At 31.0% G+C, this 117,315-nt stretch overlaps 4 protein-coding genes and 1 long non-coding RNA gene across 6 annotated transcripts; 2 read left to right on the top strand and 3 right to left on the bottom strand.

Annotated features, from left to right (window-relative positions):
* The first annotated feature begins 1,943 nt into the window (after positions 1-1,943).
* On the top strand, positions 1,944-73,781 carry dsb (scavenger receptor class B member debris buster). The gene is made up of 10 exons (XM_031981966.2): positions 1,944-2,933; positions 33,759-34,538; positions 63,985-64,076; positions 66,001-66,161; positions 66,784-66,922; positions 67,266-67,469; positions 67,934-68,078; positions 68,624-68,878; positions 70,842-70,960; positions 71,703-73,781. Exons 2-10 carry the CDS (start codon positions 34,358-34,360, stop codon positions 72,132-72,134), a joined length of 1,728 nt encoding a protein of 575 aa, XP_031837826.1. The 5' UTR covers positions 1,944-2,933; positions 33,759-34,357; the 3' UTR covers positions 72,135-73,781.
* Positions 24,627-60,043, bottom strand: LOC116429240 (uncharacterized). Its single transcript, XR_004235451.2, has 3 exons — positions 59,793-60,043; positions 27,034-27,146; positions 24,627-24,724 (listed from the first exon to the last, which is right to left on the bottom strand). It is a non-coding gene; the product is annotated as an uncharacterized LOC116429240 (long non-coding RNA).
* Positions 73,782-75,945: 2,164 nt separating the features above from the next.
* Positions 75,946-83,357, top strand: EloA (transcription elongation factor elongin A). Its single transcript, XM_031981964.2, has 9 exons — positions 75,946-76,459; positions 76,935-77,203; positions 77,449-78,422; positions 78,709-78,881; positions 78,980-79,149; positions 79,214-79,305; positions 79,714-79,913; positions 80,063-80,342; positions 80,534-83,357. Exons 1-9 carry the CDS (start codon positions 76,391-76,393, stop codon positions 80,611-80,613), a joined length of 2,307 nt encoding a protein of 768 aa, XP_031837824.1. The 5' UTR covers positions 75,946-76,390; the 3' UTR covers positions 80,614-83,357.
* A 260-nt stretch (positions 83,358-83,617) lies between these two features.
* On the bottom strand, positions 83,618-95,532 carry LOC116429159 (P protein). 2 transcript variants are annotated; one of them, XM_031981761.2, is made up of 18 exons: positions 95,330-95,532; positions 94,621-94,728; positions 93,666-93,822; positions 92,593-92,667; positions 92,207-92,324; positions 91,900-91,972; positions 91,157-91,347; positions 90,492-90,598; positions 90,033-90,192; positions 89,175-89,246; positions 88,885-89,016; positions 88,494-88,748; positions 88,154-88,288; positions 87,350-87,544; positions 86,050-86,283; positions 85,122-85,380; positions 84,346-84,439; positions 83,625-84,216 (listed from the first exon to the last, which is right to left on the bottom strand). In XM_031981761.2, exons 2-18 carry the CDS (start codon positions 94,709-94,711, stop codon positions 84,129-84,131), a joined length of 2,436 nt encoding a protein of 811 aa, XP_031837621.1. In that variant the 5' UTR covers positions 94,712-94,728; positions 95,330-95,532; the 3' UTR covers positions 83,625-84,128. The 2 variants fall into 2 exon arrangements, with proteins under 2 accessions (XP_031837622.1, XP_031837621.1); XM_031981762.2 differs by lacking the exons at positions 92,593-92,667; positions 93,666-93,822; positions 94,621-94,728; positions 95,330-95,532 and having other exon boundaries at positions 83,618-84,216; positions 91,900-92,006; positions 92,207-92,320.
* Positions 95,533-96,235: 703 nt separating this feature from the next.
* Positions 96,236-100,765, bottom strand: LOC143174345 (amine oxidase [flavin-containing] A-like). The gene is made up of 8 exons (XM_076365741.1): positions 100,603-100,765; positions 100,088-100,302; positions 99,236-99,392; positions 98,870-98,988; positions 98,491-98,630; positions 97,499-97,969; positions 96,988-97,132; positions 96,236-96,310 (listed from the first exon to the last, which is right to left on the bottom strand). Exons 1-8 carry the CDS (start codon positions 100,763-100,765, stop codon positions 96,236-96,238), a joined length of 1,485 nt encoding a protein of 494 aa, XP_076221856.1.
* Between the last annotated feature and the right edge of the window lie 16,550 nt (positions 100,766-117,315).

Here is a 117,315-nt window from a genome sequence, read left to right on the forward strand (position 1 = left end):
GCCGACAACGAACAGTCTCGTTCGACAGTGTTTAACGCTGAAACTACGTGGGTCAATATAACCCATTCTTGATGTCTTCCTTTTGCAATTATTAAACAGATTACAGATGTTTCTCGGAGAAATTGTTAAAGAAATTGATTTAGGAAAATGAAAACCGAATTGTAAATCAATTAAAGTCTCAGTAGATGCAATCTTGGAGTTTATACAGAGGAATTTCAAAAAGTTAATTCAACTGCTCTCTAATTTTAGTGTTAACGTTAGGTGTACCTAGCATGTCATACGATTAATACTTAATTCGTTTAAGTATTAATCGTATGAAATACTAGGTACAGTATAATACAGTATAATACAACAAATACTAGGTATTACATATTTCATTCCTTAGAATATGTAGCATCATATTATAAGCAAATGTTTCGTTAACGATCTGCGTGAAAATTTGATTATTTTAATCTGCATTTGACAAGTTTCACGCAACAAATTCGAAGCGAATATTCACAGAAAATCTAACAAACACGGAGACAAGTAATTAACTTCTTCAAAATCTTACTTTCCTTTGTTTCATTTCTAATTTTAATTACACTATCTGTAACAAGATGACATGTATTTTGATTTATACATTATGTGCGTATTTTCAAGTGAAGTTAACGTGGAAGAAGTTAACTTGACGTTTGCTTCAAGAATTTCACGATATACGATATATTAATAATAATATTAACTATATGTATATTATTATATATATAAATCTAGTTGGTATAAATTATAAGAGTAATTTAATAAATTATCATAAATGTTCATTTGTGCAGCTTAATCTTCTAATAAGAAATTAAAGAGGAGAATCTCGGTTTTCTAATCTGGTGTAAACATTTGCGTGGAATCGGGTTAAAACATTCGCGACCTATAATCGTATAAGACAAAATAATCGAATACCATATATTTACTTTCTAATTTGAAACGGTCTTTGTTAAATGAATTCTATTAAAAATTCGCATATATGAAACACAAGTTCGATATCTTTTTTCACTAATTATATTATTGCCTTTTAACAGAAGAGTAATTTCGCCTACTTAATTAAACGATGAGAAACATTCGTGTATTTTTTTATGAAACCAGATTTATAAAAATTGTTTGAAATTTATTCTTTTTATGATAGCTCTGAATTTTAATCTATTAAATTTACAGAATATCTGAAATAGATTCAAAAAACGATAATATAATAGAAATATATTTTGACACATTGTCATAGCTCGATAGCGATATTTAGCCCTCTATATTTGTGGAACATGATACAGAATACTGATATCAATTAACGTCCTTGAACGATTTAATCAAATATCCGAATTAACCGAAATGAAACCAAAAGAATCATGGAAAGTAAAAATTAATGGAAATTTATTCAGGTCGTTCAGATTTATTCATAAAAGTGGAAATTAATGTATCTATGAATACCAGTTGATTTACTTATCTTACACTGTCTGTAACTTTTCAGTTAAATTTTCAAGGTATCTGGAACTACTAGCACCAGTTTGAAAGTGCAACAAGAACTAGTATTCCAAGTGGTCAGAACCAGTGAAATAGTTTATTTTACCGCTATATTCCTATTCCTCTAATATTTCACTATATATTCACATTATTTCTCACAACAACTACAACTCCGAACGTCTCCATTTTCCAACAATCCTCTTACCCAACGGCGAGTCGTATTTGAAAAATACACAATATAATCTACCTTTTTCCATAGCGCAATCTTAAAAATAGCGAATCAAAACTATGAAAAAAGACGTTCGAAGCAGCTGCAAATGGCGCGTCTGTCCGCCAAAGGCAAGAAGCAATTGGAACACAATGGAAACCAGGTTTTGTCCGAGCCGGTGGAATTTCCACCCGATATCGGTGTACCTTGATAGTACACTTAGTCAGCAGAGTTGAACGACAGAAGTCATTCATTTTTTTGAAGGAGAGGCCGGCGTGAGACGAGGAGGTTCGACGGCGAGACGTTCCTGAGGACGTACGTTTACCCGTGTCCCTACCACTTTCTTCAGCCGGCTGGTGGGCACTGCGTTCTCGTTACCGTGGTCCACGCTGCACTACCGTTCTACTATCTCCTCATTCACTTGCTGATTCGACAAGACCGAAGAACACGCGCGGGATCTGGAGACTCACCTTCGAGCCCGGTCAGTTGAGCTTTCGGGAACGAGCGGACATCCGTTCGGTCGTCACCCGTTGCCTATGGTGCGCGAATTTCGATACTAGACAGGCTAAGTTTTCACTGACTCCGACTGTTTATTCGTATCGAATTCAGTCGGTCGCCCGATAAATCGTACTCCACGAACGATTCCTTCGAATTCTCTTCGGGAAGAATAACAACGACGAACAACAGCCGAGAGAATTGTCGAGTTACGAGGAAATTCGAGAGGGAATCGAGGGATTCGTCGGTCTTATCGAAACGTCGTTAGGATCTGTCGATTGAGTGACATTTTATCATTGACCGTAATTCACCGAGTTGATCGACGATTTGAAAAACCGTGAAAATTGTTTGCTTTGGTGTTGACTGCTGGAAGGAAAGCACGCAAGGATCGATAGTTGGTGCGATCTCTTATCAGCATGGACAGTGATTAACCGTCTGCCGGAAAGGAACAGATTAATCGCGGTCAGCGCGCTTTCTTTCAACCTGGAAAGAAGTTGTCGAAGAAGAGATACGTATGTCAGAAGAATACTGCTGGACAAGGGAAATAACAATCGTATTCTAATTGCGAACGACCGATGAAACGTGCGTGTAGCACCTTGCTGATATAGAAACTTGTCCCGCGTGCTTTTCTTTCTTCCATTCGCTGGACACCACGAAACTGTTGTGCGTTATATAAAGACGGATTTTACTGGTCAGTTAATGAACCCGGCTGTGCGAGCATATCGGCTGCGTCTGTCAGCGACCTTATGTAAGTAAATTTGAATAATTTCTTATTTGAAAACGCTCAGGAATGTGGACGTTGTGTCAGCTAGGTCGAGGAACACGATCACGCGGGAAAAACTGTTCTGGACGACAATTTGACAGATATTAATCTTTCAACCTATGATTTCTGGATTCTCGGATTTTTTTATGGTTATTCTGTGTTTACGTTTACTATAAAAGTTACGGATTAATTGGACAAGCAATATTTCATTTATATTCAGAATAAACGAGTGACAGTTAGACTTGTCAAATTCGATTATAAATTTTCGTGACCAGTCGGACACGGTATTATAGAAGCAGGGGTTAAATTTCATGAAGATTGTTTAGTAAAAGATTAAGTTGATTCTGATCTATCTCAATTCTCTGGTTTTGAGGGTGTATTTTCCAAAATCAATGTGGATATACTCATATTTTTCTGGAAACACCATAATGAAGTGTTCGCTAGACGTCCGTAAATCTAGTGTCAAGCGAGGCATGTATATGTCGAAAGAATTCCCTCTGGAAAATGAACAATAGAAAAATTTGTTGATACTGCTATCGTAAATAAGTAATTAAGTGCTTTAGCTCTAGAGTTTGGGAACATTCGAAAAAGTGGAGCTAATCACTTTAACCTGTGAACGACTCAAATAACAATTGTGTCACGTTTCTTATCGTTGTGACGTATTGGCAACGGTGTCATTAATGCAGTGGCATCATTACTGTTGTAATAATGTCGAATAAGTGATTAAGCTCGTACGAAATCTTATTTCTATTTTTGGTACGTATCAATTAATCACAGATAATCAGATAAGACAATGATTCGTAATAAACTATGTTTAAATTTGTTTATAAACGTTAACGAATTAATGTGTGAACATCTAGATTTATAACTTAAAAATCAATTATTTCATTTATTTATAATCGTTATATATTTTTATTCTTACGCTGCATATGTTCTAACACTTTACAGAAAATATAGAAAACAATTTGATGCTATCGCATTTAATCAACTAAAAATCTTTTTTAAGTTCATAACTTATTTCGCCATTCTGAAATTTTCTACTTTCTCCTAAATGATGGAATAGAGTTATCATACAAAAAATAAGAGATAAAGGATAACGACAACAAAATATTGAATTGAAAAAATTAATTTTTGCGTTTAATATTTCTCTTCGCGACACTTCTCCTTTCTCATAGGCTAATCAGATGGAACTAATATTCAGGTATCCTCTAATACGTTAAAACACATGCATAATACATTAAAATATCCTTATTAAAAGTTGACACAGCAATAACTATTTTGAAGAATACACACATTAACAATGATTTGCATATTCTTTTGTTAAATGTCTTTTTCACTGTATTCACTTCTTACAGAGGTTATTAAAGAGATCAAATTTCTGCTACCATGGTGCTTCAGTGGTGGTTGTCTTTAATTGCTGACAAATGTGTACTTTGCCAGAGCATCTGACCTTACAGTTTTGTCAACAACGAGAACGTTTTGGTACGTTTCAACGAATCGAATCATTTCCTTGTGCCATTGTGTTGTTAAATATTCTGATATCAGCTTTAGGATCATTTCTTAAACGCTTATGATGGAATACAACGGAAAGCAGTAATCTCATCATATTCGAATATATCGTACAACAGTTTTAATTACAACATTAGTTTTCTATATCATTTTAGACGTTCGAATGCATTCGAATCTCAATGGGTAAATAATTTGGAAAATATTTTTCTTACAATTTCATTTTGTTTGTATTTATGGATAATTGTGCAATAACATAATAAACTGTAAAAAGGGGTATTTTTATCGAAGTTCCAATGCCAATGTCAAATATTTAAAACTTCACTTATAAGACTTCTACCATTTGACTTGTTCACACGTCGAATGCCATGGAGGTTACCGGTGACCTCCAGCCGAATCCAATTACTATAGTTCACACAATTAAACGAAAAAATTTCTATATTATAAATAATTCTACCTAACGCGGTGACATTCAGCTCGACGAACCTGCAATAATCGTAATGTAATTCAATCGAATGATTCGATATTATATTTTCTCCATTTCGTGTATTTTTCTCGATGACATTGTGCGACATTCAACGTGTTCGTTATATTTTTACAATGTTCCCAAATGTTAGTGTTATCATGCTTAATTAGTTCTTTAATCAAGTAATTTCGTTACATCGATCTACCTGTGCGTTTTAAGGAGTTAGTCGGTTGAACGAATGAATGATTCGTTTATCAGTAAAGTGCACTTCTCGAGCAACAGGTTCATAATAAAAGCAAACACGTCGAAAAAATTTGAAGGATGAGGTAACGGCACGACTTAACGGGTTTCGCGGTTAGCGAAGGAAATTCATCTTCAGTGTCAAAGTTTCGGCGACCCTAGTGAAGTAGCTGGTCATCGCGTATAATGTATGTCAAGTTATACTGGAACTGACGGATTCTGATAAGACTAATAGGTACAGGAATGGGCACAGGAATTTAAATAGGAAATGAAAGAAAGTGGTCTACGAGACTTTTGGTGATTTGAAAATCTTAAATAGAATCTAAATAAAGTTCTAGTAGAAATAAGTATGGAATAAGGTTTCTCGATAGAAACGTGATCGAACCTTTCTAAAATCTGAAACCGTGTATGAATTCTTAAGTCAAAGATCTCAATGAATTTGTCTTACGTCGATATAAATTATGATCTTTCAAGACTTTAATGTTGCAAATTAGAGGCAGATCGGATACAGGGCCATAGAATATTTTTTTTCTGTATCAGTTTGAAACTTATATTAGTGGCAGAATTATAATCGAAGAAGTTATATGTACTTATAATATTATTAATAGTTACAATAAATACGTATAATCCATGTAATATTAAATAATATTATATCTATTTTAATAAATATTTAATTATAATAAATATAATAAATATAATTCGCACAATTTTATAACATTCCTTTTGAAATATATTTAAACAACTATTTACACATTACTATGCGTAACATTTATATTATAATAAATAATTTATTATTTTTAAAAGTAAGCCGTTAGATATTCAATACATATATGTATATAACTACTATACCATACGAGAATATATGTATATGTAGATCAAAGTACTTACTCTATGGGATGACCATAGATAGACGGAAATGGAATAAAAAAAATATATTTATAGCATTCTGTTTGAAATACATTCAAGAAGATGTATATTTTACATATTGAACTCTTCGAGATGATGCTACGCGGCTTAGAGTCGGCTCAAGATTCTCGCAACGGTGCATCTGCATCTGTACTGAACTGGTTTCTTCTGCAGTGCAGCCTTGCAATACTTCCGCAAAGGTGGATCGGTTGACGATATTTCTTTTCCTAGGCGTCTTATGACTCGATCGTATCCGATAACATGCATTTTCGTGAACCGTGTGCAGAGTACTTTCAAGTAAGAATCGGTTACTAGGTCATTTGGGACAGGTGACTGTAATACAGCCCATAAGTTCACGTTCTATCGGTATGCCCGAGATCGTCATATTTCCTACGGTCATCTCGAAGTTATTAACTCGTCGATTGCCGAATGGGAACTAATAAAAGTCTCGTAAAACCGGAATAATTTATTCGATGAAATCGAAAATAAATCGTTGCGATCTATCACAGCTGTTACTTTCTTAATATTGTAAAATCTTACAGATTTTAATCCTTATCCCCATATAAGCGACATGCCACTTTTACTTGCTGAGTCCAATGCCAGGCAAAAATTATTTTATTACTTTTATCATTGTTATTGTTGTAATATTTACGATTAACACGTTAAGTACTTGAAATACTTCCGCGAAAGGTTGATTGATTTTGGTTCATTCAATGAATCTTAGTGAAAATCAATTACTGATTTTATATGCCTGTTTCGCCGTCAAAGGATGCAACAAACTGCATGAAATATTTCCTTCCATTTCTTTTTAGCAATGAACTGTTAAATTATCAAGTCTAATTGAAACGTAAACTGGTAAAGCTGTTATTAAGAAGTTATTAAATTTAATTGAGAAATGTTATTGATGGGTAACAATCCCGTTTGACTTACCTTTGCATCGTTTGACTTATTTCTTATCGTTATCCATACTCGTGGATTAAGTACCACAGGGTAAAAACACGACATCGATGCCGCTCGCCTACTAATAATCGGTAATAAAGTATTTCAAACAAGCAAAATATTTCTGTCTTATTCCATAATGGAGTCGAACGAAAAATTGATTCTCTTACTGCGAAGTAATGAGTTTAAATGTTGAAACGCATATTCAAGACATCACCGTGCACTGACAATCGTTTGACCGTTGCACTCTTAATTTCCAATTTTATAATTAAAGGTAATCATATTAATGCGACTCGTATTTTATACCATGTATTGTATAAACTTGTTGACAAAGCAACGGGGATAATCTATTTCCGATAATACAGTGAGATAAAAAGGACAGGGAAGAATCGATAAATAGAAAAGAGCGATTTAATTTTAAAGAATTATACCTAAAACGAGTTAAAAGATTGATTGCCATCGCTTTTAGAGGAATCGATATTTGTTCGTTTGGATTTTAGAAACTGGAGGTTTAAAGATAGAATTCGAACATTTACCAAATAATGTTTATAAAAGTCAATATCAGCCAAGTTGGCTCGTTCCGTGAATCTAGTGTTAAGAAGGTAGGTTTTCTGGGAAATTTCTAAAATAAACGTGTTTTCATGAGATTCATGTCATTCGTTCAGGAACTGAATTTCGTATAGCGAGATTTTCACACCACGCTACTATTACGTGTCACACACAAGAGGTCACAAGATACAACCTTTCACCTTACCGAATACCATAAAGTTCAAGTAAAATTTCCTCGCGATTAAACGCTGCGCGCATACTTTTCCAGTATGATGCGAAACTTTTGCAGTATTGTCTTTCTACGAATATAAAGAGAACAGTTTTATACGTTAATAATAGAACTCGAAATCATGGGTCTTAGTTCTCGTACTTCGATTATTGATATTTAACACTTGGGCAACCACTTAAAAAGAACTATAACTATAACCTGTCTATTTAACTGTAATTGAACTCATTCATCTGATTTAGCTAAAAACCTTATTTTATGAAAGCAGAAAAGGTACTTGATGAATCGCAAGCAACACCAGTTCAAGACTTGCTAAATATTAAAAGGTGGCATAAAGAAAATAAAAGGCAATGCGTTGCTAAGTAAAAATTGGGAGATCTTATTCGGTTCGCTAAGGCTGTTGATGGAAATTTTACAATGAATTCGACAAATCTAAATATTATTTCTTTATATTTAATATATCATTTAAATATTACTTGTCTATTGACAATCTTTAGCCTTTGGATTAAACGTAGACACAAAATAAGTATCAAATTCTTTTCCTTTTTTACTAAGTTATAATTTAATTATAACTTAACAATTATTAACGATAAAGAAGTTTTGTCAAGAATTTTTTATTTTAGAAATGAACAGTTTTACTTGAATACTATAATAAATATATTAGGAAACTGAGAAGAAATCTATTGTTATAATTTTTATAAAGATTACATATTGATCGTATCAAATGCAAGGTAGTTTTAATGTTAATTACTAAATTAGCAGTTATCAGAATCCCATAAAGTAGAAATAATTTTTTTAATGAATATAAACTACAAAATCATGATTTTTCATTATAATTGCTCTTTTAACCTTCTCGCATTTCATAAATCCAACAAAATCCCGTTTGTTCGATACGCTGTCGAGAAAATTGGTTTCTGAATTTATACAAAAATCTGTGTCACTAGAACTCGAATAACATGACAGTCAAAGTGTTAACACAAATAGAAACGCTTTCGAAATTATCGAATCCTATTTGACGAGTTTTAAAACTGTTGAGTGCTGTAGATAGTAATCTGAAGTACAGTAATATTCTTTTGGCACTAAAACTACCGACAGCTCAAATTGACCCATCTCAGAATGTTTACTTTGCAAATATTTAAATGATCAAGGTATTTTTGCGAAAGATTTCCATTTGAATCCGTGTATTTGCACAGATACAAACTAGGAGAACCGTTCGAATTTGAAGAAACGTATTGCTCTAATTTTTACAAAAAAGTTGGAAATAAGTCACTCTGATTGCTCGGTAATTTTAACGTTAATAATCTTGCGCAGTCACTTAATTCACAACTAATTACACTTGTAAGTGTTCAATTTAATTGAAATAACGTTATTTGTAGAATACTTCTTGCTCTTGCACGTGTAACAGTATCTGACGACAGTAGCGAATCATTATACTGTTTTGCGGTGATTTTATAAGAAACTATCGAAGCACACTTTCCTGCTTATTGTTCCAGTCGAGCATGTTTTGCGCCACTATTATTACACGGTACGTTGAGTCGAACTACTAGAACTGTTCTCTGATATTTAGGGCAAGTTCAATCTCAGTGTAGTCCAGTCACTGTCAATCACTTTAACGTTACGGTAAACGGCCGATGTTAATCAGAAAAGGATGATAATGTTCTGCATTTTCAAGAGCTTCCTCTCCGTTGAAGTTTCCGTTGTGCTTTGAATTACGCATTATTGAGATTTACGTCACAAGTCATTCGTAAAGTAACTTTGTTATTAAAAAGAAAAATACTTAATTGCTTGTAATAATAAAATAAGTACGCCTTAATTTCTGTGTTTGACAAATTGTTAAATACACATTTCTATTGACTTATCGTCTAGAGACATTTTTTTAAACATACTATTTATCTGTATGTTATAAAAATGATTATATTCTGGTCTTGCTTATTTTTCTATATGAAAGTCATTGACATAAATTATAAAATAACGAAGATAGTGTTATATGAACCGTCTTAATGTACATTTCATCTAGGTTACACTTTCTCCTTTTCACTTCACTCTTTTAAGTATCAGGGGACAATAAAAATTTTTCGAATTGAAAGAGACTGTGTCTTTTCTCGTTATATAAACCTAGAATGTTTTCTATATGTTCTTTTTACGCAAAAAACATAATAAAATACAGTACAAATTAACATCATTCTGCGCAACCGGATTTTAACGCTAGATTTACGGTACGCGTCGCTTTGAGTGATTTATTAGTAATTATTAAATATTATTTGGTAAATGTGGTTGTTTTTGATTGATGCAGTTACATGAATATGTACTCTAAGTATCTACTTTTAAGTCTGTAATTTCCAAGATCTAAGTGAACGAATATGAATTGTTCTAAGAATGGTAGAACAAACTGCACAGTAAATGATCTTAAATCTAGTGTCAATAAAACCTAAACTGCCAACAAAATTTACATAGAAGAATAATAACTCAAGGAATCTGTCACTTCAGGAATCTACTTAAACTGAAAAAATCCGTATGTTTTTGCTGTATACATTTTGTATGCTCTTATCACGCAATTAAAAATGTTAAAACACAGTGCAGATTCACATACGGAACGGCATTTTAATTAAATTGAAAATGTCAATTCATTTTCGCGACAGACTGCTAAATGACACTGATGTATCTGACGTAGTTAATGATTTAAGTAATGGATACCATTTCGTAACTGTTCGCGAGAATGTCACTAAAATAACATTACATAAATAAAGATGAAAGATGTTAAAGGTAGAGTAACATACCCAGCATTAAAAAAAAAGAAACTAAACTTTCTCTTTTTTTTTGAAGTATTTTGGCAACGCGAGACGTTTTTGGACCATTCATATTTTTAGACAAAGTGGTTCCTGACATTGTGAAGTACCCTTCTTATGTAATCTGAAACGCAGAGATGAATAAGCAAAAATTTGAATAATTAGTAAGTAATAATTGGCCAACGTTTATATAATGTTAACCCCTTTTATTTCATAGAATTTTTAATAGTTGTTCTGAATAATGTAACGCTAGCATTGATGCAATACTTCAAAAAAATTAAATTAACTAAATTATTAGGTATCACATATCTTTATGCTAGTATTTTATGCTACTTATTTTAATATCACATACAATTATGCTAGTATTCGTGAAATAGTGCAACAAATTAAATGAACTAAGTCGATAACTTAGTTATTTAATGACATTTAAATAACTATTTAAATATTTAATAAATATCAAATATTTATATATCTAGTTTATTGTGTTAGTAAAGTAAAATATCAAATATTAACACTACGAATAACGTATACTTTGAATGATACCTTCCAAATAGTTCTATAAGAAAATATACAGCTTGGTCAGCATAGCTACGCAAATAAAAAGCGAGCTGAAGTATTGAGAGTTCTTACTAAACACCTTTGCTTTCTAGAAAAAGACTATTTTATTCGGTATTACAAAGTCACGCGAATGCAGGATCAAACAAACGAATTGCTCACTGATGAAAGAGATCATCGAGTATCTGGGAATTTCGCAAACACGAAGCATGAGAATCAAATTAAATAACGGCAATTATGTCCCCTTCCACTGGTATGACGAAAGTCTTCACTGAAATGAATTCTTTAAACCATTTTTGTTTATTGTTGTTAATGAAATGAAATTTTTATGAATATATTGTATGATATAGAACGTATATTCTTTAAGAAGACACACGTATAAAAGTTTATAGCGTAATAGAAACAATATAGTTAAATAAAAACGTATGTATTCAATAGCTCGAATAAAGTTTTCTTATATCGAGATTTGTTAATTAAAGTTACCTAAAGACAAACAATTCCACACTTTAATTATTACGTATTATATGTAAATTTTATGGAATTTCTTATAAATACTTTGATTTATTTTGAAAGTAATAAATTACAATTTCCTCGTGTCATTAATAATGCAAATAAAAATATGTAATTAAAATGGTATTGCGTATGCAAATACACAACATGAAATTGAAATGAATTCTTCTTTCTGTAAGACTGTAGTGTTATTTATTAATACATACATATTATTGATGATAAATAATATATAAATAAAATATGATATAACGATATGTACTTTCCACAAATTTTAATTAAAGCCATAATTTAAAAACGCATGTATATGTATGTGCGTTGCAATGAGTGCACAAGTTTCAACGATTCCTAATGAATTTTCCTTTTGCTCGTATAACAGTTTGTGAAAGTTCATTAAATGAAACTGATTAATAATTAGTAACTTGTTGTACTTATTATGCATTATGCATTTTTTCAATCATTCTGTTATATGAGTTTTATGTAAAATGACGTTAATATAATGTGTTAAGTATTATATTAATTTGTTGATATATTTCACACATTACATTAACGTCGTTTTACATAAAATTTATATAACGGAATGATTAAAAAAAAAACAAAATATATATATTTGAAAATTGCTTGCAAAAAATTCAGTTCCACGGAGCTCGGGAAGTTCGAGGTTCTTCGAAGTCGAGAATTATAGCAAAAATTTGAATATTTTCGCTTACTAATGCTATATCGACTTCCTCGTGCAGCAGCTTCGCGGAACTGAAGTTTTTGCAAGCGTGCGACAATTTTCCACGCCAAAAAACGACAATCTTCATCTATGAATAGTGATAAATCATTCTCGGTAGCTGGCGCAGATCTTTTTTATAAGTGCAGTGAACTGATTTGAAATGATGCTAATTGTGTTATGTCTCTGAACTGAATTTCAAAGGAAATGTCAATCTCATTAGTAATTACCAGACTGTGGATTCTTATGCACTTATAGGAAATTCCCCGGAGTAAAGTACAAAATTCACCAGACTGCATTGGAGGAGGAGAAGTTTGTAAAATGTCCAAAGTGTAGTGTTTCTATAACATTTATTAATAAAGTATATTTGTTATTTTAATCCAAGGATTCTGTTCATATTTTCAAAATTTTAATTGATAGAAAGATTTGGATGCTACTAATTACTAAAATTCATAATGATCATATTGAAATATGATATGTCAATGAAAATGATTTAATTTCATTGTAATTTAAGAAAGTACATTTAACTTTTATACATTATGTTCTTATTTTACATAATTTAGATTCCATGCATTTTTTTCTTTAACTCATTTTATATCATTAACATATACGTATAGAGTTAATATTGACATTTTAGAGTATTATCTGTACGAAACTGACATTCGTAAGATTTATAGGGGCTGCGGTTTCGCATTAAAACCGCAGGTACTTCCGTATTACTCTTGCCTACAATGCAAGGAATTTCTGTCTTCTCGTTCTGTGTAACTTCTGTGCATCAGTATGTACACTTTATAATATGACGCTTTTTACAACATGAAAGTATTTAGTGAAAAAGTTTCAATACAAATTTGAAGTTTATCAATGCTATAGATACTAAAACTTATAACATTAGGTAAACAAGTTTCTTGTCAACAATACAAAAATATAATTTGTAGATATTTTGTGTCGAATAATAATTATTACTATAAAATATGTATTTAAGTGTCCAATAAATGTTAAGCTTTTATTCATTCAAAAGGATAAATCTAAAGAATATTATTCTCCATTAATCAGAATTTTAGAGACATGTAATATTGAGGAGAAATTAAATATTTAAATTTCAAAATAATTAATACATTTCGAAGAACTATATAATGTGAATTTATTTATTTTTTGCAGATTTTATAGACCGTCCTAAACAGAATGATACATGATTTTATAATACTGTGAATATTCAGATTAGTTTAAACAATTTTCGAAATGAATATCCTTCGCGTACTAACGTCTTCAGATATTTCTGTTTGTTCTGAAACACAAAAAACCGGAGCAACATCCAATTACACCATGAAATAAGACGGACCTTTTTACACGGAAACCGTCAAAGGAAACTACAACGGAGAATTTATTCAGTATCGAGAAAATAAAACAGTTCCGCGCGACGTGACGTCGGTAGATGAACCTCAACGTCAATGATCGCTGGACGTTCCGGTCTGCGTAACGCAGGCGTTGCGTGCGTGCAATTGTATAGGGTTGACAGCCACATTATGATTATCAGAGTACAAACAACTTAATTGTTAAATGGATCCGATTTAATCTGAATTAAACAAATTACATTAGAGTCCATTTTCTTTCATTTAAATCTTGACTTATTTACTAAAGCAAGGTATTTGAGACCCTTTTCCAATCGCTGAATACATGGACATATCTTTTCATCTTTTCTTACAAAATATACTTGTATAGTGCTAATATAGTATAAATAATGAAAGAGTAGATCTTGAGGAATCGACAGGTAGGAATAAATATATGTATTTAATAAAATAAAGCTAAAACTGTGGTCAAAATATGAAATATGGAAACAACACGGACAACACGTGTCTATTATAATTCTATACTAATACTATAGTGTTACTATAGTATAAATAATGAAAGGGTGGGTCTTGAGTAATTAAGAGCTAGGAATAAATATATGTATTTAATAAAATAAAGCTAAAACTATGGTCAAAATATAAAATATGGAGACAACACGGACAACACGTAAAAAGTGCAACTCAATGCCACGGAGGCCAACACACGACTCTCTTCCCGTAACTTTCTTACAGGAATTCTCTCCCAAAAATCATTGTCTCCCCCATAAGCATTCTTCTCACTCGCACTCATCACAAAGACTCGGATGCACCCCTGGAAAGCTGGCCCTGCAATCTTGGGTCCGCGACGTTGTGCAGGCCGCTTTCCCTCGACCGTTCTACGACCTATCCTTCACTCACACTCATTCTTACATACACTCTTCTTAAAAATACCTTAACCTACACTAAGAATTCTAGATACTACGCTTGTATCTTTAAATTAACCCTTTGCGACCGGTGCCGCCGCAGTGGCTACGTTTAACGTCTGTTTTCAAAATCGGCGTCGCTAATATGGCGGCGTAGTCTCTTTTCATGAGCAGAGTGTTATTTTATGATCGAGAGGTTTTGTAAATATTTATTCTTTTCTACAATATTCGTATTCAACAAAATACATTAACTTTAAGAAATAATCTGTGTATTTTAATATCCATATATTTATGAGAAACCACCTATAGAAAAATAACTTTAAGAATATATATTTGACTAGTTGATACCGCCACCAGAAAAATCTGCCGATCGCAAAGGGTTAAAGGTTTATTTTATTTTAACAGCTGTTTAATTTTGAAGGTTGAATCAATCTGTTATTAATTATACTTTCCAAAATAAATTAAATGTACCATTTATTTATGATACACTCGTAAGATTGATGTTTGATCATTCAGTTTACTTGGCGCATATCGGAGAAACATTTAAAGTTAATTTCAAAATACATAAATATTCGTTTCGGTACTAGTCATCTGAAAAACAACGGAATGAACACACCGAGTGTATGTTCTCCTTTTGCGATGTGTGTTAATCGACGTGAGCAGTGATGGTCTTTATTTGTATCGTTTGTTATCAGATACTTTGTATTGTAATATCTGCTAACACACGATCAGTCGGGAGTTTAGGATATGCTGAGTATCGGTATACCCGTAATTTTGTGCGAAATGGTCCGTAACGTTACTGCGAGACGTTTTATTTCCATCGCTGCACACAGGGACACAAGTTCCATGGAAGGCTGTAATGCTGTGTGCACATCAGCTCAGATAGTTACTGCAACTCAGCGTATAATTTACCGTGAGACGGTAGCATGGACGGATGCTAATGCGCGATGCAAATTAGACGTTCGATTGGGCCAACAGTTAAGTTAAGTATGCGTGATGATACACCAGCTAAATACGAAATTTAAGATATTAGATGTTTCTTAATTATTACGAACTGTGAAGTAGTTAACCGACCTTTACGTTTATGATTGCTACACACTTATTAAAAGAAACTGCACTGTTTTTCGATTGAAGCTAAAAATTGTATCAACACCTATATTAGTGACGACAATTTATGATAATTCATTCAGTTTAGCTTGGCAATTTAAAATTCTCAACGAACTCAGTCGGACTACGGATAGGTCTTCCTTTATTGTTAAATCTTTACACACAAAGCTTGTTCTCACTGATGTTACCATCAACTCGAAGCAGTTTTAATAGATATGGCATATTAACATATAAATAAATAATACGCGCATGAAAACAGAGGACATAGATATATTTTACTATTTTTTATCGATTATAGATATAAATGTTATAATATATTTAATGAGAAAATTTGACGGTTTGTAATGATAAATTTTAAATTGCTCTGCTCTGGAGCCCTCGAGTGTAAAGCGTTAATATATTGTTTGATTAATATCTCACCCACAGATTCCAGAGATGATATTTAATTCTGCTTTTATTTAGATTTTCGAGAAGCTTTCGTTTATATGCGAATTCAACACATGCAAGAATGTACACATAATTCGTAAAAGAATTTCCTGTAAAAAACAGTAATATATAGCTGAATTATTATTAAAGAATAAAACATCTTTGCAGATGAAAATTTGTAGATGTTTCCTTTTAAATTCTCTGGAACTGTATATAAAGAGAGTCATAATGAATGTTTACGCTTGAATGTCTATAAAAAGAGAATTTCACTGCAAACAGAACAATTAAATGATTTTAATGGAAGAAAACCAAGTTATTCAGAACAATTATTATGAAATCATATACTTCAAGTATGCGGAATAAAAAATAAGCATAATGTTAAGCGACTTTATAAAACAATGTTTTTGTTTATCTTCATCTTCATAACACAAATTACGTATTACATATGACATAACTATATGTGAACGACGTATAACACAAAAGAAATTGCATTTCCATAAATGGCGGAAAAGTACACACACAATATGCGTAAACATCTGCTTCTAAATACACTTTTTTTATTATCGACAGTGATGATATTAATTATATTCTCGTAAATGTCATGAGAAAACATATTTATTATTATTCTGTGGCAAATATGAATAATAAATAAAGGTTGTTTGCCTATTCACAAAACTACATTTGTTTCCTCTTTAGTTACTATTTTTAAAAGATAATCACTAAATTAACTAATTTCATCACTAAATATTAAAATAAAACGAGTGTTAGAGTATTTAATATAAAAGTTGATTAATAGTTCTGATTGTAATTAAGGTTTTTCTTTACTTGTTTGTTCATGAAGAGCATATCATTGTTACCAGTAATCGCATTTCAAGACATTAATACACGAATCTTGTAAATGAACTACAATTAAATTAAAGGTACAAATTAATAGTGACAATCTATATCGCATTTGACATATAACCTATCTATTTAGGAGGTAAATACTTGCAATTAGCAAATATAATGGCAGTTAATTACCGTTGCGTCACTGCTTCATTGCATCATTTGTCATAACATAGAATTAATTTAGTAAGATAATTGCTTACATAGTCTTTATGGTTATTTAAAATCTTTTGGAGTTCGTGTTATCGCAAAGTATAATCTTATCTTATCAGATCTTATCTCAAGACACATTAATTTTCAAATAAAGAGGAAAATATAGAAAAAGTTTTTTCAACGACTTTTTACAAATTAATTAAACATTGATCAAATTTTTATAAAACTTTTAAAAATATTTATCATTCCAGTTAAGAGGGTTCAACAATTTTTCAACTATTATTTTATGAAATTCTATAGAATGGTTATTATAACCTATTAGAATCTATAGGATTACATTTTTCGAAAAATTCGCAGGAAAATCTTTGTAGTTATTGAACAACTAATTCTTAGTATTAGCAACTTGAACTGGTTTCAGAATTAGATAATTAAAAAATTGAGGGCGACAGAAAAAAGCAATAAAAAATTACATTTTCAATATAATTTAAATTGAAGTTTTTATATTTTAATTACTATTTTAACCCTCTGTACTCTGTAGGAGCCAATATTGTACCAATTATAACATTAAATATTTTAATGAATCATAAAGAAACTACCCTAAAATTATTCGACTTCCGCACATCCAAATTTTGTGCTGAGAAGGGAAATAAAAGATCGAAGAAATGTTACAGCATTTCTAATTTTCGCTAGGAATACTATAAAAATTAGTTGAAGTTGCTGATAGATTACAAAACAACCCGGAGTGCTAATGGTTAATTTAATAACAAATTAAAATGTTTGCAAAATTAGATTACTGTAAATACTTGACTGCATTAATTGAAATAAAATTAAAGGTAAAACCATTCTCTTCTGCCTCTACTCGCGTACGTTGAGCGACGACGCATCTTTCGAAAGTTCGTCTTGCATGATGCTGAAGGTATCTTTAAATCTGAACTTTGTATTCAAAAGTTTCAGCGGTTCAGCGATGTTGTTACTTACAGCACGAGGCGTAGTATTCATCTGTTTCTGTATATCGTCCCCCGTGATTTCACTTCTTTTGGAAACATCGAAAGGTTGTGAAAGCACAATCTGGTTTAAGTTCTCGCTGCAATCACAGTAAGAAATGTGCGTCGTACTTGTTTCTATCCCTTCCTACCGGCTCTCAAATGGAAAGTCTGGAATCACAGTTCCTCCTTCGTAAATAGGCAGCCTGTGAACTCTGTCGGGCAAGTCCATTCGTCCTTGCGGTTATAATACGTATTTCCGTGGAGTTGTATGTACAATATACGAGGGGCGAGACAATGTGACTCCGGTAACGGTGGCATCGGAACGAATGTTTGCATTTTTTCTTTTATCGAATTTCGTTTCCTGCCTCGGCGAATTAAATGATCCGTGAACAGCGATTTATTAAGCCACTGAACAGCATAATTTTTTCAATCCGCCGGACGCCTTCCGCGTTTTGAAATCTGAGGAGCGATAACCGCAAATGGGTTTAGGAGTTTTCTCTTATTTTGCTATTTTAGGAAACTGTCACCGAGTAAATTGAGGTGTGAGGTAACGAATATCGATGGGAACCAGATCATGTTAAAGAAATGATGTTCGTAGCATGTGGAAGACAAGCTTTATTGGTTAGATTTATAGATGCTGAATAAATAACTGGATAATGAAACCAGTCTGTTTTTATGGGAGCAAAAAGATCTACGGAAAATACGATCGCAATCTTTATGCAGAACTAGGTAATTTTCATTATAAAATACTGGTGATGCGCTGAGCATTTATGTTATTATTCGTAGTGTTTACGAACGGAGGCGTTAATCGTTTATTTGAGAGAGTTTAATGTAAACGATGTAATTATGATCGTGTCATATGTATAAGGTAGAGATCTATGTCTTGAAGATAATATTTAAGAATTTGATTTGATTCAAAGAAAATAACTCTTTATTTGCTCTACTTAGTTTTGCTTAGGATATTCAAGAAAATATAACTTTTGAATTTAATTTCCATTTTTACTATCTATAATTGAAATTACATTCACGATTCTGTACAATAGAATATTATTATTGTAGTAATGATATTATATGTAATAAAAAAATGTTGCAAATAATAAATAATTATAGTTTAATAGTTTCTATTATAATATTCGTTCCTAAGTTCAATTGTATTCAGACATAGCTATATATTACTATGTATTTGACATTGAATTTGAGTTTAAATCTTTTTGTTTCATTTTCTTTATACTTTTATATGTTAACGTGTTGTTAGTGTTTTCCGCAAATATGACGTCGTATATCGAAAGTAACATGAAGTACGTCTGCACCAGCAAATGTAGATCAAAATGATTGCATCAAATAATCGTTATTGCCAAATTTCAGAAATCGTTTACGCTCTAAATACAGAAAAAATGACAGAAAGCAAACGCATCCGTGCGTTACCACTTTCTCTAAAACCTTCAATACAATCGAACTATAATATTATCGATTGCACTTCATGTTCACGTCATTCATTGACGGCACTTATATAGTAATTCATTGAAGAGATCGTAAATTACAGTCCAATTGTAAAAATCGTAAAATTCCACCTAAGAGATGTTTAAACTTTAAACATTTCTATCGATGAACGGTTTCACTAGTTCAGGGAATTGTTCTTACACAACAATATAGAAACGATTACAAGAACATTACGTGAACACGTTTTCAAAGAACTATTGTTACTCTATCAGTGAAAATCTATTAATCCTTACAATATTTTTATTCGTATAATTATATTGGTAATATAGTCAACGTTATCTAAGATTCATTCACCAACTCTATTTCCGTACACTAATTTCTAATTAATGGAATACCGAGCAAATAAAATTAGTTTTGGTTTTCTATAGGAGAAATTGTAAGTTAATGATGGAATCTTTGTAAAGTAGTAAACATTTGCTACCCCTCAGAAGTTTCAAATATCTTTTGTTAATTGAATATTTATTATTCCCTAAGAATAAATTATATTAATATTACTCTTTTTTCTTTTGTTCAAGTTAAGTATTACTCTACTGCCATTTAGAACATACAAAAGTGTCACATCAACGCATTGTTGACTGGTCACGAGTTAACTCATGGTTCTACTTGCATCAACCATTTCATTTTTTGAAACATAGGACAATATAGAACATTGCAAAAGCAAAGTATTCAGTTATAGGAAATATAAGTACAAAGTTTCATTTCAATAGCGAGACCTATCTTACCCCTGAGCAGTCTCAGAATTTTTATCGAGAATAACTCATAATATCATTTCTAATTTTTTGTGGAAGAAATATGAAAATATTTGCCAACTTTCTGCATCTCTCATGTGCAATTCACATAACAATCTATTTCGAAAAAACATAAACTTTCAATTTTAAGATTGTCTTATGGTTAGCAGTATCTGTTTATTATTCAGGTGCTTAATAGATTGGTTATCGCATAGTAGTACACCCGAATGAAGCCCAGCCTTTCAGTCAGATAATAAATAATGAATTTGGTTCAGGGAAAACTCGATTGTTTTCATGCTTGGTGCTCTATGTGAAAGGGATATAGATCCTTTTATTGCTGCAGAATAATGGGTGCACTGCTTTCATTGCATTATACAGGTACCAGAGAATGTGGACAACACTGTTGCAATAATCGATTGGTAATTGAAATCAGGAAGCACAATTGTCTCTTTATACTTCGTCTTTAGTTGGAACAGTATTGTTAATATTTATGGACCTAGCTTCCTTCTTTATTCAAATAAATAGAGATATTTATTTAATTTAAACTACACTTAGCTCTCGATTTACAGGGCATTCGAATTGCACCTGCATTTTACTTTAACACAGTCAAATTAGACAAATGAAAACATTACATTAACTTTGTTTTGTTTTGTGAATTACACATGCAATCTTGTTGGATTATTGAATATTTATTTAGAAATATGTACATCATTTTTTATTTTACAAAAATATAAGTAATACTCTTGCATATGGATTTGTTACATTTATTACATGTGTATTTCTTTTCAATGTGAATTCTGGACTCGAATTGCACGATTTCAATTTACACAACACTTTCGTGGAACCAATCTACCGTGTAAATCTACCGAGGGTTAGGTGTATACTTATTACTTAATTGTTGAAGAATTAAGCATACAAATTTAAGCATGTTGTTACTGTACATTAAATTTATAATAATTCTCAGGAGAAGGAACCAGTTTCTACTTGAACCTTGTTTAGTCTATTAATCTTTTAAACAAAATATTTAACTATATTCTACAAGTTTCTAATAATTTTTATACATTTTAACATATTTTACATTTTTTTTGACCTGCAAGTCCCATTGGCGATACGCACGGCGCTGAGCGCGTTAGATTACTTCGGAAAGTTACAATTTCACATAAAGATCTATTTATTAGCCTACTTACTAGCACTTGATATCATGCATTTCTTAGCAACACTTTGAAGATGAATGGAAGCAAAATGGTGTTATCGTGAAATGTATACAAAATGTATCGAAGCAATAACACGATACAAGATTTTAGGGGATGGTACGGAGCACGCGGGGCGCAGGACGGTTCTGAGTTCGGCAACATCAATTGGCACGCGATAATTTATCAGCACACTGTTTCCGGCATAAAGGAATTAAAAGTGTTAGTTCATGGATCAGAAGTCAAGCCTATTACTACTTATTATCAACAAAGATTACCTCATAGTTGCAAACGTAGTACAAATCTTCAGTATTCATTCAGTAGAGAAAGCTCGTGTTGCTAACGTTTGTTATGCTACCGCGGAAATCGCAACTGATTTGTACTACTCGCTTATGATATCGAACGTTAATAAGTAGCAAAAGCTGATGTTACATTGAAAGGATTGCTTTTAGGATTTATATTGTTTACGTATTTTTTACTTCTCTCCCTCTTTTGGTGAGTACTATGGGTTCAAGTGTGAAGCCATTGTTTTTTTAACGTAAGTAACAAAAACCGCCACTTACGAAATAAATTGCGTAGAAATAAATGGTGAATACTAATTTGTTGTACTCTATATTTTTATTGTGGGAACAGACACTGCGCGTCATTGAATACGTCATTGTAACTGAATATACGTACATCATCTTGGAACATCTTATTGACATTATCGTTCAAACACTGGTAAATAACGTTACAATATAAGAACTACATTACGTAAAAATGACACTATGGATAATGAAACAATGTGAAATCTAAGAATTATCAAATCTACTGGGAAGATGTTCAATTATGGAATGTCGTGTGGGGGAAATTGGAATAATGAACTTTTTGTTCATAAGAAGAACTTAAAAGTCACTGAATCTAATATAAGAGGAAAATGTCAGAATTCACAAAAAACATTATTTCCAAGTAATACACGTTCCTGTTTTTGTAGAGGAAATGTTTGATGTTTTCAATGTTGGTGGGGCAGCATTTGACAGTAACGTTACACGTGAGCCACAGGATTGTACGGAGACTTGTATTAGTGACAAATTTTTTTAAATTTATATATGCGGTTCCATTTTGCTTTCACAATTAATAAAATTAATCTCATATTCAATAATAAATTGAAATTTGATAGAAATAACTGAATCATAAGATATGAGAAGGAATTAATTTTTGATTTTTAAGCTGTATTTTGCAGATTCTAATGTTACACTTTGAAACGATTCTTTACAACATTATCTGTGTTTAAACTACGATCTGAATCATTGTTTGAAGATTATCTTATATGTGATTACAGGTAATATCAATGTTTTAACAAGGAGACAAATTTCCCTTGTGTATAATAAGGTGCAATCTTCAATTTTTCATAATTTTTACCATAAAATATGATTGAATATATGAACATATGGGAACAGTCATCATGTAAGTGAAAAAAACATATGAAAGGCATTGAAAAAAATTATTAATTGCGTGTTAAAAGTTTCAGCACTGACTTTAATAAACTTTTATGATGTATCGTAGGAGATAATTTACTACTTAATTCTTAGATTTACAAACTATTACTTAAGTTTACACACGCATATAATGATAGAATAACAATAATATAAAACAATTCATATGCAACTTGTTTTGACTAACATGGTGACGCACTATTTACAATAAGTATTTGATTTGATTAATTTTGGACCATTAATAAGACAATATTCGTAACAATTGTTTTTAATATTTCATAGATCCAACTGATTGCAAATGAAAATCGTAATGAATTATTGCATGATACGCACGGATCACACTTTTTTTACTATTTTAAGATTATTACAATGACACGTTGATATTCAACGCTTCTTTTTTAAATGTATTATATGAATACTGGTTCTATATTTCTGGATTATTTACATAGTATTAATTATACATTTTCTTGTGTCTAAAACTAACCGCTGTTTTGCACATTATTTGCATCTATGCAGATTCTAAGAATAACATCTATACGATGTGATCGACATTTGAACGTGTTGTTTATCCGCACGTGTGTTCTGGATGCGTTTTTTTCTAGCTATGTCATTTGCTGCACTATTATAATGTCACAGGCTATTAGCTAATGATGTTAAAAATCAGAGATTCTCGGCTTATGCGACATTTCCTATCTGAGTGCTCGATAAAAAAGAGCATTTGTGAAATCTTCTTGGATTAATTAAACATTGGTATTACAGTTACTTATATTAATAATTAATATTATTGATAACATTGTAATATTAATACTTAATTAATTCAAAAACATTTTACAAAAGATATTTTTCTCGAGGAGTCACTTAATGTAATGTGAACAGTGAAATGTTTCTTAATATTTTTGTTGTAATTTACATTCTGGCATTTACGTATTGACGATTCATATAAGAACAGTGCTTACAAACATAGTATCAATGAATCGTCAGAGTTGCTGTAACTGAAATAAGTCCAAACACGATGTAAACAGGTCTAGTTTTACCGACCTAATGTAATTAACAAAACTAAACGTTCATTTCCTTAAAATCGATAAAATTAGTCCAATTTACATCGTGTTTGAACTTCTTTTAATCGCAACAATCTCAACAATCCACTGACACTACGTTTCAGAAAGTAAGATTGAGATTAATAAAATTGATATTTCCCTTATTGCATGTTTACATATGACTCGTGCATCGCTTTGAAGTCCCGCGTCTCGACCCTCGATGTCACTGTCCTAATTAGTATCTCTGTCGTATTCTGTTTCACTTGCGATCTTCGGTTTACAGTGCGTTACTCGCGTGAACCAAACCAGCCTTTGGCTCAAAAGTGAAGAGGGGCAAGGAGACTCGGCCAGTAAAAAACTAATTCCACCATTACTGTCGGACCGAGCACCGCCAATGGACGTCTCCCCTTGCCCCTCTTCAATTTTGAACCACTGATCGGCTTGACTCGCGTCAATAACGCACTGGACACGAATCAGCCAATAACAAAAGCGGTCGAAGCCGAGGCGTCAACGTTCATCGCGAGTGGACGTCTTCCCCTCGCCGCACTGCTGTTTAAGTTTGTCGGACGTCGGAATGAACGTCGTCTGAGGATAGTACACAGCATTCAGTGTAGTGGTGGAGAAAGTTCCTCGATTATTTCGAAACCTGAACAGGTGCAATATTTTTGTTACAGAAGAAATTTATTGAAAATATCGATTTCTATACCATTTGTCAATTTTAGGAAAATTGATGTTGTAGGGGTTCTGTAGTATCTGTTATCTGTAAGGACTTAAAAGTAATAGATGAAGGAGTCTCTGTATCTTATAATAATTTCAACGAAATGTTTAATTTAATATACAATGAACAAATATAATGTAATATGTAAATTGAGCTACCTTATTCGCATTTTATAAAAATTTTTCCAGATAGAGAGACGATAAAAGTAATATTCTTAGTTTTTTAAAAACTTTTCTAAGAAACTTTTTAAATGATGCGAGACGTGCAAGATTTCGGTGAAAATTACAACAGTTTGAATAAGAAGTACATAATGATGTTCCCATGTTAGTAATGGCATTCATGTGTCCTGAAAAAGATTTTACTACGGTGGTCGAGATTTGAGTCACCACTCTTCTTCTTGAATGACTGACATAAATCACTGCGAGACCTAGAGATAACCCCGTAGGCGACCCGCATGAATTTCACTGTTGCATCACAATAAAATAGGAAAGCTACGGTAAAATTTGTTATATACAGGGTATTTTAGTTTCATTCTATTAAACTCTGTCAATATACTCTATGTTTAAAGATTATTTAAATTAGAGAAAAACGTTACATAAATAGGATCGTAATGTTTCTCTGGTGGAACTAATGGTTCCTGTTCAAAGTTTTGTGCATTTTTTAGGAACAAGATCAGCATTTTCTATAAATTGAGTCTACTTTCTTCTGTATAAATATACAATAACTTAATAATAAATACAATTTTATTAACACAGTTAAATTTATATCACAGTTAAATAAATATCAAGCTTTCATTTATAATTTTAGCACTTTCGTTTTCATTTTTTAACATTTTCTCCTTATTTTTAACTGCAGCACATAGTACCACTGTCTGGTGAACTAATAAAAACAAAACACCCTGTATACCGTGCTGTGTCGTCAAGAAAATTGGTTAGAGAAATTTATTAACACGTATACTACCAATACTGTGTTTTTTATAAAATGCTATAGGATCTTGTGTTTCTTATTACTACAATCATTATTTTTTGATGTACTGAAAATAAACATAAACTAGAAACCAGAAATAACTTCTTTCGAAATATGTATACATTAATCCATTTTAAAGTACTAAGAAAAGTTTCAATTTATTCACTTTTTGAAAAATTACTTTTTTCCTCTTGTTTTGCATGGTTATATTTTCTATACATTACAATTATGTTTTTTTCATTTTCTTTTTGTCTTTCATTACTTTGATGGATAATTATATCCAAATATTATAATGGCATAATATTTCCGAAGTAGAAAGAAAGAAGAGCTGAAGAAGATATTAAAATTCAAACAATCTAAGTATCATAGCAATATGAATACAATTTATATAATATTTCGACATTTCAATCGATAAGATTTGATAGTCAGTGAATTTAAATGTAACAATGACTTGTTAGTGTCAATATGCGATTAACAGAGCCACTAATATAACAATAATTGTATTTGAATTGTAGATACTGTTACGTGTCCGCTCTACTAAAGAAATTTAAAATTGAAATAAACTAAATATAGCGATGTAAATATTCTTCTACTTTGAATAACTTAATGAACGTTATTTGAATTTTACGGAAGTATATAACAGTAATCTGAACTTGATTCACGGCACTAAAAGGTCGTATGCTAAAGAGGTAGCAGTAGTAGTAGCACGCGATGAATTATAAAGTGGAATTTTTCTTTACACTTACGTCTGTTCATTCCTTTAAAATGTTAATCAATTCATGTAGACTAGCGTTTTGTTTTGAAGCACGCGACATTCAAATTAGTTTAGAACTAATGCGTTTTCATCAATTTGTCTCATATCATACAGTTTAACATTGTTATTCAAACGAAGCTTTGTGTCCGATTAGTTAAATGAAAATAGCAAAAGTATAATTAATAATAACTGAAAAATATTAACTGCAAAGTTTTTTAACTCTAATAGTACCTTAGGATTGACAATTATAATATATTTAATTATTCTATATTGAACAATACTAATAAATTTAATAATGTACGTGGAAATAATAGATAGTTAATTACCAAATTGCTTCGGTAATCGGAAAACTAGATACTCAAGAAATTGAACGTAACATCATTTCATTCTTAATGAATGATTTATATTACCTACACGTTTGTGGTACGAAAGAATATGTAGAATATTAATTTTGCGAAATTTTCTTCGCTTTATAAATATTTTCGTTCATACTGCATTATATCGTTATTTTACCTACCACGTTAATTATGAAGTCTTCCTATTGTGCATCCTACATACTTTCCAATAAATTGTATTTGGTATTAAATAAATGCATATTTAACTGCTTTACAATTTATTTTCACTCTGCAACTGAAAGCAAAAATGAAAGTTCAAACGGAAGTAATGAATGTATTCATTATCCGGTTAATTGAATTTTCATCAGAATGTGCTACATTATCTGAGAAATAAAACATACTTCCTCGAAAATCGGGTATAGAATCATTACATAAATTGTATTGAATATATTAATAATGTTCCTCCAAATCATCACTTTCTATTTTGTAGAAATGTGTAATTTCATTTTAGCTTGAAATAATCATCATATTCTGGACATATTATTATTATACACATCTTCATTTATTTATTAGTAATTAATTTTCACCTTCGCGAGTAAAATTTTCTTAATGGTTTCTTAAAACTAGTTTAAAACTAGTTTTACCCGTACATACGGCAAGACATTTATTACTATTTTCAAAATTATGCTTTTGCACTTTAACTATTAAATTTTATAAATATAGTTTATATTTTAATAAACAAATATTAACGCTTTACGTAGTATTTTTTGTAGACGCGGAAATAGTGAACATAAAATTACAGAGCAATGATTTTATATCATAATAATATCGTAATAATATAATAATATTATAATAAACGTCACAAATATATAATGTTTCTCAAAGCTGAATGAAAATTAATAAAGAAAAATTAGTCAGGATAATGAGATAGACATTTTGAAAATAAATGTCAGTTTTAATCAATTTTGAATTGGAATAAAAGAAAACACTTTGCTTAAAACATTTATCTATCATAAATGCAACAAAATTTGTTTATATGGAATGTAATATAATCATTTATAAATAATAGCCTTTGTGAATGATGTTGAGATATAAGAAAATTGAAGTCACATGAACTTCACGTTTAATATTTTTAACCAGGATTGTAATTTGTATTGACATCATATAATAAAATATTATAAAGTATGATATCACAGTGTATCGAAGAAATGCGTCTTGTGACTTTCTCGGACGCGGAACTACGTGAGACGTCAGTAAACACTAAGTACTTGTGCTAATAAGTAGTGAAAGTGTGAGTGCTACCAGTTTTCGTAATTCGTCCTTTTTTTGCCTCAAATTCATCGGGTTAAATCGTTTCACTTGACCTTTATTCCTGTTATGTCGAATGCCATAGAGTAATATACGTATGCCCGGACATTCTAGGAAGATTTTCACTTTTTGTGACTTCATGACGTACAATGGAATTGATTTTTCAAACTCAGATGCAGTCATTTTTTTCCTGCTAAATATTTTCCTTTCACAAATCAGTGTACTACTCACGGAAGAAAGTTTTTCATCGGAAAATCCGACCAGAGCTAAATTTAAATACTTATATGCACGCTTGTAGTATGTGTGGAATGTAAACAATGCTTTCACCGATAGTGAAAGGAATGTAAAGAAAGGATAATTCTAATTTATTACTTATTATGCACTATTTATTGTTCATTATTTATCGTTTATTGGTTACTATTCAGTATTTACTATTTGACATTTATTGTTTAAATCAAGATACCTCCTTACATTTTTGTATTTTTACTATTCGAAAAAATATTCATCACTACTGAAGTGTTTTTTCTCAATATAAGACTTACTTACGAGCACAATAGAAACTCTTTAAATCATAAAAATGTGTTTTATTGTGGCCTTCTGCTTGAATCGGTTTTCTGTCAGTTCAAAAACTGATAAAGTAATTAAATATTGATAATATGTAGAAATTACATAAATAACACATAAAAATCACTTCATCAGTGGAAATATTATTACGAAGTTAGTGAATTATTGGCTGTCTACGTTATCAGAAAGGGGAAGGCAGAAAGTAATTAATGTAAATAAAATCAAATGAAAAATAACTTCATCTGAAATAGAAGTACTAGCAGGAAGTAATTACGCACGGAGAATTAGTGTTAAATTAGTAAGCCCCGTTGTTCGTATCGTTTAAATTTTATTTTCAATTTAGCATATGCCAATTAGACGGACAATTTTTAATACTAAAAAAATATGCAATACGGAAACGGATTTAAAAAGTAGCTAAATTACAGGAAACAGTTTCTACGAGGTAATCATGCAATTAAGACGTGTGTTTATGATCAAGTAAATGTTTATATCAGTATATTAGTAGAGCACCGTATCGAATGTAATGACTTCGGTAATAACCTATCAAAGCGTGTATTTCGATAAGAGGCACGAAATACTGCTCAAAATATAAATTTACAACTATAAATTGGAAAATAAGGAAACGTGTCTTAAGATACGAATTGTATTTTATTGTGGAAATACGTGGGTTGAAGTAGAATGAAAAAAGAAACATATGTCGATGCACTATGTATCAAGCATTTGACCATACTTGTCGCTCTAGCATAAAGTACCAAACAAATACAAGAAAATAATAATTTTAATAATATGGCTAGAACTGTCCAGTATGAGAAAAGAAATATTTTCACGAATGTCCAAATATTATAATTTTCACCATCCTTATCTGTAAGTTTCCCTCAGCCAAGGTACTGCGAGACATCGCAATACAACGTTTATTAAATAATTCTAGTGACATGAATGATGTAATCCGTGGAGGATCGATAGACCCCAAAGACAATTATGTAATGTAAACGACAAACAACTTTCTTTTTCATAACGAAAACAGTATGCATATAAACGTTGCTATCAGCCGTACGACTGTTGCGTGGTTATACAGAATTAAGTCAATCTGATTATCGTGTCAATTAAGTTTATTAAACTGTCACAATAATTGAACCTACAGAAATTATTGCTTCCATATACTATAATCGATATTTTCACTTTTCCAATTATCCATAAGTCTTCCAATTATTCCTTTCTAACAGAAACCGAAAATTTTCTATACATTTTCCAACCCATATTTCATGAAAATAAGGGCTTAAATGAAAAATGTTGTTTCTCTTTTTCGATGTATTTTTTCATGTGGAATTAACCAATTGTACCAGAATTACATGGGTACTCTGTATATTAATTCTTACTAATTTTTTCAACTTACTTTAAGTACATTACATTATACATTAATTATTGTACATATTATATATTACATAAAGATATATAATAATAATTTACATTAATAATAAAATAAGACATTAGCATTCTGTTAGTAACATCGAATTATATATAGAACAAGCATTGTCATACAGTAGCCAGTATAAAAAACCAATTTCAATCTAGATACTCATAAAATTATTAACTTTGTGAATAATTCATATACGTATGCTTTCGTTTAGTTATATAATTTAGATTCATTGCATTATTCATATTTGGAGATATTGTACGCATATTAAAGTTCTATAATCTATTTCTATATAATCTGCTAGCCTAAAATTTCGATAAAGTAACGGTTTCAATTTCTCTACAGACTTTCTCTGATTTCTCAGCTTCAAAGTATGCAGTTCGAATGGTAGCAAGTTCTATTCGTGAAAAAACCTGTTGCTGGAAAGTTTGGATCGATTGCTCATTGTACAATATATTATTAATATGTATTAGTGCATTCAACACTTCCTCCGAGTGCAATAATGTTCATAGAAAATGGAAAATATTGAAAAATAGGACAGAAACATAGAACCTGCTTGTTTTAGTTATTTAATGTTCTTTCATTTTTTAATTATACCTTCCCTGTTTTGTTATGATACTCATATTTGGAGATAATGTTGAAATTTCCAAACCATGTAGATTGTATCACATGTAGACACGCGAATTTTCAATTAAATCCCTTTCCTTTTCAAATGTTTACTTGAATTTGCATAAATCAAGGACGCGCTCGGGTGTACACTGTTATTAGCCTCTCCTTAAAAAACTTAAGAACATTATGATGTTTCAATTCCATTGCATAACACAAACTAGATATTATGTTCATAAAATAAATATTAGATGTTTGATTTTGCCGCCCTGGTGCTGTGCAACCCTTGCATCTTCGAGTTGACGCGACCCTGGCTTGAACAATCGCTTCAAATTTCACAATATTGCTGCAGCGTTGTCCTAAAGTCGACTATCATTAAAAAATTATATACGACGACAGACCTATAATTCATTGAAGATGAAAATTTAACCAGTTAATTGTGTTTGACGAGTATACACGTCATCTTAAAACTCTTAATGGTGCTAACTTTTTCAACGATGGATTATTTATTTTTTGAGGCAAACATGTAATTCTTCTTCGTTTCGCTTTAGTTTTTCGTTAGGATATATTTTAAGTCCACTTGGCCTGCATTTAACGAGTATACACTTCATTATTTGATTTTATTGCGCGCACAAGGAGAGATTTTCCAAACTAAATTCCACACTTAAACCTTTGCACTCGGAAGTTTCTTACTAGAAATATTTAACATATTTTGACGAGGCGAAGACGATATTCTTTGAAACTAACTTGAACAGAAATCACAAGTGCATTGAGGAACAAAGCTATTTTATTCCAATATTTCACGTATCGAGGCATTATACAAAGTTTAACGTTAAATATCAGATTATATGATTTCACTGTGTCAAATCACATGAAATCCCTTCATTATTTTATTGCTGGAGACTTCAGGTCAGCTGGTTGCCAAATATTTGCCACACTTAACTGGTTAAGTAAATAGAATTTTATAGAATATTATGGATTCAGAAAAATATAATTCAGTTACGCACAGGAAGAATCGTTTGCGGAGTTATTCCAGCTTTCTTGTAATTAAAGGACTGATTCCGGGAACCGGTCGCATCGAGCTTCAAGTGTGTTTCGCTAGAAACGCGTTTTATGGAGGCATTGTTCTGTAGCTCGTAAGATACTTAACGAACCAATGTAGGTACTTATACGTTAATTAAACCTGACCCGAGATTTTCGTTTTCGAAACGACAAGTCGATTTTTCTAGAACATGACTAACAACTGTTCGAACAATTGCCTTTGTTCTTCAAAATGGAACATAGAGGCTTATACATGAAATCCTCATTTCGGATATTTGCGATAAGTCAAAAACATGTCTGCGGAACAAACAAATATAAATGCAACGAGAAAGTAAATAAAATTAGATAAACGTGTGTAAGATTTTTCTACAAACGTTAATAATCATTGGAAATATTTGGAAAATAGTGTCCAGTTTTTAGATCTACAAAGTGGAATATCTCTTTAAAAAGTGTTGAGTCAACTTATGTCGGTTTATCTAACCCCTTCCTGTACAATAACGCATCAGACTTGTCGTGAAGATTTTAAACAGAATTTAACCGGTCAAGTGTGGAATTTAGTTTGAAAAATCTCTCGTTGTGCGCGCAATAAAATCAAATAATGAAGTGTATACTCGTTAAATGCAGGCCAAGTGGACTTAAAATATATCCTAACGAAAAACTAAAGCGAAACGAAGAAGAGTTACATGTTTACCTCAAAAAATAAATAATCCATCTTTGAAAAAGTTAGCACCATTAAGAATTTTAAGATGACGTCTATACTCGTCAAACACAGTTAACTGGCTAACAAGCATGAATATCACTCGATTCTTTTGAATTCAAATGATATATTATTCTGCTCTCAATTATTATACTCTGGAGTAAAGATTGGTATAGAATATGTTTATCATTCGATACTTTTTCTTGATAAATTATTAATGACCGAGTAGTTGTAGCGATCATAGTTGAGAAATAAACAGTAGGACAAGGGGTTAACGAATGGGAGATACTTAAAAGAATATGGTGATAACTTTGATTGTAAATACCAGGTATATAAAAGTTGGCAGTTCTTTCGGATGAAATAGATACGTATATTGCTATGAAATAATGTACACATTAACCGAGTTTAGTGAGTAAATGTATGGTAGACAAGAACCTGTAATTATAATTCCATTTCGTTGCTGCCAGAAACATCAAACGTTTGTGTTATTTCTTTAGAACATTGGTACATCATACAAGCGTATCATAAAATTCTGGAAATTGCCTGTATTCCTCTTTTCTTTGCATTCGCTGAATTTATGATGCGACTAATTCAGATTCTCGTTTAGCATAATACAAGTTCTTGATGTTTACTGTTTCTTTGATGTGATGTAAATATAAAATGTTTATTTCAACTTCCACGAGTTCGTCGATCATTATTCTTTCTGCGCGTCGAAAGAAACAAATGTAAATGTCATAAAATCTACAGTAACTCTGCGATGCACAATCAGGATTAGAGAATGTATTCCATTCACCATAAAAACAAGAAACATAATTCATTGAATGTATTCTTTTTGAATTATAAAAAGATACACGTGTCCAAAGTGAACACTGATCGAACTACTTTAACCCATTTGCTGAGATACCTCGTAGTTTGGATTAACTGCTATCTTCCACGAAGTGATAATAAATAATAATTAAATATTTACAATAACTAAAGAACTAATTTTGTTTTCCTTGAAATCAATTTTTGCCAGACAAGGCAAGACGTTTTTAAATTCTCCAGTAACGAAGGGGTTATTATTTAAAACAGAACAATTAAATTTTTTTGCTACGTACTTCGTACAATATTTATCCTACTTCAGATGATATTTAAAATTGGTTTGAACTATACTCAAAAAATAATATTATTTATAAAAATGTTCAGAACACTTAAAACTGTCGGAGTATTTCTAATTATACTACGCATGGAAATTTATTTTTCATCTCGTGTAACGATAATCTATTTTTGTGTTTCAGGAAAGTGCACAGCGATTTTTAAAAACTAGCGCGCCGGGGTTAAACGTTAAGATACAACTTTATGAGCAGCAACATTGAGCAGGTGGTTTCACGATTAAACGATAAGAACGTGAAAAACTCATTCCAGAATATCAATTAAAAAGAGAAGAACATCAAAGAAGAAAGAGCCGATATTAATTTTGCTTGTTACGAAGAACAACCTATATCCGCTGTCTACGTTTCAGTGCCGAGTCGATTGCATCCCCAAAAACGATGTTCGGAGAAGTCACGTGAAGTCTACTTTCGAAACGTAACACATCGTAGATTATCTGTAAGAAGACTTCTATGGTGCGGTGACGACAAACAGAGCACAAAACGTTCATTTACTTTGAGCACCTAATTTTACAAGGAGCACGTGAAAAAAATAACCGCTCGTATTATCATCCTCGTGATCTTGAATATTACACGACGAATTACCTTGAGTCATCACACTGTAACTGGTATCCTAGAACTTTCACGAGGAATACGCTTATGAGCCAATTAGACGGCGTACTAGTTTGAAGTTGATTTGGAAGCTCGTTATTTTCGACCGTCTGGGATTTCTAGAAGCAAAGTTCAAGATGAAGTTCATCGGGTCACTGTTCGGGATCAGATCCCCCAAAACGATGGGCAAACAATACATGAAAGTGGGGAGGAACGCTCTTTTCGGTGTAAGGACAGATCAACACGATAGCTTGTGCACGGACACGGTTCCTAAGCCTTTATCATTCCTCCTGACCAAGAACGGGAAACTCAAACATGGTAAGATATATTTTCTTCATGGATACTGATCACAGAACCGCTAGTGTTCTACGCGCAGTGATAAATATTTATAATCATTAGAACTGTTTGCTTGGGGCTTTCACGGTCAGGAATACTATGGGAAATGGTCAAAGTTTCTAAGTCCTGTTCATCAGGAATTGTTTCCCGATGTTTCGCTAACATTGTTGCTGGCGTCATCAGGGCGTTTTGAGGATTCATTGGTACTCATTGATACTTAACCAGAATCAGTGATTATTTAAGTATACCTTGCTCGGAGTTACTGATGATCAATAAAGTGTTTTTAATTGGTCCGCTGATCAATAGTTACACACTATCTTTAACAGGCTGAAGTACCTAAGAAAATCTTATAACTAATCCATGTTTAAATCTTCTCCTTTAGTAACAAAATTTTATTTTACAACGTTTCATATAAAATACGTGTAAAAAAATAAGTAGAGAATATTTTTATAAGATACACCTGTTTAATTTGGTCTAGTAAAATATTATAAACTAAATCATGAACATATTAGAGTACCAAAGAGTTTAACTTTGCAAAGTTACATTGTAAACGTGTCGATATTATTATAATTATGCCTAAGGGGTGCGGCGAGTTCTGCAACCAAGTGGTTTCGAAATTTCAAATTTCAAGTTTCAAAATTTCAGAATGGTATTCATCCTTTGTTATTGTCGTGTTTTAATTAGTAATTCTTCAGGTTCACAATATCGCTGAAATCGCGCAAATTTATTTCTGATATTAACAACTACTTTATTTATCGTTTTTATGAGTTTCCTTTAAGTTAAACCTTAATACCAACAAATATGAATGTTCTAAGAAACAAGCGAATATTTTCATCTGAATATATAATAATACCTGTACTAAAATCGATTGAATTAATGCAAGAAAGAGATTTATTATGCAAGAAGAAAATTTTACTTTCATTAGAATTCCACGTAAGAAATTGGTGTTTCTGCTGCCGGATATCCTGCGTATCTATAAGTTTTCATCTACAAACCTGATATTTAGTGGAGTATGTTGAATTGGAAAGCCTGCTGTTAGGGGATTAAAATAAATGGAGGGGACAGCGGAATGTGCAAGTGAAACTTTGCCAAGTGAAGGCGTCGAGGCATTTTCAAGATCAGTTGAAGTTTTCAAACAGCACGTGGTACAGTTTTTTTTTTATTACGGGCAGGTAGGCTGTAACGATACGAGTTCAACGTCCCCATTGATCGTATAATTTTATTTACGAAAAAGGAAATATATCGATGCCTGGTACAGCGATGTAAAGAGTATTCGTTCAGTGCGCAGTTTCACATAGAGAGATCCTTGTATATATTATAATAACCATTATAATCATTGTTTTCTTTTTATTTTCATTGATAATACCTTACTTTTCTACGTATGAAATCATAATTACACAAATAAAATAGAGGACTCATAAGTAATAAACGTAACTAGTAAAATAAATATTTCCGAAAACGTGCAGAAAAATTGAATTTATAAAAAGATTTTATATAAAAATGATATGAGCAATTGTTTCGATGTTTATAAGTGTTTGCATACAGAATAAACTAAAATATATTTGTTCATTCGTTTGATGGATACAAACTCTTTCTTACAATTAGCTAAGAAAGTTCGAATGTATAAAATTTGTATATAGATGCGGAATCTTTTATTTTCTTTTCGTTTCTAGATAACCATCTGTATTATTTATCATACATTTTCTAGAAGCCATGTAGCTGCATTAGAGATAGAAATATGTTACTTAACATTCAACAATCGTTACGTTTTGTTTCAATATTAATATTTCCGAAATTTTAATGGAAGATTTTCAAATGTTACTCTTTAGTAAAAAATGTTCCATGTTTAGTGGAAAGGATATGTATACATGAAAGTTACTTAAAATGCTTAGCAAAAGTTAGTATCATCACTCGAATCAGTAATTGTTTATTCCTTGGCGATCTGATCAGTTCTTCTGTTATTTTTTAATGTGAAATGCTTACGTGCGATTTTTAGGAAATGGTTTCGTAACCACGCGGGTACTTCCTTTCTAATAAGAGTAGATAGTCATACTGTTTTCCTTGTTCCTACCTTGAAGTCAGGAAGAAATTCTTAACTCCTGTAGAGAAACTTGAATTATCATAAGAACTTCTCGTTTTCTCCATCGCGAGGAATGCACCTGTTACCCGGTTTCAGCTCAAGTACCTCTCCAACAAGCTTGATTGCCGATATAGATCGTTCTTTCAATGAACTTGAAATAAATGTTTTATTTTTCTTAACGGTCTACTATTTTTTCTACACTTTCTGTAGCAGTTCATGCTTTAACGCGTATCAAACTAACAAAAACGATTAACTTAAGTATTTACAATCGTTTAAAGTTACTAACAAAATTTAGGAAACACACTTCTTTCCTTTAATACGATTTATTTCCTTTTATTTAATATATGAAGTAATGCAGTTTCTAATTTCTCTGAAAATAACAATGTATGTGTATAATGATTGTTTTATGCATTTTTGTTATAAACAAATATTTTATATAACACTACTTTCTAACATACGTATCCATCACAATTCTCCGAAGTGCACACTCCAATGCACACTTCCGCACACGAATTTACAATAAAAATATCGTTTTTTTATATCCGAAAACTATATTTTATACAGAACGACAATGCACAATTAATGTATTACAATTTCAAGGGAGTCAAAAAGAAATTATACACTCCAACTACATCAATCTCAATATAAATTCGCCAATAGTAACGTACCAATACGACGCACCATTGAACAAAATTTCTTAGACATAAATAACCTTATTTTCACCATTGCCAATTAAGAAATTCAGAAAAATCAATTCTCAAACATTTTTCTATATATATATTCTACATTTATTAATACCTTTACTATAACCAGGGTCATTAAAAACAATAGTTTACACCCGTTTCACATAGAAAATGAAGTTCCTACCACAAAAATCAAACACCTTAAATGCTTCAGCCTATCAGTGCGATTCTGCATTGTTCGCTGGCATTCGTGTTCTATGAATGAAAATCAGCAAAGGCTTACTATCTAGTAATATTATACATTACCTTGTACGGTCATTCAGCTTTGCGGATAGACGCCGATTGAAACGGTTCTCCGCATATCGCTCGTACCTTTCTACTTCCTCAAGTTTACCATACCTGATTGATTAGTAACTATCGCTAAGAGTTTCTCTCGGCTCGATCGAAAAGTTCCGAGAGAACGGATCCGATCTCCTCTGCCAGTAGCAACATCGTACCCTAAGGCTGGTGGGGCTAGACGGCTAGACGGTCGTAACAGTAAAGCGTGTTCGCGATAGTAAGGGACAGTCGCGTCGCGTCCGGAATGATGCGCAACGTGCAATAGTGGGGCAACCTGTCTTCTATCACCTATTCTACTAACCCACTGCACTCCGACCTCTGTTATCGTATATTATCCCCCAATAGAGCATTATTCGATTGACACGCATCCCGCATTTCCATCCGTACACGAATGCAGGAAGAAATCGCGCGACCGTTTTCTACAAATCACGTCGGACAGCTGTTGTAATTCTCTCTTTTACGTCGACGGACGAGCGTTCGCAATCTGCGACAGTGTCCTCCCATTAGAACTTATTCGCGACGCATATTCTATGAATGAATTTTAACTAGTTTCTGGTGACACTAAAACTATCGGACGGGTCAAGATGACCCGTTCCTGATTTCTCCTCCTGGAATTATTAAAATGGCAACACGCGTGCCTTTGGGAAATTATTAAGGAAACTAGTTTAGCAATATGTAAATTGAATTGTAAATCAATTAAAGGATAGGTGCATCTGTGGAGTTTCTGTAGAGGAATCTCAAAAAGTCGGTTTAACTGCTCGGTAGTTTTAGTGTCAAGCATTATCGGAAGTTTTACAGTTTTACAAACTTGTACGATTACTGACTAAGAGTTGCAATGGCTGTCACTGTATATTTGTTACGCCTCGAATAAAAGTATTCTAATATATGCGTTTATAATGCAAATGTGTACAAACAACTTTATAATCGACATTTTACATTGAACTTATGTAAACCAGTATAATCAATAACGTCGCTCGTGAGGCAGGTCAGTTCAAGTGCGGAAATAATTTCACGGGAAAGTTTGAGACACACAAACAAGTTTCCATTGGCTCACTGAAAATAAATGAAAAACCTAGATAGAACAACATTTTTGTCATTCTTGGTTTTCCTCTTATTTCAATTTCAAGAAATACCTGTTAAAACACGTATCCTCGATAAGAAAAAAACACTTCGAGTAGGTGTATAATTGCATACATAAAGCTAAATGTGTTTCATTTACGAACATCGAAATTAATGCTCGTGCGAGCACCGACTGAAGCAATCAGAGTAACAACCATTTTTTGTTAACGATTCCCAGACAATATATCCGTACGCGACAATCGTGATCCCTTTCATTCTGCGAATGATTTCTCCGTTCTGATTACATACATACGTACTCGTGTGCACTTTGCAAATGGTTCTCACGCATTACGACGCCAGTGTCGTTGAACGAATTCCGCAATTCGTCTCGGTAAACAAGGTGTCCAATTTTAAAGTTAATCGAACGAACCGATTAACAGGCCGCAGTATAATTTATCCGGTTCGTCATGCTCCCGGGCATGGCATTAGCATTCATCGTCCGCTGGCGAGAAGCAAGAAATCTCGTTATCTGAAATAATGGGCGAGTACAAACGTTTGAATCGAGGAACTAGCGCATGATAAACTAAAACGAAATGAAACTAAAGTGGGAAAAATTCAGAATAAGAAACAGAATGAGGAGTCTAAGAATGAAATTCAAATAAAATTGCACCTTATTGATGTTTATCCGAGAAACACGTGAACCAATGGCAGGAATATTGATTCAGATTTTAATGCTCGAAGAGTTTGTAAATTGACAATAAAAAATTGATTGAAATAATAAATGAACAACATATAAGTTTAAGTACTTTGATTTTATTTATTCATGTGGGAAACATCGTGTAAAATCTGATCTAGAAATAAATAATGTTCGTAAAAATCAGTATATTATGTTATTCATTTAAATAAGTATATTATATTTTTAATGCGTCGTTTCTGAATTGAAAATATTAATGCTGAAACCATTAGGATTATATCAAGACGTTGTGAAGAAGCTTTGTCGTTGAACATTAAACGGCACAGCTGAAAATAACTTATCAACAGTTAGAAGTTCACTTACCAAATCTCTTGCTCTCGTTCTTGTTCGACAGATATTTGTTAAATATTTTGGAATATTAGAGATAAATAAATATACATATTATTTTATGGAGACGTGCAGATGAATATATACTTTTGATATTGTTAATTTTATACAATATTTAATTGATAATTAATAATTGATGAGTGATCTGACGTTTTTAAGCGATAGAATTGTTATTTCCAAGTACCTAAATACTTAAAACACGAGAGTACCTCGAAAATAAGAGAAATTCCTTTGAAAAAGAGGAAACATTATGAAAAGTCGATCTTTTTATTGCAATAAGTAATCCTTACTTAAGGAAACCTGCTATTTTCTTCGATTCTTAAGAGTAAGTGTTTAATAAATTCTAGGAATGTGATCTATCGTGCACTTGTTAGGATGCCTAGTTGTTTTTATAAGGTAGCCTTAATCCATGAACTAACGATCACGGTTTGAGCACAACAGTTACAAATTCTAATTAGTTGCAATTAGATTTACCGTTCGTTCCTTAGTTTTCAACGCAGAAGTGCTTTACAAATTTCGTCCGTTTTCATTAGTGGGTCAGTCTAAAAAATAAATTACAATTGTATATATTCACGTATATATAAATAATAAATAAATTAATAAAGATAGTATTATTAATTATATACAAAATAAATCATTTGATTATATCAGTACATATATTAATTATGTTGGCAGATCCTCAGTTACAATTCTAAATTAACTTTTCTGTCAAGTTAAAATATTTCAAGGTGAAGTAAGAACTCCAACTTTTTAAAAAGTTACAAAGCAAATTATCCAATTCACATATTTGCAAAGGGAAAAACATTCCACTTTGACTTAGAAATCACTTTTTCTATTACGTTCTTGAGTAATATAGGTTAGCCGTTTTGCCATATTCTGTCTGCATTTACTTAAAAGATGAAGGAAATGTGAAAGCGGGTATAAAGGTAACATCTGCGTTGTTATTGTAAAAACATAATTACACTTACAAAGAAAATATTACATAGTTTCCACAGTGACCGAATGTTAAAAAAGAGTTCGAAGAAAGAAATATTAAAAGAAATAAATGAGAATATTAAACTGTGTACTTGACGTAAGGCTCGTTTTTGTTAATAATGATAATCTCAACGTAAACATGATTTCATTAGAAACCCGATCTTCATCTCAAACCCTGAAAACAATTAAGTATCTACTTTGGCACAGTAACATTGACCTTTTAATAAAAAATAATTTTCGCTTTTCACGTTTTTCATAACTTTGAAATTATGTAAGACACTCGGTATGTAATATTACTTTGAAGCATTCTGCATATACAAGATGTAACGCGAGAAGTAATACATACATACAGCAGTCGTAATAAGACAGTAACGCGACCACCGTCACGCAGAAATTATGTAAATATAAGTACTTTACTTAAAATTGCATAGAAACAGAAAGTAAACGACTGTAATTCCTGTTACATGAACAAATTTCATCATTCAGGGATGTTGATAGTAACAGTCCTAGTGTAATTAACATGCGCCTATACAAGGTTTTATTCATCAGTACTTTAAATAATCACTTTAGCACTCAGCAACGGAAAAAGATTATTTCCTTTATTAAGAGAGTATTAATTAGATATTTATTGATAATTATATATTCTATAAAAGTGATTAATTTTCGAAATGATTATATGCATTAGAGATCAACAGATTTTACTGTTTATTACTGCTTTCATACATTCTATTTCGGGTTATAATTGAAACTAATACGAGCAAATATTGCTGAAGTTTAGTGATTGTAAATATTTGAACGCTACCATTCAAATTATAGTACTTTCACTCCGTTTATCATTACCGCGTATAGATTATGTTCTCGTTCATTGTTTCTTTTTTCCCCGTCACCTGCAACCAATTCGTTTAAGAGGGCGTAACCTCGTAGAATACTATATTTAATAAATAACTATGATAAAGTGCCAGAGATCAAATAAATATAATATGAAATGCAGTAAGTTGAATCAAAATTCTTCAAATAACATTATTCGATCTTCCAGTTTTTATTTATACTGTTACTTCACAGAGATTCGTTCTGTTAAAAACATTCACAAAACGAGTATTTCGTTGAATAACATCATTTATAAAGTTTCTGATTTCTCAAGGTTAAAATACATGCAGGTAAATATTTAATTCTTATTCTAACTATGACTGTTCATGTTGTTTCGGTAAAATAGGAAACAGAAATATGAAAAAATTAAAATAAAATGAATTTCAAGTGATCAGAATGCAGACGAAACGATAAGTTTTATATGCGTGTAACGAGAACTAGAATTCAAATGACATCAGAGATGTAACTATGGAATGATTTAGAAAGAGTCTTACTTCAGGAAATATAAATACAATTAAATATTCAGCAAATGAACTGGGAAGTGTAATTAATTTTATTGACAACATTGGTGTTAGAGTTTTCAAATTACGTATTGTCTTTCTATCGCATAATAGTCTTTATTTCGTAATTTATTTGTATTAGTATTTATTCACATTAGAGTTTTATTTTCATTTCAGAATATTTACCATTTATAAACGTTATAAATAAAATAATATGAATTGTAATTGCATATCAATGAATTCCAGAAATTAAGATATTGAGCCCGTAATTTTGAGAACATTAAAATACTGACAAATGATTGATTGCCACATTGATTTATGTAATCATACACGGAAAATTAAAATATTCAATTTCACGGAATAAATTATACCTATATTAAAGCGGTATCTATAGCTGTTTACAGGACACTAGGTTTACAGGACACGTCAACTTGACGCGTATTAAATTCTATAAACATTATTCGGTAGATGTTTACACAAATATATATTTTAATTGTTTATTTGTTAAGCTCTAATATCCAAGATCTAAATGAACGAATATCAATTTTTCTAGAAATAATGGAATCAAATATACAATAAATATCCATGAACCTATGATAACACATAACCAGAATGCAGAGTTCCGATTTTTTAAATTTTCTTATCTTAATTTGGAATAACATATTTCTTAATAGAATATTACAAATAACTAAAACAAATACTATATTATAGAAACACCGCAAGTTCAAGAAGAACACTGTTGCAGTAAATTGCTGTATTTACAACAAAATGTTATGACAGTTTCTTTGTATAATTTTCTACTCTTACACGTGTTCACAAAGTTACCGGAAATATAACTGGAAGCCATTTTTTGACACCGTTCTCGACTCTATCATTGTGTTTTAATATACGGCCGATAGTTGTGGCAGACTTAATTGCTATGATTATTTAAGAGTATAATTTCTGAAAATTATTGGTCTCGTAGTGAAATAACCTACAATAACTTATTTATCATGTTTACGAATGTAAAAAAGATATGCTGGCTGAGTTATATAAATTAATTTCCATAAATCTAAATTGTTTACACTATTACGACGTTTTAAAAAAAAATTAAATGGTATTATATATTATTTGACATTCAGTTTTACATGTCATATATGTAGGGATATTATTTTATTGCAAATAAAAATTAAATGCTAAACTCTACTGTAACTTTTCTAAAATTTCCTTTAACAACATTCATATTGCTTCTATCTTGATTATTTCACTCTACACTATGTTTTACTTCAAATTACTTTCTCAGTTTAATCATTTTTCCTCAATTGAATTTTAGACATTTCCTATAGTAAATTTTATAATAGTTATTGGAGAAGTCAAAGAGTTAATTCAAAGTATACAACTAAACTTGGAAAATAATTTTAAGTTTAAATTTCGAAAGGTGTCTTTTAACACCTTCTATGAAAATAATGTTAAAATCCAACTGAGAATTTGATTCCAAAATACAGCAATTTCATTGAAAAACATGATCGTCCTTATATTTTTATTAGCTTCGTCACTCTACCATTTCTTATATTTCTAGCTCTCAGTATCTCCGGTCACCAGCATTCGTCGAGTAGAAAGTAACGGAAGTAAAGTAGAAGTAGGATAACAGAAATATATAAAATGAAAATAAGAGGAAAAAGTAAAACTTTTACGAAGTAATGTTCAAAAATTTAAAGAGCCCATATAGCGTCTCCCGTTACTGTGTCAACGCTAAAACTACCAGACGGGTCAAAGTGACCGATTCCTAATTATCAAAAAGGCAATACATGTTTCTCTGAGGAATTATTAAAGAAATTAACTCAGCAACGCGCAAACTGAATTTTAAATTAATTAAAGTCCCAACGGATGCTCTGTTGCAGTTATTACCGAGGAATTTTACACATCCAATTTAACTGCTCGGCAGTTTTAGCGTTAATAAGACATTGATATATGCACGGCACGTAATTCAGATCCGTATCTAGAAATGATTTTAATATTAAAGGTTGATTTCTGCAAGCCAAAGGTTTCGCCCCATTAATCACGACACTCTCGCGAATCTTTTGTACCTGATCGTCGGCGAACCCTTCTGACGGAATGCAGTCAGGGTTACAAAACCGCACCTGTCCAAACATTTTTACCGGTGGTGGGTTGCAAAACGTGGCGACCGTTATTTATGATGTATAAACTGGCGCGTACACCGAAACCCAAGGTGGCGCACACGTACACGCACCCAGACAATTTTGAGTTCACTTTCACTCGCAGCTGCCCAGAAAAACGCTGGAAGACGCACGGTCCAGCGTGGAGCAGAGAATTTTTGGTCCAATTGACCGGTTCCGTCACGTTTTCGATATTACGTGTTTCAATGGCTATTAGGTAATCGCGCGGATGAGATAACGGCCCGAGCATGTAACATCGACCGTTGACGTTCCCTCGGTATTACGCTACCCCAGCCGACTCCTTCGTTTCAGTAACCCGGAGCATGGCCGAGAGAAATATGTTGCGTGACTCAGAAAGTTCGCTGCGGTTTTTCCCAGTTAGCCGCTTCGACCTTTGGTGTCCAAAATATTTTATTACTTTTCGTTGCTTACAAGCTCCGAACAACTGGACGAATACGCGGTGCATGAGTTAACATGGGAACATCGTCCTTGACAGATCATTCTAGTTGCAAAATATCACTGGAAATGATTATTATTAATGTTCTCGACCATTTATGCCTGCCTCTGAAGAAATTTGTAAGGAGCTCTAAAGAGTTGGAGAGAATTCGAAGCATTTTCAACAGATATTTGTGTGAATAGTTATTTAATTTTCTGGATAAATTGTTGATTAATAGAAAGCTTAATTAGGGAAATAATTTTTAGTTCTTTATTCTACTACACGTAATGAGTTTATAATTAGTGTTAATTGACCAGTGTTTCTTTGATACAATATATTAATTATAGATGAGCAAGGTAATTCATATAATTTCTTATTTAATTGATTTATTTATTAATATTAAATGCAATTTCATTTGTAATTTTTATCTTTTACTCGTTATCTATATAGAATGTTTCTTTCATTTAATACCGTTTTAATCAAATGCGGTTTAACCCATTTATTTCTATTAAACTTATTTTTCATTGTGTTAAGATTTATTGTATAATCAATTACTGTTTAATATAATTGACTGCATTACGAATGTATGAATGCAGATTTTCACCGTTTAATTTGTAGTAATTGGAGCACGACAAAAATTTCTTTAATCTATTATATAACAAGTTTCGCGACGAGTGGGTCATCGGTGATCCACCCTGAACGTTGCCTTCAGATTGTTTCGTACTTTGGCGAATAAAAAGGTATGTGTTCATGGGCCACCTGTGGTCAACGCAGCGTGAATGACGAGTTACATAACAGCTGATGCCGTAACGAGCGCGTTAAGGGTTCCATTAATTCCGAAAGACAAAGATACTTGAATTCGTGAATTCAAATTATGAAAAAGGTAAAAGGAAGGAAGAATATCTATATTTTCTTCATTACTAAATTGATTTTCCCGAGAACTGTATTATAAATCTTTGAAAATAAATTAAATTATGTTTTCTTAAATTTATCCCAACCCAAGCTTCTGTCCTAGAAAGAACTCATTTCTTAAACCTAAAAAATATTTTCATATTTCAATTACTGTGTATAAATAAAATATTAATGAATATGTCTGTTTTTGTGTAAAGTACAAAAAAATGTTAATTTCCCTATTCAAATTCATTAACATTTCTTTATACTAAGCATAAGGTTCCTGTATTTACATACAAATTAACAATACGTTATTGTGTATTCGATGAGAAGCTAAGAAGAAAGTGGATAGCAATTTTCTTATCAATAATGATTCCTGATATTGATGTTATATTGATTAATTCATAATAGAATAATAGAATTTCTATCGCATATAAAGAGAAATCGTAGGTTAAATTTCGTGCATGCTTTTAAAATAAATAATAGAACACATAAATACGTAACATCGACGATCGCTATTAGGTCAAAATAACCCGGTACGGATTAAGCAAGCATTAAACGATTTGAATAGAATACCGTTTATCTACTAGGAATTTCACGAAGTGGAAAAATGGAAATGATTTTATTCTTCGGTGAAACATTCGTTTTCTTATATTTTTCTTACACGCGATTGCTATAAATGCATAAAATCCGCGGTCTACTATTGCAGTTCTTGAAACGGTCCCATTTAATAACTCATCATCGATATCTGATTATACCTATTTTAACAGTATTCGTATTTAATTATCTTATTAGTTTTCCTTCGAACGGAAACTAATTATTGCAAAGGTTAAGAAACTTCCAACTGTAGAAAGTTTCGCGAAAAAAAGGGGCAAAGCATTTAAGGAATCCTTGTAAAAGTAAATTGCGCGTATTTTATTTGTTACGCGCACCGTCTAGGTTTAATCGTTTCACTACTTCGGTATCATACATTTAAATAATGTATCTTTGCAACGTATTTCATCAATGGTGAGTAATGATTTTTTTTTTAGTGAGGTCACTTTTCAACGCTAATGTCTGCAATCGTTTTATCTATGTCTGTTGAGCAATTTTGTCTGCTTTACCAATTTGGAAACAATTATAGAAAATGTCAATAAATCTTATTATATTAAACATTAAATTGATTGAAATCTGAGAATGACAGAATAATTTTGGTTTTGAATATGTGTTCTTGGATCATGCGAGTTGTCAAATTGTAAGGAAACTGTAACGAAAATCATAGAAAGTTTCACGATTATCGTTGCCAAAGTAGTGGTTTTCAGACCGTGAAGAAAAACTAACGCAACGCGATACGCAGGAACCATCCATCTAGTGTCGTTATTCGTTCACCCAATTTCTCTTTCCGTTTCATCCTTGTCTTTTATTTGCTTCGATAAAAATGTTCTGGGAAAGAAAGCTTCATAGAATAAATATACCTGTAATACTTTGCATCCTGTTAACACAGCTATTGCATAGGACTTTTGCATAACGATTGTAACAATGAGTGTTGTAAACACATTATGCGTATACGTATAAATATAAATATAATGTGTACAAAGAATATATAACGGAATGTATGAAAAATTATCAAATTTTTTTACTGCATTATAATATGAAACAGTTTATTAACCTATGATTATGTAGCATGAACATTTTCACGACAGTGATGACTAATAATTTAAGTAAATGTTAACCGGTTTTTGTTTAGTTACTTTAATATTAACAGTATTATTCATAGGAAATATCAGCGTTAACTTGTAAATTTTACAAGTCTGTTATTAAAGAATTATTATTATGTAACGATGCGTTGTTGGAACTATTTCATTTGTATCTTATAGCATTTTGTCAATTTCATGAGAATCGAGTTAAGTAGGCCACCTCAAACTATTGAGTATAGTCAGTAAAAAAACCTACTTCGAAGTAACAGGACCATTTCCGGTCACAAAATTTAACTATTAGGTACGCTTTTACAAATATGCCAACCTATAATTTTAAATGAAAGTCATAACAGGACTTTGGATTTTGTACAGTTAAGATTTTCGTGATTCCCTGAAAAGTAGTACAGATAATATATTTAAGATTTGTTGATTGACCTTTTTTAATTTCTTTAATTTCAATTATGAAGAAATTTTATTTCTATAAATATTAGTGGAAACATGTTTTTCATCTATGTATTCTGAGAAATATCTTCGTTGGAGAGAGTGAAAGAGACTAGCCATAAATTTGGAGATATCATTAATGCAATGAATGATGTACACAATACATTAATATCTCATAAGATTCGCGAGTACCAGAAATAAATTCCAATATATTCTAAAATAATTTACTATCATATCTATGATTTGTTATGTATTTATCTCGTTAACTGTGGAATTCTGAAAAATCAAGGCAAAACAAAGAATGACATGTTTATCTGAAAAAATGAAGAATTCGTCGTTGAAAGAATTAGTATCATTTCAAAGTTTAAAATGCTGTTGTATACTCGTCAAACGCAATTAACTGGTTAAGATAATCTTTCATTAGTTAGAGAATAGATGTATATGGGTAGTTAGTAAGATAATTATCATCTTTTGTATATTACTTACATTTAAAAGCGAAATACTCGGTACTATGAGCATATTGTATATACATTTCTATCTTCCACTGACAATTGAATGATAACTGTACTTCTACCTAGACGAACAGGAAGTGATACACGACTACTTTCAGGATATTTCTCATTATAGCTGTTTCGTAGGGGACTCGTAGTAGTAATAGTAGTAGTAGGGGTCGACAGAGAATTATCGAAGTTTGTATTCACATACATAGACAACTACTATTCCGTTCATGCATTTTTATCAAATTTCTCCTAGATCGAAAAATTTTATATACAAATATATTTTGCAAAAATCTTATAACAAACTACTGATATATATTTTTACCTCAAAATGATATGTAGTAAACGTGTGTACCACATGGTTAAATGACGCAATGATGAGGTCATCTCTACTTCGAACGATAGAAATTATATATTTGAATATATCTATAAGTCGAAAGATAGGAGAACTATTTAAAAAACAATTAAGGGAGCATTTAGATCAAACGAATGAATGCTCATTTATTCCCTATGTGAACGAATTCGTGTTCATTTAATAAAAGCAATAATAGACATTAAGAATAAATGGAATAAATAGTAGAACTATAACGGCGAACACGAGGAAACATTGATGTAGTTTAACACTGCTGAACAAATATCTGTTAAAATCCTACAAAATTAAAGACATTTTATGAAACAGTCTAAAGAATTAAGATTTCCCAGGGTAACTACTAATTACTTTTTAAATTTCTCTCACCTCACAAATCTTAATGGAAGGTTCTCTTAACACACTACAACAATTAACCAGTTTACTGCGTTTGGCGGGTATACACGTCATCTTAAAGCTTGAAATGATAATAATTCTTTCAACGACCAATTATTTATTTTTTCAGATAAACATGTAATTCTTTTTAATGCTTGGGTTTTTCATTAAAATATACTCCAGGTGCATTTGTCCTGCATTTAAAGAGTACACACTTTATTTTTTGATTTGATTGCGCGCGAAACGAGAGACTGTTTCAACTAAATTCCACAATTAACAGGTTAATCTTCAAGTTTGAACGTGTCAACTATATAAACGTTTTTCATACGTCTAACGTTCGCTCATAAAATCGAGCAAACATTCTTCGGCCATTCCAACACGTTCAGCAAACAGTTTGCTAAGTATGGACGAGTTTCCGTTGTGACCGAAATTTTATCAAATTTTTGCAAATAAACGAACATTCGTTAATTTACTCTAAAGACACCGCGACGAGAATGATAATGAGAATTTGCTTGAAGTTATTATTGCAAACGAGTATTCGTTTATGATTGTTGAACGAGAACTGAACACCCTCGAAAGAGAATGAATGATTTTGAAAGGAAATTTATGCGATCGCAGTACTTCATTGCGAGCTGTTTTAAATTCTAGTAAGTAGTTTAAACCTGAACGAGAGTTGAAAGTGATTTCCTTCCATTCACGGTAATGCGGAAAACTTTTCCTTCGAGCCGAAGAGCATGTGAAAACATAATATAAATGGATAATTGAGATTCGATTTCATGGTATCGTGATTATATTTCCCCACTATATATGAGCGTTTTTGTTGAATTGCTCCGCGAGTCAGCGATAGGCATCATATAATGGTATGGAAAACTATATTCGTGACCAGAACCTTTTTACTTTCCCATCTGTTCAATTTCTTTACCTCAATGTCTGAAAAGAAATTTTTTATAGAATTAAATGACGACTCTGTTACAGTAGAGAGAAAAATTATTTTTCACAAATGCAGTTTTTTCTTGAGTTTAAGTATGATTTGAATATAATTTTAGAAAAAATATTGGAAAATTATCAAAATTGTAACAGATAGGGAAAGGATATTGTGATTTTAATATTTTTGTTAATCGTGTAACGAAATCCATGTTTATAAGTAACGATTCAGTTTCAAAGGAAAGTATTTATGTAGATGTATGCGCGATTTTCATGTGCAGAAATCATTAAATTATGCGAAAAAGGGATAGTATCCTGAAGAAAAAGCTATGAAGTTGAAAATGAAGTTAGATCTAAATGCTTATTAAGGTAATTAAGATGCAAATTAGTATCGGTCTTGCACGTAAGCACTGCAATTATTCATTTGCGTTGATAGTAGTTCTTGGTTCCTTTGTTAATAATTTACCATTATATAAATTCTGAATAGATTCGAACAGAACTTTGAGAAGTGTAGGAAAACAATTTTTATGGGAAGAACATGCAAATTCTTGTGAACTTAACAAATCCATTAAGTAAGTTTGTGTGGATTTTAATAAATAGACGTACGAGGCGTTCTAACATTTAAAACACGTAGTAGCACAGAACCATTTAAATATTTTAAATTTCGAGATACATCAAGTTAGGAGATTAGTTGATGGTTAATCTGAGAAACACATGTTTGATTAGTCAGTGTTTGTCCGATCGTACCTTATTGTCCATACTAATTTATTATTCATCAATACAAATACACATGCCCGACCAAACCTGTAAGTAGAATATTCAACGAAATACTTCTCCTGCTCTTGTGTTATGCATCCATGTGTTAGTTTCAATTTCTATATACACTAAACCTTGCTTGTTTCAAAGCATACTTCTACTTTATCCTTCTAGTATTATTAACACTAAAATTATCGAGCAGTTAGAATGACTTATTTTCTATTTATAAAAAGTAGAACAATACGGTTCTTGAGATTCGATGAGTTTCTTAGTCTTGTATCTGTACAGATACACAAATTTAATTGAAAATCTTCCGAAAGAATTCTTTCATAATTTAAATACTTGCAAAGTACACTGAGATGGCTCAATTTGACCTGTCCGGTAGTTTTAGTGTTAGATATCTGAAATTTAATATCTTTTTTCAATTGAAAGTTTTCATTTTTTAAAACTCTATGTAATAAAATTTAATTATACAATAGTGGACAGAATCATTCGTACAGTAAGATAAATTTGACAAAAATGTAGATTATAATTTGTTTTTAATGAATATATTGATTTCAAAAAGAGAATATCATTTCTTTGGTCCATCAGATGGCCTACTTGTGAAAGGTCAAAAATGATTATTCCTGTAAACAAGGTTAAAAATTGTTATTTTGATCAACACGTGCTTTCAAGAATTGGGCTATTAAGTTATTTCTGTTTCATAAAATATCGAATACCGTTCCTTCCTTGCGTTATATAAAATATTTGTGTTTTAGTAAGTATATCATTAAAGACATAAAAATTTTATTTTAGAAAATAAATCCTAATTTTAATCTATATGACATCAGATATCACTTAATTTAAAAAGAAAGAATATATTCCACGAGATATAGTATTTAAAATTTTATATGTTAACAAAGAGAGAGTAACTGTTTTTTTATGACGATCACATTTCGTTAATGTCTGTAGGAAAAGAACGTATAAGTAACGTATTAGAGTAACGTAATAGCATCGGTGAAAGTTCACGTTAATGACTACATCCCAGCTTCTTTCTACCAAAAGTTATTTCGAATGTGTACGTGATAATACATAAATACCTCGAACAAATAAATCTATGCAATGTGTGTTATTTTAATAAATTTACAAAAATACTATGAAAATTACTATAAAAATATCACGAATTATCAGGAATAATTTAACTTTCTTTTGAGATAGCAAATACATGAAATTAAATAGTCATATCTAGACCACATACGTTAACTTTAAATTCAGTTACAGTACATACGATTGTTAAAAACCAAGTACAGTAAGTTTATTAAAATTTAGTATAATAATTATTCCATTTAAAACGTGAAATTTGTGGATGCATCAAATTTTGTTAAATTCCAATGACTATAATTGTTCATAAGATTCCATATTGGCATACGTTTTCACATTCTATACAAAACTCTTATTTGTAACGTTTCCGTTAATTCAAAAGGTACAAAGACAACGACTCGAATTCATCAAGATTATCGGAAATATTTTTATCCTTGACAGCACAGGCAATGCAATTTCAGGAATTAGTTGCATAGAAATATTGCAATGACTTTGCATATCTGGTGAAAATTCACTGGATACGTTTGTAGCGTGAGATTACCTTGTTCGATAACTGTTAGCTCACACAGAATGTAGTATAAAGTTAATTTTCAATAGTGCGTTGGATAGCAACGAAACCGTTAAGAATGCTCGATTGTGCCTCTCATGAAATTGAAACATGAAATGGTACAATCTCCAATGGCAAGCCTAAGTGAAGCCATAAATATCGCTGTGTCCAGTTTTTACTACTATTGCACTTACGTATTTTTACTAAGGTCTTTACTTTTAGTGCATTCGACTGAAAGTTAACTGAAGAATTCAAACACATTCCTCGTTTAATAAGTTATTAAAGGATTAAAATATCGTAGTATTTCGAGTATCAACAGCAGTACGATTTAATCGGTACATAACGTTTAAATGAACAAAGACGTTCAAACTGACATGCAATTTTTGTTTTAAATAATTTCTATGCTGTTCGTTTATACTTCTCGTGGTTTTCAGACATTGTCAAATGGAAATATACTTTACTGCTATTAAGACTTGTTATGGACGTAAACTGCCTTTTTCAACTATTCTAGCATTTTGATAAAATTGAAGATAGTTTTGGTATAGATCAAAATACTGAATAATGTTACTGACAGTACAGCTCAGTCTCCGTGTATTCGTGTTACATTCAAAACATAGTATAAACAATTCAAATTATACGCAAGTTTTATATGCATTATATAATATTTAATACATATGATCCTCAGTGATGAAAAAATGTAACAGCTAACGATAAATAACATTTTTTAGACCCATAAATCTCGCTGTTCAAGTTTCAATGTTATATAATTTAATGAAATTTCAATGAAACCTTAGTAAAACTTTAATATGCTTACATCTGTTGGTAACTTTAGAGTCTAAAGAGAACCAAACGATAAAATGGATAAGAAGTGTTCAAAGTTTCCGGACTCAAGCCATATCCATTAAATTACTTCCCAACGTTTTGCTAGCATTGCAGTGAGTCCTCAAACCCTCTGATGATGCCAGCTGCAATGCCAGCAAAACGTCGGGAAATAATTTCTAATGGGCACGGCTTAAACTAGGAAACTTTGAGCACATCTCATAGTATTCCTGGCCGTGAAAGCCTAAAAAAATCGATAAAGTGGATAACATTAAAAAATATTACGGAGAGAATTACAAGTATTTCTGGTATCCACTTCGGTTTATGTCAGAAATCAGGTTGATGCCAGAAACATTGGCATACTCGTCACATATCAGTGCAATCGGACATACATAGAATACATTGAAAAAGAAATATTAGGCAAGCAAATGAAAAATTACGAAGATAAGAATTACAGTGAAAATTTAGTGAAATCGAACCCAAACTGCTTAACAACCCATTACCAGTAACAGCGGTAATAATCCCTTTCTGCTATCAGTAATTACCTACAATTACTGTGTAATTTCCTGTAATAATGAATTTTTTCATAAAACAAAGCTTCTATTCTGCAAGGTCGCATACTAAATAAAAATACATTAGTGCATTTATGTGTAAATTATTTAAACCTTATCTGTATAATACTAGTAATTTATAAATAAGAGTCTTATGAGCAGTGAAGCGTAAGATTCAAAGCGACAGTCATTATAAATAATTTATATAAGTCAAAATAGCTTCACTGCCCGTTAGGCGAGAGGGATAATACATTACGCGTTACTTTCGCATATTTTTCTAATAGCAGCTTGTGAAATAATTGTAGCCACTTTCATGGCAAGCTCACGACATTCGTACGCATGACTTATATTTTTCTTTCGTTTCTTTCGAAACTTAGTGAAACCAAAAAAGAGTAACTCCGGCTCCACCGGATGAAAATAAATGGGATCGAGTATTGGGAAACACTAAAATGTTAGTCAACTGTTAAGTGATCTTCTAATTGATTATCTACCAAAAGAGTATTTTCGTCTAGGGTTATTTATTGAAAATTTTAACATATAGTACACAAAATTTCAAAAATAAATAATTTTTTAAAATAATACAACTTTTTTTTATAAATATATATAAAATGATAATTTTAAATGCTTCAATGGTAATAGAAAATGAAATAGTTATTATCCCATTAATTGGAACAATAATTTGAAGCTAATAAATTTTATATTACATATTTACAACCTTTTTTAATTGATAAGAAACATATTCATAAGAAGAATCGTTTCGTCTTGAATTCTTGAAACAACTAAAGTAAAGAATGTAACATTTTTTAATGTACACATTAATGTGAACGCATCTGACAAGAGTCTCGCGTTTCCTACGATTTTCAGAAACTCATTTTCGAATTATAATTGTTTATCCGGATATAATGATCCAAACATAAATATGTATTCTAAATCTTGAATAATTTCATCATATTTCATTCAGTTTATTTCATACATCACACTTCGTAAGTGTTCGAAGAAATTATGAACTCGGTACACTTATCACATGAACATGTATGTTCATACATTATGTATTTGAAAAGACTATTATTACTGATTAATGAGAGTCCATGAATGTAATTTATATTGTAACTAAATAAAACATGAAACACATTGTTTATCGAAGTGCAATTTCTCTAAAAAATGTCTAATGCTACTAAACCATTTAACACTCTCAAATTATGAAGAAATTATTAAATTTTTTAAATCTGCATAAGAACTTGCATTAAGAAATTGGAGTTAATTTACAACATGCCCTAGAAAACTATTTCTTCTTAGTTAAAAATACAAAAATGATTAATTAAGGCTCAACTATGGAAAACCATAGAATATTGTTTCATTTTGAAAGATAATTAAAGAATAATGACTGAACATAGGTGTTATACTCATGCATATTCCATTACTGAGAAAGAACATGAAATTATACAGGATTAATTAATTGTAGGCGTGTATTAGTTACTGAACATGCTGAAATATAAATTATCATGCGTATAGGTTGTGCTCGATGTTAGTATAAATTCTTTTCCCTACATATATAGTAAATTTTCGTGTATATAGTAAATTTTCAAATTCGATTTTCCCGAAGATTAAAAATCGAACACAAAAGTTTATTTTATTAACACGTTGAATGCTGCACGATTTCATAGAGCAAAATGCACAAAATGGAAAAAATATTTTTCAATAATTTCAGATATATCTATGGTCGACAAGCATTATACACAATTTTCCATTTTTTATTGTATTTTCGTTATATTTCATTTTTTAATTATATTTCAATTTTGAAAATAATTTAAGTTCGTTAATAATAAATATGTTTCATTTGAATTATAACATTTAAACTAATGAATTTCTGTCATATCTTTTGGATAGTACATAATAAATTGAAGGACACGATTAGTTCAGATACTGAACATTTATAAACATCGTTGGTATATTAATTTATGCAAGATTTTCTTTAAAAATCACCCGTTGAAGCGATTACGTTAAGATGAACAAAACAAAACATAACGAAGTGTGAGTGAACTATACTTTTCATTCCGTGGAGATCGTTCCCCTTGCATCAGAGAAAACATGATTGCAAACGTAGCTTCCGCTCAACGAACCTTGACGGGTGAGCAGTTTTTATAAAGCATCGTGATTACCCTCAACTTGAACGATATGTTGAAATTCCTTTCTATATGGTTTTCGTGGAAAAGTATTTACAGTATGTTCGTGTTATTTACGAAATGAGTACAGTGTAGGCCTAAATATGTACACATATCGGAAATAATAAAAAATTCATTGTTATGTTGCAAAATCGTAAATAAATTGAAAATAGACAACGAAATAAGAATTAAATATATAGTAATGTATAGTACTACACCTATAGATAAATTTCTATAAATATATGATGCGGATAAATAATTTTATATTAATTTTCTCTAATTTGTAAACAATTTTCTTTAAATACTTTGATTTTATTTGTATTACCCAAAACTGATGAAACATATAAAAATGAGAGTGAAGAAATATAACATTGGAACGGGAGAAATTATTATCAGTGAAACATTTTTGTTTTCAGATACCATTCAAAGTTAATAAACTGAATGAAAATGTTTATTTACATTTTCGAGTCCTGAACGTCTAAATTGTATTTACTGCTATTCAAAATAAAAGAAAATGACTATGGAGAGTCTACATAGTTGTAAAATATGCGCCTGACGGTGGTAAAAAGTTGTCTCGAGGTCGCCATAATTTTTTTCATGTATTTCTTTTTTAATGTAACTTTATAGTTATCCAACTAAAGTTCGACGTCCTGTGATATATTCCGTGAATGAACTTGAATTGAGGTGAAATGGTCTTGAATGAGTTCAGGTTCACTTAAAACTAATTCTTTCTTCGAATATCACGAAGAATATAAATCGATTCATCAATATCACCTGAACTGGATATTTATTCTTCTAAAAAAAACGTTCCCCTATTTTATATAATTTTCTGAACCATTTGTCATTTGTAGGGAATTACTGAATATAATAATTTTTTCAATTTTATTTAGGTATTATGTATACCAATTGTCGCAAAGCATGATATATGCTTGTATATCTATAAAGTAGATATAATATTATAGACTTTCATAGTATGTAATTTATAATGGATTCAGAATATTGTAGTCCTTTTCTTGTTTATAGTAATATATTGTTCTCATATTTTCATGATTTATGATATAAGTCAAAGGTAAGAAATATTATATTGTCGTTCTTTACTTTTCTACACTTTTGTGTGTATATAATTGTTTGATTTTGTTTTATATTGCTCAATTTGAAAGTTCCAAATTGCAAACTCTGACATTTATCGTCATTAATAAAGGTTTACGATATTACAACGTTAATAATCAGTTCAACAAATTTAACGTCATTTGAGGAATATTTAACAGATATACAATAATTAAGTGTTACGTAAGTGTAACAGAACCTGTGTGTCAAACATCGAATTTTCCAGATGCTTACGTATTTGAAAAAAAAAATAACATTTCAGTGCAATCATTTAAACATGTGATTATTAACTGTTTTGTCAGGAAGAATTACAGTTCATTAATTATAATTAATAAATGACTAATAATTAACAGAATTAATTTCCATTGTACATAAGTACCTATTGTTTACTCAGTTCCTGGAATACAAATACCTTACACTCAGAAATGAAATCAAATATAATGAAATGCGCTAAATAAAAGACACTTGACGATCCGAGACAAGAATAAATTATATAAGATTTTATATATTTTCCATAAGAGGGAAACGGCAAACAAAACATTAAAAACATCTGACGTATGATATGAATGTATAAAATTTGCTATCTAGGCATAGTAAATATGTTTTATTTGTAATATTGACAAAAAAAGGCAGATTCCAGGATGCTTTTTATATGCACGTACGTATCTCTTGCTCACGTGGAATTATTCATCCGCGTAACATCATTGTGACATGATATCGAATTGATAATGAAATTGCCAGTACGAGGGAAAGCGTGGTAATGAAATATATGTATAAGTATTTGAATCAGCATCTCCAACGCTTTGCATACCATCTCTCTGCCATTCCGACCCTCATAATAACGGTGCATCGACCTACATAAAACCTCAATTTCTCTGAGGCTAAGTTTCTTAATAAAGTTTCGTGCAATTAGCAGAGAACTATATATGCAGTCGGTACACCTAATTAAAAAATTACCTTTCCAAAAATTAAACATTCGTATAGTACTAGTATGCTACAAGAATGTACATTGTAAAAAGGGTCATTTATGTTTAAAACGTTCGAACGGAAATATTTAAGATTAAATAATAATAGACTTGTTGTAGTGTAATGGAAAAATATTTTCATGGCGTTTATGTATTTTGTTTATCTTAATAATATTTATACTGTTCCACTAAACATGACAAATAACCGCTAGAGACAACAATCAATTTAAATCGATTTAATTCTTATTCATTCCTCAATCAAAGTAAGTAAGTCTTTATTATTGTTAAAATTCTATGAAGTGTAGAAATTAATTTAAGGGAAAATGCTGAACTTCCTCAGAATGTAGTTACAGCTTCTACGTACAAATGATTCTATAATAGTGCTAACAGCTGAGCAGTTTTAAGCTTTATGTACACAAATGTTGCTAAAAGCTAATTTGCACTGTAACGTAAGTATGTACGTAGGATCAAAGTAACAGCTACAAGTTCACAGGAAGCGACAGAGAATATGATTCTAGGAATTGAAGATTTTATTAATAATGATTTAATTAAAATTACATATTAATGTACACGATTGTTATGTATCATTTGCAATTAACTTGTTAACATTTGTATTATATCTTCAAATTAATATATATTTATAATATATAATACAGTATTTAGTATAACATAACAAACAAATTGCATATACATAAAATTATATTCATACATTAATAGTTTTGACTTTGTGCAAACCTCGTTGCGAATTAGGGCTTGTAAAAAAGAATACAACAAATTCCTTTGTAAGGATTCTTTGTTTAGTAGCTTGATTAAATTGATTTAAGCAAATATAAACGAATTTTAGGAGAAAAATTCTATGATATTTTTATAAACGTTTATATACGCAAACTTTCATTAATTTCTAAAAATCGTATCATAAATTAGACGCTTTTAAATCGAATTGCTTTTTGTCTAACTTCTTTTATTAATTTACATTCAGTTAAATCGATTACTTTATTAGTAAAGCGATGATACGTTAATTAATTGAATAGAGATTATTCTGAATTTATACGGTAATCGAATGTTGAAAGTGATGAAACGGAACGGAGGTCGACCGATGAAAGGATGTTCACGATCAGAGAAATTAATAACTTTCGAATAAGATGACTTGCCACCTTGTCTCAAGAATATTCGTAAGTTTTTGCATTGCTCAGCATGTGTTGGTAAGTCATTGAAGACATTCTATTAGTTTTTGCTGCAGAAATGAGGACATTCGAAATAACTCTATCTGTACAAGGATATTCTTAAACAATGTATTGTAAAAACGTGTAACTATGGTTCATTTAAACGAACCACATATTCTTATAGTATTTTATGTATAATTATACACCATGAATACGACAATCGTCTTTCGTTTATAAAATAGTGTTTGAATTTTTACATTTCATGCATTCATTTCGACATTACAATCATTTGAAGTCAGGAAGATTCATTTCACCATCGGAATATCGTCAATTTCACGAACATTCTGTATAATTTTGCCACCAAGGTTATTATAAATAATCGTGCAGTTATTCTCTGGTAAAAATTTCGGAAAAGTTTGGTACTTTTTCAACATCCTACTCTTCATTTCGATGTTCTCATCTACCCGAGGTCACGCGAAGAAAGCGAATTTTAACGGAGGTGGTCAACACCGGTGTCCGAGAAAGGAGAGATCGTAAAATTATGTAATAGACGTCGGCAGTGTATGCTGCCGATAGTTAACAAACACAATTGAACCGCTTCTTATCCAGCAGCCAGTGATTTAACAGTCTCTCATCGAGTCGGCGGCAATTGTTTCCACTTTACGTGCGCCATAAACTCGAGTAGTTTCGCATCTAAAGATCATTTCTCAGACAACAGTAAACTTATTGCTTTACTTACCTTATAGTTCCATTGAACGAACTTACCGGTACACAGAAATCAGTTAGACTTAAACCAACACACATAACAATCTCACAACTCTAATTCGGAGGTCAGAATGTTGGGAGTTTCCGTCCCGTGATAAATAATATTGACGTTTCTGCTTGGCATTGAAGTCACCGACAGGAATGTTATTTCGTAACACCGTCCATCCCTGTTTATTGTAACTCTAACGAAACATTTCTCCTTATTTTCTTGGCCCAATATTTGTAGAACAGAATAGGCTAAAAAGTAAGGTTCCATTAGCAATCACTTATTTGATTAAATATAAAATTTATACATGATACTGAATTTCAAGGGTTGTCGAGTAAGAAAGTAAATATTATTCTTCTATAATAAATTAATATACTTAAAAGCAAACAATTTTTCCCTTTTCCAATAAATTATTAATGACAAAATAGGCGTAACGATCACAGTTGAAAGAGAAATCATAAGGCAAGGAGTTAAAGTAATTTTTTGGAAAATTCTAATTATACGAAGTTCGTGTATTTGAAATAACGAAATGAAACTGTTCGGATGAAAGAGTTCCTGAAGACATAGAATAACATATAATTTTCATTATTAATATTTCATATTAATGAAATACCAAAAGTTAGATAATCTAAACAAATTTCTTTCTTATATTGTCTAATTCTTGATATCTCCCAAAAACATATTTTCAATCCTCATTTTTTAAATTCTTTTGGTTCTAACAATATACATGAAAATCAAACAGAATGCACGTTATGTATTTTTCTGTCAACAAATTTTAATCTAAATTTCACCTTCAAATCAGAGTTTAAGTGATCGACATAATAACCTTTCGGTGAGAACATACGTGTACGATAAATATCAAATTACCTTTTTTCGTAAAAATTGTTAATGATAAAATACCTTTTACGAACGCAATGAGCAATACTATGTGCAACGTTCTGCTCGACACTACATACATTTTTCAAACTGGATAGCGTAATTCCCCATACGCTAATGACACAATTAAATTCACATTATACAGGGCGAATCAAATAAAGTGTTACAAGACATTTTCTATGAAACAGCAGTATATATTGTCTTCATTTTTTTTAACACTAAAACTACCGAGCACTTAAACGGTCTTTTTAAAATGTTTGTATAAAAGCTATAAGTATGAATTTATTAAGATTTCAATTGGTTTATATTTCAGTTTAGGTATTACTAAATCATCTTTAACCATTTCTTAAAGAAGTATCTGTACCTTTACATTAATTCTGAAGGAAAAAATTAGGAATCGGTAATTTCGACCCACCTGGTAGTTCTAGTGTTAATTAAAGGACTAAACCAATATTCCTCATTATTTTGATTTTTCGAGTGAATAGCACCTCAAAGTACGATAGTTGTAATGATGACGTGTAGCATAACTACTAAAATACACGTTTAATTTGTAATTAAAACTAAGTTGAGAATATAATGATTAGAATTGAAAATTTCTTTAGAAATATATGTTATAACATCTTTCATTTTACAATCGGATTTACAATCGGATTTTCAATTTACACTACAATTTACACTGCAATTTACATTTCTAGCGGATTCAGTTAGACATTACAAATGTGTACTCAGTTTCAAATAATACGACCTTTGGGAACTGTTAACAGCCTCGTGAATCATCATTCTGTTAAATCTGAATATTTAAACAGCTTGAGATTTTAATAATCTGAGCTGTATGTATCTTCTAGTGGAATATCCTTCTAGCGAGATATCCTTGACACAGTCTATCAACCTGTATCCTAAACTGTCCCGATCAATCCATTTAACGAAATATTACAACATCGAAGGTTACTAGAAACTGTCGTGTTCAAAAGAAAGACAGCTTAGTCAGACAGAAACGCCCGAAAAGTGTATCGAATGACTCTTTATATCTCTCTTCGTAGAATTCTGTTGGTCAACCTTGAAGTGAGAGTGAAACTCTTCGCAGGTATTTTAAAAAGGGAAACGTTCATAACCGGATCTCACGACGTGGGGCAAGGAGCTCGTGAAAAAGTACACCTTACGTGTATGTGAAAAATACATCTACGTATTGTATAATATCGCAAATTGTTGCGTGAAGAAATGGTACCAAGAATACAGCCCTTTTTCATTGAAGTGTCAGTGAGCGTTCGATTTAAATCACTATTGAGTTCCGATTTTCTTACAATAATTAGTCTTCAGACTATAACTGATTTAACTATCATTTTTCTTATTTTCAAGCACTATTATATTTTCAAATTTAAATATTAAAATAATGAGGAATTATTAATTACTTTCTTTCTTAAATGATGTATAGACTTTCATACCGTTTGATACGATTCGTATTATATCAAGTCTCCAGTAGAAGATTACGTTTTTTAATGAACTATAATATCTAGGCAAAAGAATGGTAACGGATGTTTAGTCTCCAACTGTACACGACGTACATTATCGTCCAGTAATTATTAGATAAGTACTTTCTTAATCTAATGAAAACATAAATTGAAGTGTAATCTTTATACAATGTAGTTACTCTAGATATACGCGAAACATTTGTCATTTATTTGAGTAAATTTGAAAATTATTGTACTATGAGTGCAAAATCAATGTAATTTTTTCCATATTATAAATCCATTTAAGTATAAAGAAGATAATTATATAAATTAGTAAATAAATGAAAAACCCATTTTACAAATCGTGATAAAATTTATAGAAATGAATACAACAAAATTGTAGTGGAATTAGTAGAAACATTCAAATAATTCACAAGCAAACTGTTAAAATCCACTTTGAATAGGAAAAGATAATATTTCAGATGTTTTACAAAGCATAATAAGATTTGCATTATTTTTGAAACGTCAAAAACTGATGCTCATTTATAACTATTTAATAGGTTACTTAATAGGTTATTTAACTGTGAATGGTTGTATCTACAATCGACAGCTGCGAATGAATAATTTAATCATTCAAATAATGAGAGATTGATATGTAGTTTCCTTTTTTTCTGATATTTAAGATTTCGACACATAATTCAACTTTTATGAAAAGAGTTTTTGACGGTTTGAAAAATTCTCGTTCGCGAATAAATAATTATTGTAAATCAATTTATGAATTTTGTTACTTGTAGAAATTTTCTAAGAGCTATTCGTTCTTATTGTAGACTCGTTAACGTGAATATTCAACGATCTATGATTAGGTGTGTATGAATATAATGAAACGTACATCGTTTTTATTAATGTATGAAATATAACCTTATGCTTGTATTACTTTCTGTATTCACATTCTTTGTAACTATTCTGTGTCCTATTTACTACTTTAAATTTGAAATGGGCACACAAGGTCAACGTAATTGCATCGATGAAATCTCATTGCATACTTTCCTCGTATCATCCTACTTTCTTTGCATGGAACATCAATTTTAAATTAACTCCTTCAGGAGCACTCTATCATTCTCAATGCATACTAGTGTCAGGCAACTAATACATGCTTTAATTTGATTTTAATTGTGCTTTGTCTTCCCTGATACTAATGATTACAATATCCAACACATATTTTTCTGATGTTCATATAATTATAGTATTAGATATTACAACTAGTATTTGTTATAGATTCTTATGCACTGAGTAGAAATTTTTAATTTGCTCCTAGTAACTTCAGTTTTTAAGATATTTAATTTTAAATTTTAATAAAGTACAAACAAAGCAAACGAAACTAAACAATTTTTAAATTATATGTATCCTCGTTATAAACTTTTCTTGCAGAAATAATCTTTAAAGCAAGTGAGACGTTCTAATTTTTTCGGATTCTCAATTTATGTTAAAAACTGGTATCAAATTTTATCAGTATTATTCAAAATGATTATTCGAAAATTGAACTTAATATTTATAAATTAAATAATAATATTTCTAATGATGATGCCATTTTAAATAATTAACTAATGAAAATGTATATACAGTGGTTTTAAACATTCTACACACAAATTATCAATAAACAGATATCACTGTTATTATACAGTTGAAGGTAGACCTAAATATGTTATTTTCAATTTCAGTAGACATGCTTTAAAAGATTTTTATCTTATAATGTGCACGTGAATAAAATGTTAATTTTTGTCATAAGAATATTTTTATATTGATTTCACTGTTCAGTAAAATATTTACACTACATTTAAACTTTTTCTCTTTTGCAGGTAGACTTTCGGCTATACTTATAGGTATTCTCACTCTTGTGATCGGCATTATCTTAAGTAGTATACCTTGGGTGGATTATATTATTTTGAAGGTAAGTAAAATACTGTTTCCAATTGCGTTACTTAATAGGTTACAGTAGTTATCATCATTAAAGATTGTATTTATAAGTGAAAATATGTAGACTATTGACGAGGGTTTCAGAAGAACACTTTACAGTTTATATAAATGTTTTAAATCTTTTTAGTATTATTTTTGTTATTATATATATAATTATATGTATATAATATATTGTGTAAACACTTATACTAAACTTTTTACCATTTATCTGTCCTAAAATATTCGTGATTTACAAAGATGAACACTTAATAGCCACTTTCAAGCATCTCACTTGCGCTGCAGTGAAAATGGATACAGTATTGAGAATTACTAGTATCAACAAAAAGCGGAACTTATTTCCGCTGTCGGCCTTGCACTTTCTCAGAGAACAAGTTACATACGTAACTCACACGTTTCACTCACAGTATAAACTAGTGGTTATAGTTATTAAAGTAGTCATCTATTTTTGAAAATCAGGTTTCATATTTGTTGTTTCAAGGAACATCGAATCTAAACGCTAATTGATATTTTAAGTAACATCGGCTAATATAACGTTCTTTGAAACACTTTATTTATTTATTACTAGTACTATAGCTGTAATTGTTAGGATCCAAAAAGGCTGAACACGAAATATATTTGTTGGTTTGTTGGTGTAAATTATTTCTGTGTCTAATCTACTTTAACTAAAGTAGGTTTTTAATCGATTGCATAGAACGATGCATATATCGGATTTACCATCGCGAGCAAGCGTGACAGGGTTAACGACACCATAATATTTAAATTATGATAGATTACTATCTATTTGATTACTTACGGTTATGAATTCTATCTTACATAAAATAGCAGGGAAGTTCAAGTATAAGAAACAAACTAAACATACATTTTTTTTATATAAAAATAAACATTTTGGTGTGTCCGGATTTTGTAATTAGGCGTACACTTTTTACACTAAAATCTACGTGAAAGTGGATCAGAATGTTATTGCATAAATATTCAAAACTTTATTGCTTTTTACTTATCACTTAAACAAATGAATTTTTCTAAAATCTAATTAGAAAAGTAAACTTTTATTAAAAAATATATAATTTTGCTAAATTAAAGTAGTTTTAACAGTTTTCGAGATATTCGATTAAATATATTTCTTACTTCCAATTTTGAGAGCTCTCTCTCTACATATTCGATTTGAATAATTAAAATGATGACAATACTGCATGTAAAGGATTTTTGACAAATCTACTTTGTACCAAAGATTCATAAAAGTTGGTGGATGTTACTTCGGTATATTTAATTTCCTAAAAGGAAAACGTTCAGATTACTGTGTAGTACCCTTTAAATTTTCCTTCAAATATGAAGTAATTTATTGAAATACATTTTTAACTAAATATGGAGCCATAATATTGAATTATGAACGATCATTTTCTGTCCTGAATATTCAAATATACAGAAAATAACTGCATATACCATTAATATTAGAGGACATAATAAATTATACAGCCAAACATGAATAGATTTATTGATTTCGAATATCTTATTTAACGTTATAACTATTAAGTGTTTAATATAATTAATACCTAATCCTTATAAAAATTGTAACAATAATCTTCTTACAGTTACTTCATATATTTATTATAGTATATAGCATATAATGGAACTATTTATTTTATAAATTATCTTGGATATCATTACTTTTGAAGTATCAATAATTGCGAAATAAAAAAATTGAAACCTGTCATTGTAACGGGTGCGATAGTTCTAGTGTTAAGGTATAATAATAAGCTCAAACGTCATTAACAAAAGTTACAGAACTGAAAGCTATTTAGATTGTAACATGCATAAATATATTCTACAATTATTTACATATTTATTAATCTATTTAGCTATGACAAGTAGTCATGATTGAATTTTTCTTCTTTTTTCAGCAACTACGGCTATGGAATGGTTCCATTTCGTTTCAGTACTGGCAAAAACCCGGTGTAGTTCGATTAACGAAAGTGTATATATTCAATGTAACAAATGCGGAGAATTTCTTGCAATTCAACGAGAAGCCGAAGCTGCAGGAAGTTGGGCCGTTTGTTTATAAGTATGTCTTGTATAAAATAATAAAATGCGTTTTAAGTATACTGAAATATTCAGTGCAAAATTTGAAAACAGAGAGGTAGTACCTATTAACTAATCTTGATAATGTGAACTGTGAATTAAATGTTTCTATATTCTTGTATATTGGTTTTATTCGTAAAGTATCTGCTGGTTATTTATTATTTCACCAGTAACAAACGCGTGGTATTGAATCTCCAATGTAAGATGTTATTATTTCCTGTTTGTGACACAGCTTGCCTTTGTGACATTTTCATTTCGAAATCGTTTGAGAACTTAAAATACACAGTATCGACTGCGTCGCATATCGATATTTTCATACAGAATCGCATTTCCGGCAATTTTATGGTTCCAGAATTTATAGTCGTAATACATGTTGTAAATACGTAATTCAAGCACATCTTTGTAATAATTCTTATAAACGTAGATGAAAATACATTTACATAACTAATTCAAACTAACTAAATGACACAATTACGTTATGTTACAATATTATACAGATAATATTAATGTAACAGCAAAAAGAAATTATGGAACACTTTGTAACATTTCAATAGATCTTTTGTATATTAAAAATATTCATAATAATTATTTTACTTATTTTACAGGGAAGACATGGAAAAAGTGAATATTGTCTTTCACAACAATGGTACTGTGAGTTATCAACACAAGAAGATATTAAACTTCGTACCAGAATTGTCGCAGGACAAAAACATGAGATTAATGGTACCAAACATTCCATTATTGGTGAGTAAACATTTATTAACCTGTTTAACCCTTTGCACTCGGTTTATTTTCAATATTGTTGGATGTAAACTTGTATTTATTTTTAGGGGAATGAATTAAAGTAATTCATATTTATATTTATTTTATTTATTAATATTATAATAACGTTTAATTTTGATGTTCTTTTAAAGTGTGATACTTTGTAAAACAATTTCCAACGTTCTATAACAAATTTGTATAGTCATCTTCATACACGACATACGAGTGCAAAGGGTAAAATTACTATTCTCTTTATTGTGACTGTATATGCTTGAAGAAAGAATTTAATTGGAATATATTCATTATTTTATATTTCATATTTCAGACTGTATCAACGCAGAGTAAGAGTCTGCCTCGATTCATTACTTTAGGATTATCCATGTTTCTAAGCGGAATGCACATGAGTCCGTTTGTTCCTGTAACTGCTCAACAGCTTGTTTTTGGATACGATGATCCATTAGTTAGCATTGCGCATCAGTTTTTCCCAAAAACAAGACGCCCGATGAGTCAAATGGGACTTCTACTTGGAGTAAGTTATAAATTGTATATTCTATTTGTTAATATTACATTCACGTGTAAACACAATTAAAAGAAGGAGCATTGCTTAAGAAGATAGGGAACTCTATAACAAGAATTTAAATATTTCATTAATCGACTGTGGAACTTTATGCATTTGTAGTACCTATACCAAAGTTTAAACAAATTAACAGAACAAACAGTCATATAACTTAATATCGCTTCAGTGTGATTTTAATTTATCTAAACTATCCATGAAAACAATGAAATTTTACTTAATAGAATTTTTTTAAATATCTCTATAAATTTTTACACACACTTCCGCAATCTGTTGATTAAATTAATGTTAAAAGGTTTTAAAACTTCACTGCATGAAATAAAACATGTTTGTATTATTCAAATTTAATAATTATTGTTAAATTAATAAAAATGATTGAAATTTATAATATTATTAAAACTAACACTTTTAAATTATAGAGGAATGGTACTATAAACGAGGTATCTACCATTTTCACGGGCCATACCGATATGAAGGAATTTGGATTAATAAACCGACTAAACGGATTAGATCGTTTACCGTATTGGCCAAATGCTCCTTGTAACTCTATTCGAGCTTCAGAAGGTAAGTACCATCAGCTTTTGTAAGATTACATAACAATATATTATATTGTACGTATTCACGTACATAGAAATCTGTGAATAAGTCGACACATCATGTATGTAACGCTCGAACAAATTGATTTCAAAAAAGGAACGCACACAAATAAATTTCAGAGTTAAATTTTTGAAAATAAATTACTTCCGAATGATCTATTTGCCAAATACTCGATCGTTTCGAATTAATATAATATTGAATAACATATAGCAATTTGTTCTGTGTAAAATACAAAACGAATAAATGAATAAGAATGAGTAAATATAATTTATTCAAACGTAAGAAGTATGTGATTACAGAATTGAAGTTTCATACGTTGTACATAAAAGAAAAACATCGTTTTTCCCTGGTGAAATCAAATAATAAATCGCTGCTAATCGACACACGTATGAATTATGTATGCTCCTTAATCCTGCCTGCACTTCATTCATTTTTATAGACGTAATTAAAAACCAGTAACAAGAATTAAGATGCCGTTAACGTATCACTAACAATAAAATATTTTATTGTAGGATCCTTCTTTCCTCCTCGTGAACTAACCGGCGACGATATCGTCCATCTCTGGGATAAAGATATTTGCCGGACTTTGCCTTTGCAATATCGCGGCCCTACAGAGAAGTCAGGAATTAAAGGAGATTACTACACTCCTTCTGACGTTGTTTTCGGACGACCAAACGATAAAGCTCCGGAAAACGAGTGTTTTTGTTCCAGTGACATGTCGACTTGTCCTATGGATGGTCTGCAAAATATTAGTCCTTGCCAGTATAGTAAGTATAACATCCATCAACTCCACGTAGGACATATAATCGCATAGTTTTAATTATCGAAATTAATTTTTTAAATAGAAATGAAAGTGAACTTATGCCTTTACTTGCGAGAGTAATTGCCCTCTTTTACTTGCCAACAATAATAATGTATATTTTATGTTAAACAATGTGCACTGAATTGATTATGATGATTATCAGTTTTTAAATGAATTAGAAGAACCATGGGTTCGTCCTACTTTCGACTGAATTGATTTCATTAAATTTTTTCTTTAGAAGAAAATGTCCAACAGGTAATGTACAAATGGTAGTAAGCAACCGGAAAATTATGTGCCATGATGGTGTGCTGATTAATGATACACTATTAATTTTCAGTTCTTAATAGTCTCGTTTTTTGCTTTACAGTGATTTAAAATAGAAACTGAATTATTTTCTTCTGACAAGTCACACTGCGCGCAGTATTTTCGCACACCTGGATTTTTTGAGCTGACAGAAGGGAAAAGAGAGATTGATAATTGAGACCTTTTAACTTTCTAATATTCTACCACATACAAAGAAATAATCATAGATAGTCAAATCAGGTGAATGTCTCGAGTAATTAAGTGGCACAACAAGTTTTGAGATTAAAAAGTGTCTGTGGACGGATAACTTGCCGAGCAAAAAACATCGCGTGTTTCATGTTTCGTTATTTAAAAGTAGTAAAGAAGTAGCCATTTTTAGATTTTTTGTAATCGTTGTTAAGACATACATATCCTGCAGGAAGCAAACTGGAAAAAATTACTGACTTCATTTCCATTTAACGATTTTTTTCTAATAAATCACGTATCAGGATTAACATGTTAATATTTTAAAGACTTTCACTATATTGACTTCAAACGTTCGCATTTAGAATTGAAAGTTGCGAACAAATGCTTTAAAAAAGAACCAAATTTTCGACGTTTAAAATTATTTCTGTTCTTACTATAAACACTTTATAATTGTCTTTTGTAGAAAACATATTAAAATAATTTTAAGCTTTAAGTTAAATGTGAACTTTGAAACAGTGAGCCACTCATGCACCGATCTTTCTTATGTTTCTGAATTTACATTGAAAACTAAGAATCTAAGATTCTTAAAAACAATACCTTTTCATACGAAAACCATCGGAGGAAGTTGCAACATTTCGTTTTTTATTGAAAATAAAATATTTCTGTCAAACAAAACATATCTTCAATAACTCTCAATGCTAACTGTGGTTTAACTTCCTTCATTGTTGTTGAATATTGAAACATATGAAAAAAGTATAAAAGTATGTGAAACAATATTGTATGGAGAACCTTTGTTCTATATTATTGACTTATCTGAATATGCAAAATAGTATAGTGCCCGTACTGGAACGCCCAGTATATTCATACCGTAATTCTCTCTTTTCGAACCACATACCGTGTAGTTTTCACTATTGAGGCTTTCGAATGCAAGTCACTTTCTTGTGATTCGTTAGAATTTCATCCCATATTTCTAATAAAGGCATAAATTATATTCTAGATTTACTACATTTCTTATTAAACGTTTACTTTTATTTAGAAGATGTCAATCAGTTCTGACATTCAATATTGTAAGCATTTATTTGCTCTGCAATCATCTATGGATTGGATACTGTTCTTAATCTAATATACTTGTGTAGTATACATGGTTAAATATGTCGATGATCGATTTACACGTACAGAACCTTTTCCTTTCCATAGTTGACTAAATTTTTATAAACTTGCTCATTCTTTAATTTCAATATCGTATAGCCTGAATAAAATTAAAAAATAATAATTAATTATTAGGTATGATGTCAACAATTTTAAAATAAAGACATTAATTCTAATAGAAAACCTCAAGTTTTATATAATTCTATATTCATGTGCTTTATTAAAATACAAATCGAAATATAAAATAGACATAAATACAATTGTTAATAATATTCTCTTTTACTCCTCAGCTGCGCCAGTTTATCTCTCCTTTCCACATTTTTATAAGGCGGATCCTAAACTGTTGGATGCGGTCGAAGGTTTGGAGCCAAATCAAGACCGGCATGAAACCTACTTTAAGATTCAACCGGTAAGCATTATTAAACATAGCTCTCACTGCAAAAATTTTTGTAAAGGAAAGATCTTGATGAATCCGTTAATGTTAATGAAAAAAAGTCTTATCCAGAGCAATCACTTTCTCTTAAATATGAAATATAGATGTATAATGTAAACTGAGTTTCATTTCAATTTGACTGTCCATGAATTTACTATTCCCATAAAGTTTATTCTATTACTACGCAAATATTCTTTTCGTAAGCTTTTTGTAAGCTTCTCAAATAAAACGGGAAAATTACTTTTTATATTTTAGTCAGATTTGTTTTCATATACGTGTGTATAGATTACAAAATATACAGGGTGACAAGGTATAATGTAATGTTCTACTTCAATATTTTTCAATTCTATGAAATCCGTCTGATTAAATAAATAATTAGTATGCTATTCCATTTAAAAATAACGGAAACAGCACTCTTTTGTTTTCTTGGTAACTGCTCCAGAAAAATTGATTACACACCAAATGATCAGATGATCGCTGTTCTTCTTAATTAATACTAGGTTTACGAATTCCATTAATTTGATACATACTGGATTTTATAAACATTATTTGTTATTCTAGCAATTCGATTTGGTCGGGGGTCACCGGTGACCCCCATGCCATTCAACGTGCTAAAAGTCTGATAATTCTAAATTGCATATATTTCAATAGAATATTATTATATTGATTGTATTCAACGATTAATTACATCTATCATTTGTTCTCCTTTATTCTTCAGAAACTTGGTGTGCCGCTAGAAGGAAAAGTTCGTTTGCAGTTGAACTTAAAAGTTGAACACCAGCCGAACATCGCTGTCGTGTCGGATTTTCCCGATATCGTATTTCCAATCATGTGGGTGGAAGAGGGTGTCGAGGAACTGACGCCCTCTATCCGCAGGTGGATCTACTTAGCAACGACGTTCTGCGACATCGCTGTGCCCTGTACCTCGTACGGATTAATTCTAGTCGGTTTAATAATCATAATCACTGTTTCCGCGAAAGTTTACAACAACGTTGTATTTACACACGAAGCGATAGAATTAGGGAAACGAACGATCAGAAGAGGTTCGATGTTACTGGTGAACGGACAACACAGACTGCTAGTGACGCGAGATTCGTACGTTCTGCTTAACGACAGTAGAAACGAGAAGGCGGAAAGGATAAGTGTCTAGCCTTCATAGTAATAATTTTGTATCTACGATTAATAAAATAAGATACATTTAAGTATATATCCCGCGTTGCTGGGGAGTTGGTACTTGGGCGGAATGCGGGTCTAATTGGTTGCACTGGAAAGAGGCACGCTTTTCTTCGTACCCAATTTAGACAGTAATGTGTGATACCATTCATTGATACAATCGCACGGTATTTGATTAACCCTCTTGCTACAATGGACAAGATATCTCGATTCCACGGTGTCGAATAAACGATGCTATGAACGAGATATCTCATCACTATGATGTCGTCGTTCAGTCCTATGGAAGATATACCTTGTGTACCTTTATTATTGATATGAAGTGTTTTATTTGAAAATTTGACAGAGGTAATCGATTTTTACGATATGCCATCATTGGTAGAGGATGCTTAAAAATGATAAATATAAAGTACTTCATATTTTACAAGATGAGAGTCTGGTGGATGACAAGAACTGTAAACACTATAGGAGAATCGCAGAATATTTCCACTGCTGCAAATAGCACGGCTATCGACATTACTTCTATATTAGAGCACCAATATCATTCGGGTATTACAAGAGATAACACTGTACGGGGACATCGTGGTGACAAGATATCTCGTGCACAGCATCGTTTCTTCAACATCCTGAAACCGAGATATCTCGTTCATTGTAGCGAAAGGGTTAATGCTAAAAACAAAACACACAGCGAAAGACCCCCTTGCCCTTTTGCTGCCCCTAGTAAGTACCAACTGTCCAGCAACAGAAAGTACTTATATACACTGCGTTACGCGACGTTGAATCGTCTCGCGATAGTTTTTACTCGTTTTTAATACTGTACACCAAAGTTTTCCTTCCAATTACCTGAAGAGGGACGATGATGCGTAACAGTTATAATAATCATGTGTCTGACGAAATTCCGATTATCTCTGCACGAACCATGTTCGATTTTGCTGAATTTCTTTTCCTATCTGTGATTTCATTTCTTTACTTATGTCGTCAATGTGCCGTAGCGCGAAACCTAGATCGTGCTTCGACGAACAGAAACGGGTACTGACTGATTAAAGAAAAAACGAAACGCAATTTCAGCAAAATTCATTATCTCGAATGATATGATATGAACCGTACAAGAACATTGCTACTCAACGTGGGCACTTCATGCATGATCGAGATCTAGTGCAATATTAGTACTATGTAATAGGTATTAATACGAATAATTTCCAGGCAAAACGATAGCTTGATGATGGTTACAGTTTACGTCTAAACATCACATTTGGAATTTAAAAAATAATCGAACTAAACGAAAGCGATCGAAAATGCATGTTCAAACATGTTTTATATCATACGTAATATTTCGAGGTTGCTAACCAGTAAACCTTACTCAGGACACTTAATATTAAATAGAAAAAGAGTCAATTGATTTATTTTCCTATGAAGTTTATACTCATCTAAACGATAATATTCATAAAATATCTTATTAATTGGGAATTTTTAGAATAATAATACGAATATACCATGTAATGTTACTATGTATGAAGTTTGTAATAAAAACGATTTGTTTAAAAATATTTTTGAAAGGATTTTTATATATTAATGAGAACAATGAATTGAGTGGAGTGTGAGTTTTAGTAGGTCATATGTGCTCAGTTTGTGCTTCTATAGATTTTAATGTTCATTGTAATATAAAGAAATAATTATGAACGATAATGAAATTTTGTAATAAAACTATAAATATTTTATAGGAACAAGTATGTAGTTTAATTTAGGTCGGCTCCCAGTTGATCTTAAATCACAATTAATTGATGCTAACGAACCACAATTTTTTATCCAAAAATACACGATAATGTAGTCTAGGAGAGATTTTAATTTCAGTAACATTCCTCAATATTGTAGTTTATTGGTTGTTGTATACACACAATGCTCAATAGTTAGGTTTTGTGTTAAAATATCTTCTAAGTTATACATTTAATATACAAAATAAAAAAAAATCAGAAATAAATAAGAACTGGAGGAAACACCATAAAATGAAGTTGGGAAAAATATGATGGTGAACTACTATCTGATACTGCTTACATTAGAATGGTAGGTGATTTTACCATTTTTAGTTACAATGGAAAGGGGAAAGTTTGGAGAAAACCAAATGCAGAGATAGATCCTAAACATCTGTACCCGACGTTTAAAATTTATTGGCGATATAATAGATCAAGCGATATAATGGATAAAATTAAACTTAGGGAGATCGTTCATTTTTCAACAAGATAATGACCTTAAGCATACAGCGAGAAAAGTAAAGGAATGGCTGTTATGTAATCTGCTGAAACAGTTTCTACACCACCTCAATCGCCTGACGTCAATCCTATTGACCATTTATGGAATGTAATAAAAAGAATATTGAAAGGACACGATATTAGAAACAACGAAAATTTAAAATCTCAAATTATACTCGAGTGGAAGAATATTCAGCCTAAATTTACTAAAAAACATTAGTATGTTCCATGTAAAGAAAGGGTGCGAGAAATTGTTAGAAATTACAGTTAGTAAATTTCTGAATACGGAAACTTTTTTGATCACGTTTTTGTTATGTTTGTCTTTTTGGTTTATTTTATTTATTGATGAATGTGTATGTTTCTTTTTATCGCCAATAATAAATGTTATGCTTTTCTGTATGAATGTGTAAAAATGACTTATTTCTTCTTTAAAGTATATGTAACATTTAATACATTTTTATGGGGTGTTTGGAGACTTTTTTGACTGAGTATAGTTCAGCAGTTAACCGTTCGATTTAAGTAGAGGCAGTTAATGCATATTTTTGAGGATGTCGGTATTTCAGACTATTGACAGAAAAATACAGTATATGCACAGTTTGTACGTATTTTAAATGTGTTCAATATTTTTAATTTTAATTCCCATCACTTATAGCGCTGCCATGCAAAACCAACCTTAGTCGATATGACAGGGCGTGACATGAAAATGGTAAGGGGTACTAGTACCCCTGAGACCGTGTGTCTAAATTTTACATTGCATGTATGTCTATTCCATACCTTGTCTGTGGTCTCGGACAGCTCCTTGAGTAAAGATGGTGGGGAGAACGTTAATCGAAAGTCACTAGCTGTTGGTGTAAATACTTCAAGACATCTAGGGACGCTAGTTTTTATAATGTTATTCGCTGTAAAAATATAGTGTAATAGGTAAAATATTCAAATAATTTTGAATCTAAATATTCTTAATGTTTAAATGACGAATGGTAATTTTATCCTACAATAAAATGTTCATTTGACGCTTGTTTCAAAAAGAAATTCTATATTAAATTATATGTATATTGTAAACTTCATAAACTACAATTATCTATACATACAACATTTGTATTTACATATTTTAAAACTATTGCAATCATGATTTAATCTTATCTTATCTGTAATCTTATCAGTTTCTGTTTGAAAATCCAAAAATGAAAATAACAATTGATATAGTAACAAAGTAAAATCACCGACAAATATTTCATCTGTACTTAACCATTATTTAATAAATATGGCTGTATTAAAACTGTACAACCTTTAAATAACTATACGAATATTATTTATTAAATACTAATAGATTATTCCATTCTTGTTAATTAATTATTATTAAGTTTATACTCTATAGAAACTACTTCATTAATAAATATGTGGACTTAAACTTAATCAATTATAAAACCACATATATACAAAAAATAAGCATTATAAATACCATTTTTTATCTCCTTAAATATCTAAAGGCCTATGTACATATGTACATTAGATCACCAATAATGCGTTAGAATGAATGCATAGTACTGTAACTAGTATATTTAACTAGTTAAAAGTGAACTTCCTGAGAATTTCCAGGTGGTTTCCTTGTAACAGTGCTTCTATGATATTTTAATTTTGGTTGATGATAGTACTTATTGTTGAGGAGTCAAATTTATTGTTTTCTCAATAGGATTTTAGTACTTTTATATTAATATCTTTATATCTTTATAAGATATATAATTCGAAGATGGTGTATATATATAATATTAAACTGTTAAAAAGAATCATAGGTCTTTTTTAGTTTATATCATATAAAATAATATTTTATACATCTTTATCTGATTATGGGTGTAAATCAATTAATAATATTTACTGTGTGGCAAATAAAAGTAAATATCTACCGCAATTAAAAGTACTTTTTTCATTCGTTGTCGTATCCATCTGTCCATAAATACAAGACAACAGCAGTTAGCAGCTGGCAACCGCAATAATGTCTGTTGTGGACAAAATTAAGCATTATCAGCGAAGTATTGAAAAATGCGATGATAATGGAGATAGAGTATGTATTATGGCATTAGTTTTCATGAATTGTAAATTTCGAGCAATGTATATAATAATGTAGTTGTTTTTGTTGTTTGAAGATAACCTCACAATGCTTAAATGCAATCCCAATGGTATCTAAACCAGATACAGTATTGTCAAATATGTAATGCGCACATTCCAAAATATTAAAATATATGTCTTTTTACGAACATAAATAAATGTTTTGAAATTAATATTAATTCATTTTTATTTTATTTTATTATATATATGTTAAAGTAAGTTCGAGAAAAATACTCGTTACTTCTTTGTTTAACTTAAAGTTTGTAAGCCTTATTGTTTATGTATTTGTATTGAAATACTTTTTTCATAAAAATACAGTGATTAGCATTTCTTATTTTTTATGTTACATTTTTATTTTAATGTTTGATGTTTATGTGTACTGTATATATATGTATGTGTTGAACAAACATATTGATGTGAATATGTTGCAGATGTTACATTGTATTTCAAAATTATCCAATTTGCCTGTGACGGTACAACATCTTCAGGAAACTGGCGTTGGACGAACAGTAAATGCTTTGAGAAAATATGAAAATGGTGTAGGAGATGCTGCTAAAGCATTAGTTGCAAAATGGAAAGCAATGGTTGCTAGTGAAGAAACTAGCGAAGGTGAAGATGAGGATGAAGCATGTGTCCCTGATGCACCTGAAAGTTACAGTGACGGTCATGAATCTCCTCAGTCTGAAGAAAATTTTGAAAGGTATGAAAGAATTATTTTTTTATTATATTTATTACTTTTAAGATATTTAGAGAAGCAAAACATATATTTATAATATTATTTATTTTTGTTCACATTATAAGTAACTTCTTTTTCAAAATACTTATTAAATATGTCTATACTAAACAAAAAATATAAAAATCATAATTAAATATAATTATTTTCTTCAAAAATTATAACTGTGCTTCTGGAATAAAAAAAATTCCATACATTTAATTATTTTTCAGACATAAAACCAAGGAAAGTGAAAAACATTTACACAGGCATAAAGTGGAAAAAGTTGAAGCTTTAAATACATCACATAATAAACATGCTTCTAAACAAGAATCTAAACAAAGATCTGACAAAACTCAAGTAAAACGTAACAGTGATGCAGTTAAAAGTTCTAGCAGTGAATCAGAAAAGCAAAAGAAGTATGATAAAGATAAACATAGTCATAAACATCAGTCACGAAATGAAAAAGATTCTTTAAAAGATAATAAAAGTGCCTCCAAGAAAGATGAAATCCATGGGTCTAAACATCACAGTCAAGCTAAGCCTGAAAACTCAGAAAAATGCTCTAACAAATCTACTGATAACAACAGTTTACATAAAAGTAATGAAGAAAATTATAAGAAACGGAAAAGTGAAAATTCCAGTAGTATAAGAAAGGAAAATAAACGAAGAAAAAATTCAGAGAGTGAAAATGATGAAGTTAAAATTCAAACACCTACTACTTCTGAGAAGCATAACAGTCATAGTGCATCTAGTACAATTAAAATAAAAGAAGAGCCCAAAAATAAAGAAGGTACAAATAAGAATGAGACTAAGCACGAGAAAAAAGATTCCCAAGAAAAATTAAAAGCAAGCTCTAGTAAACAGAAAAGTGAATCAACAAGTAGCAAGTTGAAAGATAATGGAGAGAAAAATAAATATAAAAATGATAATCAAACAAGTCATAATAAAGATGAGTCCAAAAAAATTGATAGTCATCATTCCAATAAAGATTCTTCAGAGTCAAAGCATCGTAATAGTTCCTCTAGTGATAAGCATTGTGATAAAAGTAAAGATAAAAGTAAAAAGAAAGATCATAAAGAAGAAAAAAGTAACAGCAAAAGTAGTAAAGATTTAAAGCATGTCAAGGTTGGGTCAAAGGAATCAAAAGAATTAGTTAAAATTAAGCAAGAAATTAATGGAGGCGAAGGAATAGATTGCAATTCTGGTTAGTTTATGAATATGTGTTATTTTAATGATGCGAAAAAAATATGTAATTGTATATTTTTTCTGTTTAAAAAGTGTTAAATAAATTCGACTCATTGTATTATTATGTGCTGACAATAACTTTTTCAAATAAAATGATAGTTTACTTTCGTACAAAGATTGTGCATTGAAAAAGTAATCCCTTGTTTGAAACTATTTTGACAAAGATAGGAAATTCATTTATTGCAGTTACATATTTTTATATCACAAATTTTGACATAATCAATACATTTTATTTCTATATATAGGTGCTAGTTTTGCTGAGGCACTTGGTATGTGTACAATAGCTCAGCCATCTAGGAAGCGTATTAACAATTCTGCAAGCACAAGTTCCACAAAAACGGTTAAAGTAGATCCACCAACTACACCTACTAAAAAGCCAGTAGTGAAAACTGAACCAATAAATACTGACCCTTTACAAGTAATTTATATAACATAATTTATATCAATTTAAGACAACTCAGGACTATTTAATCATGTCATGGAAAAATTGTGAACAATTAATGTTCTCTATTACAGCCACCTCCTCTTTTATCATCAAATGTGAAACTGGAACCATTAAGTGTAGATTTGGCATCTACACTACCCGAAATTAGTCCAAATTATAAACCACTGCCGTATGTTAATCCTGTTCTTCGTAAAGAGGAAGATAAATTACTTACAGACGTAATATGTGTTAAAAATCAAAGGTAATGTTTTAATAATGAAAATTGTAATGGATATAAAACATAATATATTGATTTCTAATTGTAGGACGAAAGTATATTCAGGAAATAAATCCGGCTATTTAACTGTACCATCTCTATTTGAAATGTGTATACAAGTACTAATAGAAAATATTGATGGTAAGTGACACATGAATGTAAAGATAGGAAAATAATTCTAAAGTTTATCCTTAATAAGATATTTTCATTTGGAACAGCAGTTTTTAGGCTTACTTTAGAAATTTTTTTTAAAATCTGGACACTATTTTTTTTTTGGTTTAGTACATATGTATTTACTAATATTTGAACTATGTTATGCATTTTTTTGAAGTCAAAATATGTAAAAGTCTAGTAATTATACGTTGTTAAAGTCATTTTTAAAGACCATGTCTTCATTGTTGACAAAACTAAAGTCTAAAACACAATTGCAAGTTTAATATAGTGTATAGTATATCAAGTAGTGTATAATATATCATATATTAAGTATATTTAATTTTTGTTGTATTATAATATAATTTATAATTATAAATTTTGTTGTATTATATATAGCACTTGAATTTACTGGTGGAGTGCCTTTTGATATCATAAAACCTGTGTTAGAGCGTGCAACACCAGATCAACTGTTCATGTTAGAACATTATAATCCTTATTTAATCGAAGATACTGATCGTTTGTGGGAGTTCCACTGTAATCGTCAGTTTAGAAACAAAGAAAGAGAAGAGATGGAAACATGGCGTGAGATGTACATGGTATATATTTTTTAATGCAGTTTTGAAACATAATTATATTTAAAATAATATAAATTTGTATGTTATATCTATAGTACATATATACATATAGTTTTTTAACACAATATTTTACCTTAATTACATAAGTTTTAATTTTTCTGACATATTAGCGCTGTTTGGATGAGAGAGAAGCAAAGCTAAAAACGCTCACGGCTAATATAAAACAATCAATTGATAAATCTCTCCCTGTAAGATCTACAAAACTTGCATATGTAGATAACGTTGTCAAACCTCCGAGGAATGTATTGAAAAAACAAGCTAAATATGGAACTGCAAATTCTGTACCCAGCACTACATCTAGTTTAAAGAACAAATTAATTAGTGGCGGAGGCCCTACATCTGCAACAAATATATCTGTCCCACCACCACCTATATCTCGTGCAAAAACATGTAAGTATCTACTTCTTTATGTGACAAATTTTTGGAATATAAATATTATTTTAATATTTTATACATCTTATACATAGTTATTGTATAGATATTTTACACTACTTTTCATTAAATATATACTGAATATCTTTAAAAACGTCAATATTACAAAATTATATATTTGTATTAAATATTTTTATTTGTTTTATTAGCTTCTGGTAGTATGAAGAAAACAAAAGCACCTCTAATGGCAAAAGCTCTACAATTAATAAAAGGACGTTATAAGCGGTAGTTTCTACAATTTTTATTAACAATTGATTATTTAAGTAAATTATGTATCAATTTATAATGCATTTTGCGTTTATGCACATGTATCATAATGATATCAGTCATATCAGTTTGTACGTTTGGTTACTTCGTTAACTGACAAAAGTGTGTACTTTGAACAAAATGTATTAAAAAGTATACCTACTGCATAGGTACTCCAAGAGTTTAACCATTTGATCATATATATAACGACAGTATGTGAAAATAATTGTGCAGTGCTTTTAAATCTATTATAAATGTAATCGGATTCATAAATTGTACAGGTAAGGAAATCAGAATTTTTTGATAATTAAGGGGTTCAGGGAATGATGGTGTCATTTTACAAATGTGAGATTTGATTTAATTAAATCAAGTTTAAAGTATTTCTGTAACAAATATAACTTATGTAACATACATTTCGCATCCTCTTTGTATTTTTTTATTCTATGATATAATATAAAACAATAAAATAAGGAGTATATGAATGAACATCATGTATCACTTTCAGTTATAATAATAATTGAATTCTAAAAATGTTATACAATGCTTTCATTCTCTGAACTCTTCAAGTTATACATGAGTTTGAAGAATTAAAAAGAAATATGTGATGAATTGTGACATTCTGTATTCAAAAAAGTGATAACAGGCTTAATAATTTAAATTCCCCAGAAATAAAACTTAAATCAAATTCAACTGACAACTATAAAATACACGTGATCACTGTGCTACATTATATTTTGTTTGGTAATGTTTGTTAATGTAAAAAAGTACCTATTTATACACAATTTCTAGTTGTGTATATGTTAAATATAACCCATTTGTTGCTGTGTCTCATAAGATTACTGTTGTAAATATTTATTTATGAAGAAGTATAAAACAGAAGAATAACAGAATAAATACCTTATAACCAGAAGAGAATAAATGTGAACCATTGATGATATTGAGCATTATAAATCTACATAAAGATGGAACATGTTAATAAAACATATAATTATACATTGAAGAATACTTTCTTAATTGTAATGAAAATCAATTAGGATTGATAATGTTTAGAAAATTATAATGTTAAATTATTTTAGTATCTAGAAATAAGCTGCATTCAAAAAGTTTTCAGAGGGTTCCTTAGCGGATCACACATCTGAGAATTTGTGGTCATAATTTAAAGATATTAAAAATGATTTAAAGATGTAGGTGGACAAATATACAAGTAATAAAAAGTAAAAATATTAATATTTTTGTAAGATTTTCTTTGAGTAACAGATCATAATTAAGTGATTGTGTAAAATTAATGTTATTTTTATCCGTAATATGCATAATTTATTCGGAATTTATAATGGAATATATAAGTTTAATGTAGACTTTGATTTTTTAAAACATATTTCGTGTTGAAAATAAGTAACCTGTCAGCTTCAATCATAAATATATGATTTAACATGTTGACTGCTAAACCAAACATTTTATATAAGATGTTACTTGTATGATTACCGGCATATATAAAAAGGAATTTAATCATATTTATGATATTAATCAATATTATTTTGCAAAATGGAAGTATTTTAAACGGGTAATATTTCTATTCAATTATCATTTTCCAAACGTAAAACAAATAATAGATGATATTTGGAGCATTATTACTTCATGCAATAGGGTAATTTAATTACTTACCAGTGAATATGAATATGTACTTGAATAATTAAAGCATCATTTCAAATTATATAAGTTCGGTCGGTTTTTATACATTTCCTTATACATTTCTGTATAGCTGACATTATAGCATGTGTAGTGCCGGCTTTGAACAGGGTTTTATTATTAGGGTTTTGTTGAAATCTGCGAGATATGGTAAAGAATATATTTCTTTATGCATAGCACGTTTAAAGTAATTGTACGTATATATTTTAATATAAAACTTGATTTTTTATATAAGTTTAAGTATAATTATATATATCTTTTCCATATAAAAACTCAAGTTTGCAGCTTAGCTATATTGAAATGACCGTTAGAGGTATATATTACAATCAACATGTTAAATAATCATTTGGAATGTGTTTTAGTAGAGATAGTATATTTGGAGAAATTTAATATGATTTTTTTTATTGAAAGAATGAATATAGTTGAATATATTCTACGCCGTTTTATTTACGAAAATTCTAACTATTGAATTGCAGTATACCTATAATAATGTACATATATACGCAGTATATTACAGTGATAACAATTTTATCGCATACAGTACTGTTTTATTTATTGTGTAATCCATAATTGTGTATCAAATAAGTATCAAATTCCATTTTATAAATGAAACAAAAATAGTTTTTTGATTTCATCTATTTAATACCGAATAAATTTGGATACATTCCCGGAATGTAAAACAATTAAAGAAGATAAAAAAGTATGTCACAAATAATTTTATATTTGTTGTATGTAATAAACTGTGGATGTTTATGCAAATGTCCAATTTTAGATATTAATTTATAAAAAGGATAATTAGTCAGAACTTTATTTGCTATATGACGGGTTTTATTGTATTTATAATATACATATATACAATGCTAAACTCCATTACAATTTTTACTTTATTACGTTTTACCGTCTAAGGAACATTGTAAATGCATAAACATCCGCAGTATAGAAATAAGCTAATATTGCAAAAAAAGACATATGTATATTGTAATTAAAAAAAATTAAAAAAGCAGCTGAAAACTAAACAACTGAATATCATTATTATTGTACACTTCTACAACAAACCTGTTTATTTTTTTATTAATTTACTTTGTAAAAAGAAAAGTAAATTCAACAACATATTCTAGTTATAGTTAAGTAAATATAAAATATTATATTTAATATTTTTATTTATTGTTAATAAAACTATAAGTTACGTGCTTATTATTCAGTACATTAATTCATTAAAATCACAACTAATTGTTTTATATTTTCCAAGTATTAATTATTGTTATTATATTGTAAGAATAATTATTAATGGTACATACATTAATAGAGTCGGTGGTTTTACAATACATAAATAATAGGACAAGAAAAATTTCCACATGGAATACTAATTATACTTTATGAAGAAAATGACATCGATTTATTAGATCCAAGAAAATTTATTGTTTTCTCTCAAAGATGTTTTAGAAATATGCATATATTTATGGACAAATTGAATATTCTATCCATACATACTTAATTTAAAATTATAAAAATAAGATTGCAATCCGATTTATACAATAAAATTTGCTTCATTATCTTAGTGTCTTCTTGAAATCAAATGGATTGCAGTACACACGATAGTACGGATTATAATAAAATTATTATAAAATAGCTTTTGATGTAAGTACGTGTAACTGTACTTATGTACTACAGGGCTGTATTGTTATACTTTTAACATTAAGTAATTATAAATAGATTACTATTATAATAAATATTATTATAAATATAAATATAAAATTGCCGTAGAAAGTGTAAATGACCTTTTATGTTAGCATGAGCTTGCAATGGAGTATATTAACCGTTCCAATTGAAGATAACGTGAGCGATCATTAGGTACATAGTTACTGTCGTGGTACTTGTCAACATAACTGGAAATCCAACCCTAAAAAGTATATACTGGTAATTGAAAATATTTGTTAAATTAAAAAATCATTACATTGGAATATTTTAAATCATAGTAGCCTAAAAATACCTCGTAAAAGCGCAAGATAATTAAAATCAGAGAACTTACTTGAAGAATTGCATAAATGAAAATCTGTATCCATGTTGCTCTGCAATTCCTACACAAACTACGTTAGAGCTTGCTCCAATCAGAGTTCCATTCCCTACAAATATTAATCCGTTCAACCACATAAATAACATCAATATCGATGTTCGTTGAACTTTCACCAGTTAATGAGTTGTTGTGTAGTAAATGAGAATAGTATAATATTACGAATTAGATCGCAGTTTAGTAAGAGAATGTATTTCTTTAAACATGGAAGAGACAGAACTTTTTTCCTACGATGCAACATTCGCTCCAGTTTTTGTTGAATTACGAGTAAATATGTAAATCATTTAAATAATTAATTCAAAATTTGGTAATCTGTTGGTTTCCATATTTATCCGCTCAATTAACACATTGCGTACCGGCTAATTTTCAGAAGACTGAATTGTGCGGATGGCAATTTTCACTGAGGTCAACTTATATCACTATACATAGAAAAACTCAGATATCATATTGTTATGTAATATATTTTAAATAGATAATCAATTCGAATTACATTTTATATTTTTTTCAATGCTGTGGTAATTAGCGAAGTTGCATAGCTAAATGTCTTTATATAAAAACGAGATTTCTCGTTACCGGTACGCAATGTGTTAATTGCAAGATGGAGCAGTTGGATATACTATCGTCGGTTTACTTTGATTTTGAGATACTTATTAATCGAAATATTTAAAATCGTCATTTTGTGTTGAATGCTTGTAAATATGAACGTAGTTAAAAAATTCTTTGAATTTCCTTACCTCCCATACAAGCGCCAAAGGCTAAAGCCCATATTAAGGGTTGTAGCGGTAGTCCAAGTGCACTGTTTTGTGATAGATTGGTTACGATCCTTATCATCATAGTTGACAGAGGTACGTTATCAACGAAAGCACTCGCAAATGCTGATACCCAAAGTAATAATAGTATAGCGACTGCTAACCGTGATTCTTCGTTTACTGATAAAATGATATTTTCTGTTTGCTTTCCTATCCAATCCATAAGACCCAAACGAGAAAGTGCCTGCAATATATTAAATACATTCCCGACGTTTCATTTTACAATTAATAAAATGCATAGAACATATGTAATTTAATTACCGAAGTCAGGTATAATATAAAAAGATGGGAATAATAATAAAAGTTAAACAAATTTGTACGAATAAAGAGACCATGTTTGAAATTTGAAAACAAGATGTAAAAGAAAATTGAATGATGTTTACTTTACATATAACAATTAAGAAAGCTACAATATTTATCAATTTACTTATTATATGAAGAATATAGAGTTCTAACTTAATATTCCTATAACTATAAAAATATTAATAAGTATAAATATATAGGGTGTCCAAAAGAAAAACGTTGCAATATTTATGTGGCACAGAGAAAATATGTTGTTGATAATCACGTTTAGTAACTATCTCTTTCTTTATTAAATATTTTCAAGTTGTTTATGAAACAACTATCAAATAAAAATTATTTAAACATTACCTATTAAAATTATTTAAGTATTACCTATTAAAATTATACACGAATCTTGAGATATTTCGTCATTCATCTGCCATGACATTAACATATGGAAACATATTCATTAAGGTTTTTCTTTGCTATGTATAGTGTGTTCTATCTACCCATATAAATACCACAACCTTTTCTTTGAGCACCCTGTATATTTTCAGTAAGTGCACTATACCTCCATTAAAATGAATAATGACGCGAAAAATAACAAAGTAGACCATTCTACTCGCGCCATAATTCCATCCAAGTCTTCGGTGTCCGCTATAATTAATAACAGAAGAACACCGACCAATGTGATCCAACCTAAAGAAAGATGCAGTTCCGGGATACTGTGCAGAAAGAATAGAACGATGACGAAAATCAACGTGAATCCAGATTTCACTAGTAACCACTTATCTCGAATAGGATACTGCGAACAAAAATGCACGTAACATTAAAAACAAATTTCGATTATTTAAGTCTAGATTTATTGGTATAAATTAAAAATAGATTATCTATGAATTCTATTGGAAGTCACCGAATAATCACGGTGATGGCAAGAATGAATTGCAAGTATTAAAACAACTTTAATCGTTTACAACGTACATATTAATTTACAGGAAATAGTTAATCTAGTTCGTAATTTGAAATTCCTAATGTAAATAACCACCTATAAATTTCATCAATTTTTTCTCTCGTCAGTATTTCAGAGCTTCAATTTTCAAAATGGTAAATAAACTATAAATACTTTCGGATCACTTTGCAATAATTTTCTTTATTATTTTCGGTTATCTGATTTGTGCTTGCGTCCGTATATTATAAAACACTCCGTGTTCCACCGGTCAGAACTTTCCAATTGCACTGCGAATGAGGGGAAGTAATAACTTTCTTGTTAACTAAGTCAACTTAAGTAACTGTAAGTACTTTAACTGTATCTACCAGAGGGACCTAAGAGTTCAGTGCTTCATGAGACCACTGTTGAAATTATAATACTATCTTTGTAATAAAAAAAGCTTGAGAAATAATTTCATCTAAAATCGGTAAGTAATACTGACTATGAGCCGCTTACGAGTAAAAAATAAAACAGTTTATTGAATAAAATATGTAGCATAATTTTTAATTTCTGAGAGAAAAACCTAGAACTAATTAGTATGCAACAAAAACATTTTTAGGAAGAAATTTTGCAATTATACGCATGTATTTAGGTTTCTATAGATTAAGTCAGCGTTTACTTTATGTCCAAATTAGATCTTACGTATTTTTAAATAAAATCTTCTATTTATTTCTTTTCAAAAGATTAAAAAAAAATCACGCTTCACAAAAAATTAATTCAACCTCAACGTTTTATAAAAATGAACAATGTTATTTTAATAGTAACATCGTTCTAAACAATCGATCATTAATAATTATTAGTTAAGATATTTATTCACTGGAATTAGTTAATTTACGTTTCGCAGGCGTTTATAGAAAAGTATACGAATAGAATTATTACTCACTTTTTCTTGAAGTTCCTCCAACGTAGTTTCGTATCTTTCAAGCGCAACACTGCCAGTGAGTACCTTTTTCTTTAATTGGGAGAGCAACCGTTGAACTTTTTTTAGTAAAGTTTCTCTGACTAAGTTTTCGTCTTTACTGTAACTCGACAGACTTGCTGCTGCCCGTTGCCAAATAGCAATTTCGTGTCTTAACTCCTACAATAAAAGGAGACAAGAATTTTCCAGATATACATATTTTTTAAACAGAACTTTTATTGTTCTTCCATGTCATTCTAGAATAACGACGTTAAAATTAAAATTACGTTAATACAAACGTAATTCTACGCAGCATCTATTAAATTTAACCTTTCAACATTTTTAATTTAACTACATTTTCTGCTTTGGTATTTGTGTTGTAAATATTGTTCTTAAAGCGTGTAAGATAAAACGTTAATATCATTTCCTGGATCTTTTCAATTTATGTAAAATTTGTATTTGTTTTGAAATATTATTAAGTTAAGCAGGATACTCATATGCATTAGGCATTTTAACATTGACACTACCGAACAGTTAAATTTTTTGGAATTTCTTAATAGAATTTCTTTTCAATTTCAATTTCTTTAATAACTTTAATAACTTTAATAACCGCCAACTGCTCAGAGAAACAACTGTTATTTTTTAAATAATTGCAAAAAGAAGAAATTAAGAACGGGTCACTTCGACCCGTCTGGTAGTTTTAGTGTTAAAGGGTGATTCTACAAGACAATTGAAAATGATTTCTGTTGCTATTGAATTGAATAAGGAAATCATTGAAATCATACTCACTTGCACTTCCTGTGGTTCGTCGAATCTAAGAGCGGTCACATCTCGGAAAATATATCGTAATTGAGCGTAAACTGCAATTATTACTAATATCACACCAATACTCATGTGTATTGTGAATGTACCGAAATCGACACCCTAAATGATGAAAGTATAATGCATTACAAATAGATAATAAACAGGTTTACAAACAGGAAATATAATCTAACACAAGTATATGTTGACCCTTGCATTAACAACATAAAATGACAAATTTATTCATTTCCTGTCAAAGTAATACTTAGCACTAAAGTTAAGTAGAAATTCAGTTTTTGCGGTGACTTGTTTATTTTTCGATACTTACATTATTGATAACATCTCGATTGGATGCAATGATTACGTTCGGCGGATCACCTACGGGTGTCATAGCACCCCCAATGTTGGAGAAAACAACCATAGCTGTTAATATATGCACTGGATTTAATTCCATTACTTCACATAATCTGATAGTTACTGGTGTCATTAACAGAACTGTTGTAACATTATCTAGGAAGGACGAAAGGAACGTAGCGAAGAAACATAATGTACTAACAAGCGGCCATACCTTTCCTCCAGTTATCTAACAGAGAAAAACGTAATACAGTAAATCACACGAATATCCCGACACAGAAATGTATTTCACAATTGCGTATACGATGCCATTTACTGTGAATAATATATTATTTAGTGAACTTCTTTTTATTATTTGTACTTGCCTTATAAGCAAATACCGCCAACCAATCGAATATGCCAGTTCCAGCAATAATGGCGACAAGTATCATCATGGAAAACAGTAGCATTAATGTATCGACGTCTATCCATGAAATCACTTCGCTCATTGTTGGCCTCTGTAATTGAAAATCATTTGATTTCTTAAATTTATCGGATTTCATAAATAATATGTGTGTAGGAACTATTTTTAACTTTATTTGATTAAAACCTATTCATATTGCACGTGATTTACGGAGTCTACGATTTACTCTCTAAATATTATTACGTAGAATACCTCATTTAAAGCTGCTAATATCGCGATGGACATTGTAGACGCTAGCATCGCAGCAAGGGTTCTATGTACAATCTGAAATCGTTTGAAAATCGAAATAACGTATCAATATTATGTTTCATGGATCAATAAATTCATATAAATTTTTAGTAATTTTTATTATTAGTTTCATTTACATAGTGCGTTTTGTTTTCCATTATGCATGTTTATATAAATAACATAGTCATACATAAAACTTCAGCAATAAGTGATAATATTTTTCAACATCCTACCTAAGTGTATTACTTTATACATTAATTACTTTGATTTTAGCTAATATGCTTTGTCAGATGATTATAAACATAATAGATTATTTATTAGTACACTTGTTACTTATTAGTGCAATATGACCTTATAACACGATTATCAACTTGAAACCTTTAGATCACGTATTTCTTAAATTTTCATGCAGCTATGTATTAAATGCAAAGAATTTTTGGTAATCACAATTGATCTATTTGTTTTTTAATGACCAAGTCACTGCTAGGCATTTAACTACTGCAAATAATTTACAGTGGTAATAATTATTACTACAAAGTTACTACAAATGCTCTTAATAATTTGGATCCCTTTTAGACTCGGAGAAAAAATTCTTTCAATATCTATCAACTATATCTGCAGTCAGTGTTGAACAAAATTTTATTCAGATACGGAATAAAAAATCTGAACAACGAATAAAATGTTATTAGTTATTCGAATATTTCAGTTGACTACATAGTATGCGCATATCTTCATTCTTTTGTGATTTCCTACGTTGGCATCATTCTTTTTTCATGATACCATATTATTATCATTGTTTAATAGATAGTAAATATTAAGTACCTCAAATATTATTAATATGTATAATCCCAGTAAAACTATAGCGGCGTATGCTATACCGATATTTTTGTTTATCAACGACAAGTCGTAACTTAGGGACACTGCGAAACTTGTTTCCAAATTTGTTTCCAGATTAATCGACAGCACATCCTCTTCTAATGTGCTAAAAAATACAATGCAAATTTTTAAATAATTGACTTACGTGTTATATCTGTTAAATAAGGACACCAGTTTTGTTGTTTAACATTTTGAAGATAATATATCAGAATATAACGATATATCATCTAATAAACATATTACATCTTTCAACTTGATCCACCTAATTAATTTAACTTTTATCATTTTATAAAAAGGAGGTAGGTGATTTAATATATTACGTAATTGTACTTTCGTAAATTCTGGGGGATATTTTTTCGAATAAAAAATAAATACAGAAAAAATGAAAAAATCTATTCAGGCTACCTTATATCAACGTTTTCCAATTCAAAAATTTTGTGGTGCCTCTGTCCAGGAAATATGTCCATCAGATTTTCGGGGAGCACTGGTAGCATCCATAATTCGCTGACATTCTACACACCAAATGTATAAGAAAGTGATAAAAGTAAATATACGTAGCAATAAATTTGTCTAAGTTCCAATATAGGTATACGTAGTATTTGCAAATACAGCAAGAGGTTTCTTTGCGCGTGTTCAAATAGTATTAAATATTTATTCTATATTTTTTGGAAAAGAAATACTCTAGCTATATTTTTGTTATTGTTTCCTTTGTTAAATAATAAATTTATTACAAGTCGCAAAATAAAGTTCATTAATATGTGATTAAGTCTTAAATAAATTAAACTTTAACAAAAATTAAAATTAAAATATTCAGATTAAAAGTTATACTCGAACAAAGTCGTATAAAATCGTGTATCGATAATATGGAATTTAATGTTTTTTTAGATAGAACGCGAATAATAACGGAAGATATATGTTATATTTTATTGCATTCGATAAAATGGAAGTTCGAGCAAGGAGTTACTACGTTTAAAATAATATATCATTATTAATTAGTACTTAGTCGAATGTAAACATTTTTTTCATACTGTACATTATATTAACAATAATTTTCTTTGAAAATGTATTACCTTAAAGCGATGGGAAACTTCAATTGAAGATTTATTGGTAATATCTGTTTCACTTTCTGTTAATTCGAGCCACATCATTAAGTATCTCTCAGATATATTCCGGTCACTGGTTAATTTAGCAGGTGGCAATAGTGCACCTTCTACGACGACATTAATCTGTTTGCTCAAAATATCCCCATGCAATTTGTAATCTATGAATACGTAATATAAGGAACGATGCAACAGTAATATGGAAGTTTCTGTATCAAACTCCATTATAACGGAACTTTCATTTGTCATGAAATCTTTATGACCAAAAATTAGTTGAATATACTTCCTTTTAAGGTACATTTTATAGCGGAAGCAAAGTGAATACTATAGTAATTTAAAGCTACTGATTCGATTTGCATGTTCAGTCGCATACGAAAGACAAGCTGAAGAAAAACGTTTTGTACGTCAAATTTAACCCTTTGCACTCGAAGGGCGCCTTACAGTTGCCACCTGATTCGACGCAGCAAGCTTATAAAATTTTCAATTTAATATTAAACCTTGTGTAATCGAAGTAAAATAGTTCTGTCTCTTAATTTATAGAAGATAATCAATTGTGTTAGTTGCGAAAAATATCGTTAATATTTAGTCAGAAAGTAGTGAATATTTTTAATGAAAAATATTGTCGAGTGCAAAGGGTTAATATTTATCGTTATTCGTTTTTTAATTAATATTTAAGTAGTAATGTTAAATTGTTTAACAGAGAAAAAGGATACTGCGTATTTGACCCGCCGGTATGGAAATCTGATGCATCGTTTCAATCTTTTCACTCTTGATCATCAATATCAACTGCAATTATAAAATACAGGAGTATATGATGGTACTGTAACAAATGATCTTTTACGTTAGTAATGAAAAGTGCAGTTGTAGTATTCCTATAAAGTAAATAATTTTAAAAATACGATCTGCGTTTTTAGTGGAACCAAAAGATTCTTTGAGTCAGGAAAGTCGAATACGAATTTTTCCTTTATACTCGTATGAAAGATATTTACTGAAATAGCAAAAAATTTTGTGTAAACTTACCGTGAATATTAGCCAACAACAAAACAGTAATGTTAATTTCGTATAACGATAGAGTGGTCTTTGTGTAGTTTCTTGAGAATCATTTAGAATATCTGGATTTGTATCTTCATGCTGCAGTCTAAAATTTGTTGTTTTATTATCACATAGAAAAGTGAATATGTCAATTTATTAAAAATAAATTATTTAGTCGCTTCAAATATATTTACTATGTGCTTAATTTAGTTTTGAACGAATGAAGACGATATCTGCTATGATTTCGAACAAAATCATTTTCAACGACTCATTTGGTGCATCCCATACAGTTTTTCTTACTTACTGATGAATGTGTATTCATTTCTTATGTTTGCTAAGACAATTATCACGTCAACAATAAGAGACTAACTTACTGTTTAGGAACGACAGGCTGAGTTTCAACGGACATATTGACCACAAGACAGTCTTTATTCGGAACATCGGGTGAGCTATAAAGAAAAACAGTTTAAGTAGTTTTTTATTTATTTAATAATGTAAAAGTAACATATTAACGCTAAATGTACCACGGCCGGTTAAATGATAGGTTTTGAAATTTAATTAAAATTTCTGTTTTTTCATTCGTATTTCACTTACTGTTAGTTCTTATATTGTCAGATTAATCAGTTTTGCAATTTCTGTCTTCCTTTTGTTCGTGTTTTCACTAAGAAAAATTTATCGTTTAATTTGTTTATTTTTATTTTATAATCAGTTATTTGACCAGTTATGGTAGGAATAGGTGTATATAAATTGTCGGTATGTTTAATGTTAAATATCTGGGAATGTACGCATTTTATTGGAAGGAATTAATAAAAAGAGGAGGGGATAATGCTGTCGCAATAAAAATCAATGAATTGGCTATGAACATATAATACATATTACAAACATTAACCTTTTGCGATCCAACGTCGAGTGTGGCTCGACATAGCTTTTAAATTTAAGAATTACAGTTATATTAATTACTTCTGCATACTAAATAATTAATTTACATTAAAAGCAACCAATAAAGGTCTTTAATTGTTTTTCAGTTTATTTTATACTTCATCCTGCTTATATCTTTACTAAAACTGAGACATAGTTCTTGGGTATGTAATGAATTGATAAAAGTGAAAAATTAATTCAGACCGGGCTATTGGGAATAGGAATAATTAATTTAGACCGTAAAGAGTTAAAAATGAAAATAAGATGTACATATTTACTTTCTTTCCAACATTATCCTTCGAACTTTAATAAGTTTAGAATAACTTTGTATTACTCTTTCTTGTAAATAAAATATTGATAAATTTCCAGGATTTAAATTGTAATTGCCAATAGAACTTCAAGTGCATTAATTAAAAATGGTTAGAACCATATAATTCTGTTAAGATTATTTAAAGAGTGGAGTCCTCTAAAATTTCGTGAAATCTCACGGTGATTTTTCTATGCTAATCTAATTTCTGAAAATACCAACTTTCCTTCTCCAATTTGGTGGTATCGGTTGTATTCCCTTTGAAAAACTGCCAAACTAGGATCTAAACGTATTGCCTGTGGCAGTTGACTCCACACACGAAGTACTTCTTCTGGAATGTGACCAAGTACTACTGAGCTGCATATGGAAGACGGAGTGCCTGTAGTGAAACGTACAAGTATTAAAGAAAAGTAATGAAATTGCGGTAAGCTAATGATTTTAAGCCTTCGCACAAAATATCATTGACATTTCATCAGAAAATAATGAATATTTCTTGAGAAAAATATTCTCGAGTGCAAAGGGTTAATTTGACCAGCCGTAACTGAGATTTAAAAGCCGAATATTTCATTTGAATTTTCATTTCATTAGAATTGCTTTAACTATATTGTTTTCTCGTTTAGAATGTTAATTTATAAATTTATTATATACAAAAACTTCGCTGTAATTAGCTCGTGAATTGTATACAATTATACTAATATCTTTGACGCAAAAATGTAACAACAAGTGTATTTTCGATTGAATTGGAACAATTTTTATCCTTTGCCTTTTATTCGATAGAAGCTCGATGTTGCTTGATTTCTGTATTTGAGTCAGATTAAACATGTTTCGTCATTTCTTACAAGCCATCGGTAACATGAATTTGCATAAAAGGAACATATTTATAATATATTTGGATCAGTAAACACCGGTTTCAGTTAATATTTATTTTATTCTGAAAAGCTATTCGTAATTTAAATCGTGTGTACGTTATCGTTATGCAAAGTTACAACTTGATTACCATAACTTGTTTCGTTTCCTTGAAACTATATTTTCTAAATGGATGTTTCTGTATCCATACAGGATATTTTATCGACTTGAAAGACGCATGTAGATCTTTTCAGATACATAAATGAGAAAGAGATAAATGACTATTACGCAGTTAATATATAAATATAATGACCATAAATATTTTACGCACCAAGTGTGTCCCGACTGCACCGGGACCCTTTTCTGAGGAATATCGGTGTGAGCAGACCATTTTCTTCGTCGCTGCCATCGTTTTGAGACATTGCAGTATTGTTTATCCCTAATGATTCATCATATTTTATGAATTAAATACACTATTGTTGATTAACTAAGTACAGGATGAATATAGAGAACAAATACAGAATGAACTGTTACTTAAATTTTCAAACATACCATTGAATATTTTTGTTAAAAGAAACAGAGTTACATACATATAGAATTAAAATTTATTTCTCGCAAATACAATTAAAATTGGCGATGTTTCCATTTAATTCGTAAATAAAAAATTTGAATTTTCAATGTCATTAGACCTGATGATGCCATTTATAAAATAATAATAAAACTAGCTCACGTAATGTAAAAATAAATCTGGATACAATTCTACCTCCATATACAGTTAATTCACATTTTTATAAACATATGGTTATTATTATATTTTGCAATATTGCTACGATAATACGTACTTGTATGTACAATAATATGTATATATAAGTGCAGACTTAAATAGGAGATATCTTATCGCTATAATGATTGAAATAATTGTTTGGATAATTTTGCAAGAAAAAAGATCTGCAAGTAATGTACAGCAAACGATATCATTACAATTTCTATGATTTGTATTATCATAAGGTAAAACTGGTTTAAATTAAGTCATTACTTACCAACGAGAGGAGGGAGGAATAGGAATATTTTAATGTAAATAAATGCTGACGACACAGTTGCACTACAGTTAATTAAATCTTATGAATGTTTAAATACTGAAACGGATCTATTGACACGTAAACTGGAACAGGAGACACGAGAAACTAAACAACATCCCATAGAACGTTAAATATCATATTAGTGACCCCTGTTCTTATAGGATGTAGACAACGTTCACGTGTTTACATGTACGACCCATTTAGTCTTTAATATTCACATTTATTCAAATCGTGTTTTTGAATTAATTTCAGTTGAAGTTTCAAACACGAGATGAAAACAGAATACAAATTATTGTATTTTTCATTCAAAACCAATAATTGATGCAGTTCAATATATATTCCATTTCTATTACGTATGTATTTACATTTTTAAAGATTCATCAGTTATATTTGAAAGTAGTCTATACGACAGTGTCGTGAAAATGACAAATTACGAAGATTTTAATTAATAACATGACCGAAATTCTATTAATTATATTTATGAGTCATTACAGTTACAATATATGTAAATAAATTGTGTTTGTACAGATTTATTACATTATTAATGACAAAAGTATTATTATCAGAGTGTTTAATATAGATACAAGGTGTTTTAAAATATATAGGATAGTTTTAGAAGATTTAGAAGGTTTTAGAAGATATGATCGATGTGACTCGTTTTTGCCAGTTTTTTACACGTGTAAATGTGTAAGCACTATATTAATAGTATTTTTATGTGAAATTAATATTAACACGCAATGAATTACTGATAATTGTATTACCGACGGTCATTTTTATTTCATGTATTTTATAGATTTATGTACATCGGTAATAATAAATTATTTGTGCTTGTAAGCGATTCTCATAAGTGAAATGAAAATGGAAATATTAAACACTACTCCTAAGTACTGAATAGCAACGATCTTGAAAGAAGTTTGTTGTTTTTTCGTTCTTGATTTTTGCCTGATATGATGCATTTATATTAGAATCAATTAAAATATACACATACATTAAACAGTATGAGACTATACCTTTCTTAATGAAAATCAATGAAAAAGAAAAAATATCATTCTACGTCATTGTCAATAATAAGTGGGTACTATTGTTAGAATAGCTGAGAACAGTTATTGCATATCCATTAATTTAAAGTTTATCTTGGCAGTCTAATTATTGAAAGATATAGACGTAAAAATGAAATATTTAAAATTTCTTATTAGACGGAATATAGAATATTTATATGAATGAAAGTAATTTAGTATTTGATAAGATATTTTCAATCAAATTTCATTTCCTTAAACTTCGCGACGGTTAATAAATGATATATTAAACTATGTAACTGTGCTCGCTATAATTTACGTATTGTACACATTTTATGTGTTTATAACTTATGAAGGTTTTCAAAGAAGAAGAAAATAGAAAATTTTGTACAGTTTCACTGGTTTTAATGTGGGAAAGAAAATATTATTATACCTCAGTTTTTCAATAAATAACTATAATTGTTAATAGACATAAATATCAGCAGTCTATGCATAATATTCAAAGTTTTCTCGTGTCTTTTGAAATTGACATTGAACATGATAAAAATTGTTATGAATGATTTGTAAATAATATATTAAAGTACTATAAGTTAAAATACATACGTACATAATATTTATTTCGTGAGAGGTGAGCACCTGTGGTCTAATTCTTGACAAAATTGAGTAAGCAGTGATTTCACCAATTTCAATGGCACCATCTACTGTCCCCGGCCAATTAACAGCATTTTCGCTTGAAGCCAGAAAAACTCTAAAAGAATCTTGTATGCATTAACCTCTTGCTTTATAATATTTTTTACAATATCGTGGAAAATCGAATATCATTCAAATTACATAAATTGAAGGAAAATATTATTCTTCGCTTGCGAATGTTTAACTTTTATAGAAAATTTATTTCAGTAATAAGTACATAACTTCTGCTTTTGCTAAGAAATTATTATGGATAAAATACTTGTTATCATCAGGAAAAAAGCATAAGGCAAGGATTGACAGAAGAATATTTATGTTCTCCAGAATTCTTTCCTTACTTTTGTAATATTGTTTTAATTCATTTGTTTCTTAATCTAATTTGCAATATTTACTTTTATAAATTAACGTTGTAATTGTATATTTGTACCTTCCCTTCGGAACACCTGCATAGTTGACGTGATTGATAATAGATGTCGGCTTCATAACGCTCCAAGGACTGCTAATCAATGTTTGATCGCTTAACAAAACTGGATTCCATAATTTATATTGTACGTATGTTTGAGCTTCGGTGGTGTTGAAACATTCGTTCAATGTATCAAATAATCCTTTCTTGTGAGTCTGTACTGAATCAGGCTGATCGAGAAATCCAGAAAGTGCGAATGTTCTCGAATCACCGAAAGTTGCGTTATAAGCGGTGTTTAGATTGCTGTTAATATCCCATGTAGTTACAATATCTTTCGCGCCATTGTTCAGCCACGGTGGGGTTTCGTAAATTATTTTGAAAAATAGATTTTCGCCTGAAACGTACAGGTTTTGCCTGTTTAAGAAACATTCTGATGATGATTCGATAACGATGTCTTTCATTGGTGGTGGGACTGCCAAAACTACAAATTCACATCTGCAAAAGGCAATTATGTTAATTAACTTTAGATTCTTATTTCGTATTACAGAAGAGAGAATTATGCTGTTACAATATTTAATCAATTTTGTTTCCACTTGAATCGTATGCACGCAAAGAAGTATTAATCTTTATTAAACATTTTATAAGTAATCACTCGGATCTATATGCATAAAGACTGAAGTATTTACTAGAAACAATATTTACTGAATTTTCCTTAATTGCAAGTAAGTCAGATCCCAATCGTTGAATCAATCATTTGCTTCGATACTTCTACGTGTTTTTTTAAAACTATAGAAGTATCTACAACAACAAAGCAAATGTTAAAATTATTACGTAAATTCATATAATATTTATTTAGGATTTTCCAGCATTTACTGTCTAGTACTAGTATGCATAAGAAATATAACATTTGCTTTTACTTACACTTAATATTTATAAGCATTTACTTTTTTTATGCATACGACCCTTTGAGAACATTATCAAATTAAACATAGACAAATATTATAATATCAGGTTACTTGAAACACTTTCTTTCCGTTTGTACATATGCACGATCGTCGTTAAACCTGATTTTGTTAACAGGATCTAGGTATCTTATTTTTCCACCATGATGTATAACCTTTTTCAGTAATTCCTGTACAATGTTGGTCATTCCACCCTACAAACAATAATGTTTGAAATAAGATATATAAAATCCTTCATATTAACGAATTATTTCAACACTGTGGTAATTATATCAATTACTTTTTGATATATTCTAAACGCTTTGTACATTAACTATTCATGAAACATATTATATAATTGTGATATTGAACGGTTATTTAGATCTTAATAGGAATTACTGAACCTTCCGATTGGAATTACAGTACATAGAAATTTCTAACTACGTAAACGTACTTGTATGAAATACCGGTTTTCGTCGCCTATTGTAAACCTTAAACGATTAAAAAATCCTGATGATCCATTTAGCATGACAAGTAGCCAAAGAGATGAAATATTTTTCAGGCCTCTCGTAGCTATAAGAAATCAATTTTTATAAGGGTTATTGCGGATGAGATGGCCCGATCTCATTTATATTATCAAATATATATTATACAATGCATATTAATACAAAATATTCCTTTGCGACTCTAAAAATAGTGGACGTTTGTTAAATAAACACAATAGTTTGTCAGCTTCGTGTATATATACACGGAATATAAGAAATGAAGAATTGTATTTGTTCATTTAACTTGTAAAAACTCTTGAGAGCTAAATATTTACCGCATGAACTGCAAACAAATGCGCGACACAATGAACGTGAGTAAGGGAAATAAACGACTCGACGTAACAGCTGCTCAACGCTTGTTTTTGCAAGCAGTTCTGAGTCTTCGTGCATAGCGTAATTACTAAATCTCGGATCTAAAGCACTTTTCTCGACCTATATAAAGAAATCAGAGATAATCGTATAGTTCTATACAAGTCACAAGTTCTGTACTAATTGTAAATAAAAATGAAGCCATATAATATTATGTGCGCATTTAACCCTTTGCACTCGAGAGGCGACTCACAATCGCACATTTGATTTGATACAGAAAAAATAGAGACTTTAAAATTCAATTTTTAATTTTGTATTAGTCTCTTAATTTACGTAAGATTTCTCTCCAAGTTAGTTTCAAATAATGTGATCAATACTTCAGCAAAAAATAATCGTCATTTATAGTGAAAAATACTGACGAGTGGAAACGGTTACGAAACGTTGGCCTTTTTGATTGCCGATCGCATTACTTTATTTAATGAAATGGTATATAATTAAATATCCATATATTATATAACAGAAAAAATTGTAGGTAGACAAGTTTATATGTTTAAGAAATAAAATTAAAACACATATTACTATGTATTTAAATAGCTTTTCTGATCTTTACTTTAAATGAAAATAATTTTACGTTCACATTTAAATATTTATGATAGAGAAGTGATATCACATTTCGACTTAAAGCAAATAATTAAGATTGATATTTATTAATTTCAGTTTGAAATGTTTATGGTGTGATTAGTGGACATTGTTCAGCAAGGAATTAAAAAAGCACAGCTGGTAAAATAAGCGAAATAGCTAAACAGTAACTTTATTACCATATGAAGAAAATTATGAACTTCTGCTCCATAAAACTTGGGCAAATTTTTAAAATGTCCATATCTTGTGAACAGTATCCTTTCCTTAACGCCAATATTTTGCTCTGGATATGTATTTATATTAAACATTTCCACCAACTTAGTTACATGTTCTTGCAATGAATTCGCATAATAACTATTACTGTAATCCTTCAATATGCGTCCTCCTACATCTCCTATTTGTAGATATTTTATAATGTTATCGTATGTAGTTTACATATTTACATTCATACAAGTAACAATAAACGAAGAAATAAATGATATTACTAAATTTGGTATTAATGTAAATTACATTCACAAAGTGAAGTAAGGTTCATACTGATTCATTAAATGATAACTTTTCTGCACGTGCTTGCTTAGAGTATTAGTTAATAATATAAATAAAAATAGTAAAATTCTGAATGTTAATCGTACTAAAAAAATTGTAGCATTTTAATAATCTGTTCTTACTTTACGTTATGTATAATGATAGTTACTGTTTGCCTCGATAATTAACACTTCTAACCCAGTTTTTCTTCTTAAGATATTGTATGCGCAAGTGAGACCACTTAACCCAGCCCCTACTATTACGATATCCACGTCGTTGTAATCCGCCGTAACAAATTCTTCATCAGCGAAGTCTGAAGCCCGACGTGACATTGTCTTAGTTTCTTCTTGTTTAAAATGATTTCCGTGAAGAGCTCTAACAAATAATTTTGCTTTTTACTCTACAACTTGAATGTGGCAATTTAAAATATTTATTGTAGAAAACGAAGCAGTTCCAGCAGTTCTTCTATGTTCGTTATTCTCTGGAAATTAGACAATGTGTAATAGTTCAAAAAAATTCATTTTTATGTATCGATCAAGTAATTGAGCCTTTTCATCATATGGCCTTATAGGTCAACTAAGAAACATGAAATAATCAATTTAAGGGAATCCCGAAAAACATCACATTAAAAAGACCCAAAATAATTCAAAATAATGATAATGTAATCTCGATGTATTAATAATTACAGTAATGGTCGAATGAAATTTATACAAAAGAGGAATTGAAAATTTCAAGAAATTTCTTATGCTCACTCTAGCCATGAGAAACTTGTCCTTCGCATTTATTCTTTACATTCCTCTGTACTACTAACAATACATCATGCTTTATATAAGATACGTTACTACATAATGCGTCCTACTGTATGCGTGTGATACAGATATGTAACTACTAGTTGTTTTGAATAGTATATTACGTGTACGATAATTCTGCTACTTGTACGGAACTTCGACAATTGTTCCAATAATAATATTAATAATTAATTATTCTCATTCCATCACTAAAAATACATTATTTTATTGATGATCCATAATTTAATAATAATCTTCTTGATTCATACATAATTAAAAGTTCCACAGAATTAAATTCCTTTCGACTAATAGATGTTGATAGTCGTTTAATCAGCCTATTTAATATTCCCTCACGATTATTAACAACTTCTATAGATGTCATTCATTCTTAAACAATCCCATCAATAGGAATTAACCAGTTAACTGCGTACGACGAGTATACACTTTATTATCTAATTTACAATTAAATTTAAGTTTTCAAAATAAATTCCACAGTTAACTGGTTAACACGAGGCGTATCTGTGTCGCGAATCTTCGTTGAACTCCTGCTCGATAGTTTCCTAATTAGACGACGGCAACCATCGGTTTGCAGGTTGTCGTCATTGTTCATGTACAAATTCCGATACGTTGCATCTGAAAAATAACGGTCGCCATCGTCTCGAAGCAGTCCGTCCCTTGATAATTCAAACAACTTTTAACTGCAACCTTTATAACTCCCGCGATGGCCTCCTTCTCTTCCCTACCCTTCCAGTTCGTCCTAGAAGCGTTACTTTCTTCCGCCCCCTTTACGACTGGTCTACACTCTCTTTACGGAGCTGTACATCTTAAATAATTGATCTTAACGTAGTTGCCGGCGTTTTTATAACTGTTTTACCGCTCGCTGTTGCCGCTGTGATATATATTATTTAGCCGCCGGTTTTTAAACTTAAGTCCCTGAACATGGAGGTGTGAAAAGACTGAGGAACTTATTGGGGATACATTCGTTACCCCGCTCCGTTTCTTATTAATCTAATTTCGGACCACGCGCGCGTTAAACGTCGCACAGCTTTGTATTGCGAAAGATGCAATTAGACTTTATGCTCTATCTCTACTAAAACTCACCGCTTTAAGACCAAGTCTTTCAATCTTGGCGTTTGCTATTATGTGCCTGTGATGTTCGTTTCATTATTTTCAAAGTGAATACGAACAAAGTGATTACATTTTCTTGTAATTATTGAAGTAATCAGATTGTATATCTTCGTAGAAGGAATCGAGGACTGAATTTTTTTAATTATCAATTAGAAGTATTCAGTAGAATTTACTTGAAATTCTACTTGGTACTAGAATTTGGTGATACTACAAAATAATTTATTATACAAATTTCGTTTACAAGCGTCACTAGTGGAGAAAGTATTGAAGTTTGTGTTTATACGAAATAATATAAAAACTATTAAAACTCTTTAACATAAGTGATTAAGTAAGCGATTAATGTAGGCGATACTGGTAAAGAAGAAGTCATTAAAAATGTGTATATTAATCGGATTTTTTTTACTTGCAGTACGTTATAATTTAACAATTGCATTATATATTTTGCAGACTATTATACTTCTTATTTTATTATACTGTTTAATTATATAAATAAGTTTGATTATGTACAGTACTTTCCCTTTTATTATTACTAATAATTAATAATCATACAGCAGTATATGTTTAAATTAACAAGTGGTCTCTTACTGATCACGATTGTATGCTGACACGATATATTTGCAATCAGTCGTAACTAAATCCTTATAACCAGAATCTATTTATATTTCAACTGAATTTATTTACGCCATAGTAAAATATTTCAATTAAAAGATCCTTCAGCCCTACTAAACATTCTATACTTGAACAACGCTTAACACGTTGAATGCAGCGTGCACCATTTTTGGTACATGCTAACTTTAGTGAGCAAATACTTCTTGTGAAACACATCGCTACAAAATAGCGGAAACGTAAAGAAATGATATCAAAATATATAAAACTCATCAAAAACTTAAATATAATTTAACACTTTTACTGTCGCGAGAATGTCGAACGATTTCTATAGCAATAGATATTCTCTCATAACAAAGGCAATCGGCATTAGAAATAATTATTAATGACTTGGTATCACGGTACTCGTAATACACCATTATCTAGCTATTCGTGTTATTAAATATTCTCACCCGACGCCACTTTTCTTATTGTAACTGTATTTAACCTATATGTGGAAGCTCCGGTCACCGGTGATCATCGTGGTAGTCGACGTGTGAATATTTTATTAATAAATCAATACTGTTCATAAACAAAATATAACTGAAATTTCTGGCGGCGCGGAGTCTGTTAATAAATCGATAAAATCAGAAGCATCATCAAGATGTTCTCTTATATCGCCTTCCTCGGCGCGCCGGAAAGAAATCGAAGAAGCTCCAATCGAGATCCAGCTCCGGCGGAGCAGCGTAGCTATTTGGACGCATGGCAGCACTTCCAGCAAGAATGAACTTTCCGAATGCTGAATGCAACATCGTTCTCTTCTGGAAAGCACTTTGACAGTGCCCCACGGGTACATTACTAGGATTGCCGCCACCAATTGAACTCCCCTGACTCAGCGGAGAGCGCTGCTCTGCTCCAACCCCCTTATGCCAGCAAACAGAGCCGCCCGAGGCGACACCGCCGTTCAAACACCCAATCACTCAATTCATAACGATGAAGCAACTTGCAAATTCTCCATTGTTAACGTTATTTGACTTAGCCGCTCATTGGCCGCGCTGATCTCTATAATAGGCATTAACCCGAAACGATTCGAAGTTAGTGTTCAGTACCATCGACAGAACTTCCCTCTGCCTACCCTGATTAGGTCCTCTCCATTGAACTCTCCTGGAATGCGCCGTTTCTTATGTAGACAGCGATTAGCAATTCTGATCGTTTTGAAAGAATATTTCCTGAACGTGTATTTTGTTTCTTTCGGGGTCAGGAATTTTAAGGTCCTGTGCTGTGATATAGAGACGTATGCGAAGGTGAAATTTTACAGAACCGAGTACTTTTAAGAACATAATTCTCGAGATATATTTATTTGATAGAGGCAGAATATCTTGTTTAGAGAGATTTAGAAAGTTTTAAACCTATCATGGAAACCAGTATTTTGTGTTCTGAAAAAGTGTTATAAAGTACAGTGTAATTCTTGATTATACAGGAAAAGTATAGTTAATCAGGAGTGTTTATTCTGTCCTATAAGAGTGAAAGTTACGATAAATAGATTTTCTATAAATGTATGTAGGGTAGACAGATCTGAGATTTAAGTTTCGACCCATTCGGTCAATAATGTGATTTTTCTTCTATATTTATGTTGCTCTCAATTTCTTATACAAGGCTACTTAAAAAAAATGTTTCTAATTTTATATTCCACCCTAAATGTCAGTCCAAAAGTGTGTGATTCTTCAAAACATTTATTAATCCAATGCAAACCTCAAAGTTCCGCTAACTCAACAGTTTCATTCGACCTTCATAGTTCCGAAAATAACAGTTTCAAACTGTATCTCTGATAACTCTCGAAAAAAAGGGTTGACAAAAAGTTTGGTAGAATCATCTTAAACCTCTCCCCGAACCATGTTATTTCAACTAACAAAATTTTCAATCGAACCGCTAGCAACAAAACAATCTAACCTGATCATGCTTCGTAGCGCACCCTGTATAATCTAAAATCCACGTTCTTCACAGCAGTTATTCGCAATAAAGATTCTTCATAACTATTCCCAGTAATCAGTATATCACTCCGATGAAAACCGAGTACAGTTAGCGCAGAGTCGCCGTACAATCCCTGTATAATCTAACCCTTTGCGGACGAATGTCGACACTCTACCGAGATCAAACTCTCATGTTAGTGATACTAAGTTTCAAACAAATGATTTATTACTAAAACAGAAAAAGATCAGTAAATTGTTTCCTGTTTCCCTATTATTTAAGCATTCGATGCGCAATTCGGCAGGATGTGCCTCAAGTTTCGTACATTTTAAACAATCTTCGTCCGCAAAGGGTTGAAATCGAGGTCCTCCACAGCAGTTATTCGCAATAAAGATTCTTCACAACTATTCCCAGTAATCAGTGTATCACTCCGATAAAAACCGAGTACAGTTAGCGCAGAGTCGCGCGGTGGGTTCCGTCAGGTGATCAACAAACGCGACGCAGCACGGAGCCCGAAACGGCGATGTCCGCGTACAGATTGCATATCAGGAAAATCAACTCGCGCATCTCGGTTTCCATCGCGGGCGTTCGCTAATACGCGGCTCGTCGCGCTGATAGACCCACTTTATGCGGCCGAAATTGTAGGTAAGATGCAAGGGGACACAGGTAGGAGGAGGAAGCCAAAGGTGCTGGCCGGAAAGGGCGGCAGGGGTGCGGCAGGGCGGGGAGGAAGGGAGGAATTCGTAATATAGAGGGCCGCTCTACGACCCCGCTGGGAGGAATTCCGGGGTACGTTTTAAATTGCTGCATCCCCAACCTCCTTGTTTATGTATGCTACCGTGTTTCTTATTCTTGTGCGGCAGCGAAGGAGAGCGCGCGCCGCCCTAACTTTATGTGCACAGTACCGGCATAAGTATGCAATCTATGCGTCGGTGTGACTACGGCGCCGGTGGCCGCGTGCGCGTATGTGTGTGAAAGCGAGGAGGGTTTCTGGTGCGGCGCTGCGCCGCCGTCGGTGTGTGGGTGGACCGCGAACACGCGATCGCGCTCTCGCGCCCCCGAAAACGTGTGTGTATTGTATGGCGAAACGTGGTCCTACGTTTCCTTCGCCGGCGTGTTCCAACCGCCCCGCACGATCCGCCCGTTTTCTCCCGTGGATTCTTTTCGTGTTCCCAGCTAGACTCTTCCTCCTTATTCCCCGGCTTCGGTCGGGGCCACCCTTCGTGCCACCGAGTCAGCTATCCCCCTGTTTCCCTACCGCTTCCTCTTCCACCTCCTACGGCCGCCTACGCGGGCTCGTTCGCCTCCGCTTCCACTTTCCGGCCTCAATTGCTGTAATCTATGGCCTATGCTCCTGGATTTAACCGTGGAATTGAGCCACGGTGATTTGTACGGTTTATTAATATTGCACGGTATCGGGGATGGAACTTGGCCATGGGTTTTCATAGATTTTCAACGGCGGCGCCGCGAATGATTATATGTACGCGAACGGCACGGTACAGCGACGCACGATGTCTTGTAAACCAATTTCCGCGGGCGCGATTACCGGGGCCCTCTCTGTCCCGCGGATCCTGATGTTCGAAAATCGATGGGACTCGTGGAATATTTATGATGCCCGCCTGACGAGGAAATCGAGTTTCTTTGGGAGGTTACGGTGTTACCGGTGTACACCGCGCGGCGGTATGTTCATTGCGTTATTGTTTGTTTCGTGGTTTCCGGGATCTTGTGTTTGTCTTGCGACACGTGAATTAATACTGGAATCACTAGACGGGTGGAAATCACCTATTCCTGATTTCTTCGTTTTGCAATTATTTGAGAGGCGACAGATGTTTCTCTGGGAAATTGTTAAAAACGTCGATTTAGCAACACGCGGACTGAATTGTGATTCATTTAGAGTTTCAATAGATGCACCCCTGGAGTTTCTACAGAGAAATTTCGAAAAGTCAATTTAACTGCTCCGTAGTTTTAGTGTTAAGTTGAATGACGAAGTTGTTAGTAGGCTTTGGATATTTATGCTAATGTGACTTTGCATGGTAGGTATAATTTATGGGAATAAGAATGATATGGACAGTAGTTTTATTAAGTTTTCTATTAAGTCCTATCGATTTCCAAGTAAATTGCAAATTTGATTATATTCTTCTAAATTTTGTGCTATTATTAATTTGCTTAATAAAGCGAATTATTAAATAAGATAATTATCATTATTACTACATAGTTTATGATTTTAAGGACGTTTAAAGGTCATGTCATCAATCATCTTTGAACGTGTTTTTTTAGATCAAATAATTGTTAATGTTGAAGTGATGCTACAAATTATTTACGTTACAACTCTTAATTGATTTTTTAAATACATATTAAACCTGTTATATAAATTAAAAAATGGCTGATTTTAGGAACATTTACAAAAAGAAGTTCGGCATAAAGAATATATCACTCAGATTTTATTTAAAGATAAACAGAATTTCCCAGAGCGGATGAATAAAATCAGTTATAACGATATGTTGATGACTTCAACCAAAATACATACTCCCGCGAATCAGAATTTGATTGTCAATATTCTGGTGCATGCTCCTGCATTTTTAATCACTTACCTTGTATTATCCGTTGAAACACGCGATGAAGGCTTCAAATTCAAATTAATAAACACTAATATCATACAGTTAATATTAATTTAAGAGGGATTCTATTTTACGGTTATGAATATTGAACTCTTACATCCAGCTTGCAGTTCCAAGAAGTTTTAAGAACACATCTGTTTATATACGTTAAAATGCCTACAACGCCTTTTAATAATTTACACTGTTACTGAAGTTAATCATTCGATTAAACCTTTAATACTAATTGACGACATTGTTATATGATAAATATAAAGACATAAAACATGCAGAAGCATTTCAAATCTAGCCGACGACATGTATGCAAATTAATAGTTGCCAGTATGCAAATATAGGTCTATAAAACGAAGAACATAATTACCAAATAACCTTTTACCATTACTAGAGAATTTATAATGTATGTAAAGGATAGTATTGTCGTTCATAAAACATTGTAGAATATTTAAAACAAAAAATTACACGAATTCGATAGATATTTTATATGTACTTCTAAATCTGAAGAGTGAGAACACAACATTTCATCCCTTTGAATAATAAATGAAAAGAAAATGATTTACCACATATTATAGAGGTCATTCTGTATTCTATTAATTACTTAAATCTATAAAACACTGAGTTTCAAGGAGTATTACTTTATAAAACTGAATCTTTTCACAACTTGTTGCTTTGGTATCTGCAACACTTGCCACTCTTTTATTACTGATTCTCGTAATAAATAAATTTGTATGACCTATTTATGTCACACTTTGGTCAAATGTCATGCACTATGTATAGAAATTTTCAGCACATTAACTAACTAAACATACATATGCAGGGATTATTGGGAAGGTCTAGAAACTAATCAGTTAACTTCCGCGATAGCCTAGCATCGTGCGGCCTACGAACAACAAAATTGTTTACTACTAACGTATAGTGACGGTGTAACTCTTTGCATTCGATTTATTTTCAGTGTTGTTGGATGTAAACTTGTATTTAGTTTTAAGAACATATATTAAAGTAATTTACAGTGGTAGAAGTCAACGTTTGTGTGTTGCACGTTTGAGTGCAAAGGGTTAACAAGTCGTCTAGCATCGCGCGACCTACGATAAACAAGCCGTTTACTGCCAACTTGTCTCCAACGGCTCGTTTCTACATATCTAAGAGTTTATTTTACTTGATACGTTGTAAAACAAATTAACACTTAACGGGCTGGTGGTTAAATAAGAGAAGTTTTGTTGACGGCCGGCGATATTTTATACGTTCGCGGAAAGAGGTGGTCAGCTGTGAATTCTTTAATAAATTTTGTATTTATTATTATTTTTTGATGATATTTAACTCTTTGAACTTGACAATATTCTCCACTACAAATATTCATTATTTTCTGATGAAACATTAACGACATTTTTCGCAACTAGTACAAAGAGTTGCCTTACATAAATTAAGAAATAAAACTATTTTATTTCGATGTTCCACGTGTTTTTTCATTACATAAAATTTAATACTAAAATTTTTAACAAAAAAACGAATGTCAGGAATAAATAAACTGATTGACCCGTTAAGTGTGGAATCTTGTTTTAAAAATTTCTTATTGTGCGCGCAAATAATGACGTGTATAGTCATTAAACGCAGTTAACTAGTTAAACAACCTAATGAATGGACTGCTGGATATTTTTGTAAATTCAGAATTTTAAGTTTTAATTTGTAAAAAAGAAGATTAGAAAAATGTTGCAGTGTGTACTAAAGATTTATACTGTAAATACATAAGCTTCTACACTATTTATGAATAATAAAACATTACAGTAAATAATTCAGTAAATATTTGAAGCACAAAATTAACAGAATAACAGTAAATGTGATTAATGAAACAAATGATGGGCAAAATAGTAAATAAAATTATGCAATGTCAAATAAAGGGAATATGTTCTACAGGCAGAATTCGGTTCGATGGCGATATTACCATGTGGTGCCATCTGTATGTTCCAAAGAATAGGAATACGCGTACAGTTACTTGCATGATTAATAACTCTATAGATAGTAACAACAGGTTGTAAGTATTTATTAAATCAAGGTGGTGACTCAGTTTCCAATATATTTGTTTACAAAAGTTTCTGATATTTGTTATGTTTTTATAAAAATAGTACAAATATAATTCTGACAAAAGAATCAATTAAAATTGATTTCAATGTTTTGATTTAACTACCAGATATGAGTAACGACAAAAAATATTTTATTTCGGTTAATACATTAAAGAACTCAATATTCATTTACTAATGTACGTAAACATTTTGCTAACATAATTGTAAAATACTGCAAATTTGGCAATTAATGATTTTAATTCAATTTTAGATAATAATATAAATATAACAAATTTCGAAATATTTTTCAATTTCGGTGTTCTTTATATTCTTTTAATAAATCCTTAATAGAAAATTTTGAGTTAAAGATTGTAAACAGTAAATATATAATAATATCTTATTTGAATTTTGTACTATTATTCTAATGTACGCCATAAAAGCTTCTCTTTCCTTTAAGAAGGAATTATTTTATTGAAAGTATACTGTGACATTTTAAAACTTATTAGGCATTCGTAAACTATCTAACAGTTACACGTACATTTCTTTTGGTTTCACCCCTTTTTTATTGTAGAAACGAAATGTATTATTACATCATTGTGAATAGTCGAATGTATTTATTACGCTAATACGACAAATAATATATCAGAGCCACACTTCCGGTTAATTTTCATTTACCCCATTTTTGAACAACTGCGATAGTCAGCTCTACTGACGTAATTGTTACCCTTGATCGAACCCGTAATATGCAGTTTCTACTCGGCAGTTAACCTAATTATATGTATTTCAGTTTTGACTCATTCCCTCTCGCTAGAAATGCGCCATATTTCGTGACAGGTAAACTTCTCAGTGAAAAACTAGTGGGTAGTTAGCATTTGCCATTTTTCCATTACTGTAAATTACTTGGTTACTTTGTTTTTGATTTCACGGACAGAGAAAACAACAAGGAATTAATATATTGTGATAGAAAAATTGAATTATGATTTAAATATATTATTTCTGTATCCTCATTCCTTAGTTTTTCTTGCATGCGCCCTTACCTTTATACTACCTTTTCAATTCAGGGTTTTCTAAAGAATTTTATAATATATAATTTTATAAATTCTTGATTATTTCATGCAAAAGGAAGGGAAAAATTAACTAGACATAAATTTAGCTAAATAAAATTACGTTGTCTACGAGGTTTGAATTTTGGGCGTTCGAGGTAACTTTACAGGAGAAATCCGCGATGTATATCGCTCTAGATGGCGTCAAAAGTTTGGAACGCGTAAATACACGTGTTGCTCGGGGTCTTAATAAAATAAATTTCTCTACACGCGAGCAGCGATTAATAAAATTGTAGTTTATGTTTATTCATTATTTTCATACATTATAAATCCTCATGCTTAATCTGATTTTCCTAACACGTTCTGAAGATTATAAATATGAAAATTTTTGTTAATCATTACTTCACTCTCACATATTTACGTGTTCCTTACGAATGTTCTCATACGTTGCATTTTTCATATTACAGAAAACAGACATATTTTTAATAAATACAAAAATATATAAAGCCATATACTTATAAGTGAATAAAAAAAGAATAGGTACAATGATATTACCAAAAATAAAGCATACATGTTTTAAGTTCCCACACGATATTTGTTAGATTACATAAAAGGGAACATAAAGTTTCTAATATAATTTTAGATATACATACCTTCCATTGCTTTCTTAACTTTGCAATGTAGTTTAAAAAATCTCCCGCAGAGAAAGTGCGCTACGATATATTTTAATAAAAAACGAAAGCAATGTGAACAAAGACATACATAGCATTCGGAAACATCAATAATGCATTGTTGAAGATATTAGCATTACCTTGAGTTTTCAAATAATACGTATACTCGTTAAAAGCAGTCAACTGATTCAAATTCAAATTCCACGAACAGTACAGTAAAAGAAAGTTAAAATCAGTCATTCCAAGGAGCGCCGTACATCCAGTGTCAAATCTAAAAGTAAGTAAAGAACATCTATCCGTTTTGCCCGCTGGAACAGAACGCCCCATTAACCAGTTAACTGTGGAATTTAGTTGGAAAAACCTCCCGTTCTGGGCGCAATAAAATAAAAAAATGGAGCGTGTACTCATCGAACGCAGGACGAATGCACGTGGAGTATATTTTAATGAAAGATCACAGCGAAACAAAGAAGAATTACATGTTTATGTGAAAAAATGAATTCACCGCTGAAAGAATTATCATGTCAAGCTTGACGATGACGTGTATACTCGTCAAACACAGTTAACCCTTTGCACTCGGCAGTTTTTCACTAGAAATATTTGAACATTCGATCATGAGATAAAGACGACATTTTCTGAAATTAACTCGAAGAGAAATCACACGCCGAGGAACAAAGCTACTTTATTTCTATATTTCTCAAATCGATGCCTTATACATAGCATAATAACCCTTTGCACTCGGGAGGTAACTCTCAGTCACCACTTGATTTCCTACAGTGAAGCTATAAAGTTTGACATTTAATATTATACTTCATACAATGCATCAATCTGAGAAATATTGACGTAAGATAGCTTTGTCCGTCAATCCACGTGAATTTCTCGTCGAGTTTTACATAATATCGTGTTCATCTCATCAGAAAATGTTGAAATATTTCTAGTGAAAAACTTCGGAGTGTTAAATATCAAACTTTATAACTTTACTGTACAAAATTAAGTGGCGAGTGAGAGTCACCTCTCGAGTGCAAAGGGTTAACTGGTTAAGCTTGACGAATCGATTCGGCTGGAGAAAGGGAACGGTCGGCCGTCGAGGAAGATCACCGCGTCCCGTTATTCGAAAAGGAGCGCGGAAAACAGCCGAGGCATCACGGAGATCCGGGAGATCGAGACGCGGCAGTAAACCTACTAGGCGTAGGTTTTGATGGCAGACAGTGGTGGCGAGTCGGTCGGTGGTCCGAGGATGAGGGGTAGTCGGAGGATCGGGTCGGAGGGAAGGTTTGGATACCTTGTCGAGGATAGGCTGCCGGTGCAAGTAGGTTTAATATTTGATACCGCGGGCTGGTCATCCTGCCGAGGCGATAACACAGGCCCCGCGGGAACCTTCCGCCCAACATCCCTCGGAAAACGACTGCCGCCGAACTCGGTGCACTCTCCCCCGTCCTCGCGCTTCTCGCCGCTTCCTCTTCCATCGTACACATTCCATCTCGTGTACCGCTGCCCTGTCCTTCCTGTCTTCCCCCTGCTGACCTGTCTAGTCGCGCAACCATACCGCCGTTACTCTTTCTACCGCCGCTTCTCCTTTTTCCGCGGAATGAATCATTGGCTTCGCCCACTTTACTCGATAGATAAAGTTATCCCTACTTATCCTTTATGGGTGTATTGCTTACGTTGGATCTTCTCCTTATCATTCTTCCTCCTCGAATCGTGTTCCTGATTGGTGATCGATGAGGCGTTCAGGATGCTACTGGAGATTGTCTGATTGATCAGAGAGGTGGATACTTAGGGGCACAAGGGAAACCTCGCTTGAATTACCTTGTTACAATTTATTGGTACTTTAATAACGTAGAAGAATTCTGTGTTTATATTCATGATCATGTGCACGATTATATTCGTATTCGTCTATATCGGTTGATATATTTAAAGCATAACTTCGTGTGAGATCTTCGTTGCAAGTTCGACATGATATTATTTGGCAAGGGGTAAAATTGATTGATATTTTCTATGGGACACTTAGCATGGTGTATCCTATTTCAGCGGCGTGAGTACGTATATTGGACAACAAAGATCAATAAATTACTTTTTGTGTTACAGATTTAACCTTTAACGGTCGGAAGGCCCCGCCACGGGGACATGTAAAGAATTTAATCTGTTAACTTGGAATTTAATTTATCGTCGAAAGAATTAGTGTGATTTCAAGATTCAAAACGACGCGCATACTCGTCGAGCGCAGTTAAGCGGTTAATGAATTAAATGTCTTAAATTTATATCTAAATACACCAGTTTAACTGTGCTATTTAAGTTTTCATTCTTATAAACATTTTATAAGCTTTCACCTAATTTTCTGTCGTCTTATGGGCAAGTATTACAAAAAAGCTCTCGATCGTTAAGAATTAAAGTGTTTTATTTCGGAGATGTGGCAAGATTTGTTCAGTTTTGGAACTAATTCTTTGCACAGTGCAAGAATACATAAATTAATAATTGACGCACGAATAAAAGAACAAGTATAGAGTCCACTAAATATGAAAATAAGAATAAAAAAAGTTACGAATGAATTGGGAGGCTATAAAACAATACTAACATCTGTTTGGATATATGGAATAGTATTCTGGAACCAGTTGCAAGGAACCACGTAACAAGAATAGTATTTTTGTTATCTTGTAGATATCCTTAACCAACTGAGTGTGGAATTTAGTTTGAAAAATCCCTCATTGTGGGCGCAATAAGATCAAATAATGAAGTGTATACTTATTAAATGCAGGCCAAATGCACTTAAAATATATCCCAACGAAAAACTATAGCGAAACAAAGAATAATTATATGTTTGTCTCAAAAAATAAATTATCCATCGTTGAAAAAGTTAGCACCATTAAGAATTTTAAGATGACGTGTATACTCGTTAAACGCAGTTATAGGAAGAAAAAAAAGAGTTATAGGAAGAATTACTTCAATTACTCAATTACTTAGCTACATGAGTCTATAAAACGGCTATGAGGGTTCTTAGTAGTCCTACATATAGTGTATAATCTAAAACAAACAACTTAGGACTACATTAAATAGGCACCCGAGTGGAGATAATCATTCACATATTATAATAATGTATCTAAGTAAAAGAAATTGAATACATTAAAATTATTTATTATTATTATTATTTAATTAATTAATTATAAATAAATAACATATCAGTGTTATATAGAATATTTTCAGGATGTATGTTATCCATAGCTTCTAAGGGGTTAATTACTCACGATTCCTGACACTCTTTGCCTGATTCTTGACGGTTGATTCTACTTGGTGTCCTACATATTTCGTTATATGAATATATTTCCCAATATAATTCCTTTTCATATATTACTTTTCATTTCGATTCAAATATAAACAATTTTTTATTGTAAGTGAAAGTTATAAATTGGTAAGTTAGGGGTAGCTTCTTAAAATGTACTTTATGAATTACCGTAAGATGAAAAGCATTATTATAAATAAGAGTGTGATAACATCTTCTTGTTCTTTACAAGAAAGCAACAGAAAACTAAATTTACAAATAATGTTGATAGAGAATTCATACATTTTCGCTAATGCGTGATCGAGAACTTTCCCCTGTATACGGGCCTGGATAAAAGAATGGAAAAATCAGCTTGTGTGTTGGTCAGTTGGATTGGGATCCGAGAGTCAAGAATAGCGTGAAACGGCTTTATTCGTTTATTGGATCGACGAAAGTCCCAGGGTCTTGTGGGAGTAACAGAGGGGATCTGGGTTACGAAGGGTCCATGACACCTTAAAAATTCATTATGAAATAGCTCACACAAATCTGCACTTACTACGAAGACACAACCGATCAAATAGCAGTGTAGCTGATCGTTAAAGTATTCTCAATTGTCTTAGAATACCGATTGTTTGCGCAATCGTTATTTTTTCAATCATGTTGTATCGGAATATTTATGATATTCAAAATGAAAATATCGTAAGTCAATGCAACGTATACAACAGGAAAAGGAAAATAGAAGATTTTAAGTACAGGACTATGAAATTAATTAAAGCTCATGGTAAGAAAGATTAATAAAGTGGTTTCTTCAATTATCAAGAAATGTTTATGTGGTACCTAAGCGACATGTGTAATAATTATTAGGAGGTATTATACGTAGATTATTATTTAGTATTACATATTACTAATATTTAATAGTATTTAATTACAAGCGTAATAATTACTTGAAGTGGACAGACTGAACAAAATATATTCGTAAAATCAATCGTGTCGCTAAATAATATTTCAAAGTATTAATTTAAAGAAAGGTAGAAATAATGATAGTAAATTGCTATTAATTAAAATCTTTAAAAAATACATTCATTACTAAACTCTTGTATTTCGTTTGAATGATTTATTTTATTCAATTTCATCAAAAGAATTTCTTTATAGAACGCTTATTTTTTGACATTCATATTTTTATATTTATTTACAGTGCTCATATTTCACAACCGTAAATATATTGTAATTTCTATGTATATAAACAACTGTAAATAGGCATGGAGATTGGATTAACACATATAAATCATTCATACAAATACATACATTATACATGCAAAGATCAAACGATAATGTATTGAAATTAATGTATGACAAAATGCATTGAATTTAATTATTATGAAGCTAGTGAAGTGTCGGGGTACTGTAATAGTTTATATTTTACACTGGGTTATAAATAATATCTACAAAAAATACAACCAAGATCTAAACCTTAAAGGATTTCGATTTTATAATAATGATACACTAATGATATAATACTGAACTGCTTATCTTTGTATTATAATAAAGGTATATATTATAATGAATTCAATTATGAGTGTTGAAATGACCTTCAAGGTCGCACAAAGTCGGAATTGAATTAGATAATTCGTATATATGGAATTAAATTTCCTAATACTTTATAATAATAAATATGTAATATGAAATAACTGTGATTTAAAACTCCTTGGCAGTTGTTGTAGTGCTACGTTTAAAGTTGATGGTCCCATGAAAATGTAATTGTTAAGAACTCTTTAATAACCATGTTATAGTGATGATTAATACTTGATAAAAATATCACTAAATTATTTTTTTCAATAATTATATAAAACAATTTAATGGTGTATAATTATATAAATTTGAAATAAAAACAGCGATGTTTACCTTACTGTACAAATTTTTAATTGTAATATCAATCGAAATATTATTAAAAGATTGCATCAAATTGTACACATTCATTAAACTATTAATTTACCTTCCTTTACGATACATTTCATTAAAATTCCCATCACGAGTTAAACGAACATTTACAATTATATACACGAATGCGATATTCATTCCATTATATAAATGAAAATAATAAATTTTAAACACCTTTATAATTTCAGTAATCAGAAAATAAGAAAGTTAAACAGAATCGTTAGAACATGTACAATAATTCCATCATTAATAAAGTCAATTAATTCTTCTTAAGTTATAATTAAATCAAATTTCTGATTATTCAATCAACTCGTTATAACGTTACAACCTTAATCGAGTCAATGCCTCTTCAGTCTTACCAACGCGTCGCCGTGTCAAGCATACCGAAACGAACGAATGAAGAAACAAAACTTCGAGTAATCCCCATAACGCAGTTCCGATGCGTGTAATTCATATGACAGACAAATAAGAAACGTCGGGAGAGGGCGGGGGGTGGGGGAGGTGGCAAACAGCAGCGGCCTTGGTGTTAAACAGAAGGACGACCGTGGCCGACCAGTTTACGACGTAGCTACTAATCCAACAATAGCGGTGACAGCCGAACGAGAGATTTCGCGGTGGCCGAACAAAAGCACGACGTGGGAGAAGAATAGCAAAGGTGGAAGACACGGAGCACCTTCGACGAGACAAGGTTGCGCGAGGCAAGGTTCAGTACTTAAGGGGGTAGCTAGCCGCTAGCCTGGAATGGTGTGTAACGCCGGCGGGGAGGGGGCGAAAGAAAAAAGAGGATGGAACAGAGGGATGGTGAAAAAAGGATAGGTTGAACCATGGAACAGAGGGAG

This window comes from Nomia melanderi, chromosome 3 (assembly GCF_051020985.1).
Source record: "Nomia melanderi isolate GNS246 chromosome 3, iyNomMela1, whole genome shotgun sequence".
Lineage (NCBI taxonomy): Eukaryota > Metazoa > Arthropoda > Insecta > Hymenoptera > Halictidae > Nomia > Nomia melanderi.

Coding starts and splice junctions, on each gene's coding strand:
- dsb (XM_031981966.2), top strand. CDS start 34,358: ATGAAGTTCATCGGGTCACTGTTCGGGATCAGATCCCCCAAAACGATG. Junction 64,077..66,000: donor TGGATTATATTATTTTGAAG/GTAAGTAAAATA, acceptor TTCTTTTTTCAG/CAACTACGGCTATGGAATGG. Junction 67,470..67,933: donor AAATGGGACTTCTACTTGGA/GTAAGTTATAAA, acceptor TTTAAATTATAG/AGGAATGGTACTATAAACGA.
- EloA (XM_031981964.2), top strand. CDS start 76,391: ATGTCTGTTGTGGACAAAATTAAGCATTATCAGCGAAGTATTGAAAAA. Junction 78,882..78,979: donor TAAATACTGACCCTTTACAA/GTAATTTATATA, acceptor TCTCTATTACAG/CCACCTCCTCTTTTATCATC. Junction 80,343..80,533: donor TATATCTCGTGCAAAAACAT/GTAAGTATCTAC, acceptor TTGTTTTATTAG/CTTCTGGTAGTATGAAGAAA.
- LOC116429159 (XM_031981761.2), bottom strand. CDS start 94,711: ATGTCTCAAAACGATGGCAGCGACGAAGAAAATGGTCTGCTCACACCG. Junction 92,325..92,592: donor CAGCCTGTCGTTCCTAAACA/GTAAGTTAGTCT, acceptor AACAAATTTTAG/ACTGCAGCATGAAGATACAA. Junction 91,973..92,206: donor GTTGTTGGCTAATATTCACG/GTAAGTTTACAC, acceptor TTATAATTGCAG/TTGATATTGATGATCAAGAG.
- LOC143174345 (XM_076365741.1), bottom strand. CDS start 100,765: ATGTCACGTCGGGCTTCAGACTTCGCTGATGAAGAATTTGTTACGGCG. Junction 100,303..100,602: donor GTTAATTATCGAGGCAAACA/GTAACTATCATT, acceptor ATCTACAAATAG/GAGATGTAGGAGGACGCATA. Junction 97,133..97,498: donor GCAGGTGTTCCGAAGGGAAG/GTACAAATATAC, acceptor AGATTCTTTTAG/AGTTTTTCTGGCTTCAAGCG.